At 40.2% G+C, this 117,602-nt stretch overlaps 2 protein-coding genes across 3 annotated transcripts; both read right to left on the reverse strand.

The window, feature by feature from the left end:
• Window positions 1–5,781: 5,781 nt before the first annotated feature.
• On the reverse strand, window positions 5,782–13,865 carry LOC120742355 (SKI family transcriptional corepressor 1 homolog-B-like). Its single transcript, XM_040045641.1, has 8 exons — window positions 13,538–13,865; window positions 10,803–12,576; window positions 10,114–10,204; window positions 9,957–10,028; window positions 9,729–9,791; window positions 8,856–8,930; window positions 8,546–8,620; window positions 5,782–6,675 (listed from the first exon to the last, which is right to left on the reverse strand). Exons 2-8 carry the CDS (start codon window positions 12,564–12,566, stop codon window positions 6,578–6,580), a joined length of 2,238 nt encoding a protein of 745 aa, XP_039901575.1. The 5' UTR covers window positions 12,567–12,576; window positions 13,538–13,865; the 3' UTR covers window positions 5,782–6,577.
• A 15,544-nt stretch (window positions 13,866–29,409) lies between these two features.
• Window positions 29,410–91,610, reverse strand: map2k5 (mitogen-activated protein kinase kinase 5). Of its 2 annotated transcripts, none has more exons than XM_040045649.1 (22): window positions 91,145–91,610; window positions 90,924–90,972; window positions 90,017–90,084; window positions 82,749–82,818; window positions 81,939–81,979; window positions 80,590–80,657; window positions 80,434–80,482; window positions 76,868–76,932; window positions 70,649–70,688; window positions 70,440–70,508; window positions 69,827–69,908; window positions 68,815–68,876; window positions 64,617–64,665; window positions 64,434–64,507; window positions 63,435–63,485; window positions 63,256–63,327; window positions 61,997–62,026; window positions 57,080–57,106; window positions 56,700–56,732; window positions 48,363–48,424; window positions 47,377–47,422; window positions 29,410–30,797 (listed from the first exon to the last, which is right to left on the reverse strand). In XM_040045649.1, the coding sequence occupies exons 1-22, from the start codon at window positions 91,241–91,243 to the stop codon at window positions 30,687–30,689; spliced, it is 1,317 nt and encodes a 438-aa protein (XP_039901583.1). In that variant the 5' UTR covers window positions 91,244–91,610; the 3' UTR covers window positions 29,410–30,686. The 2 variants fall into 2 exon arrangements, with proteins under 2 accessions (XP_039901583.1, XP_039901584.1); XM_040045650.1 differs by lacking the exon at window positions 29,410–30,797 and adding an exon at window positions 46,077–47,207.
• Window positions 91,611–117,602: the final 25,992 nt, after the last annotated feature.

Genomic DNA, 117,602 nt, shown 5'->3' on the forward strand with positions numbered 1-117,602 from the left:
AAGTCCAGGATCCAGTCTGAGCACATGTGGACATGTGATACCATATTTTGTCTAGCTTTTTCTTTTGCTTCCATAACTTCCAATGACCTGCATGCAACGCTACAAAATAACTTGGATTACAGTGTTCCTGAATGGGATCTGTGTTTTATATGATTCAGTTTAAGAACAAACCCAAATGCACACCAGGACAAGGAGGGGGTAAGTAAACTCACAGCAAGGCCCGAGAGTCAACTAACTTTCAAAGTAAAACAGGAAATGAGAAAATGATAAAAAATAAAAAATAAAAAAAAAACTGAAGGGAGGAAGTATGAAACCACTGAGAGAACTCCATAAAACACTAAACAGCTACTAAAACTCAAATATGACAAGAGTCAGAGTTCAAGATGGAAATGAAACAGGTATTAAAGCCTCAGTTAATGTTCACTGTGGTGGTCGCATCTCCATCACAATCAGCTCTGTGATTTATTGCCCATGTTAGGTGAAGACTGCACAGCAACAAAGACCTGTGAGAAGGGCTAAAATGAAGAAAGGCCAGTTTCATAAACCTGAAATTAATTTAATCTGCATTTATTGCAGTGCTGTCATGTTTAAAAAGACTCACTGTGATTTCAAATATTTCGTCACCGTTTCAAATACAGATGGCTCCAGCTCGTGTCTGTCACAGACCTTCCTCCTGAACTGAGTTCTCCTTTTTTAATGGAAACTCTCAGCAGACCAGAATTTTCTTGAAGAAACATCAGACAGTACTGATTGCTCCATGGAGTCTAAAAATTGCCCTGCAAAATAGTCGAGTTCAAGGGACATGACTCACAGCCCTTCAAGGTGAGCAGTCAAATGTTACCATTTATAGACTTTTATGTACAAATCTGCAGGATTATGAGAAGTGTGCTATCATATGAGCAGCAGCATTTTGAGGGTAAGTTGAGGAAAGGATGTTGGTAAAAGCAATGGAGAAAAAAAAACAAGGATCAAGGATCAGGAAGAGGCCAAGGAAACAGCGTGTTATACCCAAAGGGTGCTGTTTTTCTGGAAATGTAAGAAATGTAAGAGGTCTGTGGATAAAAAATTGCAATACCAAGGCAAGATTTTTTTCTAAATGTGTAGAGGTTTTTGGGATCAGGAAAGTGGCACAGGACAAAAGTCTGAAATTAGTTTTTATTTACTGACTGTGTGTAACAAATATATAAGATATTGTACTTAAAATACCTAAAGTACAAGTACCAGATGATAAATATTAATTACCATGAACTCATATGTGTCTCCAATGATGCATGCAGCCATCGTGCAACAGAGACAACTGATCTCACAAAGTTTCACTCAGGAATGCCATGCTTCTTGTTAGACTTTTGGAGGATGCACTGTGTGTGTTTATTTATCACTGTGTTTTAGCTGATTGGAGATTTTCAGACTCTGTGTGGTTGTTGTGTGGAGTAACTGTGCATTACGTCCTGCTTCCATGGCCCAAAGGGTCTATACCTGAGAGACGGAGCATACTACATGAACCAGCGCCTCTGAGGATTCGTGGTTTAAAGAGAGAAACCGCTACTGCAAAGATGAAAGAAATGGAGGAAAAGTATAAAAAAAAATGGCTGAGAGGTATGAAAACAACAAAGTGAAAAGGAAGGGGAGAAAAAGTATAAAGAACTGGGAAAAATAAGGACTCTGATGAGGTAAAGGAATAAATCTGGAAAGAAAATAAAACAAAGTTTCAAGAGCTCTGTCTGAAAAAGAAACAAAGATGAAAGCTGTTTCAGACAAAAGAGAAAAAAGAGAAGAAAAAATAGTATAGTAATAGAGTTTCTGTAGCTCGGTGCGCCGGTGGAATAGGAAGTGTGCTGGTTACATGAGGGTGGGGGCGGCTGCTGGGTGCTCAGCTACACTTTTCCGCTCACCCCTTTCACTCTGTTCCCTGTAATATTGCTCTGCCTTTCATCTTTCTCCCAGACCCTCTCCCAATTCCCTCCCATCCCTCTCTATATCATGTTCCTCTTTCTTCCTTCACCCTTACCTTCTTTCTTGCCACTCCCCTCAGACATTGCTCTACTTTTCCTCTTTCCTCTTCCTCAGATAAAAACAATCAGTCGTATCATAAAAATCAGGCACCGCATGGACAGCAGAAAGAGCAAAAATACAAGTTCACGTTCTTAAGGGTTCCTACTTCCTTGTCTTGGTTGTACTTCTGCCATGCATTATAAGCAACCTGGACACACCACCACTTCTCTGTCAGTCTGAGACTGATCCTCTCGCAGAGACCCTGCAGGATTTAAACAACAGGTCTTCTGCCATTCTCTCCACATGCTATTCTCACTAAGGCCAAGTTCAGCCCATTTTTGTGTTACCCTGTGAATTGAACTTGAGCCTCTCACACACTTTAGCAAGTGCATTATTGAAGCGGACATTAAACTTTCTGAAACTGACAGCAAAGCGCACATTAACCCACATTTACCAGTGAGAAAATCAAGCTGTATATGCAAGTATTTATTCAAAGCAGGGGTGTCAAACTCATTTTACATTGTGGGTCACACTTTGATCTTATTGGGCCGATCTAGCAAAACTCCCCTCTCTGTCAGCGTGAAGATGTTTAACTACACGTATATCCCATTTAATGTAGAAGAAGTGCAACTTCAGCAGTACTTCAAAGTTTTTCTACATGATAAAGAAACACTGCTATAGTAAGCGCAAGAAATCTGTCAGTACAAATAAACAAACACGTAAAATTACAGAAAAAAATCAGGAAGTTCACTGCCCAGAAAATGTCCTTTTCCCCCACCCCTTTTTTTAACACTTCTTTATTGATAGCTAATAGAATAGAAGCTTTTTGGTGACTTAACCATTTGTGTGAATGGTACTGGTGGATTTCTTTATCAGCAGGAAATGCTATGGAAACACAGTTAAAAGTCCTCCTTCACATCTTAAAAAGCCATCCAGAGGCCCAGATTGGGTTCTTTGACAGGCCAATTATGGCCCCCAGGCCTTGTGTTTGACATCCTTCATTTAAAGCCTTTTGCCAAGTTGGTTAAAAAGAAAAAAAAAAGCCCTCCCCTCCCCCAAATACTAGAAACACTTTTCCAACAAATCTTAATTTACCATTTTTAAACTAAAATAATTTTTTCTACTTTTTGGTTGGTTGCAGAAATTATAATTTAAACTTTATCTGAAGAACTTTAATATTTATACCCTGAAACAACCAAGCCTTTTATCACTGATGAGAAAGCCAGTAGGTGGCGCCCTATCACTTGAAATGAAGCTGAAACTGAAACAACCTGATCTAAATAGTGAACCCGCCTCTGTGGCCCTCCTGTGTGTGCTGTAATGGTTCTGTATTTCCATCATGAACAAAACAAGAAAAAAAATCAGTATTACATCAAACCCATTAAGCTTTGAGCCCAAATCCATTATCACAAATGGCTCTTTTCCACATACAAAGAATCTATTGACCAAACTAGTTCCGCTGCTTGTTTCATATAGGAGAGAATAAGCAGAGGTTTCATTATATTACTATGGATTGCTGCCATCTGTTGCATTGTTTCCAGCCGGGGATGGGACAGGTGTCCCCTGACCACACATGTTTATACAGGCAAATGATTAATAAGCAGACCAGACTGCAAATACTGCGAGACAACCGTCCCACAGGAGGATAACACGTCAATCTCCTTTTAAAGTCTTTGACTGGATGGATCTAAAGTGGAGCCTCGTGAGCACATGACAGTGACATCCTGTATGACGGCACCAGGTATGAAACATATCAGCATTCTCCACTCGCCAAAATCAACGTGCTTCTCTATGAGAAATCAGGTGGATACAAATGTATACATATTATACTTTTCACCCTCCTGCATTAAATGTTACTACTTACTTTTCAGACTAAAGGTTAAAATGTTACAGATTAAATTGTCCGGCCGATGTAGCTATGACACTGAAATGCTGATTACATAATGTAACACGCACACCTTTCACATTTTAAGTGCATTCACATACCAGTAGTTTTCATTTCCTGCTTTATGCATGTGTTGATCTTCCACTGATGACCATTGCAGTTAATTAAATGTACAGCAAATAAATATACTTCATCACTTTGATGCAAAAGTCATATAAGCAGTCACTACAGCCACACATGGCTCCTGCTTGTTAGCTGGCATTGCGTGAGCGGGAGGGATGCCTTTGGTTTGCCTTTTTATTTTAGTTAATTTTCCATGAAATAATCTCTCAGATTCAATCTTTGTCATATTATTGTATCATTTACAGTATTAGCCTACGATTTATAATTTAAGCTGTGTGAAAGTTCCGTGTTTTCCCCCGTTTTATTTGAATGTGATTTATTTTCAAATATAACACGCATCAGAAACAATGAAGTTCTTCAATAAATGTTACTGCTAATTGAACATTTCTGCAACAACTCGGTCTTCACAATCACAGCAAGTGCAGTTTACAGTTTAGAAATATCCTTGATAGTAGGATATGTTAGTAGGATTTTCCCAACCTGTTATCATGGATGATGTCCCGATGAATCCGACTACCCTGCACAACCCAGAGAGGTCAAGAGGTCAGGGAGAGAGAGCGATGGCAGAAAAGAGGTGCAAAGACTCCCCAAAGAGACACAAAACAACCACAAAGGGATGCACAAGGACTCCACAGAGATACAAACCAACAATAAAGAAGCACAAAAAGACCACAAGGAGATGAAAAACACCCAATGAGACAAAATGACCATGACGAGACATAAAATGACCAAAAAACAGATGCAACATAATGGCCGAGAGGAACAAATCCATGGCAAAGAGATGTAAAATACCTTAAAAATGATACAAAATAACAATAAAGAGACAGAAGAAATAGAAACCTTCAACAAGAGCTACAAAATGACCACGAGGACATGAAAAATAACTAGACTGAGCAAAACGTGGCTAAATAGATGCCACACGTTAACAGAGAGGAGAAGAGAAAACACGCTGCTGTGTCATTTGTAGTTATTTTGTGCCCAGGTTCCCGCTGTCGCATAATCCATCCATTCATATCAGACTCAATGAGCTTTTGCTTAATATTACAGCGGCTGGATAACACTACAGTAAAGCAGCCAATCGTTCCCGCCGTAGTTGTGCTCAGCTCTGCGGGCCTCGTTAGTATTCAGAGGGAATGAGCTTTGCCACGCAGGGCAATTACGTTCACAGAAAATTAACATTCATTGTGTCTCAGTGACATTATGTGAGTATCTCTCTCAGCATCCAGGGACCGAGAGCTGTGTAATCAATATCTATTAGTCCTCCCATCAGAAGAATTAGATTTCACTATTAGATCAGCCTGCTCCCCTGACTCGACGTCAAACATTATAAGTTGACTGGACATGTCATGCACCAATGTAGCTGCCTAATGAAAGAGATCATGTTGAACTCAAATACAATAAGGCGAAATATGAGCCACCTCACGAGGAGTTATTCTGCGCGGAGGCCAGCAGGTGTCAGGCTCGCACCAGTGAAAGAAATCAATGGAGTGAAAGGCTACAGAGCAGAAAGTGGCTTCACATTTTATTCATATGGACATGAGTGCATACAGAAACTGGTAAATTGTGAGTAAATCAAGTCAGAAACTGGCATTTGTTTCTATTTCCCACAGTGTCTTCTCCATATAAAAAAAGACAGTCACGTGGACAAGAAAGGATTTTTTGGTTGTGTCTCACAGATGAATGTCACCATGGAAAACCCTGGCGCAGAGAAAGTGATGGATTTGTGTCTAAAATGCACATGAGATTACAAAAAAAGACTTCAGAGCTGGCGTGACGCGACACTCGGTGAAAGAAAAGTCTTTTATTGTTTGATGTGAAACCTGAAGGGCTGCTGAGTTAAGTGCTCGTAATAACAATAATAATGTGCTCTATTCAAACCATAAACATACTCGTAGTTCTGATGAGAGAATTTGGTCAAATTCATGACTTGTGCCCATTTAAAGTGCTTAACCACGTACAGTGTTACAAATCATCTAAACAATAAGTTAAATCGAGTACAGATAAATAACAAACATATGTAAAAATCCAACATATTCAAACAAGCAACAGAATCTAAACAATGAGATACATTTTGAACTTAATATCACAAATGTACATTGCACATCGTCACATGATATATATACTGTATGTATATAGTGTTGGGTTTTTTTCTTCTTCTCTTTCTTTTCAGAATAGCTAAAGAGCAGACAGCTTTACTCGGGGACACTCCTTGGTTTGAGCTTTGCAGCTTCACGTCTACAATCCTGTGATTCCCAACATAAACTCTGTGTGTAAGCAAACCCTGATCTCTCTAATACAAGAGTTCAGTTTTATTCGTTTTCTTTTATTATTTTGAGGAGGCGTCAAATCCCTCTCCTCTGAGTCTCGATGGGTTTGCTCAAGTCAGGTGCTAAAATCAGCAGTGCATCTGTACAGCAGGTTGGTGCTCCTTGGTGGGAGGTGAGAGCTCTTGAGGCGGGCCTGTGTGTTCATATCTATGTATGTGCGTGTGTGTATATATGTGTTGCTTTTTTTTATTATTATTTTTTTTTATTTTTTTGGGCTGTGCTGGGGTCAGGTGCTGTGTTGTGCCAGGCACTAGGGAGGCAGCAGCGGGGGTTTGAAGGTGCAGGCTCCGGTGCACTGACGGGGGGTGAGCATCTTGCAGGAGAAATGGTGAAGGGCGTCGTGAGCTTCTGGGGAGGAACGAGTCCATCAGTGAGAACATGCAGCGGAAATGCAGACAATGCAACCTCACAAACTACCGATGACACAATGAAGTGTGAGTTGGATCTATGCCTCCTCTGATCTTGTAAAGAGTAACAATACTCACATATTCAACCCTTATTTTCCTTCTACTTGTTGTAAATGTTCCTCGTGTCCTAACATGACTTCAGTGTAAGTGACAGGGGGGAAAAAAATCCCTTCGCTCCCGCCTCCCAAGTCCTATTTACTCTTTGTTTCCACGAATTTGAACTTTCCCACCAAATGTTGTTCAAATTTGAAGAGAATTAATTAACATTTCTGTTAATTAAATGAAACAGTTGGTGGAGCTAACTCCCCGTTCGCTGCCATTAAACCACTGCAGAAGAAGAGGAAGCAGCAAGGAGACATAATCAAAAAATCAGCAGTAAAACCTCAAAACGTTGGACAACGATGTGAAAAGGAATAGAAAGAAGACAGGAAATAAAGCGCATTTCCACTCATTTTTGGGGTTTGCTTGAATTTGGCCACATTCTCCTTATTGCTTTTTGCAAATTGGGCCATAATTTTTATTATCTTCACTGGGTGTTAAAGTAATATGACTTACAAATGCTCTTTCCAGCTCACCTTCATTAATAAGCATTTTCCATTGCATACAAATTTATGCAAAATGCATTTGCAGCTGGGTCTTTTTTTTTGTTGTTGTTGCACAGATTAAGTATACAGACAATCAGGTGGATGGAAAGGTTGTAAAAACACAATGTTTCTGTGCTGAGCTGTGGTGGAGGACCAGTAAGAAAAAGAGGGAAAATAAGCTGTAAATAAGTGCCAGTTTGGAAGATGGGCACTTTATTTGAGTGCTGCCTGCTGTGGCTTTTTGGTCACTTACACTGAAATCGCTTGAAGAGCCACCAGGAGGAACACAGCGGTGCTTTCAGTGTTTTAATGTGTGCATGTGAGCACTGCCTTGAGACTGTTTTGAAAATTGTAAACCTACCCCTTATTGCTTTTTGTTGTTGTTGGTGGTGGTAATTTAAATATTGTCTATTGATCACTGATCACAGGAGATGTTTAATAAAAAGTTCCACTTGCATATTTAGAATTGAAGGCAAAGATTACACGTATTCCTTCTTGGACCAGATAAAATTACCTTTTAGCTTCTGTTGTATTGCATAACGAGCCTTTCTCTCTTGGTCCAACTCGCTGCACAAAGTGTCTATCGAAAAAAATGAAATGAATACAAAAAATAAATAAATAAAATAAGTAAAAATGTAAACTGCTGTTGGAGGATGTGAGGTGGAGGAGTGTAATGTATGTTGTTTGCCCCTGTGGTATTTAGAGTGACCCCTCTGTGTACTTGAACCCTGTATTTAAACTACTGTAACACTAAACCAATCCTTTAACGGGCGGCATTAGTTGCTGTCTACTGCATGTAACCGATACAGCACTACATAATGGTCTGTCTATTCAATTTTCCAGAGCATGATTTAGGAGAAAATAACCTTTGGTAACAAAACAATGCGGTTTCAATTTCACCTTTTGATATCTAATAATTTACTGAACTGCTGGACACAAAAAAAAAAGTATGAAATTTACAGGAAAAAGCCTGGACACAAATTGCCAATATTTCAATATGCAAGTGTCACTTTTCCTTTCTTTTTCTTTTTTCTCTTTTAGTTCAGTGCATAGTTTTTTTGTTTTCAGATGGATTACAATGCTTTATGATATTTAAACGTTTTTGTGGCTCCATTTTCCCCCCTCATAAACTTAAAGAGCATTGATCTACATCTGCTTTACAGTCAGAGTCTATGGAGGCGCACAATATATGTGTATATATATAGAGAGAGAAGGAGAGAGACAAACCTCGAACAATCTGCAGCTGCTGGACCATTTCCTCTCTGTAGGACAGCTCACGCTTCATTTGATCCTGAAAATTATCTGAAGAGTACCGAAGGCCACATCAGATGGAAACTCTGACTTTGTGGGGATACATTTAAAGACACAATCCAGGATTCAAAGGAGAAAAAAAGAATAAAAACTCCCTCTCCTGCAAATAGTTTGGCTGTAAAGCACGGCCTGTTTTTAAAAATCCAGACAGAGATGTAAAATGCGTGTCTCTCTCTCTCTGTCTGTGTCACTTTCACTCACAAAAACACGCTCGTGATGCTCCCACCTTTTAAATGCTGGAATTCTCTCTCCAACTTCTTCCTCAGCTCCACTTGTTCCACGAGCTGCTTCTGCAATTCCTCTGCACAAAAACAAAAAAACATCACCAATCACCACAAATCAGCAGCTTTTCCTAAAGCGCGCACACACACACACACACACACACACACTTCCACTTACAATGATATATTCTTGAATTTTCAGCACATAAAGATTTATGCGAGCCGCACTCTCAGGTGCGTTCACAGCCTCGATAACAACCATTTTCACTGTTTTCCTTTCTCGCTGCCACAGTAATTGCCATGCATTGCCTGGAGGTGGAGACGATAATAATGGAGTCCCAGGGTTTTTCCAAGCGTTGTAAAATAATTAGCTGCCGTGCCTCGGGGTTATGGCTCTGTTCGTTAAAATATTAATAGCCTCTAAACGATTTCCTCTTATAATAATAAGTCAAAACTCCTACATCTTGTGATTAAGTGGTTAACAACTATGGAAACACTTTAGGCCTAAAAAAAATTTAAATAAATAAAAATGGAAATGCACATTTGGATTCTGGCACGCCATCTTTAACAGGCTGGGGGTATTTAGCTCTGTTTAAAATGAGGTGGAACTCAATATTTAATGTTCATTTAATAAAAAAATACTATATTTGAAAATGTTTGCGGTCTTGTTAGATTTAATACAATCCAAACTGCTTAAGCAAACTCGTTAATATTTAAAATAACACAAATTTAGTCCTGATTAGATGCAGTGACCAGCACAGCTTTTAACACACCCTATGTGTACTCAAATAAAAAAAAATGGAGTAACAATTACTGGCACTTTATATCACCTCCTTCTAAATTCTAATCCATATCTGGGCTTGAAAAGGGCCTCCTACCTTTAGCCATGTTCTGTAGGTCTCTTTCGTGCACGCTGATGTCGATGCGTAAAGCTCCATCGGCTGCGCACAAATAAAAAAAAAAACTAACAATAAAAACCTGAATAACTGTAACACTGTAAAAAGCTGCTGAATAAAAGCATCGAACCAGCCCAAAGTGGTCAGATGTGGCGATATTAAAAAGTAAAGACGATTTTTAAAACAGCAGATAACAGAATGATTAACGACCTTGTCTGTCCTTCTGCTCCTGGTAGGACGTTGCAGTGCGCTGGGTCTGTATTTCAGACACGTGGTGAACACCTAGAAGCGAACAAGCCACAAACATTTTCAGGTAAAGGACGAGGAGACGCTCCCGCTCGCATTAATAACCCGGATCGGTAATTACCGTTGGATCTGCGGGGGCTGCTCGATTGTTTGGACCCAAACGTGGAAGGCTCGTTCAGAAGCACGTGGCCGTCCTTTTCATGAGCATACACCTGTAAAAGGAACAATCGTCTTTAATAGCGGCACAGCAATTATTGGTCATTTGGTGCACGCAATTTAGGCTCTTTTATTTTTTTAAGAAAATAAAAGGAGTGGCTTGATGTGAGGATGGTGAAAGAAGCGGGGTTATTAAAGTATTTTGATTTTAATTAATATTTCTGCAGATTTGTGCAAATTGGGATACAGTGGTTTAATTAACATTGAAAACGGGAAAAAAAACAGTGTGTGTGTGTGTGTGTGTGTGTGTGTGTGTGTGTGTGTGTGTGTGTGTGTGTGTGTGTGTGTGTTTTATTATGTTGTATCTATTAAAAAATGTTGCTGTAACTGAATTTGGGAGAAAATCGTGGGCCTCGGCACTTTGCTCAGGCAGTTTCACTGCAGGTGGTCCAAACACTCCCCACTAACCACTCTTACGACTAATATCTATAATAAATAATAAACACATATCTACATCTGGAATTTCCTTTCTCAAAGTCTGAATGAGGCTAATATGTTAATGCACTCTCTAATTCTCTAATCTTATTTTCTACAACTGTGACAATTCAACTCGCCCCAAGGGGATCATTAAAGTTTCATTTAATCTAATCTTACTTCATGAAGAGGGGAGCCATTACGCATCTGTCTGTCCTCATCCGGTGACCCAGTGTGAGCGGAGTCCTCCGGTGATGCTGCGACCGCCCCGGGGCTTGAGGCTGCATCGGCCTGCTCCTGACTCTCCTCAGCACCCGAGCACACCCGCTCCGGTACAGGGGAGTCGCGGTGGTCTCCTCCCGGTGATATCCGGATCGGCTCCTCTTCGCCTTGTCCCCGGTTGGACTCCACGTCCACGTCCAGGTCGTCGTCGTCGTCCACCACGCTGTCTCTGTCCGGTGATATCGATCTGTAGCTGGAGCTCTCGCTGATAAAATCCGGGGACAGGTAGCCGGGGCGTATCCCGTAGGAGTCCCGGTTGCCGTACAGTTTGGCAATGGTCTCTGCGTCTTTGACGACGGGTCTAAAGGCGGAGATATAGCTGATTTTCCTCTGAGAGGTCTCGTCCCCGGACTTGTCCTCGTCGTTCCGGGTGGAGGAGGACTGGGAGCTGGGGCAGCGCTCTCCGCCGTCCTGCTGGTGGTGAGGGTGGTGGTTGGTGTCTTTTGGTGTGTTTGCGCCCCTCTCGCTCTGGTCCGACAGGTCGAGTTCGGCCGGCCGGACGCTTAGCAGCTCCGGGGGAGGTTTGGGTGGGGAGCCCGGGTAGGGCGGCATCGGTAGGCCTCCAGCTGCAGGCCAAAACATGGGGAAGGCCGGGTAGATCGGATCCTTTGTGCCGGGCCAAAACACACCGGGGATGTTGTTTTTGTTCGCGTCAGGCACCCCGTCGCTCTTTTTCTGACACAGCCCATAACTAGGGAAGCCGTAGGGGTGGTGAGGGAACAGAGGTGGGGGGATTTTCTGAAGCATGCCAAAGCTCTTGCTGGGCACCGGGATGACCGGGTAACTCCGTTCGCCCCTCGCCAGACTCAGGTTGTTGCTCCCCTGATCCTCGTCGCAGCGCAATGTTTTGTGGGGGATCTCCGGGGAGCTGCTTTGAACCAGGCTGGACGAGGCCTGTGATTTCATGGGCGAGGACATCCCCGAGCCGCTCATGGGCAGAGTCCTCTTTCTGCTCCCCCCGTTGAACATGGCCTTCACATCCTCCCACGCGTGGCAAACATCATCATTGGATTTTTTTTCCGTCAGTTTCAAGTGGCGTCTCCACGAATTGAAGTTGGCCGCGTCCGGCTGCAGATACTTGGACTCTGGGGTGCGGTGGGAGTGGAAAATGAATTTATTGGGAGAGAAATACATGTTGCAAAAGCTGCACTTGATGCACTTCGCTCTGGAGCTGTTGTATCTCGCGGGTATAAAGCTGCCCCTGCAGCCCCACGCGCACTCGTGAGACACGTCAAATGCAAAATTTTCTGGTAGCTTTGGCGGGCTGTGCGCTCCCAGGAAGGACTTGCAGAGCCTCTCGGCCTCCCTTTTGGTGATCATGCCGCAGCGCCTGGAGGAAATGGGCATAGCCCCGGCCCGGCGCAGGAGTTCCAGCTGCACCGGCGTGCACTGCACACAGGTGATGCCCAGAGCCACCCGGCGGTTGTGTATCTCGTTGTAGCTGTAGTTTTTCAGCAAGGTGTTGGAAATCTGCGCCAGACACAGTCTCTCCTTGCCGTCTATGACAAGAGACACGATGGGCACCCCGTACAGGGATGTCTCACTCACTTGGTTCGGTTTGAGAGAGCCGGGGCTGGAAAAGCTCTGCGCGCCCTGCTTTAAACTCGGGGAAGAGCTAGCGTCTCGTCCCGCGTCTCGAAGCTGTCCGGGCATCGACTCCATCCCTGGAAGCCTGTGAGTCAAACAGAAGACAAGACAGTGAACCGGAGGCCCTTGGGTTTGTTTACGCAAGCACTATACGTTCACCGTGTTCTGAATCTTCGCATGACTTAAGTCTGCGAGAAAAAAACATGACAGAAAACGAATAAAAATACTTTAAAACGCCTAAATAATAACCATTTGAAAAGCAAATATTAAATATATATTATTTCCGTATTATTATAATCGGCATTGACCAAAAATTATATATATATAAAAGTAATTATTACAATTGTGTCATAATTAAAATGAAGCAATAGCAGAGGGCCTTTTAACTGTTTGAATAATAATAATAATAATAATAATAATAATAATAATAATAATACTTTTTTAAGTGAAATTAATTAGACGTATTTATTATTTCAGCATGATTTCCGTGCTCTCTGCCTCCTCTCCTGTCCTGCGCGTTGGTGGATCTACTTCTACCGCTACTCTTTATCCTGAAATCGGCTCAGCCGTTAAGGGGGAACTACTTAAGGGTCACATAAGAATCTTATAGGTGGATAAGGACAGAAGGAAAATGCAGCCTGAGCTGCGTCAATGCGCTTAGCGGAGAGGAAAAGAACAACTATAAGCCGCTTTCCCGCGAGCTAATTACACAGGTCCAAGCGTGCGTCTTTGCATTGTTAATAAAAGACCAGGCCCATATATAATTAAAGCTTCTGCGCAGATTAGCCGCAGACGACTGCTCGAAATTAGGTTGAAGCGGGCCTATCTCACGTTCCCCTGCGCGTACTTAACTTTCTGCGTCTCTTGTGCCAAAACGCACGCAAACCCCTGCTTTTATTTAGTTACTATTTTGAAGTATTACGAAGCCACTGATACAGCCGAGTTACGGTCAAATCGCGAGAAATTAAATTAAATTAGCTGTTGTAAATTGTTGTTGTAATTTTAGGATGAATTTGGTGATAAGGAAAACAAAAACAGATACATACCTTTCTCTCCTGTAAAAGCAACACACCGTAGGGGAAGTCAGGCTGGGAAATCAATATTAACAATAAATAAAATGAAAATAAACAGACAAAAATTGAGAGAGTCCAGAGAGGGAGAGAGGATGGAGAAAAGAAGGCGCACTGGCAGTGAAAGCGCTGAGGAGGAGCCTTTATTTCAGTGCATTTCAGGGCAGGCAGCAGCACGCGGGACCTCCATCCTGTCGGAGCAAGGGGAGGTGACTGGCGTGCAGACAGGAAACACATGGCACCTCTCTCTCTCCCCCCCCCTCTCTGTCTTGTCATGCTGGTGTGTAATGGCTCTCTCTCTCTCTGTATCTCTCTCTCTCTCTCTGAGTCTCACCCTCTCTCTCTCTCTCTGCAGCTCAAACATGATCAGAAACAAAAATATCAATTAGGCCCCTGCTGACCCCAGATGGAAAATCATTTTGGCCCTCAGACTCGTGATTATATATTTATTTATTTGCTATTATATATAAATTAAGAAGGAGACATCGTGACATCATCGGAGATATCTGCACAAAGACACCAAAAATAAATGAAAAATATAACGCCACAGTCGTGACCCTTTTCTGAACCCAGTCAAGGACCCTCTAGGGGGCCTCCACCCGGATCCCATAATGTTGTCGGGGAGGTAATCACCGCTGGTCTTAACAGATCAGGCTCGGTGTGTATTAATGATAAGCTCCGATCTAATCACGCAGATCTTGTATTATTTCCACCGAAGTTGGAGCTCACCGACAAACCGGAGTGGCACAGTGGAGGGCACCAGGAATGACTAAAGGCCCGGGCTCATCAAGTTACACGGCCATCTGTTCGTCTTCCACGCCGGCCACACAAATCAATCCCAGGCTTTGGCGATTAAAAAAGAAGCAGAAAGGGGGGGGGGGGAGTCAGAAAGGAGGAAATGATTTGAAAGACAGAAAGCAGTGAAAGACGCTTGGACCTGGAAGTGACTGTGTTTAGAGTCTTTGCGTGTAATCTGGAGTGAGCTCATGATGATGATGATGATGCCTCAGGCTGTCACACACACACACACACACACACACACACACACACACACACACACACACACACACACACACACACACACACACACACACGCACGGGGATCCACAGAATATTTGATTTAGTCCTGTAATAACCGGATCGATGGATAATAGTGTCACTGAGATAATGCCATGCCGTTTTAGAGCAATATTTGGAAATCAAGTAAATAATACAAAGTCAGATTTGCTTTCCTACATCAGCCACACTTTTGTCTCAGGACTACACCCTTTCGGAGGCTAAATTAAAGTAAAAAACAAAACACATCTCCTACATCCAGCACAGTGATGTCACATAAAGACGGCCATAAAACATCTCACTCAATGCACCTTTAGTCCCAGTTTCACTCACACACAGAGAGACATGCTGATGCACTATTTCTTATGTTTATTGCTCTCACTAATCAGTATCAGGACTCCATTATTTACACTGTCTAAAAAAACAGAAGTTCATCTAAAAGTTCACTTGTGGAAGATGAAACATTAATTTATAATCAACAATCAGAGAGGAGTCAGATTTGACTCATTATGTTCGATACAAATAATTTCTCTGATGCTGTTTGAGGAACATTCGCAGAAAAAAGTCAGAAAGGTCTCACAGCTCCTGCGTGACCTGTTCTTCAGATCAGCTCAGATGTTTCCTCTGAAAATGATGACGTGTTAAAAGCCGGACTGAAGCCGGTGCTTTGGCTCATTTCACAGACAAACCAGCTGCAGAACATCCCCAGAGTGCCCCGCGCATGACAACTTTACTGGGCACTTATGGAGGGCGAGCAAAGCCCGGCTCTGCCATCGCACCGACCGCTGCACAAACACGCACTGACAGCAGGCAGGAAGCGGAGCAGCTCGTGGCGAATAAAACCGGGACATGCTTCACACTCTCGAGCTGAGTGCCTGCGCGTGGAGAGTCTATGAAGTGTGGCTTGGAGTGCAGAGCGAGTGACGAGCGTGTATGAAGTATCATCAGCCCGCGTGCAGCCTGAGCTCCCCAGCTTTACCTCCCTGCAATATTGATGCTGAACCTGATCCTAAGCGCATCCTCTCCTCTTTCACCATCAAGAGCCCCCCCTCCACACACACACCACCGCCCCACCCCCCAGCAGCCCCCCGCCAATAATTACAATTTTATACTGTAATTATTCCTCTCTTTTTAATTATTTAGACCGCCGACTTGAATGCAGCCATTGTCGCCGCGTATTCCGGGGGAAACGTGAGCTGACGTGGCTGGCTCAGCAGCGAGGGGGGTTTTTAATTAGACATTTCAGCGGTAATTTTAGGCGAGCTCTTACTGCTGGATGGCCTACAAATTAGCGGCCCTCATTGATATGCGCCCAATTGTTTAAACAAACCTTTAACCTGAAATATTAATGCGCCTCAGCTCACCACAGGTGAACTGCTGGGACTATTTGGCCTAAACACAACAGCGTTTTATTATTTATTTATTTATCGACTGGTTGATTTATTGATTGTTCTGTCTAATCATCTTTTGGTTCTCACTTTGTACTCTTGACTTTTTTTTCTTTTTCTTTTTGCTAATTTATAACCGGAACACTTGAGACTTTGGCGCAAAAGTCCAGGGGCACCAAACACCACGTGGGCAAATCCTGGTCCTCGGCTCTCTCCCTTTTCTCTTTACTGTCTTCTGTCTTTCTCACTCGTATTATCTGCTCCAGTTTATTCAGAGTTTAAAGTGGTGACGAAGAATGTAACCTTTCCCACTCTGCACTGGGAGAGTTTCCATCCTCTTTGTTTTGGCTCATTATGATTTTTTTTTGTATTTAGGCGCTTAAAAAGCGTCTCTCTGCTTTCTGTCGAGCACTTTGAAATAAAAAATTTTTTTACACAGACAAAAACATCGCTTCATCATCCTCCTTTAAACTCTGTGCTGAAGAAATGTGACAGTGATTTCTATCATATTCAGCTGGGACACAATTTATGTCTGTTTTTTTTTTTCTTTTAAGCTCGATTAATTGTATTGATTTATTGCCTTATTAACAACCTCCCATTTAATCGTCTGTTTTTGTTTTTGTTTTTTACCACTTTTTGCCATGTCCAGTGCAAAAAAGCAAAAAAAGCAAATGAAATGTCTGAAGGCTCTTGTCAAAAACACCCACTGTGGGGAAACAAATGTGTCTAAAAAGAAAAAAAGTGCATTAGAAAAAACTGCAGTGTTCAAACACTGCGGGGTTTTTTCTGCCTTTGTGGGACTGAAGCTGAAGCATATTCATACTTTTATGCTTGAATCCTGTCACGTGATTGAAAGAGATAAATCAAGCCCACCTCAATCAGGACAGATTTAATAAGAGGCCAAATGTTTTATAATTAACAGTTGTATCAGCACCCTATAAAAGCGTGACCCCTATAAATCCCATTTTAGAGACCAATCAATCCTCCTCTCGGACTAAAGGGCCTATTGATCCCTCCCTGCTCGGCTCACTTAAACACTTTCTCCGCATCCTTTTTTTTGGTTTCCAGTGAAAAGAGCATTTCGATCGCACTTTTTTATTGGAGGAAAGAGTGCGGGGAAGCGATGCCTCGAAAATTAAACGGTGACATTTTAATTACAGGACATTGATAAAGGGATCTGGGTAATGGCTGTGTACATGGCGGCCACTCATTGTCCCGCCTGATGTGCTAATCAAGTCGGACTGCTCTGGGGAAAAAAGGTCACCGGCCGGTACAAAAGCGGAGAGGCAGCTCGGTGGGATTTTGGGAATATGAAGGTCCGGGAGTGGCAGAAATGAAGACGCATCTCCAAACAAAAGCGCGGTCAATATCCCGGAGAGAGGCCCGCCAGATGAGATCATGGAGCGTCCAAATATTAATCCCAGACATATTATCGCTATAGGTCACACGAAGCAGCAGCCATAGATCATCTGATGCTACAATTTACATGTGACAGAAAGCGTCTGTGACAGGCAGAGCTGCTGCAACACTGCTGGACTGGCTGATCACCGTCAGAGCTCCCTGCAAGCTGAAGACTGCGGAAATACAGTGATGTGACAGCACGTGTGCGTCAGAAGTTCATGTAACATCACAGTTTTAAATAGTTAGTGAGTTAATCGTTGCATTACCCATTAACACATACATTTTTTCTTAAAAATCTTTCATGGCCACGATTACAATTGACATGGAAAATTATAATCCTTCAAAATTCTTTGGGTTTCCCCTTTATTTGTGAAGAAATCCAGAAAAATAAGCTTGTGTTTCTTTGTTGGAGTATTTGGCCACTTAAAAACCGTTCAGGTTTAATCTGTCACATCAAGCCTGAGCTGCTGTGATTCAAATTTAAAGCTTGGGAAAAACAATTATTGCCATTTAATATTGATTTAAATGTGGCTAAACCCATAAAGCACTGCATTCTGGCACAGCGTTAAAACTCAAAATAACTACCCGATTGAGAAAATAGGTTATATTAGACTAAGGCAGCTACTGAGAAAATATTTAGTGTACTGAAAACTGACTATGAGGGAGATTCAGATGTAAATAAAAGAAGTAGCGCAGCTAGGCCTCTGTCATCTGGGTTGAGCCCATGCAGGTGCAAACAGTGGTTTGGGGCCATTTGTGGGTCAGGGTGACAACTTTTTACCTCTCAGAACAGTATTTATGTGCTCATATCTGAAACAAAAAGTCAAGAGTTCACCAAAGTGTTGAACAGTTCACTGATGTTTCCACCAAATTTTACAGCATTTTAAGGAATAGCTGTGCTGGGAGAATAGTGTAGGAGTCATCAGAGTGTCTGCGATGTGTGCGTCTACACAGCCATCTTCTCTAGACTGTCCATCCAAATGTTGTTTTATATTTCAAGTTGGGACCAGCTAACAGTCCGAGACAGCCTTCCCTCAGCCTAATCCCCAGACTTAATGAACGGCTCATTAACATGGCTTACAACTAACAAGGACACTCAGCTGGGATTCATGGTACTGCACTCGTGTCCTTTTGTGCAGGTATTTGCTTATGCAGAGTTAAGGATTATGGGTATGCATCTTACACAGGTGGGCTCGCGTGCAGGTCTCCAGAGTAAAACATCTCTGACGCAGTAGATCACAGAAGCTTAAAGTTTCACTAGAGTCTGACCAGTATTCTCCGAGGAGTAGTGATTCTTGTGAATTGCAGAGGGACAGATGAGCCATGAGATAAGATTTTCAGTGCTTTGGCTGGATGAGAGTCCGATCATGAATGACACCACGTGTAGGCTGGATGATGATGATGAGCCGAAAAAGTGAGCCTCAGGAGGAAAGAGAGCAACAAGTGAGTTCATGATGAAGGGGAAAAGATCACAGAGAGTGGCTGCAGTGGACGCTTTTCATTGTTGTTTAACGCTCAGTTTCACTTCAGCTCTATGTACGTTAGAGCTTCGACATTCTTCTCAGTGTTTGAGTACCCAGAGGGAACTGACACAAGCACAAGGAGAACATACAAATCCCACTCGGAAAGACCAAGCTGGAGTTGGAACCATGAACCTTTTTGCTGGGTGGCAGGAAAACTTAACCACAGCACCACTGTACAAACCCACCACAATGTAAAATGGCAAACAGGTTAAAAATGACACCAGAACTTTAAAGTGCTCTGAAAGACTGACATTGGCAAGTGTTTTTCAGCCATTTACATCAATTTCATTTCTTATTATTTAATTTCAAAGAGCATAAAAGCCAAGTGTCTGCTGATTTTCAACAGTGCTGTTGGATTACCATTTTAAAGCCTTGAGTTCGGGATTTTGGCAGTTGCTATTGTGGCCTTTTTGAAAACAGATGTCATGAGCAAAGATGTGATGAGAAACTGAGGGTGGAGCACACTTATGCTAGAGCCACAGTAGAGAAAACAGTGGTTGGAGTCCACAGCATGACCAAAGTTACTGCGATCAATGAACTTGCAATGAATTTGCCTTTGAAATGATTTCTTTGAAAACGGGGAGCAGGTCTGCAATCCCTCACAGTCAGTTTCTGTCCTCAAAGCAGCTTTGTTGCATCAAGATGGTGAAAAATGGCAATAAGGCAGAATCAGTCAGCTATCACTTTGTGACTGAATGGGGTCAAGTTGGCATTTAGGGTATTTGTGATAAAGCTGCAACTAACTGAGATAAAATGTTGAAAATCACATTCTATTCCTATCTCCAAACACATACAATATAGTCACAATAATTCAGATATCCAGGCAGAATTTCATAGATGAGAAGCAGAATTTCAAAATTTACCCCTTAAATAGTCACGTAGTTGCTGCAGGAGGGGGATTTAACTGCAATGACATCGATGCTTGGCAACCTGGCTTTAGGAACACAACTAGTTGGCAACCAGTTGAGTGGATTCCCCCATTGCAGAGATGCATCACAGACTAGCTGCGCCCATCAGCGCAGATTGAATCAGATTAGTCAAAAATGCTGGTAATCTGTCTGTGATTATAAATGAGATCCTTTACAAACCTTCACCAGTTTGTCTCAGAGTGATTGTAGTCAGTCTGAGTCGGACTGCAACTGTTTGGTGACAGGTTGCCTCCACCAGGCAATTCGCTCAAACAACTTGGGATTGAAAGGGTTGCCTAAAAGTTGAGGGTGTCACACAGTCAACCTTTAGGGAACCAGTTGGTCTTCCAAACTACTTACAATTGGTCTCCAACAACAAAATAATTTACTGGAATCACTGGGCAACCTTACAAGTCTTACTAGCTGCCCTGAAGCTGAAGCTATTTATTTGTGACTGAGCTATTTTACAGTGGGGAAATCTCAGATAGTTAAGCACAACATGCTTTATCTTCTGTTTCACTCTAAATAAGTCCGTAGTTTCCAGAACTTGACATCATGTTGTGTTTAACAGGACTTGAAACTAACGGCTGAGGCCATGACTTCATCAGGAAAGCATTTACTGACGTATCAAATTAAGAAAGAAGTTGGTTATTTTTTTTCATTGACTTTTATACAATTTGACTGCTTTAGGCAAACAAAAGATTTGCCCCCTGCTGGACATAAGACAGATTGCAGGTTCAAGGCACTTGCACACTGGCTTCACCTTTCAGCTACTTCCATCATTTATAAAATCTATATCGACTTTTTGATACTGACCTTTTCTTTGAAAAACACGTTCCACTTATGTTCACTCATCGTTCACTCATCGTTCAACTTAAACAGATCATTGTAATGTGTTACACTTACTATAATTACAAATTCGATTGAGTCCAAAATGCATTTCATGCCTTTAGCAGAGCCTTGACTTGATACCAGAGGACAAGGCCATATCTCCATTAGTCACTGGTTTTTATTTTGGCCACATTAATTCTGATTTTGACTAATTGAATTCAATTGTCCGTGTGAGCCGTGAGAGGAGGTCAAACCCTTTCCCGGAATGCATTTATTTAAAAATGCCATTTATTAATAAAACATGCATGTCTTCTCATCTTTTGTTTCAAGAATCTTTGTTCTATTTTCTAGTCTAGCTACAGTACACAGTATTGAGTATTAGTAGCATTTAGTCAGTATAGTTGTTATTTTAAATTTCTTATCACTGGGCTTATAAAATTCATCACGGTAAAGTGTTTTCCTTTTTTTTATTGCTGCATATTTAGAGTTTATTAACTACATTATAAGAAACTTTGAAGTCTCTTCATTGGCACCATGCGTCCCATATTTTAGGACATCTCTCTCATTGATCTTATAGCAATGTGTCCAAGGTTGTTTTTTCTAAAGATACCATTGTAGGTATAGTTGTAGGTATAGTATCTCTCACCTCCTGAGGATCGGGTAACCTCAATCAGAAAATCATTGTGCTGAGGAAAGATTTCATTAAATGACCAAATAAAGCTGGGAAAGAATTTCTGCATAATCAGATCATGCCAAATTATAGACGGGTTTTAAAATTCTCACTGTCCTTTTCCTTTCTGGGACTTCTTTCAAAGAGCTGTTATACATTCAATACAACACAGCACTGACTGACAGCGTGCTGCTTAGACCTATGTCAGCATATGCTTTCATAGCTCTGCTACATTACACACAGCTGCATAATTCTTAAATTAAGCTGCCTGCCAATAGTTGTAGAGCTGCTTTGAAACAGAAACTTTTATGAAAAGCATCGTACAAGGTCTCTGACCGAGGAGCAAAGTATCACTTAGATTAAGTGCCACAACAGAGCTGTGAAGGCCACAGCTCTGTTGAGGATATGAATAATCAGACTGTTTATTTAATATAACAGTGACAGCGAAAATAATGCTTATGTGATCTTTACATTAGCTCTTTTTCGTGAGATCATAAGCACTTGATGCTTGTAATGTCATTGTTCAGCTCAATGCAGCAAAAGTCCACAAGGTAAAGCAAAAATTATAATTTTACTTACAAATGTTATAAAACCAGAAGGGATGGCAAACAGGAGGTGCAGGAAGAGACTGAATGCAGAGCAGCAGAGAGGTAAGTCAGGGGAACTTAGGTGTGCAAGCTGGTAGTGGGTGCATAGAGGTCCTGAGGCGGGGGGGTTGTGTTCTGCACTGCAGGGCAGGATGGGAACAGGATGACTGGATAACTCTGTACACGGCAACAGGTTAGCCGCGTGAGGTGGAAGTAGCCTCCTGTGGACAGGTGTGGCATTGCCTGACTCAGGAACAGATTTACAAGCTAAGCCGTCGAGAAGCGCAATTTATCCAAAGCCAAACTTCCTTCTGAAGGACATTTAAAAAGGCAGCTGTCTTTTAAAGCCAGGATTAGGTGGGAAGGTGTTAGCTGAAAGTTGGGGCAGGAAGGAGGTAGTTTGATTGGTTGCTAGCTTAGCAGAAAGTTGGTTGGGGGCCTACTGGGGGCTAGCTAAATTTAGGGATAGCATCAGGGAGAGGGCGGGGTTGCGAAAACATACACATACACATTTCAATTACATATTTAAATAGAGAAAAATATTGTAGTCATTGGACATCTGGATCTGGAATTAACCAAATAGACCGCCTATGTGCTAGCTTGACTGCTCACTGGGCTAATCACTTTTTACAGCGTTATTAGCTGTTTTAGTAGTTATTGGTGGATTTGAAATTTATATTTCCATATGAATTGAGCCCTTCTGGATTCAGAAACTCTCTGCTTCACTGGCTTTTGTTCCAGTGGTTTTGCTAATTCCCACTGTGGAGATGTACAAGATTTTAAACATGGCAAAAAGATGCAAGCACAGTGTCAGGCTGCACGTCTTATTGGCGATATTCATGTTTTAAAGTCATTTCCTTCGTCAATACTGTCAGTCCAACTCAAGTCTACAGGCAGGGTAGCCTTGTAAGACCATTTCTTCTTTCTTTTCTCTAGGGTCAAATAAATGGAAGATATTTGTCAATAAGTCCTTTATTAATAATAATTTTGTTGTTTTGAATGATTTGGACTTTTTAGAATTGATTTTTATGTGCATTAAGCCTCTAACCGAGGCTTATCTCTGCCTGTTCTTGTGTTTTTTTGTATTTATATATCTAGTTCTCACATTCATAACACTAATTTTGCACTTAAAAGCTATGATTTGTTTCATTTACCATCCTTCAAATTGCACTTGAGTTCAGATACACTGTTTAACAGTCAGTACATATCCACCTTCAACCAAACTGCAAAAGAAACAAAAATTCAATAAATTCCCGAGACTGAAAGACTAGAATTAAACCTTTAAATGAAGAAATTATGAAGCGCGACGAGTTAAAAAACAGCACAAGTTACTGTTAAAAACTCATCAGACTGATGTTAAATACACAAGATTGGTTTACTTTTCTAACCTCAATCAAAAAGTAGTTGTTAAAGTAACTGATTCTGTTACTGGTGGACCCTCATCCTCTTTTCCTCAGTGCAAAGCTATCTGAAAACTTTCTCACTAATTCTGTAAACGAGGTGGAGAAACAGTTACCGCATCCAGCCTGATCTTTGAGTTCTATTCCCCGTGTTAATTCTGCTTCGTTTAAACAGTTTCATCCAATTACATTTTCAGTGAGAGTGGAGTCTAACAAAGAACTGCTCCTCCTGCTTCCAAGACATCATCACACCGGCCTGCTCAAAGCATTTCCCACCTTTAACCTGGCAAATTTTAAATAAATTCTCTTTAAAATATGCAGTTATTCACCCCCTGCTAAATTCACCTAATTTGCACCCTGTAATTAAACACCAATCTCAAAATTGTCTCACTTTATTTGAGGTTCTGGATAAAGCAATGTAGTCTGAAACTGTACCTTTCATGAATAATAACACTGTTTGCACTCTTATTTGAGCACTTCATTGAGACAACCTTGTCTACTGTTTCAGTGATCACCGGAGTTGTCTCATCTTCCATTCAATTTTGCCGCTAGTCTTTAGCTCAGAGGTCTGGGAGGGGGTTACTGACTTAAACCCTGACAGGGTTTAAGTTAACTTTGCATCACAATAGAAATGAGGAAACATCTCGTCTGGCACAGTTCAACTGTCAGCAAAGATGGAGGAAAAACAAATCAGATTTTGACCTTTCGTGGCACCAGATGGACACTCAGATAATTAACAGTTTTTTTTGTATTGACTTTGAAACTAAAATAAATGTGTCTACACAATTAGATAGTTTTAATAGTTTTCAGAAGGCTACGACCACAATTGAAGAAAAAAAAAAGTTGGGATCCTGTATAAAAGGTAAATAAGAAAGGAATGCAATGACTTTTGAATGATTTATTCACAAAATAACAAACGCTTAAACTGAGACTTTTTAATATATCATTAAAAATATTAACTGAATTTGTATTTGATTGGAGCTACGTGTCTTAGAAAAGTTGGAATGAAACTTCAACTTTGCATTATTCATTATCTGCAGTGCATAATATGACAAAAAGGTTCAGAGAATCTGGAGAAATCTCTGCGCGCAAAGGACGAGGCTGAAAATCAGCATCGGACACCTGTGATCTTCAGTCCTTTGTGCATTAAAAACAGGCATTTAGATGACTGCATGGGCTCAGCACTGTGCCATCATAAATGTTAAGGGTTAGACATCCCTGACATATATAGACTGTTATTAAAAAGAAGGGGGATGGTACACAGTGGTAAGCATGGCCCTGTCCCAACCTTCTTTGTTTTTTGAGAATTGTGCTACATCAAATTCACCATGAGATAAATATTATTTAAATGAGATGTTTTTGGTTTTTTTTATTGGGAATAAAATATGAGTTTATTGAGTACACTGGAGAGACCAAACAACCACTTCATAAACGCATGGCACAGCATAAAAGAGCCACCTCCACGGGACAAGACCCAGCTGTCCAGCTGCATCTAAAGGACAACGGTCACTCTTTTAAGGATGCCAATGTTCATATTTTAGAAGAGAAGACAGATGGTTTGAAAGAGGAGTGAAAGAAGCCATCTATGTCCACTGTGAACAACTATCTTTGAACAGAGGCGGTGGCTTACGACACCAACCGTCTGCCATCTATAAACCAGTTTTGAGATCCCTTCCCAGACACCTTAAAGCCCACTTACATCCTGGGCTGTCTGACCTCAGGAAATCACATGATAGGGTTGGGCTAGGTTTCACAATGGGTCCACCTGAAACCTTGGCTGATTGTGACCCACACCCGTTTTCACACCTTGGCTTGTGTGATTAGGTAGGGGATCAATAGGGTGTCCATGTCCCTCTTGCGTACACTCCCATTGGGTTTAAATCTGGGACTCTCCACCATTCGACCTTAGAACTGAAGAAGCTTCTCGGATGAGAGGTGAAACATCTTAAAGAAAACTTAAAGAAGTCTTTCCAAGCTCCTTAGACTATGAGTTTATTGAGATTTTCAAATCATTGCATTCTGTTTTTGACATTTTACACAGCGCCCTAGCTTTTGTTAGAACTGGGGTTGCACATTATAAACAACACATGCCAACTTTACAGTGGCACTGGAAGAAAAGTCCAAGGGTTTGTCCACCTGCAAACATAAAAATATATAAATGTAGCTGCTGAGATGTTTCACTTTCAGATTTTTCAGGCTGTTAAAAGGAAATACAAATTCTTACGTGATAAAAGGTTTTTGTCTAAGTGAAGACTGCTCTTCGTTCAGTCACTACATGAAGACGACATACCACAGAAATAAAACACACTAACGCCACCGGCATTGCATTTATCTGAGCTCTGGGTTGCATTAGTATATTTTAAATTCTGTGACATTCTTGTTTGGAGGTGTTTCATGACCGCATTCTTCAGATCCAGAGTCTTCACATCTAAGCATTTGTATCATTATAAGGCAGAAGTGATGTATTTATGAATGCACTGTACCATAGAAATTTCCCGGCTTTTGTTTTTACTGGTGTGCTTTATGAAAACATTATGAATTAATTCATATCATCGTTCTATCAGGATCAGTTGGAAGTCTTGACTTCTGTCGGCAAACATCCATGTTTTTACTTTTCCTCATCAAATAAACTACAAAGGGATTACAGCAGAGATAAGAACTTTTTGTTTTGGAGGTAATGAAGTTTAACATCAGAAGCAGAAGGTGTGCCGGGTTATCCAAAGGTCTCCTTCGTGAATGTGGGGTTTTTTTTTTAAGTTGAGGAAAAGGAAAGTCGAGGATGTCCTTGATGCTTTAAGAGGAAAAATAAAAACGTTATCTAAATACAGTCATTCTGTGGGATTGCGTTTGTCTGCACCGAGCTGCTTTTCCCAGGCTATGGCACAAATTAATAACCAAGAATAAAGCAGATGTTAATTAAAGGTTGACTGAGATTAATTATGAAATGCAAATTATAAATGAACTTAGGAGAGATGGGTGCTTTCAGGTTTGGGTCACTCTATGGCAAGACGTGTAAATGTCAAACTCCTAATGAAGAAAGCCTCATTTTCTTACATACTTTACACCGCGTGAAGAGTTTGGGCCGCGTCCTAAAGACTTTTAATGTCTAGGTATTATAATTGGAATAAAAAACACAATCAGGCCGGTTATGCTTTATCATCTGTTGACAGTTTATTAGGGACGTCAGGCTGTCTAATAGCTCAATCACACTAGAGTAATAATGCGATGACCGGGTCTTTGCATTGCATTGAAATTTTTTTTCTTGCACGTAGTTGCGGTGAACGGCTGGTTGCTCAGAGGTGGAGTTGCATTGCATAGTTTGCCTGGTGGGAGGCAACCTGTCTCCAAACAGCTGTGGTCCAACTCTGAGTGACTGCAGTCACTCTGGGACAGATTGGCAAATAATTGTCGTCCAATTTATAAATACAAGCAGGTTGCCAATAAGCACAACTGCTACGTGTCTCTTCTGATTCTATTCTCTTATAAAAGCAAGGTTTCTGAACTTTGTGCATCCTGCACCAAAGCACCAAATCTGCTTTGTAGACAACAACAGACTGCGAGTGATTGCACGCCTAGTCTCTGAGATGCTCATTGCATGCAGTCGCACTAATTTTCATTGTGCCATGTTGTCCAACCAGGTGACGGTAGCGTGATGAAACAGTCTTGCAGCCTTTGTAAAGGTATGTGTTGAGGTGTTTTCTTAAATTCAACAAGAAACACTCGGTGTACTTAATGTTTCACACATCATGAAGATGGACCACCGCTGTAGCTTTTTAGCTGCACAAATTAACTTTATGATCAGCTTGTTCGTTCATATTTCATAGCCAGACTTGAAAAGATCTACAATTCCTCCACAGAAACAGAAAAGTAAAAAACCAAAAACCAAAAAAAAACAAGCTGCCAAAAATAATTGCTGGATAAAAGTCAGAAGGATATTTATATTAAAGCGTTAAATCATCAAAGTACACAGAACTACACCTTTAAACTGATGCACCTCGTTTTTCCTTCAAAATAGAACCCCGACTGAGAAGCAGCAGCCTTCAACAGTCAAATGTCAAGTGGACAATAAAAAGTCTCATGTAGCCAAGTTACCGTTTAAATACATTTTATTTATTATGGCTGGAATATGTGCCAACATGGATAATTACAGAAAGGCCATAGTCAGACAGCAACATCACAGCATGAGTGTCTCTGCTGGGCTCATCACTGACTTTATGTTCTGAAGTTTAGGAGGAAACAAGAGAAACGGAGCGAGAGAGGAGCTTTTTTTTTTTTTTTTTTAATTTATGACATATTCTTGCTTAAAAGTCTGTGAGACCATTTCTGAATCATCACAGTGCACATCTGTTCAGAAATATGAAATGTTGCCATCTTCATGGTTTCATTTGCTTTGCAAGAAATGCCACCACAATGTTCATGAGCAACAGGGCAGCCTAGTATCACGTGGATGTCCCACCAATGTACAGTATTAAGTGATGATTTAAAAACAGACTATAATGCAGAGAACATATACTACTCCTTGTGAAACCATTGAAGAATCTCCATTGATGACATTTCAGCAACTGGAACATCTTCATATTATACTTTTCACCACTTACAAGAGTGGTGAGGACTTTAGGAAAATAAATGGCATCTTGCACAGACATTCCTTCTAAAAAACTAAGCTAGACAAAAAACAAACATCAATAACAACAACAAAAAACTTGTAAAAGGTTGGACTTCCTTTTTCAGGCTTTTCAGGCAAATAGTGGCAATAAATGATTTATGGTGGGAGGACTCGTGAAGTTCATGATGGTGACAAAATAACTGAGCAGTACTCTGACCGCAGCTGTTTCATATCATTCCTCAACTGTTCTGTCTCAACTGTTTCCATTTAATAAAGGCAGAAAAATATCTTAAAAAAAGATTTACCTGCTGTAACATAATAGTAATAATAATAAAAACCACACTGTGATGTCATGTTTTTCATACCAGATCATTTAAACTGATATTAAACATAATTTAAGGTGTGACCACACAAAATTCACGGGAATCAGAAGAGGGCGCAATCACAACTTCCACTCCATAAACGTCCAGTGTTTGTCTGATGTTCACAGCTGGAACATCGGCTGCGGTACAGCGACTGTACCGAAAGCATGCAGTACATAGCTTACACTGTATTTCAAGACATTTTTGGTTTTTTCTAGAGATGGACTGATCCCATATTACGTATCGGTCCGATACTGACCTAAATTACTGGATCACATATTGGAGAGAAATAAAAAATGTAATCCGGTCCATTAACTATCACAAAAGCACCTCACAAAACTTGCGACATGGCGTAACCCAGCTCATAACCGTAGCACGTCGGAGGAATATGCGTCACGTGATAGAGCGGCTGTGGCGTACGAGACCTGGAGGCGGTCTGGTTGAGCATTTGGAGCCTCGCTATGTGCTTCCAAACCGGCATTTAATCTCCGAGAAAGGTATCCCAGAGAAGTAAAGCAAGCATCTCTGCGTGTTTGTAAAGCATTCCCACGTTAAGTTTAACTTAAAATGCAGCAAGATATTTAAAAAAAAAAGTTTTATTGATTATAAAATATGCTATATCGGATTTATATCGGTATCGACAGATATGGGACATAAAAAAGTGGTATCGTGCCATCTCTAGCTTTTTCATTCTTTTTGTGTGTGAGAAATACTCAAATATGAATATTAATTAAATTGTAGTTTAAATGCACCAATATGGATTTCCGCACATTTTCACCAAACTTACAAAATCATCAGTCACATGGGTTTAAAAACCTGTTCTACTTGGACTTGTTGTGATTGACCTCACCTACTCTTATCTCCACATGATGGACTCAAACCTTAAACTGTGCATGTCCACAGCGTTTGTGCTGTGGACACAAACGCCATGAGTGAGAAAGAGCAGTATTAGCCTAATTTTGTTACACGAGGAGGTTCAATCAGACGCAGGTCTCATGCAGGCTGTGCAGCTGCTCTAACGTGGGTGCTGAAATAAAAAGGAGGATTCGTGAATGCCACGCACAGGTAAGCAGCTTGTCCGGAGCTTTGCGGTCGCTAATTGTTTGTCCATTTTTGACATGAAGTGCAAAAAGATCAAAACTAAATAACACAGCAACCTTCAGCATTTCCCACATTAAGAACAACACGATTACCCATCTGTGACGCTTCAGTAAACATGTACTTTCAGTTTCTGATCATTCATAAAGGTTGTTGATTTACAACTTAAAGGATGAAACCGCGTTGAACTGATAAAAAATAAACCGCTGGCTCATGTTTTGTTTGTTTTTTCCCCATTGCATTTGTTTCCATCGATTCACACGCTGTGCAGGTTGCGCCACTGTAAGCTACGTTCACTGTGAATACGGGGAAGCAATGCAGGTTAATTGCACTTAAGCATTCCACATTTCATAAAAACCTTTCTGAAACAATTCATTTTAGTCACTTGGCCTCTTACATTTGCCTCACTCATGAAAAATCAATATAATTCACCGTCTATATAGTCTTTGGTGTCAAGTACACTGCATTAACATTTTCCCTTTACAGCAAAATAAAGCGATCTCTTAGGCAACCCAGTGAAATGTCTAATTCTGAATAATACATGACATTTTATTCTAAAGTAACTTAGTGGTCACAATGTGAATAAAAGAGCTTTTTAAACAGTGGTGCTTTATAAGGGGAGATTATGCTTTTAGCTGCATTTTCCTTCAGTCTTAATGGCTTCTAGAATATAGCAGATAACACTCAGCCTCACCAGTTCAGGAAAAACTCTATGCAGATGTTCAACTCCAGGAGCTAAAAGTAAGTACATTTTCAGGGGTAGGGGTGGGGTGTCTTGATATTGCAGTGACAAATCAAGTTTGCTGAGGTAAGAAATTATAGCACTGGAAAAATAGGCACACAGATGGGTAGTTACTCACAGGCAAAAAACCTTAACATTCATGGGAGGGCTGTCAACAGTAAAGCACAAGACGGCTATTTGGGATGCCATCATCGACGCAGAGCGTAACTCTGCCCGCGCCCGAGTCTTGTGCTTTGAAGTTTCTTTTCGTCTCTGATGCTTTAAAATCAGCCGACTTTAATGGTCACTGCTTTTTGAGATTCTCTTGAAATGGAAAGGATCTCCAGGTGCAGACCCGTCGATGCAGAGATTAATATTCGGTTCAAAGGACGCGAGCGCGCTCCTGGGTGTCTGTTACATCAAGAATCGTTCAGATAAAGTAACATCTAGTGATTTCGGTCCATTCATAATAAGGTACTTGTCCAGTGCGCGTGGACGTATTTGACCCTGAATCCTTTGATGTGTGTTTGGGATCAAACGTTCGGGTCCACCACAGTTTGCCGACAGGAAGAAGTCACATGCGTCCCTGAGCCAGCTGAGCTCGCCTCTCCTCCAGACAGCGGCACACCCACATCGACACCACCTCCGCATTTCCATCGTTATACTGTACGATGAAGGGATGATCCTGTATGAAGGAAAAACACAAGCGCTTAATGATTCTATTTAGAATATCTAAGAAAAGGTTGTGGAGAACAAAGCAAGCACATTTAAAGACTCAGAGTTCAATTTTAAAAAATAAAAAGGTATTTGTAAGTAAATAAAGGCTGCTGGGAATCAAAATGAGGCAATTAAATTAAGGTTCTAGTAATAATTTATTTATTTTTTGCAACAAAACTTACTGGATTATATCGTAAATCATACTTTTCACTTTTTTAACAAACATAAAAATAAATACAACATATATGACCTTCATAATAACTGCTATGTGGTAAAAAATGAACTAAAGTGGCTGTAAAAACACAAGTAATGAGCTTTCTCATAAAAAAAGAAAAGAAAACTCAAATGTTTCCACCCATTCTACAATATTATTTTATTATCAAACAGATTGGAGCCACAAACATTATTACATCTTTATGCGAAGTGTACGGTGTAGCAGCTACTTGCATCTGAGTCATGATTCACAAAATGATAAAATGCAAACAACTTAAACGGGAACATCATGAAACCCTCTTAAATATTAATGTCCAACAGATTTGGTTTTAAAGACAGAACGTTTAAGTAATGGCTTGTCAGAGCATTTCAAACAAATATCTTTTAAGTTTAATGAGCTACGTGAGTCATAACAGGATGTGGGATGAGCTTTGTAATAAAAGATAGCCATGGCAGAAACACAGCCCAATCATGAACGCTCCTTCTGAACACATTCTCCAAAAAAAGATAAAGACTAATTCTGAAGCCTCCTTGTGCTTCGGGAAACCCACCAACACGACCCTGTAGCCCATCGAGCCGTCAGACTCCAGCACCATTCACTTGTTACTGCTGCAGGACTTAAACAGAGATGTCACATGTCAGCGGTCCCAGTAACCAGACTCATCTGGAGGACTGTGGACCAGAGGTTGCAGAGGTCACAGAGGGTCAAGAGGTGAGAGGGGAGGAGGCTGCAAATGAGACAAATCAACTCGGACTAACCAGGAATTTTATTTGAGTGTCTAGATGTCCAATTAGGTAAACAGCGCTCTGGCCGGCCGGTTTAAATGAACTTGTCAACACTGATCTCAGTGATTTCCGTCGTGAACAACAAGAAGCTGTCAGTGTTGCACGCCGTTTGGAGGAGTTCAAAGTAAGAAGATCAATCTCAGCAAAAAAACAAAGACACACGCTCAGCTTTTTTTCACGGAGCTACGTCAATGAATCTGGGATAACAGGAGACAATAACGTATATCAGCCAATGATTAACACAAAACAACAGAAAAAAAAAGATATATTTAACGTCACTTAAATATAGTACTACTACTGAAGAGTTTGATTTCAGCCATTTTAGCAGCATGTTGTCTGTATAAACATCTATTCACCTTTCAATCCTTCCCCCATAAAGACCACATCTGATGCCCTGAGTACTGTATATACAGTGGGGCAAAAAAGTATTTAGTCAGCCACCGATTGTGCAAGTTCCCCCACCTAAAATGATGACAGAGGTCAGTAATTTGCACCAGAGGTACACTTCAACTGTGAGAGACAGAATGTGAAAAAAAAATCCATGAATCCACATGGTAGGATTTGTAAAGAATTTATTCGTAAATCAGGGTGGAAAATAAGTATTTGGTCAATAACAAAAATACAACTCAATACTTTGTAACATAACCTTTGTTGGCAATAACAGAGGTCAAACGTTTACTATAGGTCTTTACCAGGTTTGCACACACAGTAGCTGGTATTTTGGCCCATTCCTCCATGCAGATCTTCTCGAGAGCAGTGATGTTTTGGGGCTGTTGCCGAGCAACACGGACTTTCAACTCCCGCCACAGATTTTCTATGGGGTTGAGGTCTGGAGACTGGCTAGGCCACTCCAGGACTTTCAAATGCTTCTTACGGAGCCACTCCTTTGTTGCCCGGGCGGTGTGTTTTGGATCATTGTCATGTTGGAAGACCCAGCCTCGTTTCATCTTCAAAGTTCTCACTGATGGAAGGAGGTTTTGGCTCAAAATCTCACGATACATGGCCCCATTCATTCTGTCCTTAACACGGATCAGTCGTCCTGTCCCCTTGGCAGAAAAACAGCCCCATAGCATGATGTTTCCACCCCCATGCTTCACAGTAGGTATGGTGTTCTTGGGATGCAACTCAGTATTCTTCTTCCTCCAAACACGACGAGTTGAGTTTATACCAAAAAGTTCTACTTTGGTTTCATCTGACCACATGACATTCTCCCAATCCTCTGCTGTATCATCCATGTGCTCTCTGGCAAACTTCAGACGGGCCTGGACATGCACTGGCTTTAGCAGCGGAACACGTCTGGCACTGCGGGATTTGATTCCCCGCCGTTGTAGTGTGTTACTGATGGTGACCTTTGTTACTTTGGTCCCAGCTCTCTGCAGGTCATTCACCAGGTCCCCCCGTGTGGTTCTAGGATCTTTGCTCACCGTTCTCATGATCATTTTGACCCCACGGGATGAGATCTTGCGTGGAGCCCCAGATCGAGGGAGATTATCAGTGGTCTTGTATGTCTTCCATTTTCTGATGATTGCTCCCACAGTTGATTTTTTCACACCAAGCTGCTTGCCTATTGTAGATTCACTCTTCCCAGTCTGGTGTAGGTCTACAATACTTTTCCTGGTGTCCTTCGAAAGCTCTTTGGTCTTGGCCATGGCGGAGTTTGGAGTCTGACCGTTTGAGGCTGTGGACAGGTGTCTTTTATACAGATGATGAATTCAAACAGGTGCCATTCATACAGGTAACGAGTGGGGGACAGAAAAGCTTCTTACAGAAGACGTTACAGGTCTGTGAGAGCCAGAGGTTTTCCTTGTTTGAGGTGACCAAATACTTATTTTCCACCCTAATTTACGAATAAATTCTTTACAAATCCTACCATGTGAATTCATGGATTTTTTTTTCACATTCTGTCTCTCACAGTTGAAGTGTACCTCTGGTGCAAATTACTGACCTATGTCATCATTTTAAGTGGGGGAACTTGCACAATCGGTGGCTGACTAAATACTTTTTTGCCCCACTGTATCAATACAGGCACGATTTGATGAACATTCGAATAGTTTCCGGGTTTCCAAGAGTAACTGCATAGGCAGAGACCACACTCACTAACTTCTGATGGAAACCAAGTCATTTTGTTCAATAAACAGGCCTGAAATATGGCAGAAACCAATTTAGAAGTTCAAATTCAAATTCAGAAGAGCTTCAAGGGTTAATCTCAACAGTCTTTACAGGGTTAAAGAGTTAATGCAACTATGATGCTTTCATCTATGTTTCTAAGGGCTGACAAGAGACTTCTGCCCATTCATATATGAGGAAATTAAACAGGATTGATCTCCACCTGTCTCTGTGGCCAACATCAAGTCAAATTGGATTTCTAGCATAATTACCTACAAAGGAAAACATGACCCAGTCTGCCTCAAGCATCAGTCCCACAGACTCAGAGGCCTACTAGCACCAATCTGGCAATCACCAGCCAAGAGGGATAAACCTGCATACTCAAGTCATGCACATCTAGAGCCCAGTCAGCAATCCCCTTAGCAACCATTGGTTGCTAGAGAAAAGTATGAATCCCACAACTGGTTTGCAGCACCCCGATCTGTGACCAATCTCAGATCCAAGAAACAGTGAATACACACCTTTCACTAGCGACCAGGAGCTGCTAAGTGGTTGCCAACGAGTCTCTATGGTTGTGTTATTGAGCCCTTAACTGCACTTTGTGACCATCACAAACCCACAAACTTTGTATCCAAATCTACGTAAAATGTTACATAAACAGAACACATTGCCAGCTACAGTGATTTTATTTTAATCTGCCACTTATTAATTTTGACCTTAAAACATCAAGGTGAGTTCTACCTTCTTTGCCAACCTGAACATTTTTTTTTAAAATAAAACTTTAACATTTATATTTCCTTGATCTGCAGGGCTGTATGTCAAAAGCAAAATGCAAATCTTGTCAATATGAAAAGAACATGACTAGTGTGATTCAAATTGGAGGCAGAAAGTGACTCCAAGGTGAGTAATGTTGTTGTCAGCTGTTTCTTCTGGGGTCTTTAATACCCGCCAGCAACACCCAAACTGGTGCAGACAATATAAGATTAGTGATAAAGTAGGACAGGCTGGTCCACTTTTTTCCTCCTGAGAGCCTTCTTGTCTATTTGTGGTTACACGGGGAAATATGTGACAATTATGTTCATAAAAATAAAAATCACACCGAGGGGGAATAAAGTGATAACTTAAAAAAAAGACAGTATCAGGATTTGTTTGATTTTTGACTTTTCTGCTTTCTCTGCTCGCTGCGGTTTCCTTTGTGAACACTTCAAAGAAAATGGAAACACTTTGCAGTGTGTTTTAATCATGCACAAAATGTAGAGATTGTTAAAGACTAGGGGGGAGTCCCATCAATCCTGTTGTCCTTCTAATGGCCAGCTGGGGTTAACACAGTCTGAGGTTAATTACTCTCATATCATTGTAAGCGTGCGTGTGTGTGTGTGTGTGTGTGTGTGTGTCAGTATGAGACGGGCGGAGTGGACGCTCCTGGGTGCCCCTATGTGCTGAATACCCATCTCATCAATCATTCTTCCTTCCCTCAGTAGAGAGGGTGATACAGAAATAAAGAAGGAAGTCCTGAGTAATGTTTTTAAAATCAGGCTCCAACCTCCACTCTAGAAATTAACCCTAAAGGCCAGAGACATCTGCTGGAATTTGACCTCGATGAAGGTACTTCTCACAGTGCTCTTTTAGCCTCTTTTCTGTCATCACATCCCATCACACCCAAGAAATAGATGAATTATGATTAAAATGAGGAAAAAAAAGAACTGAACAGTGTATACAAGACATCACAGGAAGTCCAGAAAATAAAACTAAACATCAAAAGTTCAAGGAGAGCGAGTAAACTGTTTCCATGGTCAAGTATGAACCTAAATCTGAATATTTAATCCTACACAAAAAAAACAGCTGACAAATGTCCTGATCAGGTCATCCGCCCAACACTGGGCTAACACACACAGAGACAGACAACCACGAACTCCCACATTCACACCTACACCAATTAACCTAACATACATGTCTTTGAACTGGGCACCTAGTGAGAATCTGATGCTTTCCTGAAAACGTTTAAATTTAGAATAAGGAGCAGACCAGCTACCTGAACGCTACTCCCATAGAAGTCGATTATCTTGTTAAAAATTCTACTTCTTTATTACATATGACTCTCGATACTGTAGCTCCTGTTAAAAAGAGACCTTCAAATAGGAAGTACTTGAAACAGATAAGGCTTAAGCTGGAGAGGAAATGGCGTATCACAAATTTAGAAGATCATCATTTAGCCTGGAAAATTAATTTGCTGCTTGATAAAAAAAAAAAAAAAAACCTCTGTAAAGCTAGAACATCTTAGTATTCCTCATTAATTGAAGAAAATAAGAACAACCATAGGTTTCTCTTCAGCGCTGTAGCCAGGCTGACAAAAAGCCAAACACGGGTCTCATGCAGAGCCATTCATTCTAACATTATGGTACATGCAGTACCACTGATATTTATTTAGAATCTTTTTCTCCAATTGATCTTTCGGAGTTAACTTCAGTAATGACTTCCTCCAAACCATCAACGTGTCTTTTACACCCCATTCCTACAAGACTGCTCAAAGAAATCCTGCCATTAATTAATCCTTCAATCTTAAATATGATCAACCTATCTGTGAACTCATTGTTTGTTTATTTTATCTTGTGTTTTTTTTAATTGTTCTTTGTTTTATCATTGTTCTACGATGTGTCTTATTCTACTATTTACTGTCTTTGGGTTTCTTGAAAGGCGCTTTTAAATAAAATTTCTTCTTCTGATCTCTAATAATTGGCCATGTACCACTGTCTTCCAAGCTGGTGTTACTTAAAAAGTCATCTCTTGACCCAGCGGTCTTAGCTAATTATAGGCCAATCTCCAACCTTCTTTTCATATCAAAAATCCTTGAAAGAGTAGTTGTAAAACAGACAACAGATCATCTGCAGGGGAATGGTTTATTTGAAGAGTTTCAGTCAGGTTTCAGAGCTCATCACAGCAGAAACAGCTTGAATGAAGGGTACAAATGATCTTCTCATGGCCTCTGACAGTGGACTCATCTCTGTGCTTGTCCTGCTAGACCTTAGGCAGCGTTCAATACTGTAAACCATAATATTTTTATTATTAGAGCAATTAGAGCATACTGTAGGTATTACAGGTACTGCACTGTAATGGTTTGAATCTATCTAATAGAGCCCAATTTGTACATGTAAATGGAGAGTCCTCTTCACACAATAAGGTTAATTATGGAGTTCCACAGGGTTCAGTGCTAGGACCAATTCTGTTTACATTATACATGCTCCCCTTAGGCAGCATCATCAGAAGGCATAGCATACATTTTCACTGCTATGCAGATGACACCCAACTTTATCTATCCTTGCAGCCAGATAACACACACCAATTAGTTAAACTGCAGGAATGTCTTAAAGACATAAAGACCTGGATGGCCGCTAACTTTCTGGTTCTTAATTCAGATAAAATTGAGGTTATTGTACTCGGCCCTAAAAATCTCAGAAATATGATATCTAACCAGATTCTTGGATCATTACCTTGGCCTCCAGTAACACTGTGAGAAATATTGGAGTCATTTTTGACCAGGATATGTCCTTCAATCCACATATTAAACAAATATGTAGGACTGCTTTCTTCCATTTGCACAATATCTCTAAAATTTGAAATATTCTGTCTCAGATTGACGCTGACAAAGTAGTTCATGCATTTATTACTGCTACGCTGGACTACTGTGATTTGTTATAATCAGTAGGTCCTAAAAACTCCCTGAAAAGCCTTCAGTTCATCCAAAATGCTGCAGAAAGAGTACTGACAGGGACTAGAAAGAGAGAGCATATTTCTCCTGTACTGGCTTTCCTTCATTGGCTTCCTGTGTCCATGTAAATCCCACGTCGCTCTTGGACTGCGAGCTTACATGTTGTTCCTAGAGTATTTTAAAGTAGAACGGGAGGCAGACCCTTCAGCTTTCAGGCCCCTCTTATATGGAACCAGCTTCCAGTTTGGATTTGGGAGACAACTTAAAACTTTCCTTTTTGCTAAAGCATATAGTTAGGGCTGGATCAGGTGACCCTGAATCCTCCCTTTGTTATGCTGCAATAGACGTAGGTTGCTGTGGGAATCCCATGACGCATTGAGGTGTTTCTTCTTCAGTCACCTTTATCACTCTTGTGTTAATAGACCTCTCTGCATTGAATCGTACTTGTTATCAATCTCAAGCTCCCTTCCATGGCATGTCTTCTGTCCTGTCTACCTCCCCTCACCCCAACCAGCAGATGGGCGCCCCTCCCTGAGCCTGGTTCTGCTGTAGGTTTCTTCCTGTTAAAAGGAAGTTTTTCCTTCCCACTGTTGCCAAAGCGTTTCTCAAAAGGGGGTCATATGATTTTTGGGATTTTCTCTGTTGTATTATTGTAGAGTCTAACTTACAATATAAAGCTCCTTGAGGCGACTGTTGTTGTGTTTTGGTGCTGTATAAATAACACTGAATTGAACTGAAACCACAAAGACAAAGCAAGAACATGCAAACTTCACACAGACAGGCCCCAGCTCTGCAGCAGGATCCATCGTGGATAAGAGTATTGGGCCACACCTCTTAACCTTATATTTCAGGTGTTTTCAGTCCCATTGCCACAGGTGTATAAAATCAAACATGCAGATATGGTTGGGTGCTTGATTGCATCCTTTGAAAACAAGAAGTCTTGTTTTGAAGAGCTTACTGAATTTGAGTGTGTTTACTGTAATAGAAAGTCGCTGCAAATCAATTTGATGATCGGCTGTATGTTGCGTTATTGCAAAATGGAAGTATTTAGGAACCACAGCAACTCAGACACAAAGTGGCACATCATGTAGCACAAAGCATGTTGCAGGGTGCTGAGGCACATAGTGTGTTAAAGTCAGAAATGCTTGGCATTAACATCAGCACAAATACTGTGCAGCAGGAGCTTCATAGCATGGGTCTCTATGGCTGAGCCGTTACCGTAGGTATGATTTGTATGTGGACCAGAACTTTTGCCCATATAGTCTAGAACCTTCTTATGGTGAGGGAACAACGTTAACCACTGTACCAACATGCTCGTTGGCTTTATTATATTTAAAAACAGCAATAATCCAAAAAAATAAGTACTCCGAGTACACTTCACACTGTAAAGCAGGGGAGTCAAACGTACAGCCTGCTGGCTGGATACAATTATATCCTGCCTGCGGATACGTTTGAGTCAGGCAATTGCGATTTAAATGCAAGCGTGTCAGGAAAAAGTGAAGAAATGAAAAAGTGAAAATGTAAAACGAGCAGCATCTGGTTGCATTTCAATGACACTGGAGACTCCAAAGCTGAGTGCAGAATTTACAAAATTAGGAGCTGGATAAATGATACATGGTTTTTGTTTTTTGTCCTCCACAGTTTTACATTGTGGTTTCAAACTTGCCCAGGCCTTAAACCTTATGTTCTCCCCAGTAGTAGTAAATCTATAAAAATAAGGCTTTTATGGAAACTGAACAAAAAATTGCTTCCTTGAAAAAGACTTAAGTTATTGTTCAGTATTGAATATTACATGCAGTAGCATTGTTTAAATGCTGAAGTGCTCAGTCTATTATGAGATATTTCTCATTATCTTAGGCCTAAAGCATCAAAATTAAGTCACCGGCACTTGAGATCATCAGAGGCAGCCTAAATAAATATAATAGCATTTTTGAGTGACTAGACCCCTCCAATCAAATTTAAAGGATCTGAACCAATAGGAGCCACAGCAGATAGTCTAATTAAAAAGCCTTTACTGAGTTCTTTGTCACATGCAGCATATCTATGAGCTGTGAGCAGAAGTAAAAATGAAGCACAAGACTTCAAGAAGTTCAATATAATATTTTTGGAGACAAAATGTTTATTGCCAGACTGCTCACATGCCAAAGAAAATAAACAAACCCTACATTAACCTAATGACCGTTATATCAATCTGGCATATGTCATTTTGAATGTACTGCACGTGCACTTGGTCTGGTGCACTTCTACACGGCTGTCTAATAATTAAAACTCCGCAGCTTAAATGAAGTATGAAACCTGTGAGGGAAGAGTTCCTAAACACAGAGTGAACAAGTGCTTCTTAGTCAGGTCAGTGAAGGTGTCTGACTTTCTGCTGTAGCAGAGCATGGACAGAGGTGAGCTGGGGGAAGGACTCATTTAAAAGTTGCATTAATCACCGTCTGGCCATATCAAACTGGGATAATCACCTGCAACTGCTCCGCTCAAAAAGAAATGGCCTACACCCAGGGGAAATACTACCTAACTCTTTAATTGTTTGAAGCCTTTGAAGGGTCTGTTTAATCTAAGATTAATTTATGCGATTTTAAATAACTCAATGTATGATTAATACGCTCAGAAGAAATTAAAAGGACTTTGAGGCAATTATAACAAGAGACTGGTCATCACCTCATTAGAATAGTGTTGGGAAAAAACACTGTGTGTGTGTGTGTGTGTGTGTGTGTGTGTGTGTGTGTGTGTGTGTGTGTGTGCGTGCGTGCGTGCGTGCGTGCGTGCGTGTGTGCGTGCGAGTAAGAGAGAAGGGTAAAGAGGTAGGTAGAATAACTGGGACTTTACAGATTTGCATGCTAATCACTAGCTCCCTTTGGAAACTGCCTGGGTGAGTGTATGAATGGCCAGTGTGTGGGCATGTGTGCACCAATTTTAGTTCCCAGAGAAAGCTACACTGTTACAGTGGCATGTGACCTCAAAACACAATAATATACATATTTAATGTTACTGTCAAGAGAACCTGCTGTTCTTCAAATATCCACCAAATAATGTTTAAAAAAAAAAAAAAGAGTGACAGTGTCAGTCTCATGTCTGAGTTTCCAACCAAGTAATCAAATCAGTAGCCAGGATTCACACTCAGAGCTAGTAACCCGTTAGTGCCGTTAAGTACAACAGGCAGAGAGAACTGAAGGTGCATGGGAAATGAAGTACTATGACTTACAAACCAGAGTGGTCTCTCTAGGATATTTCTCATACAATCTAATAATAAGAGTCCAGTACAAATCAACATGTTGTAATAAAGCACAGGTACTTTCATGAATAAACTGGATTATGAGACATTATATACAGTCAGAGTTTAAAGTATAAATGTCCACTACTGGAGAAAATGAGGGGAAAAATCTATTACTTTCCCAGAACGTTTGAAGTATTCTGGGATATATTGAAAAGGGAGAAAAAGAATGAAGAATGACTAACTTTACATTTTGAACTGATAGCTTGCTCTCTAATCCTCACGTCAATGATACAAACGTCCATTTAACTTTCAATTAAGTTAAACAATAGCATTCACTATGTTATATTAAAAAGGATAATGTTTTGTTTTTATTATACAAGCTCCAAATATTGATTTATCTGTAACTCTGACTTCAGCCACCATTTAAAATGACTTGGCTGACGTCTGAATGACTTGAGTTGAAGCACTGTAGTCCGAGTATGTGTAAATGGAGTTTACATCAGTGAACACCCAAGGGTGAAATGCGAAAACATTTGGAGGGGAAGGTGGAGACAGAAAAGTTTAGGGAGGAGGAGACACTGGTGGCTTGGTGCATGTCTCAAAAGAGGTGCTTTGATACACAAGCGGGCATGTGAAAATCCTTTTTGCACATGCAACAATGTAAACATTAACAGGCCAATTCCTCTGAGGATAAAACAGTTTCCAAAGTTTTAACACACATGATAAGTGCAAGGCATGCAACTACAGTTAACACATTTTCCCAGCTGTCTAACCTGAGCTAAAATAGAGTGAAAACAATGAGAAAACCGAGGGAAGTGGACCTAAAAAGCAAAGTAGATGTAGGCAGATTACCATTAATTAGTCACAGTAAATCACAAACATCCACGGTTTTTGATTCAAATGGTCAAACTGTGATTTTAACGTAGTTTATTTAGTGTCTTCCTGTCTTTGTGGTGCGTTTGTGGTTCTGTGTGTGTGTGTGTGTGTGTGTGTGTGTAAGTTCAAATCAGATTTGAGGACGGTCAGAGACAAGAGGGGGTTTTCTTTGTGAAAAAAATTGAGGGGCTCATCTGGTGTCTCTGGGGTTGAAAGGGGGCTATGAAATTTGTGTGCGTGTGTGTGTGTGTGTGTGCGTCTATGAATAGAGAAGCAGAATAGGAGGACTGCTTTGACAAGGGTGCTAAAAGGCTGCGTGAAGGCTGCTGGCTGGGGAACGAGGGACAACGAAGGAGTGGGAGAAGGGGGAGGGAGAAATGAAATGTCCATCAAATCCCAAACAAACAACATAAGGTTGTGCGGATCATCGCTCTAGTTTTTCTTCACGCATATGCACAAATTAACCACATAAAACAAGGAAACAGATACGGATGATGATATTGTGTCCATGTAAATCCCAGAAATAAGCAAATGCTTGAAACCCTCACCAACTCTTTCTTGCTCCACAGCTTAATAAATAAGCCAGGCCAGAACCAAAAGCAAGAAACCCCAGACCGGCACAGGTCATCACCAAATACCGGCAGCCAAAGTCCTGGGAGCGAGCCAATGGAAAGTCTCCTCAACTGACTCAGCTTATGACGACAGGGTTGGGTGTCCACAATGAAAGATGCATCAGTATGAGGACAGAAAAAACACACACACTTGCCTCTCTGATGGCTCATCGTGTGATTTTCTAACTAAAGAAGAAAGATTCCTCAGCCCGAGTTTATTAAATCAAGTCCATTAGTCTTAATTAATAAATAAATGTATCAAATTACAACCCACTGATGTCACTGGGTAGACTGATATTGTTAAGTATTTATCTTATTGTTCAACATACACCCAACCGGGCACTACATTAGTTACACTTTGCTAGTGTTGGGTTGGACCAAGTTTTAACTTCAGAGCTGCTTTAATTGTTCACAGCATAGATCCAACAAGGTATAATCCTTTCTGTCATCGTTGTATTTTTTACTCAGTTGTATATAGTATTTGTATTTGTATTCTATTTTTATCTTATTGTATATTTATTTTATTTTATTCTACTGTATATAGTATTTTATTCTATTCTGTACAGTTGTGTACTGTATTTATTCTTATTGTATTCTAATTTTTGCCTCATAATTTTTGCACTGTCCACTTCCTGCTGTGACAAAACAAATTTCCCACGTGTGGGACTAATAAAGGTTATCTTATCTTATCTTATCTTATCTTAATGGAAACATTCCTCACAGATTTTGGTCCATACTGACATGCCAGCCTGAACCGTTGATACAAGTCAGGTTGGCGCTATGCTTTTATGTTGTTCAAGCCAAGTCCTGATCCCACCATACTAATATAGCAACAGAAAGTGAGACTCATCAAACCAGGCAACAGTTTTCCAATCTTTTATTGACCAATTTTGGTGAATTATATCCTCAGTTTCCTGTTCTTAGCTAACGTGTCTCCTGGTACAGTATTCTATTACTGTAGCTTATCTGCTTCAAAGTTTCATGTGTTTATTGTTTATGTTCTTCTGCATGCCTTTGAAACAAATGGATATTTAAGTTGTTGTAGCCTATCAGCTTGAAGCACGCTGGCCATTCTTCTCTGACATCAATGAAGCATTTTTACCCAGAGAACTGTAGCTCACTGGATGCTTTATGTTTTTCAAACCTTAGTCTAAATACTGCCATCTCTAAATCTTGAGAAGGAAGTGCTGAAAATCCCAGCAGATTTCCAGAATATGCAGACGAGCCTGTCTGGCACTACCAGCCAGGTCACTTAAAAACAAGTTTCTTGCCCATTGCGATGGACAGTAGAGCAGTTATCCAGTATTCAGTCTGCATGCTAAGTATCCTTTGGCAAGATCTCTGATCCTTTCATCAGAGAATGAGCGTGTGTGAATATTAGATAGAAAGCACTTACATGCTGGAAAAAAAAGCGTTTGTATGAGTGGATGTGAATGGGTGAATGAGGCACGCTATATGAAGCGCTTTGAGTCCTCAAGCAGAGTAGAGAAGCGCTATATAAGAACGAGTCCATTTACCATTTACACGATTCTGATGCTCAGTTTGAACTTTAGCGGGTCGCCTTGACCATGTCTACATGTCTGAATGCATGAGTTTCTGCAGAGTGGTTGGCTGATTAGATACTTGCATTAATGAGCAGTCGAACACAAAGTGACCAGTGATTAATTGGATTGATGTTTAAAACATGCCCTACGGTTCACCAGATAATAATAAAAATGAAGGACACACTTATACTACTTGTGTTCCCATTAGCTTCTGTTAACTTCGCCTTTTTTCTTTGGTAGTGTAATCAAAACACTGCGCTTCCTTTGGTCACGTTTGGATCATAGCATGAACCATTTAAAAAGCTTTTTTCTTACACTGTGCAATGATAAAGCTGCCTAATAGAAGAAGACAGTTTCATGCGCAAAGCGTCAAGTATATAACAGACATAACCCGAGCTTCAGGGATGTAACCTACGAGCAGGCACACAATCAAACGTCAGCCTTTTTAAGAACATCTAATAGGATAAAATCCCAGTGACAATGATGTCAGTAAAAGCTACACCAGTGATTAGAGAAACCACATGCTGAAACCTGATGAGCAAACTGGAGCTACTATGTCACTTTGTATGGTCACAAAACATTATTTGTTCAGTGTCTACACTATTGTGTGCATTTCCTGCATTACCTTCCACAGATAAGAAGTGAGAGTAAATAGTGGAGCAGAGAAAAGAGAAAGGGGGGACCGATGGCCTGGTGCATTAACATACAGATAGAATAGGCAAAGAGTTTTAATGCACTCAGGAGGCTTGGGGAATGGAGAGGCAGCATGAGAGGTGGGGAGGGAAAAGGGACTAAAGAAGAGAAAAGAGAAAGACAATCAGCAGGCTGGTGTCACAAAGGCAGGCAACCATGACCTTATATCTCAGTTCATCATGGGCACAGAAAGAAGGCCTACAGGAGGACAAAATATAGGTAAAGGAAAGATGAGTGGGATGGAGCGAGACAAATATAGAAAACGGAGAACTGTGAAAATTTGAAAAAGAGCACAAGGATCACAGTATGAATATGAAAGAAGTGGGGCACAGTAGGAATATAGGAGGAGTGACAAAAAAGAAACACTGATGGGAACAGGGATGAAAGTGAGTTACAACCACCACCTCCAAAAAAAACACAGGATGGGGGAAAAAAAAGTGACTGAGAAAGGAAATCATAAAATAGAAAAATGTGTTATTGCTGAAAAGCAAAATATTAAAAAGAAAAAACTGAAATTAAAAATCAGAAAAGCACTTCAACCTCACGGGTGGAGAGAATCTCGTTAAACTATGAAACAAATAATATTTTTCTTAAAGACACGCCGCATGCATAAATACACGACTGAACAAAGAGCCGTTTAGTTTTTCCTCTAAACAGTAAAGAATACAGACACAGGGCATCTTCCTTGGAGCTCCAGTTCATTCTTAATGGCCCAAATCAAACCCCCCCTCACCAAGCAAAACATTATTATACTTTGACTAGTTTAATTATTACACAGGAAAATACAACAGGTAAACTGAAAATATTAAAAAGGAAAATATACAAAGGAACTGGCTCTTTAATTCCAGCATTGTGTTGCTATTGCTACACTTATCCACTTAATGACTGAGCCAGCAAGAGACAGTTTCACTAACAGCTACTGAGGGTGTACTCGTAGAGAGCGATGGGTGCCTTGCAGCGTCTCCGAGCACGACTGACCCGCCTCCCCGCTCCACTGCTAGCCTGTGCTCACGCTGTCCGACAATTGAAAGGCACGCTTGGAAAACATGACTCAATTAATCGCACCTGGGCAAGACACAGCGATCACACTAGTCAAATTAACTACACTTTGACAGTCAAACCTGCGACTACACCTTCAGTAGGCGTCTTTTTATCAAAGATTAACGGACGCCCTGTAGCGAATGAAAACCGAGTGTTCAGCCAGGCAGGTTGTAAAGTAACGTAAAGGTAATGTCTGACAAGAATCTGATATTTAATGCAACCCCTGTCAGAAAACCACAAAGACTGTAAAATACTTATAATCTTCCTTATGTGAATGAGAAATGACATATCAAAGGATGAGCCAACTATGCATTCAGGTAAAGAGAAAAAATAAATCAAAAACATACAAATACATCTGTCTTTGCGCCAGAAAAACCATAAAAGTTTGGTTCACATAACAAAATGTTCTGAGCAGAAGATCACAAAAACATCAAGTTGAGCTTCATTTTTGGATGGAAGCATGAAGTCCCTGTACAGCCAACACTTCCCAATATTCCTTCTTTCTAGTGTGAGACTGAGAACATGCAATCTGTTAGCAGCTCTGCATTTACCCTCTCCAGCTCACCATCCCCACAACACAAACCTTTAGCCCTCACCTCTCTCGGGACATAACTGTCAGTGTCCTTGATCCGAGCACACAGAAAACCCCGAGTGTTAAAACTCTTAAAAGGCAGTCTTTACAAACTGACAGTTTTGTGTGCTGATGCTAGAACTAAAGACAATCGTCAGGTTCACAAATGGAAGGAGCCATTTGACTTGGCTTGTATGCCTGTCCCTTATTTATATACTACAGCAGGGTCACTGCCCTTTCAGCATTAAATTTAAATGCCATTAACTAATTTGTTGCTGCTGTTATTCACCGCCAAGCGTGACTCCTGGATTATGTCAATTTTTTCTAAAAGAATTCAAGAAATTTCAACATTTTAGAGTAAAAATATTAGCTACAATGTGCCAAAGGCAAGTTAAGCAGCCAGAAAAAAGTTACCTTTAGCTACTCCCTTATTCATAAGTGGGTAGCTCAAAGTCTTCAATTTAGCACATTTTCATGCCGGATGCCAGCCTTATGCAACCCCAACGGGATCTGTGTCCTAATGTAGCCTGAATGAGCAGCGATAATATTGCAGAAAATGGTAAGTGTACATGTAGATGAAATTTAATTTATAAAAACATGTGAAACTGACCAAGTGATTTGTTTTTAATTTTGGAAAAGGGTTGAGCTGATAATTCTACAAAGTGCTGGAGTCCTAATGATTTATGCGCGCACACACACACACACACACACACACACACACACACACACACACTTACAGTTTCTAAAATAATTTTCTTTTGTCAGCTGGTCAAATTTAAAACTTGATTTTGAACCTGAATGATGTGACTCTTGAACAACAGCCTGATTTATTCATGCTGACTCCAGTGGAGTGAAATGAATGAATTATTCCTGGAGTAGGTCTCAATCCTTCCTCAAGGTTTCTGGCTGACCTCTTTCTGACACTGTTTATCCGAAGCAAAAAGTTCATTACTGCTGTTTCCACACATCAATGCCAAGTTGGAGGGTCCTTGACCTGAAACACCTCAATCACTGCGGAAAATACAACTGCATATTCCAAAAGCTACAGAGATAATAAAATTATCTTTAATTGAATTTTTATTGGAATGCATGAATATGATCATTCTCTGTACACATTTATTCAAAACCTATATTTTTGAAGTCCTTGGAAGTGTTCAATAGGAGGTTTGGTTTAACTTACCATGAGGTTATTGGGTGCAGGTCGCTCCTTGGGGTTCCGCCTCATGCTGAAAAGAGAAATACAACAGCTTAAAGCCAGACACTATTAAAACTGAGTTTCTAAGTGCCCAAGAGATGGTTTTTAGTTCTAACTTACAATTCATGCCTAATTTTATTTATAAACGAATATTAAAAAAAGGAGGGAGGCTTGAAACTAAACTCTTCGCTCTACAGAAATTAAAAGCAAGAGTTTAATTCCCTTACAACCCAGTACATTTCTTTCAGACAGATATGGGGAGTATTGTGCGTTTTTCTGCAAGCGTCCTTCATACTGTGAGGTGTGCAGTCAGGTAACTTGTTAAAGCATCGCTTTGAAAGCATTATGAACATCCAGGAACAGATTGGGAGAGGATAGTACCACCACTGAACGCAGGCAGGGCGGAGTACCTCGGTCCTGAGAGAGAAATGCCCTGTTTAAGTAAATGCAACACCCATCGGGGACAAACAGCAGCTGGTATAATCAGCTTGTGAGTGCTGAACACACACATATACACATGTGGTTAGGGTGTGTATGTAGATGTTTGTCTAACTGTAAAGGTTACAAGAGGCAAATTAATCACAAGCAAATGCAGGGTAAACGTTTTCTGTGTCCTCACGCATTAGATAAATCAATCACTCCTCATAAATAAAGAAAAGCTTTCTATTCAAACACACAGGAGAACAGAGCTAATAGCTATTTCAACCACAACGCATTAACACTAATGCAGTTTATTTCCATTACGCTATTATACCATTATACTTCATATTCATCTACAGTAATCTGAATGAAACAAAAAGTCCTTCGATATTTGACCACGACAAACATTTAAAGATCGTACAAACCAAATTTACAAATTAAAGGACTACACAGTCAATAGCTGTTGAATACACATAAAGTTTCTCTTTTATTTAAATAATTAATCTAGTGCTTCAATTTCTATAAACGGGTCATTTAAACAAATAACTCACCATTGAGTGATGAAGTGAACAAACTTTTCGCTAAACTGGCTGACAGGAAGAACTGGAGGATCCTGTAAAAAGAGGAGGACAGTTTTTGACCTACTGGAGAAAACAAAAAAAAACCCCGAACATTTACCTCACATCAGCAGGGATATATTAAAACTAAGACGAGGGTTGTCATAGTCAAGGTTGGCTGAAATTACTAAAGCAAGAAAAAACTGACCAAATTTAAGGCTGGAGATGAAAGTTGAAAATTGTTAAAGGAAAATTTTAAAATCCTGAAATGTGACTTGTGTTATGCCTGACGATTACACATCAACCAAGTGATGACACGTACCCACAGAAACATTGGCTAGATTAAAGTTTTGTTTTGTGAGGTTATTTTTTTCATTTTTGAAATATGTAAAAAACAGTAATCAAACTCGGGGTGATGATGTCACACTGCTCTGTATTTATTACCAAACTTTTACTGGCAAGCCCCCGACCTCAGAAGGTTCGTGCCCTACACTTCACGATGTTTTAAACATTTGTGACGTTAAAAAACAATCCAAGTTGAATTGAACTTAAATAAAAACTATATACAATAGCATCAGGAAACTGAACTTTGGTTCAACTCAACACATATTTTACACTTTGATGACGTGCCCCATTTTTTGAAAAGCACTGCTGACACAGAGATCAACCTTGATTTTATTGTGCTATTGTTATTCTCTAACAATGTGTGAAACAGAAAATATTCACACACTTAATGCTTGCAGTCTGAGTTTAGAAATAACATTGGATTTTTTTTTTTTTTCTATTTCTCTCCTGAAATTCTGGCGAGGGGACTAGTTACGGTCTAAGGTTTTAGCAGAAATGTTTTGTCTACCAGACACAGAAAAAACAAAAACACACAACACAGAGAAAAAAGGAAATAATTTGACCGTGTCCGGCATATAGCATAACCAGCAACAGCATAACAACACTAAATCTGCCACGTGGGCGAAAGTGCTGGTGCTGCTAGAAAAAGGTTTCCACACGCTTTCGTCTCAAAGATGCTCGAGCTCAGCGGTCCCCAACCTTTTTTGCGCCACAGACCGGTGTATGTCCGACAATATTTTCAGACAATATTTTATTGCCTGAAGGTGTCGCGGATAAATACAACAAAATAAAACCTGTACCGGTACCAAAAAAAGAAGATTTATTCATAACACACGGGAAAAGACCCAGGGAGACCGAGTTAACGATAAAAACGTTAAAAAGTAACAGTAAAAAACCGTAAAAACAATAAATTTCACACCCGAGCCTCAACTCTTGCGGCCCGGTACCAAACGGGTCCGTGGCCCGGGGGTTGGGCACCGCTGCTCTAGCTGAATGAGATCAAGTCATCATACTTAGGACTACAAGATTATTGAGATTGTTTGTCATCATTATTCACTGATTTTAGTACCAAAAATGTTTTCGTGCAGATTCATGTTAACAGAACACTGCTTTCAAAACAAATCAGATCCTATTCATGAACCTAAACTCAGGGCTTCTCTTCAACAGAAAATAAAAGATCTAATTAAAAAAAAAAACTATTACCAAAAAGTAATTAAAAATTAAATCAACATGGCACTGCTGCATTCATATACATGAATAAGGTCTGCCAGATATTTTTCACCTAAGTGCATCTCCTAGAAGCAAAATATAAAATCTTTCACGCCATTCACTGCGCCTGCATGATGGAGGTGACACTTGATGCCGCTTCATTTCTCCTGTGGCTCGTTGCATTTACTGCAGGTTTTGAGAGGATAACGTGTCTCTTGTCCAGTAAATTGGCCCTTTTTCTGCTTTGAGGGACAAGCTCTTCTGCTGGGCCAAACATCTGAAAGTAGTTGTACATCTGTGTTTAATGCAATGCTACTCATCCACACTAGTCTGGGAAACTTTAAGCTGCACAGTGCAAGGACCAGCTGTGATTGGCAGGCACATGGTCAGGTGTCGATGCAGGGAGTGCTTATTAGATGCCAACATCCCTGGATCATGTTCTTTAATTGTAAGCAGTCCAGCACAGAAAGAGGTGGAATAAGACAAGATTTGGATGTCAATGAAAAGATCATCAGACCAAAGGGAAAAACCTTTAAAGGAAACAGCTGTATATTTGGTGTGGAGCCCTCAGCACAACGCACACAACTAATTAAGAGTCACCTTTTGAAAACGAGTGCTCTTAACAGGACAGAAATTCTGTTTGATGGTTACTAAAACAACCAAATGATGCAAAGCAAAAACTTTTTCTACTTTTTATTTTCCTTGTGCCTGCCAGGTGAACAGCTGTGGAGGTACCTGCTGGCACACAGTATGTTTAAAGTCAGCCTGGTGGGGAAAAATGGACTATTTAAACCCACTTTAAAGTATAAGAGTAAAAGGAGTGTGTTACGGTGCTAATAGAATACAAAAATGTTATTATATTTTATTAGCAGATATCTAAAGGTGCACACAGACACAAAGATGTTATGGTAACGAAGCTCTTTGAAGCTACCAGGATGAATGTTAAATTTGTAGCATTCAAGGATTTATGTAGGAGAAATATCTGAAAGATTATTCAGTATTTTTGACATTGTGGTTTTTTGCACTCCTTTACTTTAGAGAAAGTGTACACAAATCTTTTGTGCAGTTCACCTCACTTTTATCATTGCAGGTTTTTGTTCCAGGGAAATATGTAACTTAAAAGATAAATAAGAAGCTAAAATAAAGACAAATAGAAAAAAAGTGGCCAAGTAGTCCCTGAACTCATTTTACTTTGTTCTTAAATACAAAATATCAATGTGGATTTTGTTGTATAGATCTGAGAAGTGTTATTATTGCTATTTAATTTAAAAAAAAAAAACACTCTGGTTATTACTCATGTCATCTAACATCTTTGAATCTTTTAACTTCAAACATTTTCTAAAACTTCTTTTGATGTTTTGACATCCCTTTTAATTTAATTCTTAGATATTAAACACACCTTTAAAAGCAGCAAGCTCCAAGGCTGGAAAATGGAACAAACACATAAGTGTCCTAAACTGCAGCTGTTACAAAACTGAATCAGTCCACACAGGCTGATAAAACAGTCGTCTTTAAAGCAGCCTGGTCTCTATAGCTAAGTTACCTCTTTATCACAACTGTATAGTGGTGATTTCTTTTTTCTCAATAACTCACATGTTTGATCAAGGACTAAAGTTAGGAGAACATCACTTTCACTGACAGTGGATGATGACACAAAGTCAGCAGAGATGAAGCCTCTTCAAGGTGCGTGTGGCGTTTTTCGTTACTTGGGAGTATTTTAATGGAGCTATCTGGGAAATATTATGGCTTGCTGTGTGGGTTTCGGAGGTAAAACTAGTAGTGCACGAATAATTAGCAAATATGTGTGTTTGTGCATTGCAGCTGATAGATGCAGTTTCCTAACTAAACCCGATCAAGCTTGAAAAAAAGCAACACAGTGGTGAGAAAAATGCTAAGCCTAAGGCTACAAAACAAAACTTAACAAACCAATAGGTCACGTAAGGTGGCTACATTAGTCTTTAATAAAGAGTCTGAGCTTTATTTACCCATTTTTCAAACATATCATTTCCTATGAATCTTTTACCTACACTGAGATAATCAATAGCAAAAGCAAAGACATGCTTTAGGATTAGTATAAGGATGCATTTAAGATAGAGTTAACGTTATGTTAATGTTACAGGGTGTCAAAAACTTTGAAGCCATCTAAGTGTGTATCCCTCTGTGTGTGTGTGTGTGTGTGTCCCCGAGTGTGTCAGGCCCGCTGCCTGTTGTCAATCGAAGTTCTATGAACCGTGTCATGTAGAACAGCTGTGCCCGACTGACCCTCCATTACAGCCCTTCACCTCATTACTCCATCCACTTTCCCACTCTTGCTTTATCCCTGCCTTTGGCTGCTGGCACGAAAACCTCCCAACACAGTATATTATTATTTTTACACATGAAATACTTGGAGGAAAAGTCTAAACCACTTTACAGCAGCAACCTTACTAAATTAACATCTGTATTTACTTTGTTTCCAACAATACCAGCAAGCAGTTGTTGTATATACATTTGGAAGATGCTGTTATCTGTAACTCTAAAATTTTACATACACAAAATGTGTTGTGCTTGGATATAATAAGATCGGTAGATGCCGCAGGTGTAGGTCAAGTTTTAAAAACATGTAGTGCGGCGTCATACAGAGATGATGCAAAGAGTTCTTAAAAACTGAAATAAATCAACTACTCAGATATGCACAAAACTCATACAGCCCAGGTTCAAGACCATGCATTCATTCAAATGCAAAGAATTAAACCTCTTTACATCCGAGACCCTGCTGTGCCATTAAAAACACCTCTGGGCAGTGTTCGCCATTCCTTAATGCTCTGATCGGCAGGCTCCCGCAAAGCATGATGCATGAACCCATTTAAATTAACAAAGGAATGGATTCCTTCTAATCTCAGTGCACTTCACAGTTCTGCCGCTGCTTGGATGAGCAATATATCATAGCGCACACACAAAAACACACGTGCACAAACAAATGCCCTTGAGCACGAAAACCCACAAACGTTAGTATACACTGTTTACAGAGACAGAGCACCAAATAATTTGCTATCGCTATATTTTGGTGTACACACAAACACAAAGCAACAATCAATTAGGTGCACCGCACACATAAAGTCTTGACTATACAACTAATGTATGTGTCATGTAGGCTAAATCTGATGCAAAATTTCTGTCTGCACTTTTCAAACAAATCTGCATGCAGATATAAACATGCACATTTATGCATGTATTCATGTTTCCACCTGAGAGGAACACTGCTGCAGCTTTGATGTGGCAGCAGGCGATGGCACAAAAGACAGGCAGGCTGATGAAAGTGGCTAGTCTGCGTGAATTAGTCCTCTGGTTGTCAATGTGCACCACTAGGAGACAGAACACACACTACGAGGGTACAAGGGTACAAGTAAATATACATGTCATTGCCATGAAGCAATTATTAGGCAAAATTAGATCAGTAATTACAGGCTTGAAAATAAAGTGGGAGTTCTTTATTAGTGGAGCCACTTGCTATTCAACAAACAGAGGAGAGAGGCGCATTAATGAGGGAGGACAGCTTACAGATGGTGGAAACAACTGCAGAGAACTTCTAATTCAAGACCCTGCCTGAGCAGGGTGAGCATGCCGTTTCTCTAGCATGCACTCATAACAAGGATTTCCAAAGATGCAAGTACGATGCATTTAAGTGGAGGACTGGCATGTTAAAATAAAAATTAAGGGAACACTTAAAACACATGTTCTAGTTGAATATCTTTACTAACATGCATTGTGCAATCCGATCAGCATGAAGTGATGAAACATCAGTGGAAAACAAAATCATCACAGCTCTGAGGGCTGGATTCAGAAATCAGATCAAACATCAAAGTTAAGATTTTTCAAGTGTTCCCTTGATTCCTCTTTGAGCAGTATACACGTATATAGAACCACTCTTCAGGATCAATATGAATTATACCAAGTTTTATAATTTACTTATACTGGTATTTATACTTTTGCTGATGATCAGAAAGGTTTGTATTTATGGCATGAATGCAGCATAGATTCAGTGCAGACGTGCAAATGCCCCTTTAAGTGTCTTACATACAAGTGTGTCATTTTGAGAGTGAACACTAACAGTCCTTAGAAAGAGCTATTCAGTGTGTTACTAATGAGATTCAGACTCGAGTGTTTTATAGCTGTTGGGTTATGGAACATTTTGGCGTTTTCCAAATATTGACCAAAATCAACCTAATTTTTTTTTTTTTTTAAAGCATTAAAAACAACCTTATAAATAAAATCAAGATAAAGTGGAGGTGATGTAATGTTATGTTAGGCAAGTCAAAAATGTGTTTTCTCTAATGCTGGCAAATTAACTGTGTAAGCTGTCAACAACGACTACATGTTCTTTGTTCATGAATGTCAAAACCATTTTCTTGTCTAAATAAATAAACTCCTTTACTTGAGCTGAAACCACAGTTCTTACTACCTCTACTATTCTGTGTAAGTAAATCCTTCTTTCAGCTGCTCCCTTATTCAGACAGCAGATTTATGATCTGGAAAATGTTTATGCCGCATGCTACTTCCTCACGCAACCTTCTCGGAGATTTGCATCTCCTCCTGGGGAGCAAATCTTTTGTGTGTTGGATAAATGTGTAAACCACCACACTACAGAATCAGCGATGATCAGCAATTTGAATTTTGATCATTTGTTTATTTGGCCTATATGTTGAGGGCATACCTCAATTTAGGTTCAAAATGAAAGAAATTGAAGCCAAACCACACACATTTGTACCTAATATTAAAAGCTCCACTCACAAGAGCACATTCATTCAGCCAATAAAGCAACTTTCAATTTCCCAGTGGGTTAAGTCACATACAATATCCAAAAAAGGTTCACATGTACAGTACAGTATATAGTAATGAGCAATATTTACAAAATGCCAGGGAGTCAGGTGTAATTTATCACACCTGCCATAGTGTTGAGTCAGGTGTGTCTAAACTAATTAAAAATACCTTTGTATTAGAGTAGCTGCTCCATGTGACGTGTCCCAGCCCAGTTATTTGGGTTTAAACAAAAATAAAAAAGGGTTTATACAAGTTGTGCCAGACTCTGAACATCCAAGTGGGAATTTATGCTTCAGTGGGAGATCTACACTGTAGGTAAACCGTAACCGCGAATAGCTCTAAAACTCTACAACGTAACCTACAGTGTAACCTGATGTGCACCTGGCCTGTTCACAACCGTTGAGTCCTCCCCCCTGTTCATTTCTGGTGAGTTTTTTGGCAGTTTTTGAACAGGACAGGGAGAGAATTACAATCATTGCCTCAATATAAGAAACAATAATGATAGTAACAACATAAGCACTCAAAAAAAATCTGTAAATTCCTGGAGGGAGAGGGAGCTGAAACTATCTGAATGTACAAACTTGATGCATAAATGTGTTTTCCTTTGGAAAAAAAAAGAAAAAAGAAAACAACAAAGAGCGAGGACCCCGGAGGGAAGAAAGTCGAGGCATTTCATTTGTTTCTATCGGCTGGCACTGCATGTAAAACACATAATTAACACATAATGCACCACATACAGCCATAAACGCTGGCAACAATGTCAGCCACTTTATGTAGCTTATGCTCTGCCGAGACTCAATGCACAAGTCTAAATCGGGCGTAAGTGGGAACAGATAGATTTCATCTATGCAGCGTCAACTGTCCAGAGAGAGGTTATCCTCTTGTCTCTTCCTCCAAAGCACTGCACTAGCTGGGACGGTAAGGCACGGACAACAATGAGAGCTCTCTTGCCTCAAGGGGGAGACGAGAAAGGGCACAGAAAAATAGTTTGAGTGATGGCTACGTCTAGCTGACTAATGAACAGTTCAGCCCAGGTCAATCCATTACAACCGAAAGCATTTAATTATTAATTACGGCCAATCTATAGGCAGTTAAGGACAAGTGACATTGTATGTTTAATGTGCGATATAGCTGGTGATGGGGGCATTGCAGGAATGCTTTATGCTGTGTAGCCATTTTGACTGTTCAGCAAAGAAGCCAGCTTAAAAGAAGAAGAGGGGAGGGGAGATTATTATTCCTGCTTATGATGTAAATGCACACAGAGTGAGCTTCTATATAATGCATATTTTTGTGCACAGCAGCATCTCAATGTATCAAGAAACTGTTCAAGATTGACTTGAACAAGGTTTGGTTTCACTATGATATTTTGTCCAAGCTTGCATTTTGTATTAGAAAATGGAAAGTCTTAGAGCATAAAGAAATTAGATGAGAACGGGTACCTGAACGCTGTCACTGAGGAGATTGATCCGTTGGCTTAAATAAATTCTTATAAAGTCATTATTATGTCTTTTTCATCTTTGACATCCTTTTGCTTCTACGCAAATTACAAAATTAAATAAAACTTTATTGGATGGCTAATCAGTCGCTGTGGTCTGCAGTGTGCGCGCATCATTATCAGTCCTGTGAGTCTTTGGTTTGATGCTCCTGTGAGTCTTCTCTGACTTTTTTTTTAAAGACACAATAATAAAACCCAGTGCAGTAAGGAGAGAAAGCCTGGTTAAACACATTTTTGCATACACTAGTACACAGAATTGAGAGCTGCGCTTTGTGTGTACGTGTTACTCATGACAGGTCCAACCTCTACAGTAATGTGCATGTGCATATGTGTATTGCCTGAGGCAGTCGCGTAGGGTGAAGGGTTGAGTGAATGGGGAGCAAAGCCGCCTGAGTGGTTTGCTTCATTAGGAAACAAAATATAAGCTTTCCGGGCCATTAGGGCTGACTTTAGATGCAAAAGCACATAAGACGACGACTCACCTCATCAACAATGCATTGCAGTAACTGGAGAGGCTGGAAAAGGAGAAGCACAGGGAGAAAAAAAACATGTTAGCTTACATGGAATTTCTTGGCAATGGAGAAAATCAATAGTGTGATATTAAAAAAAAAAAGTATCTACCTAGATTAATCAAATTCAGTGAGCTCAGGCAAAGCCACCATTCAGCTTCTGAATGTTTTTATTATTCCATAATGGCACCTAATGTAATACTAGCAGTTTAAGCATGATCCAATATTTTTCTGCAAAAATGGAATTTGATGGGCTTTTTTTTATTATTATTTCAAATGAGAGAGTCAACCAAGAGTAACAGACTTCAGAGTTGTAGACCTCTAGCTTCTTATTCCACTGCAATAAAACTTACCATTAAAGATCCTTGGTTTTTCTGAATCTGTAGGGTGAGAGAGGGAGAGAGAGAGAGAGACTAGGCAATATGTAATTAGCGTGTCATAATCAAGACGATGCACTTGGACACATTATGATCACTGGGAGAAAATTATTGCTTTCCTGTTGGCAATTTGTGAGTATGTGTTAACACCATTTACATAATGAAAACACACAAATGTTAATGGCCTCGCTCTCATTTGAGGAGAATGGGGGTAAAAGATCCACTAATGCTAATTTTCAGAGCTGCACTTCATTCCTGCCCTCCAGGTGATCGAGATGTGCTGGGATGCAAAGTGACTGTCGCAAACAGTGTTGAGGTTTTAGAAGAGCGTGCTCGCTGTGGCGGTTTCCCAGGTGACACTCCGACACCGAACGAGCTAAACACACGATGACAGCAACAAGGCGGATCTTGAAAAGGAGGACAAAAAAAAAAAACAAATCCAATTTTTTTGACTTACTAAGACGCCACCTCATTTGATCGGAATCAAAAATAAAGAAACTTTTCTTAAAAATAAAAGCCTTCGTCTTAAAATGTACGACACTGCAGTAACAAAACTCTAGACAGGATTTAGTTTTTTTATTTAAACACCCCCCGAGGCTGAATTCATGAGGAAACCGATGCTTTTATTTCTAAAGATCTAAATTTATAACTTCATCACACAGACTAAATGATACAAGGCTCAAAAACTAGGCTCAGCTAAATGTCTAACAATGTTTGGTGAATAAATTGCTCATTTCTCCAGGCCTTCTGACAGTGCATTAGAGCACTTATTGATCCACTCGATTAAATACAGGTTTTTACACTCTGTAAATACCAAGAGACTCCTAAACTGCCTCTATATCCAGTTTTGCCTGATTCAGACACATTAAAGGCAACTATGGAAAACTAATTTGTTCAGAAATAATTACTAGAACAAAATTGCGTGCTGCTCCAGGAGTTGGAATTGGATAGTGGGAGACCAACTTATTCAAGCATAAATGAGCGCGTGTTCCTCTTGTACTGAGTGGCTTGACCACACATCAAAAAAAAGATTTTTTATTTTAAAATACCTCCCTGTTATTCCCCATGAAGTGAACCTTTGGATGGGCCGCATTTCTCAATGAATTTCATCATGAAATGAGTCGAATCTTCTCCTAAGTCATAAACACAATCTGACTAAACTACTAGCGGAAGATGTAAATGAATCTCTGTGCCAGTGACTCATAGTGAATTAATACGAGACTGGACGTGTGGTGAAGACTGTAGATGTATCCCACCCTAAAAATAAAAAATAATAATAAAAAGATAAAATAGAACCCATAAAAAGAATAATCAAAAAGCTAGATCCCAAAGGCATAAAAAAAAAGAAGCATGTTTGCTTAAGTGTGCACAGAAATAAACTCTCTTGGTAAGCAGCGTGACACAGACCAGTGACCTGCCTGGGGTGTACCCCACCTTTTACCCAATGACAGCTGGGATAGACTCCAGCCACCCCATGGCCCTGAACTAGATAAACAGAAGAAAATAGATGGACTCAGACTTTTATTTGTATGTTAGCTATGAACAAACACCTGTATTGTGTACGTGAGTGTATAAAGCTGTCTCTGTGTGTGTGTATGCAAATGTAGCTGTGTAGGAAATAAACACCAGCTTCTCGCGTCTTTGAGGTGGAGAGCCCACTCAAGTTTTTGAGCTTCTCTCATTACTTCAAACCATCACAGTCTGCTCAGCATGAAAATAAGAAGTCACAAAATCAATTTTTAGATGTCAAATGATTTCTGTCCCTTTCAAGAGCCGCTCAATAAACACGTCTAAAAGATCAGATGGCTTTTCCCCTCTTGAAAGAAGACATTTCTTCAAGGGTAATGAATCTAAAAAACTCTCTTTTAGATAGATAATAAAAGAAAAAAAATACATCACTTTCAAAAACTGACAGGCATGTTTTCATTATGATTAAGGGCCCAAATGAAGATATGCTTATATAATGAGAGGTCCACACCTCTGTTTTCGTAGCTGTTAGGTCAACAACAAGCATGCTGTTGCATTAGCTTGAGATGCGTTTCCCTGAAAATGAAGGCTATGAAACATCATGCAATGAAAGCAGCTCATCTCTGTTCTCCTTCAGCTGCCAGCCTTTCATCCTTAGCCACAGGAATACTGCTCAAATTAGATTCTCTAAGTGTTAAATTTAGATTTGCAACGTGATTGATTAAAGGAAGCGCTATCAAGTCAAGACAACAGATCATTAAAATCAGTTTTCGGCTGCACGGATGAGCCAAAATGAGTTGTAAGCGAAACGTCCAAAAATGTGCAAGTGACAATAATTAGCACTGCAATAAACAAAAGGTCCTATAATATGTTAAGACTTCACATATTGATTACTTATCTATTGAAACAAAATGTTAACTAGCTTGCTGACGGAGGACACGTGATCGAACAAAGCATGAAGCAGTTTGGATTTGTTGTAGCGAGCTAAAAAATTACAGCAAACATTGTTTACAACACACACTACACTGTGGGAACAGATACCATTTCCTCTCCGTTTCATTTCAGAGTGAAAAAACAAAGCAACAAAAGGAAAGCATCTATATTCTCTGATGGATGCGCTGACGTGTAATGAAAGTTCCTGAAACAGACACACTAAAGATTGACACGGCATTTCATCCACAAATCCATTCAAATTTGAGGGGGGGGGGACAAAAAAAACATGACAAAATGAAGAGAAACAAAAGCCAGCATAAAGCAAGCAAAAAAGACAACAAATCAATCAGATACAATACTGCTGGCGGCTGTATACACATCACATCAGGTCTGGTGTCTTCAAAGACTTTCAGAGCGAGCCGTGCAAAACTCCATTAACTCCTGACAAAGAATGCAAATGAATCCCGACATGTGGTGAAGTGGAATTAAAGAGACAATCTCTAATCATGACAAACATGAGGTGATGACTCCACTGTGCATGCATACACACTCACACAACAATGAATGGAGGATAATCCATTAACTAAACAACGTCCGACAAATAAAAGCAAGTGGAACGCGCACACGCTCCCTTCCTTTACTTCCTTCAAAGGGTGAAATCTAAACGCCACACCGCTTTAATAAGTCATCCAGCATTTTTCACTAAGTAAAAATTCAGACGCCACAGATTTTCTTCTAATTTTTCCTCCCTCTTTTAATCTTCTACAACTTCTTTCTGAGCCTGTGCTAAAATGTTCTCTGTGAAGTGTAGCAGGGGGTTTTGCACAGACAGCTGTGCCAGCGTCTGCAAAAATGACAGCTTAGGCCCGAGGACTTTGGCAGGCTGCGCCTGACGAGCTGGATCCGAGCGCTCTCGCCACACTGCTCTGCTACAGCCTGCAGGTGAACTGTCTGCAGTGCCATATGGAGTTAGGGGAAAATTAACACCGAGATGAGGAAAGCTGCGTGATGGTAGAGAGCCTTACCAAAAACAGAGAGGTGTTTCTATTTTGTCCACCCCTTTTATATCAACGAGGGAGGACTAAAGTGCCTCTCGTACATTAGCGATTAACATGATAATGACGGAATCAAATGAAGAGAGGAGAGCGCGCAAATCAGACACACCCAAGGCTACAGGCGCACAGATCGATCACTGTATGACATTTACGTTACTACACGATCTACACCTTTGCTTTCCTGCACAAAGACCTGCACTTGCTTTTCATCGTACTTAAGAATTAACGATCGACGCTGAAAACAAGTCAAGAGCTACATCGCGACTCTAATCAGTCTCGCAGACAGATGTTTACTGTGAAAGCACAAAAAGAGGTGCTGAATAAATTCCTGTCAAAACACATGACAAATGGCTTTTACTGGAGAACATCATTAAACAGAGGCAATGGACATTATCAGCCAAAAGACCAATGGCATACAAGAGCACATTTTCATGCATACATCCTGAGATTTTTAAGCCTTATAAAAGATGTCCGGCTCGTTCATTTATTGAATGTCTGCTCTCCTCGGGAAGGATAACTGGCGTTCCTGAAAATAATCAGTAACTCGCCAATCCATGGGCAGATGGTGCAGCAGTTACCAAACAGTCTGCCTTTTAAATCACTTATTTTCAAGCGCGTTTTGACTAACAGAGCAGTCCAACTGTTGCACACAACAAACCATTAAAAAAATAAAATAACTGATTCACCGTGTAAGACTTTTTGTCAAATGCACTGACGGGCAGAAATGGAAAATCCCAGCTCATCTATAAATAACTAATACTCTCACACAATCAGTCTAACTTCAGAAACAAATTTTCCTAAATAAGACCTGCCCCTTCAAATTTTGTAAAGGTGGACAGCCAGGAGGTAACCTGAGGTAACCAGACTGAGATTGCTCAGCTAGGGATTAGTGAGATAAACCCATCTTAAAAGGGCTAATTAAGACTTGATGGGATTGGGAAGCCACTTCTGTAGCAATTACATTTGAGCAGGATTTTAACTTAGTGTAATGGGGGGAAAAAAATAAGCCCAAAAAGCAGTTCATACACTTGAAACTGTAAATCAAAAACTGATCTAGATGAATTGATAACAAGAGGAAATCAGTTTCCCGGGGGTTTGATTCCAGTTTTCTCCTATAAATAGAAAACTACAATTAAAAAAATAAAGAGAAAATTATCCAGCAGTTTAGAATTGGGTGGGAGAAGCTGGCCAACAAAAAGCCTAATCAGCACAGTGCTGAGCGGTCTTCAGGTTGTTTGCAATTTTTCTTTGTTTCTTATTTTGTCTTAACATACAGTACTAAATTATTTCAAGAAGAGAAACTGTTATCTATCAAGAAAACTATTACAAGAATAAACATCCAACAGGAACTCCTTCCAGAAAAATTATTTGAAGCAGATCAAAACTCCCAGCATTTATTCATCAGTGCCATAATCCATTAAAAAAAAAAAGCCCTTACCTGTGGATACGGGAACATGCCAAGCGCCAGCTGTATAGAGAAGATGATAACAATTAATTCTCAAGTATATCTGACAATAAACAAATTTAGTTTTATCCATCCATCTAAGAAGTCCTGCGTGAGAGTCTCAGATTAAAATGCAACCAAAAACACACAGCAATACTTTTTCTGACAAATGAAACCTCACAAAGGTAAAACTTCCTGTATGACCACAGGACTGCATTCAGATAGACTGTAAAGGGCAATGATAGGGTATCCATCATTATGTGTTACTGTACAAACACCTTGCCATCAGCAGTGTCTTAATAGCATAAAATCTCAAGTGTAGACAAGGAAGCAAAATGCAGCTGAAGCTACTCGAGCGTGCAGAACTTGAGACTTTCAGTCTTTGAGGTAAGCTTAGTGCCCACCTGCTGATAACACTTCCTCATCAAACAACATCAGCCATTAGTTAATAACCCCCCCACACGCACAATTACCACCTGCAGAGAACAGAATAGAGGGATAAAGAGAAGGGGGACACCATTGGAGGGCAGTTGCGTATAATATGTGTGTGTGTTGTTTTCACTGGGGTGTTGGGTGTCAGCTCTCCCTGACATTTTGCAATTCACTTGGGGGTGGACATTTTTCATCTTGGTCAAGGGCAGCTTATTGGCAACATTACTTTATTAAATTGTCAAAATGCTCAGCTCTTTCCTTCAACATAAACAGACTAACTAGTAAAGATGGGAGCAGGACTGCAACCCAATTCATTCGGCTTAATGCGCACGTCCACAGCTAGAAACAAAGAGACCAGACTCTTATAAAACGACTATATGTCTTAATCACGCAAACTTACGTCAATACGTTTGACACCACTGCAAACTCCATTATAGTTATAATTGTAATGATATCAAATTTATTGACCAACAAAGGTGAGGCAGAAGCCACAATCGTTTATTATAGTGCTGAAGGAGAGCTGGAGACAGAAACAGATGGAGAATCAATAATGTCAGCAGGAGGACAAAAGACCGGGGAGGTGGATGCTGAAATTAAAATGTTATTTGAACACACACTGTCAGTTAAGCACTTTATCGATGCTATGTGGAGAGAAGAACAGTGACACTGATAAACCTCCACACACAATGAGCAACAGACAAGACTTAACACATGCGATACCACCCATTACATTTTAATTACACTGCAGCTAAATCTGCCATTAAATGGACCGCTCATGTAACAGTTAAGTGTATCATAAAGTCACTTAAAAACTGTTATACCTCCATGAAAGAGATGCCCGCACTCCAGACATCTGCATGGATCCCATACTGTTCTCCTGATATCCTTTCCGGCTATGAAGCAAAAACAAACAAGTGTAAAAACAAAGTCAGAGACCAACGTATAACTGCATTAAAACAAATTCAAAAGTATCCGAGAATAAACTCAAGTGGTGTCTCACCGCCATGTATGCATTAGTTCCCACGTATGTTTTGGCGATGGAATTCACCAGCTGCAAATAAAACAGCATTTAAGTGAGTAAACGATAAAAAGTATTAAAATGATCACAGCATAAATAACTTGATATAACTAAGGTCATGTCAAGGAATAAAGAAAAACAAGGGGGATTAAGTTTCTTTACGTAAACCTACTGACATGTCAGGTCGATATCTTGGGCTGCACTAAACCATCGCACAAAGGAACAGGAGTGAGACAAGGAGACATTAGTGAGTTTGTGCATGTGGACACAATGGCACATGCCATCAATGACAGGACTGTGATAATGAGTGTCGGTTCCCTTAAGGCTGTTTTTTTCTCCTTTTTTTGTGAGCATGCCCTGTGGAGCATGAAAGAGTGAGGAAGCATGTATATGAGTGGAAAAGACTTTAACAGAAAAATATAGTTAAAAAGACAAGTCAGTGAGGGTGTAAATTCACCTTGGAGTTGAGCAAGGAAGTGGAGGTTAAAAATGAATAACAATTTACCACAGAAGCGATGTGTGTTAAAAAAGCAGACCTCGGGTTGATGTTTTGGGGAGCGGTGAAGGTCTGTCCCTGATGATTACACTACAAAACGCACGCTGATGCACACACAGACTTGCACACACGCACTCCATTGTCCGTCACCCACGCTTTCCCCCCAATCTACTGAATACATATCAATGAGGCTTGGCGTTGTGTGTGTGGGTCATAATTATAACAAGTGATTTTTCTGAGAGGCTGCAGAACAATGGAGGTGGGGGGTTAATGTGAGAGGAAGACCCCTGGGACAGCGCTGATGTCTTGAGTTGGAAAATGAATGTGGTGATTGACAAGCTGACCATATGCACGCGCACACAGACACGCCGAGAGCACAGGACTGAGGTTTTTGAAGCCACAGACAACTGTTCTTTTTCTTCTCTCCTCTATCTCCCATTCTCTTTTCCTCTCTCACTCATGCTCGCACAAACAAATCAGTGTACCTGTGTGCTGACACCAAAGTCACAGAGCTTGACTCGTCCTCGGGTGTTCACCAGCATATTGGAAGGCTTGACATCTGTGGAGACAAACTGCTTCATAGAACTGCAACATCAGCACACCGCGGCTTGTCTTTATCAACCCTGCTCTTTTTTAATAACACGGAGGCCGTGCACTACCTTACTCACCTCTGTGAAGTATCTTCAGGCTCCACAGATACGTCAGGCCTTTGACTACCTAGAGACACAAGCGGCAGAGAACAACTATCAATTCTGACAGCATGAGGCGTGTAACCAGCACACCCTGGTGAATAACAACTACTTCACATTAACTCAGGTTTATCGCCACCTCTGTATTGAAAGAGTTCAGTTATAAAGTGACACATTTTAAAGAACAAAATTTAGCAGCAGGTGAACAGGCTCCAGGATCCCAGCATGCGGCATGATGGAAGGACTCCTTCAGAGTAACTGTCGCTGTATAATAAAGTGGTGATTATAGGAGATTCAACTAAGACCAGCTTGCACAATCTGTCACGTTTGTACCAGACTAACCTCAAGGAGTAGTATGGCGTGATGGTATTAGCCAAACAACTTGTGAATTACATCATTTTAAAGACAAGTATGGAGTTGCTGCCTTGTTTCAGTGAATATTAGTTCCCACATTTAAGTAACAGAGCATTTAAATTATAGACCTGCAGGTGAATAAGGCAGTGAAATATCTGTCTCCCTAGTCTAATGGGCTTTTAGATCTGTAAAACGGCTTAAAAGCGTGTTGCTCAAAGGCTCATTGAGTCCTCTCAGTCCATTCCTATGAGTGAAGGGGACGAGAGCCGTGGTTTCACTTTTCACAGAATTCGTCAAATAATTAAACTGTGAGGAACAGAGCTGCCCAAAAGTACTTCTCTATTTCTGCTTCGGCTTGTTTCTTGTGACAGAGTCACTATCACGTTGATATCACATTTTTGGCTAGACTCGGCTCGCTTGCAACCCCAGCCAACTTTGTACTTAAAAACGAGCACCTAATGAAAAACCCTAAAAACCAAGTAGAATCCAGTAGAGTCGAGCTGAGTAGATGCAAGTGGAAAAGAGGTTTCGGAGAGTTCAGGCTGTGGTTAAGAGTAAAGGTGTTAACACAAAATACTGACTTTTAACTCTTTCTAATTTTACAAACTCCAGTTTATGCTTGCACACATTTCAATAAACTGCTATTTCCCAATACACAGAGAAATGGGAGAAGACTTCTGCACAATACTGTAGGCAAGTTCTACAGTCTATCCCAACAACAATGTTAAGCTATGAAGTCATTTGAGGAAACATGGACATCAAATTGGCTAAAATTATGAGGTGCATTCCAGTAAAATGTCTACAAGTCTCTGGTGACAAAGGGAGAATCAGGAAGCAACCAACAAGAAGTGAATACAGACACAAGAAACTCTTTCTGAACAAGCTGACTTTCTCTCTAGAGAAAAGAGAAAATAGCTGAAGAATTAGGAAGGAGGCAGTTTAGGGCACCTAGAAAAGTAAGAAGTAAGTATTAAAGTCATTTGCAAACGTGTAATGTTGCTTTGTGGTGGTTTCTTCATTTACGGGGTGTGACAGCAGATTTTAGCTTCAAGGCTCCCGTCATCCAGCACTCGTGCAAAACAACCTCTGTGATAAATTAAGAAATCACAAAAGCTCTCTGAAGTCCTGCTGCTTTGAAAGGTTGTGGTGCAAGCGCAACAACTGGCGTCTGCAGCTCCACTCGCACCCTCTTGGGTGCTTTTCCTTCTGTGATAATTAACAACTGTGACAGTGGAAAGGAAGGAAAGCTGTGAATTAGAATTAACACTGACTAAATAGCTGTCATTGTTTGATTACGGACAAAGTTAAAGGAGAGAGACAGAAAAGAGGAGGTGGAGACAGGAGAAGGGTAATGAGTGTGGAACAGAGGCATGCATTAATCAACATCAAGGCCAAATACGATCAAAATGTGAGTTTTAACTGAGAGGAGAACATGAGGGAGAAACGGACACGGGGCGAGTACGAGGAAAACAACACTCACTTTGTCCATCATTCACCTAATAAGGGCTAATTGAAAAATTCACACCTGTGGTTCTCCTGTCTTTATTTCTTTAATACCTTAAATGAGTTTTTGTCTCAGGTCCGTTTTGTTTGCAGCAAACAAATAACAGGTCACACTGAAACTGTGATTGCCACGCACGCATGGGCAATTAAATTCAAGAGGTAAAACCACCGACTAGAAAAGGGAATCGAGAGCCAGGTGGGACTGAGAAACAGTTACAAAATGTCCAATTCATTGTAACGGTAAGCCTCCAAGCTTTTAGCGATGGTTTCATGTTTACAAGCAGGATTTTATATTATTTATTCATTTGGCATTGATATAAAAATGTTATCAATACCCAATCCTGATGAATGACGATGATCCCAGACATCAACAGTGGTCAGAAAAACATTTTTTTTAAAACATTTTTTCATAATAATGCATTAAAATAATATGAATATTTAATTATACTGAGTGACATCACTTAAGTTTTGTATTTTGGGCCACAACTTTGAAACATATGTGCTATAGAGGGTTGACAGCGCTATCCTAAAAAGTACAAGAAGTACAAATTAACCGTCTCCCTAGGGCTTTGCCATAACATATTATATATGCTTAGATATGTATATACACAATTTGTTGATGCTATACTTTTTATACATGTCAACATATATAACTCCTTTAGTATTGGTAGTATAACTGTAATTTTGTAATTCGCTTCAGTTCAGTTTTATTCATATAGTGCCAAATCACAACAACAACAGTCACTTCAAAGCACTTTATACTTTACGATAAAACCCCTACAATAATACAAAGAAAACCCAGCAATCAGAGCAATCACTTGGCAACAGCGGGAAGGAAAAACTCCCTTTTAACAGGTAGAAACCTCTGGAAGAACCAGGCTAACAGAGGGGCAATAAAAAGTCCTGAATTTTGACTTCACTATTTAAAATATTGTATATTTATATTATATTAGACAATTGTTTAGCCTCTATTCATCCGCAATTTGAAATTTTTTTTTAGTGCTGCACCAAATCCCTTTAAACCAACTTTTATCTGATTGACTATGTGCACGTTAGCATATGCTACTTCCGGTGCGGAAACTCCTGTGGGGAGCTTAGTTTCCGGTGTCCTATTCGCACCTGGTTTACGGTCCAAAACAAGTTAAGCAAATGAATGAATCAGGCGGCGATTTACATTTCTATAGATGTCTTGGGCATTTACCCAATACATCTGTAAATGATGTTCATCGACTTGTCGATATTTTTCCCCCGCGCCTCAGAGCAAAAGAGAAAAGGGATTCAAATGTTATATTTCTCAGCTGTCCCTCGTTTATCGCGGGTGTTATGTTCTAAAAATAACCAGCGATAGGTGAAATCAAGTAGCCAATTTTATTTTTTGACGGTGCAAAACGTTTCGTGGACATCGTGGACATACAGTACTGCACTTCAGAGTCACACTGCTAGCAATCGATGCAGCAATTCTGTACTGTACAGGAGAGACGTCACGGAGGAGATCGTCTGCAGCGATCAGGACGCAGGACACAATGTGATGTAAAAAAAAAAAAGCATGCAAACTTGCACTAAAAAATCCGCGAAACAGCGAGGTGAAAGGTGAACCGCGTTATAGCGGGGGACCGCTGTAATTTTGAAGGTAAGTCACAACATACCCTTCGTAAATACTAATGTATAGAAACCCTTACCAGCAATCATTCATTTTTTGTGTGGCTTTTTTCACGGTTTGTTAACATGCTGTGTAGGTGTGTACTTGACTAGCTGATATCGACATAACGGGGAAACATCTGGTTTGACTATTCTTCACCTGTAGTTTGAATGCTGAACATTTGCCTGTTTAAATCATAAGACCAGTCACTATACAGAGATGTGCTTCTGAATGTGGACGATGTGTCTTCTGATTTTGTAATGCAGTTCTGCTTGTGTTGAGTGATGTAAACAACTGATCGATCTAAACGCTTTAAACGTCAAAATTGATCATTAGATTTTTTATGACACAACAGTGGTGAGTGTTCCCACCTTCTCCTCTTTGTAACTTAACGCAATCTTTCCGTTTTCGAGTTTTGGACATGATTTTGGAGGATATCTTCACAGTAGCGATTGACCGCAAAGTAAATCTACCGGAAATGCACAACCCCACATCCGGTCTCAAACCAGGAAGTCAGCATTTTCTCGTGCACAGGGTCAATTGGCTGATTTCTTGCAAACAGAAAGTTTGAATAGCAGGTAGGTGGGGTCTGTTGTGCTCGCAGCTAGAGCTCTGTATATGGAGTAAAAAAAGGTTTTAACTTTACAGCAGGGAAACTCTGCATACTTTATGAACACTTACCGCCACAGCAATCCTTCCAAGCACGTGCTCTGGAATTCTTTTGTAGACGTCCAATGAGCCACCTGCACAACACAGATTTCCCATTGACACAGGTTAGTCAGTGTCAATGTATGCATGTATAAGTGTATGTGCGTATGTATATTTAGAGCGTTACAGTAATACAGACATGTTGCACAATTCAGATTAAAAAAAAAGAAAGAAGAAATGCTCATTTCATCTTAATCCCGGTTTTATATTACTTATCTAGCCCACAGATCCTGAACTGACATCATTGCCAAGAGAGCAATGCTGACCTACATATACACTGCAAAAAGTACACAAAACTAATTTAAATACATAAATAATCAATAAATAAAAATGAAATAATAAAAGTAATAATAATAGTAGTAGTAATAATAAAAGTCTAATCAGTCATTTTTTTTATAACATCATCAAAACCCTACCCAGTTAATTTAAGATAAAGTGATACTGAGGATATCATCCAAGTATTCTGCAAAATTACAGCGACTATACACAATTATACCCAATCATCATTCAGTGTTTGCTATATGTGAACCTGTTTACATTTGTACACATACATCCAGAAATTTCATGATGTTTCATGAACTAACAGAGTACTCAGAAGTTATACAGACTGCTGACAAGCTAGAAAATGTGTGAATCGAGGGAAATCACTGCATTAACACACACTTTGACAAACATATACAGCTTTCTCCACCTCCCCCCAAAAAAACAAAAAAAAACCCCACAGTTCTCCATCTCACACCAGTAAAGGCACACACAAATACACCTACAACTGCACTTAAGTCAAGATTTATCACGCCCTTGTAGCTTTTAGCACACAGGCATGCTAAACAGCTTACAGCGATCAGACATTCTCTTGATCTGCAGAAGTGTAAATGGGTACACGGCAGAGAGAAAGAGGACTTTTCCCCCAAAGTCTCTTTTATACAACTGTAGCTAGCAAAGGAAAAAAACAGAAGCTACTTGCTTAAGTCGCAAAGAAACTCACCGTCCATAAATTCTGTGCATATTGATATCCTGTTCTCTACAAAAAAGGCACTGAAGAAAGTGATGATGTAGGGAGAATCACACTGCAATTTAAGAGCACAGAAAATGTGATCATATAAGAGCATGCCAAAAATATTTATTCAGGATTACGAAAAAAAATAAATAAATAAAAATAAATAAATTTGAAAAGAAAAAAGAAAAATTATCAGGAATTTGAGTGTTAAGTTGCAACAACTGCAATGAACTGCACAAAAGCTTTTTGTGATCAGATTTTAAAATTTCAGTCCATGATTCAAAAGCATCACTGCAGCATCCATTGCAAGTCTAACTGCTGAAAGAAGTATTACATTTATCATTCAATTACACAAACACACACACACACACACACAGACTATGTATATATTCTTTCTCAGATCACACACACATTTGTGTGCCTGTTCATTCAGGTATCACTGATCCCCGGCTTAGTAAGTAAGACCAGAGGTGATAAATGGCATTTCATTAGTTAGACTCATGGTTAATTAAAAATGTAGGTGCGGTAGGACATCAGACATCAGTGGAGAAAAAAATGTTTTGGTGAAGAACAGGAGGCAAATTAGTCGTTCAAAACTAACCTTGTAGAGAATTTCTAATTCTGACATGATTTGCTTCTGTAACTCCACCGTGATATCCAGGGGAATGACCTGCAATCAGACATGGGCGAGACAAAAGGGGCATCAAAATTATAAACTCGACACCAACAAATTCCGCTGATGTTTCAAAGGGATGGACTAAATGAAAGGGTAAGCACTATGATCGTCATGTAAATGGAAGGAATTCTCACCTTGACAGCTAAAACCCGTTTGCCGTGAACGTGGTACGCTCTGGATGGGTCAAAAGAGAAGACAATAAGGTTAAAACAAAACTGAAAAAAGGGAATGCAGTCTCAGACAGTAATATATTGTTACTTTTTATTTAATGAACTTACAAAATGAAAGAAATATGGCATTTATACAAGTTTGAGCACCCTCGTTACTCAGTATTTAATAAACCTGCCTCATACAAATAGTCCCATATTCACCCCTTATGAATAAGGGAGCAGCTGAAAGTAGCTTCTTATTCTTCTACAGCATTTTTCATAGAGTCTCAATGATGTTCATATCTGGTGAATGTGAGGGCCATACTTTGCTCATAAATTCATATTTTGCCATTAAAGTTTACTCCCTTTAACACTTCTATTACATGAAGCTGCTCTAGACTCTGTTCTGAAAGAAAAACATGCAACACTATCTGATTAAAACCACCACAAGCTGTGATGATGCGAGTAATGCTACAGTTAGTTCAATAATGTTTTATTGACCAACAGAACTGACTATAAATCATCCACATCGGACTTTTTGAGCAGAGTCTAAACCAGACTGACAAAATCCTGCTGTTATTTCTCTTCAAGGTCAGAAAGCATCACGCAAAACCTGATGCAGTCAGCCCTCTGTCTAGTTGCTCCAGACAGAGTTTTGAGTTGCAAGTAAAGCAGCAGCCACCGACCTGGCCCCATAATGATTTAATTATCAAACTCCTTAATGCCAAACATCGGCTTTAGTTACAGCCCTTGAAAGGTTAGTTTACGGGACCGGTGACCTCTCAACATACAATCCTCAAGGACAAATACTGTCCAACAGCTGTCAGGTGATGGGGATGAGCTGGCTTCAGTGTACGTCACACAGGCTGGTTAGCTCACAAACAGGCTTAGTAAATGTGATACCTGGCTACTCAACCGTCTGTGGGTCATCCAGAGAGAATGAGCATTGCACAAGGTGTGATTAATGTGTCTAAGATTGGAGGATCGCATTTCTCTTCGGACAGATACCTCTAAACTGTCCCAGGCCTTTAATTAATGGTACCTATTAGTGCCTTTCAGGTTTTTACCCACAGTTAGAGCTAACTTTGGCTCTGGCTTTCTGACTACAGCCATGCCACATTTCTCTTTTTCCCCTAATTAAAGACAAACTTCAGACATTTAAGTGATTGTCATTTATTTCAAGGTGTCCAGAGAAGAAACAGTAACCTCACATATTAAACAATTTATTAAATTCACTGATAGCTACAGGGTCTCAGCTTCTATGCCCTCTCCTTGAATCTACAGGTAGTAGAGTCAGTATTGCTTAAATAATCCTCTGAATTACTTGCAACTTCAATTTGTGTCAGGACCCATGACAAAGTTCTGCCATGAGCCAAATTTTACAGATAAAACAAGAAGGCCAGATTTTTTTGTTGTTTTTTGTTAAATATTTTTTCCATTAGCTTCTTCTGATTTCACACTGTCATTTCTTTTTGCCTCAAGACGGATACAGTGTTTAAGAATTTAAGCGTCATCTTTCTAGACCAGAGCTCTTTGAACACGAAGGCTGATAGCCTTGTTTTCATTTTGATGTCTCGGTCTTCCTTTAAGCTACAATCAATATCAGTTAAGCATGACTGCTGCTTCTTAATTAAGACAAAGATGTTAATTGAGGCAAGATTGCAGGGGTAGACATGTTAAATACTGACTGGGCAGGCTGTGTAAGTGTGGCAGCCTGAAAGGAGATTAGCACGGTGAAGACGTGGTTTAAACAACTTATTGTTCTCACTGAGGAGGCTAAGAATGTTGAAAAACTGAACACTGCTTTTCAGGAATAAAGGAAGTACAAATTCTACAATGATCTTAACCTCAGCCAATTATGATGCATAGCAAGCTATAAGCTGTTCTATGAAGTCTGGAAATATTGATGGACTTGCATGGTTTTGGAGGAAGAGCGGTCCTCTGCAAGTTATTTCCTTGTCATGCAAGTCTCAAGTTACAAACATTTCAACTATAGGAAACATCTGATGGTGGTTTCTGCAGCTAAAGGAGGCCACAAAAGAAACAGTGACTAGCTTCTTAATCTCCAAGTTTAAAGAAATGCATGTTCAGGGCATGTTTTAGGGGTGGAGATGCAATAGGACCTCTACTGCACTGAAGCTTTATTCTGAGGTTGTCCTTGACTGTCTCAGGGCCAAACATCCCTGTATGAGTTACAGTGACAGGCTTGTGACAGCAGGAGACATGGGGACAAGGTTACATAGCCACCCCCTGCCACTTCCCCCTGATCTGACCCCAGTAAACGTGCCCCATTGCCTGGATCTTATTTACACTCTAGCTCGCTCTGTAATAAAAGCTTCATCATGCAGTATTCATAGGGCCTCTCTCTATGTCTCTGAAGTTGGGGCCGTGGGTTAGAGATCGGCCTCCTGGATCAGGGCTAACGTGCTATGCTTACACTGCCACATGGACGACGAGCTGAATTTCTCTCTCCCTGACTCCCTCACCTGATACTGCTTTCACCGGTCACCCAAGTGCCACAGACTGACAGAAACCCAAACACAGAGACATAAAAGGCTCCCTAATTATCCAAAACATTATGAGCAGAAATCCAGAGTTCAAATAAAAAGCGTTTAAAGGTTTCTTTACCACTGTGTGAAAAACGCTCAATATTTTTGTGAACAGGCCTCTTGTGGATGAAATAATAATAATAATAATAATGGATTGGATTTATATAGCGCTTTTCAAGGCACCCAAAGCGCTTTACAATACCACTATTCATTCACTCTCACATTCATACACTGGTGGAGGCAGCTACAGTTGTAGCCACAGCTGCCCTGGGGCAGACTGACAGAAGCGAGGCTGCCATATCGCACCATCGGCCCCTCTGGCCAACACCAGTAGGCAAGTAGGGTAAAGTGTCTTGCCCAAGGACACAACGACCAGGACAGAGAGTCCAGGGATCGAACCGGCGACCTTCCGGTTACAGATGCGATTCCCAACCCCCTGAGCCACGGTCACCCCAGATATAGATGTGCATTAATGAGACCCAAGTTAGCTTAACAGGTCTTCATATACAAATATCAAAAACCATAACTCATCTAAATTATATTCACCACTTCATAATCAGCCTTGTACATTGCTCCATAGAAGTCCTGGGCTGAGCACATGCACAAAGCACGCAGGCAACCCATCAAGTTGAATTTGATTTTAGGACAGAGGATGTGATGATAGGAAGCTAAACCTGAAGGAAGGTTAGGCGATGAGTGAGAAATGTATTGGTATAGTCAAAAAGTACGCCTGTGTTTTTAATGTGCAGTAGGTCCGGGTATGATTGCAGGCACTAAATTATCCGATTTAGATGATTCAGGAAGTTATAGCACGACCAACAGTCTGATCCTCACCTTGAATGCTTAAAAAGAGTGTTGAGCACACTTTATGAGCCACTGTTGACTTCAATGGATACTGCCATTTGGTCTTTGGATCAACATCCTCAACATTAAGATTGGTGCAAAAGGTGCTATTTATTCTCAAGCAGAGATGGGCAGTAACGCGTAATCCAATTACTTTTTTCAAGTAACGAGTAAAGTAAGGGATTACTATTGCAAAAAAAGGCAATTTGATTATCGTTACTTTCCCGTAAGCACGCTGCGTTAGGGCGTTACTAAAACCGTGATTTTTTTTTGCAAGAGTGTCTCGTGACAGTGACGTAAGCGAGTGCGACATTCGTGGCAACAAATCAACAATGGATAATATAACGAGTGCGGGAGAGCATATGACCGTGCAGCGTTTAAAGCGAGGAAATACTGACCTTACTTTGAGTTTGATTCCGTAAAAAGTGACAAAAACATTAGCGTCCGCTGCTCACTGTGTGGGAAGAAAACTTCTTTTTACAACGAAAAACACCCTAAACGTCCGAGCAAGCGCCGAGTACGCTGCCACGGAAATGTGAAATTCACAGAGAAACTGCTGGATCCTTCCACTGTCCGCTGCGACACACCTGCACCAGGGCAAACCTCCGCCTGCCCCACTCATGCTATACAGGTGAAAATAGAGCAACAGGACCGCTGAGTCTTTGATTTTTTTTTTAATTTTCTGCTGTGTTTTACTTGCATCTATTTGAAAGAGTGAGTGTAAACACAAAAAACTATTTTATTTTACATGCTGGAATATGCAGAAAATAGGTTTAAATAGCTTTACTTGACCAATGCTGTTCTCAAGTTTGGTAAAAATGCAGATCAAGTGTTTAGAGTGGGACATCCATGTATCACGCCAAACACTGCAGCACAGCTGGAAACAGTTTCACTCAGAGAAGGCTTGAGCATTTATGGGTGAAGTTATCCATCCCCAAAATGTATTTGATATATCTGTTAAGGCTCTAGTTCTTACCCATCACTGCACAAATTCATATATTGGACCAAATTTAATAAAGGAAACAAAAAATTTGGAAAAAAAAAAAAGCATTCCTTTTTAAGGGTCGTTGTAATGACAGATATATGGAAACACAATGCCTCTGGTTCTTCAGACAACTAGAAAATCTAAGAGCAATCAACCAGTGAAGCACAGCCATTTGAAATGCAATGATCAATATAAAGGAAAAATAAAATCAATGGAGAAAATGGGCTGGGACACTAAAGGAGCAGCCGTGGATGTCTAAGTAGATGTCACCACAGCCAGGCAAATGTGCTTCTTTTAATTGCACCGCCACGAGTCACAAGTACAGCCTGTGTGTCCTTGTTATTGTATTTATAAGGCGTAGAGTCAGTAGGAGTGGCGGACAAGATGGACCTCTGAAAGAGTGTGTAATAAAAAACAAAGGCTGACATTGATGGATGGTTAGGTCAGCATGTGGCTATGGAGAGCTGAGATGTTGGTAACATCCAATTGAGTCTAAATGGCTCTAGGTCATAAATGGGCTAAGAGGTTAAAAGGTGGGGAGCTTATCGTAGTGCTCTTCACAAGTGATAGGCCCAATATAAGCTGGAATGAACAGCAGGTCCTGAAGAGGGCACAGCATCGCCTCATTTCTATGTCACAAAATTTGCTAAATGGAATTAGCATCATACATAGTAAAGATGGTATGAGAGTGAGCGGTCAACATGCACATTTTTCAGTACACTTGGTTTCCTTTGCTTGTCTAAATGATTCTGACCTGCAAAAGTATCTGTCAAATAATTAAAGCATGTTCATTAAATACTAATAAAAGCCAAATTAAAATTAGATAAACACATAAATAGAACACAAATAACAAACATTACTTGTTTTGTTTTTTCAAAATCATCTCCTTTCAACCTTAGAAAGTTCAGCAGCATTGCATATAGATTTTTTGCTGGGCTAAATTGACTGAAAAGTTGTTGGGTTTGCAGTATTGGCCTTCCCCTGTGCAGTGTAACCACTTCTGGTGCCAAACTGATGAACAATCTTATTCTATGACAACTATAAGAAACTGCAGCTTTATAAATATATATATTTAAAAAAAACCTCAGAAAAATCATAAAAGAGTAAAAGGTGTTTGGAAAGAAAAGGATCAAGAAATAAAAAAGATAGATGTTTGGATTTGTTGGACTATCAGAAGCAGAGCACTCCGTCAAGCCAAGGTTAGTCTGAGCAGTGATCAATACTTCAATCTCAATAAAACAGCTCAATAGCTGAGGATTGATGGGAAAGAGAAAGCACAAGGTAGGGGAAAGAAAGATAGAAGGAGCGACACAAATGCCAACCTTGTCACAACGTTATCAGGTCAGTCATACATTTGTCTAGCCAGAAAGGATGGAAGTCTTCTTGGTGGTAGGTTATGTGCTTTACTATAGGCCAATTAAGTCAATGGCTGTCATACCTTACAGCCCCAAATCGATATCATATATGTTTGCAACCTTCAACCCAGAATAAAAAAAAAAATGAAGGTACAGACGAAAATCAGCCTGACAGATGCCCCACCAAACAGTGAGTGATAGATGGAGACACAATTGAACAGAAAGAGTGCTGTGAGGAATGAAAACCCTTCACACAAAATGTAGTTTTGAGTCCTATTTTGTTAGAAAAAGTGGACAGAAAGATGATAAAAGTCACACTCAATCTAAAAGTAGCCACTCTTGTTGAATATCTGCCAGGTACAGTTTTTTCAGGCTTACTGAATGCACCATAATCTCTTCAGTGTCACTATCCATTACAGTGCTTTGGCCTTGCAATGCTGGTGCCTCATCGTGAGAGCCAACAAACACTTACTTGTAAACTGTGCCTCCATTTCCATGGCCAAGTTGCTCCTGATAGTGGATATCTTGGGCATTTATCTGCAGAGAAGGAAACACACCCAGGATTACACTGATTGTAAGTGGATGTTATAACATGAGAAGCAATACAACCGCTGGATTACATGTGTAACTAAACTGGCAGAGAGACAGAGATGTGAGCACGTGAGGGAGATGGGACTGCACTGTAATTGAAGGCTATAAACAAGACAAGAATTCAGGTCAGTCCAAGTTCAGCGACGTAAGGAGTGAAAAACAAAATAAGAGAGGGAGGAGAAGAGATCAATACAAGGTTTTGCTGTCCAATTTAAAACAAAGAAACAATACTGTGTTTGGGCGAGTGGGACGCTGAATGTTGTAGGATTTAATGATGATTTGTTTTCAGTCATTTCATAATTATTTCATTTTTGTTTTTTAAAGTCAGAGTGTGATCATGTAGCTTCCTCCTCTTGTACATTTTGTAGATTTTTTCCAACCAGGACGATGAAATAATTGATTGAGCCAAAGCTTATTTAAATATAAATATCAACTAAGCATTGAAGAAGGCAGAATAAAATCCAAGAAAAAACAAGTAAGAGTTGTATGTTGTTGTTTTGTATAATATCAGCATACTTTTATGTAAGACAGCCACCATGTATTCAATTCATAAATACATTTTACAGTTCATTATGTAACGTTTGTCCTGGTCTAAGATTTTAGGGTGAAAATTACTCAAAACATCACTATTCAATATTAAAATATGTCCCTTAATAATGCAAAATAAAAATATAAAAGCAAAATAAATCCAACACTCTAAGCACCACACGTTTTGGTAACTACACAACTTAAAATTTGTGCCAAAAATACTTTTTTTATTTGTCATTATTTTTAAAAGTACTTTTATTTGCGTGTATCATTTTTTAATTAACAAAATAAAGTGAATATTTTTAATTTCTAATTATTGCCTCCGTTCAACATGACCTCAGTGTGTGTGGTGTTCACTGAGGCTGCAGACTAACAATACATTAGTTTAAAAAGTTCATTTATTTTGATATTTAGACTGTGGATGAGTACTGATAAGGGTCAGGCTGTGCAGTAAGCATGTAAACATTAGGGGTGCAACGATACACAAAATTCACGGTTCGGTTCGGTTCGATACTTTGGTGTCACGGTTCGATATTTTTTCGATACAAAAAAAAATGTTCATGCCTTTTTAATTTGTCATTTATAAAATTATAAATATATATTTTAACACAAAAGTACAGTTTTTAAATTTAACCCTAACCCTTGTGCGTGTTGTTTTTTAGCTCGTCATATTGCAGCCACAGAAATTCTTTTGTCCATGAAACCATAAAGCTGCACTTTCTTTTTTGCCTTATAGTCTGATTTGTCATAACTTCTCCGTTTTGTGGTAAGCTTTTCTTTGGCTGTCACTTCTTCACCCTGACCTGTCTTATTTGGCTCAGCAGAACTAAAATATATATCTGTCTGTGAAGGTTCTCAATCATCCAGGTCATCGTAGTGAAATATATATCCTGCCGCACTCACATAAGCTCAGCGATTCTCTGCGCGATCAACCTCTCACATGTTTAAGCTGCGGGAGATTTCACTTGTCATGTTTGCATAGTAAGCTAACAATTAATAAGACGATGTCAGAGGAATTGGTGCACAAATTATCATCACTCACAGATCAGTGCTGTCGCTCTCTATACACAGTTCGCGCGATTGCAAAGTGAAAGCAAAAAAAACAAGCGCAAATCCAAACACGATTTCAATATGTCACATATTGACAGTGGCTCACCCAATGACATAATTACCCAGCTACATTTCTGAAAGAATGCAAAAGCATTGACATATATTTTTCCTTCCTACAATAGCCCGACAGGCAGGGAAGAGATAGATTTTGGTAGCCCGACTGAAAAAAATCGCTAGCCCCGGGCTAGCGATATTGCGAGCCCTGTATCTGATTGAGGAATCACTCATCTTTGGAAAAGAGAGTTTATTACAGAGAAATGTCTCTTTCCAAAATAAAAGCTATACTATCCGCTTCTTCTGGGCTATATTCTCAGCAGCATATTAAACATATCAGGTCTCCATAAGGAGAATCCTGTGCTAACAGCTGTCTAAATGACTCGGCTAAAATTTGTAGCATGCATGCTTGTTGTTTTTGTCTTTGCACTAGGATGATGTCGGTGTAAATGTGCAGTCATATTCGTTGTGTTCCCACTAGTGCTGTCAGCGTTAATCTCGTTGAAATAACCTTAACGCCACAACACGGCAAATCTCCGTTAACGAGCTACCCTATACAGAGGGGCTAGACGGCCAACACGTTAACGAGCTAACTGCGCTAACACACTAGCTCCCACCCATGTAATTGAGCATTGCATGGCACATCCAACATACTGTTTTACTTTAGTCCATGACTCACTTACCTTCAAGGTCATACGTCACATGAAAACCAAAATAATTCCAAACGCCAGATCTGAATGAGGGTGGGGAGGTCCACTTCTGTCTCGCTAGCTTGCCCTGCGCTCTTCCTTCTGACCATGGCTGTGTTGAGTGCTCAGTGAATCTGCGTTCGACTACTCCGCCTAGGCTGCACTCTCGAGCCTAGGCGGAGTAGTCAAATGCAGATTCACTGAGCGCTCAACACAGACAGCATCGTCAGAAGGAAAGTTGATAAAATAAATTACAAATTTTGTATTCTTTTTTTTTCTCCCCTTTGGTTTTCTTTCTTTCTCTCCCCCTCTTTCTTTCATTCTTTCCCCCTGTCCTATCCCACAGTCATGTCTGTCCCGTTTGCAACTGAAAATAAAATAAATTCATAATTATAATAAAGGTCAATCAAATGGACCAATATGATGATCCACTTAAAATAAATCCTCTTGGCATCTTTCTTGGCCTCAAGACAACAATTCTGATGGCTATAGATCCAAACGGGACACAAAAAAAAAAAAAAAAAAAAAAAAAAAAAAAAAAAAAAAAATTTTTTTTTTTTAAATTGTATTGTTCGATACATATGCGTACCGAACCGAAAGCACTGTATCGAACGGTTCAATATCGATACGAATATCGTTGCACCCCTAGTAAACATGCCTGCACACAACACGTGATAATGGACCCTGCCTAATTTAACCACAACTAATGTGATAGCAAGGTGAGAAGATGGAGGTAAAGAGAAAGGATGGTTTCAATTCCAATTTTATTCATGCAGTGCCAAATCACAACAACTGTCACCTCAAGGCACTTTATTTTTTAAGATAAAGACCCCACAGTAATACAGTGAAACCCCAACAATCAGGCAGAAACCAGGAAGGCTGTATGTCTAATTTTCTTCCTACATGATAGCCACTGTGTCTGAATGCATACACTAGTTACAGAGTCAGAGTGCGTGTGAGTGAGAAAGGAGAGAGCAAGTCTATATATTGGGTGCAGTCAGCGTGACGAGACAACATCCAAATACACACCCTGTATGACATGCCCACAGCCCCTCAGTAGGTCTCAGAGCAACAGCAGTAAGATTACAGGCTGGAATCGTACAGAAACCCCAAAGCACACACTAACCTGGCCATTTGTCAAGATCCTCTTCAGCTCTGCAGATGACTTTTTTAAGCTGGAGGACAGAAAACAGTACATCAGACTTCACCACATTTACCAACCAGAGGTTTAGTTGTTTATTCCAGGTAGTGTAACATGATCCTTGTGCCCCAGAAAGCTCACCTGTTGTTAGCTATAGAGTCTGGGACAGCGTGACTGCAGTCATTTGCTGGATTAGGCCTTGTATTAACCTGAAGGTGTGCAAAGACAGGCATAAGAATGTAAAAAGACACACACACACACAAAAAAAAAAAAAAAAAAAAAAAAGGGCACACGGTCACATGGACAATAAAACACAAGACTCTCGTTTCAGCTTGTGAAGTCAATTGACTGTTTAAAAAAAAAAAAAAAAAGAGCCAAATGAAGAAGAAGAAAATTTTTATTTGCATAAAAGCACAGGAAGAAAGACAGCAAAAATCAGCTGGGAGAGTCCAGACGAAAACTTAAGACATTCCCATTTTCGTGCCTCGTGGGAGACTTTTTCTTTACATCTATTCATCTGCATCTATGTTTACTCCAAAGACCTCCAGGCTCAACCTAGATATGAACACAAAAGGAGAGACAAGACCCTTTAAAGGAGATACTAAAAATAGCATATTAATTGAGATCAAAAGGCCAATGCGTTGGGTCCACTAAAGCACAGGGAATGTCTCTTTAATTAGTGCCCAAGAAAACCTCATTTAAAAAGGCACACAGGGCTTCCCTCGGCCAATTACTTTTGTATTAAAGCAGGAGAAAAGCGGGGAAAGATTAGCAAAAGACTAAAGGTTTTCTGGAAAGAACATCGTATTCTCAAAACCGACTCTTGACCTTTAAAAAAACTGACTCGGTTCAGTAGCACTTCTCAAAGCTCCTCAGAGGATACATAAAGTAGTATTTGTGTGTGTGTGTGTGTGGGGGGGGGGGATTTTATCATTGAAATGCAGATGGATATAATATGGATCATCTGGAGAGATGGAGGAGGTGTCAAGTCATTTAACCCATGGTAATTAGCAGTGAGTTTCAATAGCAACATATGCCTAACATAAAATGGGAAGGTCTGCGAGAGGCCATTTGGGGGCTTGTAATGACAATTTCATGGTTGAACAATGACATCTTCTTATTGCCCGATTTAGTTTTTTCTCTAACCAACGCTGACACTCTTTCTATCATAGGGAATGAGAGGATCATAATACTCTGGAGGGGAGATAACACCTTGTTCTTAAATGACTATCGCAGCATGAGAATCAAGAATACAGAGACGGATGGAAAAGCAGAGAGACAGGCCCTGCTACAGCCGCAGCCAGATATGCTAATGCATAAACATAGTCGAGGGGAGCAAGACAATGAGTGAAAGAGAAGGAGAGCCTTGACTTCAATTGACATTTCAATAAGTGGAACACAGCATTATCAATCCATTTGACTCAACTTCTCACCCTCCCCTCCCCTCATTCTCTGTGTAAGGCAGCCGAAACAATTATTGAGATAGGTACCTTCAGGCCATGTATGTTCCGGATCCCTGGAGTCTTGCCGGCTGAAACAGTAATTGACTAGATTGTAGAACACATCACTGGGCCATTTACAAATGTGGTGAAAAGGAATCAGTTCTTCATGAAGGAAAAAAAATGATGAAATGAAATGAGAGTTACTAAAAAATTAGTTGTGGACAAGAGAGTGATTGAGCTGTTGGTCTCTTGAGATGGTTGGTTGGTAGTTAGGTAGGAAGAAAACAATCACAGCGTTAGAGGAAAGAGGGGCAGATAGAGAGAGAAACAGAGTGAGCCAGAGAGCTAAAGGGAGACAATAAAATGTTTCATCACATCTCCCCTAGGGCCTGTTAGAGATTATGTATGTCTTTGAGCGTTGTGAAAACTAGCTGAAAATATAGAAAAACTATGTTATGAAAAGGCCCTCATTATGAAAACCAGTTTAGGAACAGAAACTGCACAATGCCAGAGATGCAGGCAAGGCTTAGCCTGAGCTGAACACAAGCATGCACTTTGAATGCCCTTGGAGCAAAAGAAATGTAGATTTATGAATGACATTCAACAACAAAGCCAGCCGCTGAATTTTAATGTTATCCAGAGGCTCCACTGTTACTCCTACTCACCAAATGCTCACATTTTTGTGAAAACAGCGCAGGTCATGTACACTAATTTTAGTAAAATAGGCGTTTACAAATAAAGTGTGAATATTTTTATATATTTAAATGGTGCTGGTGATTAATTGTCACCACGTTAATTACAAAGCAGCCTTTAGCATCGCCTAGCCCGTGATAAAAATGGAACATCTCACTTTTGTACCTCTTGGAAAAATCTGCAGAGGGTCCGGCAGCAGTCCATTCATGCGTTGTTCATTCATTGTGTTGCAGTACTAAAAGGGGAAAAGCAAATGACAAACAGTCGAGTGTGACACTAAATTGAAATGACTTTACATGCATTTAAGTTCACAGATAATATCTGTACAAGAATGTTATCAGCACACGACAGAGGTAGAAAAACCTTAAATTTGAAGATCTGACCCTACACTACATGGCCTAATTTTAGAGTATTACACACACACAAAATGTTTATTTAACTGCCACCAGAATTAATCCACAGTCTTTTGTAAAAAACGTGAGCATGCTGTGCGGAAATCTGTTGCAGACGAGGACCAATGCCCTGTGGGCTTGTTCTGAAGGAGTGTAGCATTAACCCTTTTCTCCTCCAGGTCAACAGCTCACCAAACACTCATATCCTACAGGACTAACACGTGCATGCACGCACTCTGGAGCCTCTCGGTTGCTTGCCAAGGCAATGCAATAATTGATGTTTCAGTTAACCAAACCATCTGTTAAACAGCAAGTGTGTGTGAGCATGGCAGAGAGAGAGTGTGTGTGTGTGTTTACTTATGTGCGTTTTGTTGATGTCTTCTGCTTTTGCAGGGGTTGAGTTTGAGACGATGTCTTTATATTGTGCACACATACACAAGTTTATTGTAATTCATTTACAAACTAGTACTGAGTGATCGCAGCAAAATGTAAATGCTCTTTCACTGAGGAGGCAGGAGGGAGGACGATGGGCACGGCTTGGATTGGAATGGATCAGAATGGCTACCCATGTGGCACAGCTGTTATTAAAAGGCCTATTTATCACTGTCAGATCCCCTCCTCGCTCCTAGCCCTCTGCTTTCGCCCTCCAGCATTCTCAATAGGCCGCATCTGAACAATGGGTCTTAATAGCAAAAAAAACATGGTGTGTGTGTGTGTTTGTGTGTGTGTTGGGGGGGGGATTGGGGGTGTTCGGGCTTCACGTACCTTTAATTTTCCGCTCAGCTAGCTTATTGATTAAGGCTGCAATTACCACCTAATCTGTAGTAGGTGTGTTATTAAAAGACATTCTCCATTGTTGGCCAATAACTAAACAGTGTCCGATCCCAAATACCATCGCTCAGCCTTAAGGGACAAGCCAGAGTGCAAGAGAGAGAAAGTGAGTCTCATCATCATTAGCAGACCAAGAGCAAATGGGAATGGTGGAATTAGCGCCACTACCTCCAGGGGGAGCTGAGTGAGGAAGGGATGAGGTCACATGTTTTTTTGTTTTTTTTTTAAGCACCTGACATAGGCTGGTCTTTAACTTTGAACAGGGGGCGTCTGTCTTTCAAGGTGTCGAACAATGATTAGAAATGCCTGGAAGTCTAGCGGGTCTCGCAGGAGCATGTAGCAATCAATGTTCTTAGTGCTGGGGGATACTTCTCACAATAAATGCCCTCTGTAGACTGATGTTAATTAAGTGCTGAATTTGAGCATTAATTTTGCTCAGTAATCACGAGCGTGAATTTTTCGCAGGGCAATGTTAAAGCAAAGATCTTGAACAAGACAAAAAAAAAAAGAAAGAAAGAAAGAAAGCAAACATCGTGCACTGACAGCATATTTAAAAGCCTGATTATACATTTCCTAATAAAAATATACACACCCTCCCAAACGCACACACACAGACACACACAAAGCAACCGTGAAGAAACTGAATTATCCCACATTTCACCTAACATGCTGCTTCCCTTAATTCCTATTAATTTCATATAATGGCTGTCTGCTCACCTGGAATTAATAACACTCAAGCAAAAACCCACTAGTCTCCACGGAGGCCAAAAGGCAGCAAACAACAGGGAAAAAAAAACCCTAAATACAAATGCAATCCAGAGCTGAAATGCATAACACTTGCATAAAACATTCAAAGTACACGGCTAGCGTAAATTATAGTCTAGTGAGCCCAGTATTTCCAGGTGATCAGCAGCTTTTTGTACAGCTGGCAGTCCCATGAGTAGAAAGCCATTATGAGGCTCCGAGATTTGTTTGCCAAAAATTCACTGAACAAATGGGGTCTGAAATCTGTGGGAAAAGCTGTGCACTGTTGTGGATACTTAATATTTCTATTGGGCGCTGTAGAAAGAGGCAGGGGTCAGTCATAAATTTATATACACCTAAGGCATGTCAGAATAAAGACAAAAAGTGTAACTGCCAGCAAAAACAATACACGTTTCAATGTTTCTTTAACAAAATATCAATTTTTTCATTTCATTTTCATTTCATCTGCAACAAATTACAAGGAACTCAAGGTTTTTGGACATGCATTTTTTCAGACAAATAAAAATGCAATAAAAACAAACCACAGTGTCGGCCTAATTTTATCTAACAAGTAAAACAAGTCTGCACGGTTCTGTAATTAATTGCGATATTTTCCATGTAACATACAACTAAACATTTAGCCCATGATAAATGACAACTTTTCTTTTTTGTTGAAATCACAGACGTATGACTTCTTGGGCTGACATCACAATAGAAACAACCAAAATTTACATAGAAATTAAGAGTCTCTAATGTTAATGCAAGTTTGTGGTTTTAATGGAGCAAGACAGAATTATTACAAAAAAGTATTTAATCCCCTTCAACCCAGCCAGAATTACAGCACCTACAGACTGGCTGTGTGCACACACAGACATATAATGAAAGAAATATAAAATGACCATCAGTCAACGTTGGTCAGCATCATGGAAGTCTGAAGCTGCTGTGGAATTTTGTGGAAACCAAAATTGAGCTCTTTGGCATCGACCTACCGCGTCTGAAGAAAGAGAAATGTTGGGTATGACCCAAAGAACGGCATCCCCAACGTCAAGCACGAAGGTGGAAACATTATGTCTTGGGGCTGTTTTTTGTTAAGGGTAAAAGACAACTTCACACAGATGTGTGCAAACCTGAACACCAACTACAAGAAACCTCTTACTGCTCTACTCTCCAACAAGGGTTTTTCTACCAAGTACTAAGTCCTGTTTTGCTTGGGGATCAAATGGTTTTTTCACTCAATGACATGCAAATCAGTTTAGAAGTTTTATGCAACAGGATTTTTTTTCTGGATTTTGGTTGAATTTTGGTCTCTCTCCATTAAAATTAAACTGCCATAAAAATTAGAGACTGTTGATTTCACTGTAAGTGAGCAAACGTACAAATTCAGCAGGAGATCAAATCATAATTTGTCCCACTGTAAACACTGCCCCTTTCTCAACCATTACTCCAGCTTTAACAGGACAGTGCACAGAACAACATCCGCTGGATCTGTGGAAAACAAAACTTGCTTAGGTCAAAGCCTTTTCCACGTCTGTTTAACAACACTTCTTGGCACAACATCTGTCTCTTTTTGCTTAATCACCCTGCTACCCTATGCTACTTAATGATTAAAAAGCAACCACAAGTGAATGCATGACAAAAATGGACAAAAAAAAAAGCAGGGAGTGTAAATTGTGCCTGTGGCTCTAGTAGCATCATTGTGAGCTGATGGGGGGTAAAAGACATCCACAGATGAAAGTAGATTTTGAACAACTCTGCAGCCCAGGGGGGCTGCTCTTTAATGAGGCAAAACTTTAAGTACTGAATAATAAATAATAAAAATTGACAGTTCATTTAGTTTACAGTGTACTTCATACAGAAAACCCATTACACACCATTACTCTTACTGTCCGCGGCATGAACAGTAAGTATGGTCGAATATGAAAATATACTGCAGTATTTGAGGGAGCTGAAGGGGATGTGGGACGTGTCTGCATGTGTGCTGCTGAATATTGCCATAGGTTAACTGCTACTAGATGAGGCTATATGGCTTCAATTTCTTCATGTTATATTATAAATAACTACGTCAGTGGAGATTGCCATCAAATCAGTATCTTACCGTCTCATGTTTTGCTACCTGAAAAATTGTGCTTCTCGTTCTAGGCCAAGTATTTTATAGTATTTGATATAACTCACCAGATTGATGAGGTCATTTTGAATTCCACCAAGGTTTTGGTGGCTATCGAAGAACGCCTTTTAATTTAACATTAAAAACTTTGGTGTAGCATATTTAATACTAAAGGTTTTTTCAAACCATTCTTAAAATGACTTATTTACACCTTAAGTCCATGCGAGCTAGAAAGGTAAACACTCAAACTGAGAGTTCAGGATTGTTGAGGATTGACTGGGTCTAAGGTTTTGCTTAATAAAAAGAGAGGTGAGTGGCTTTATTATGGCGCTGAGCAAAGCACTTAAAAAATACAGAAAATCTGAACAACGTCCTTGTTACTGTGTCATGTCAATTTGACGTGCCTCAAAAGCTTTCCAAACGATACAATATACAAAACCCCAGACACTTAAATGGCTCTAAAAAGCTGCACAAAAAAAATTAACCAAAATAGTGCAGAACACATAAAGGAGGAGGACCTTTCAAAATGCTCAAATGTAGTTCAGACATGCTCTTGGCCATTTCATCTAAACTGCACAAAGGATTGAATGTGAACAGTTTCTGTCAGAACTACTTTCCAATGAGGAATCGGCACACAGTAAGAATGCTACAATACAGCAGCATAACTGGAAAACATAACCCTGGCATGTACAGTGCTGTGCAAAAGTCTTGATCAACCCCTCATTTCTTTATATTTTGCTAGGAAATTAGGAAATAGGTGCAGTGATTTATTGACACATGTGCAGACATACTTGGAAATACAGCATATGTATAGAGCTTGTATAATTCTAACAAGTCTGAAATTCAATATTTGGTGTGACCATATTTATTCTTAAACAGTGTGAATTCTCTTAGACCAGGGGTCAGCAACCTTTAACACCCAAAAAGCCATTTGGACGCAATTTCCATGCAAAAGAAAACACTGGAGCCGCAAGTACTTTTTGACATCTAAAATGAAGATAACACTGTATATATTGGTTTTTTTTTACCTTTATGCTTTGTGTAAACAACTACCGGTAAGGTGTTGCTTAAATCCATGAAGTGCTACAGAGAAAATTACATTTTATTTATGTAATTAACACATTTTGAACTCTTAAAGAAATATAACAAAAGGAAAGACACCCAGCTGAACTAAAATGATCCATGTAGCAAAGAAAAACTGTTGTGAGCCGCCACCCTTAAATCGCCTTTGGGCTTTTGGAGCCTTGACCTGACTTAAAAAAAAAAAAAAAATTGGAAAAAAAAAGCACTATGCTGCTGAAAAATGAAAAATAGATATTTGCAAAATTCTGCCTAAATATGTATTTTACCTGGTTAATGTGTGTGGCGGGGCGTGGTCTGCAGCGCCGCTGCAGGGGAGGCGGACGCACCTGAGTGGCACCCGCAATCACGCCTCGCCGCCTTAACGTCTGTGCTATCTGTGCTGTTGTGTTGGTGTGTGTCGGGCTGTGAGCTGAAAAGCTACAGCCGGCTGTATGCGTACAGCAACCGTGTGTGAAAAGTGGTCAATAAAGAGATGCGTGTTCATGGAAACATCGTCGGGTCTGCCGTGATATGTTTACAATGGGACTTCTGCTCCTGAACCTCTGCGCACAGCGTCTGCAAATCGGGGCTGTACGAAGTCACTTTCACCTTTACGCAGGACTGTAAGCTGTCATCTGTGAGGCGTGAGCGGTGTTTGTTTTTAACATAGTTCACAGTGGAGAATAGATGCTGACATAATGTGGATCCGAAGATCCATAATTGGCCTACCTGGGGTTGAAAGTCTCGATAAAGGCACGGCGTTTCGGCGGGTATATCGGCTTTCGCAAGTGTGACGCTTATTTTGAGCGATCAAAAAATAATAGAATATAATTTATATAAATACATTTATATTTATATTTCACAATAATCTTCCAATTTAGAACTACAAGTTAAAAAAAGAACTAAAATAAATAAAATACACTTCAGGTAATTACTTAAAAAAAAAACTAATTTATTTTCCCAAACCACGCGGAGCTGCACTAAAAGGACTAAAGAGTCGCATGCGGCTCTGGAGCCGCAGGTTGCCGACCCCTGTCCTAGACAATCTTTCTTTTAATTTGCGTAAATAGACTTTAGGAATATTTCTCCAGGCTTCTTGAAGGACATCCAGAGCTCTTCTTTGGATGTTGGCTGCCTTTTGTTCTGTTCTCTGTCACACTGTTTCGAAAATATTGACGTCTGGGCTCTGGGGAGGCCAATCCATGACTGACTGTGTTCAATTGTGTGTTTTTCTGCGCAGTGGCAGTGTGTTTGGGATCATTGTCATGCTGAATAATAAAGCTGTTGCCAGGCACACACTTTCCAGATGGGATTGCATGGTGTATCAAAGTCTGGCCACACTTTTCTGCACTCAGAATCCATCAGCTTTGACAAGACCTCCAACACCACAGGCTTAACTGCAGCCCCAAACCATGACGGAGCCTTCACAGTGTTTAACAGATAGCTGTAGACACTCACTGTTCTACCTTTAACCTAAACTCAACAAACTTTAAACAAATTTAGCTTCATCACTCCATAAGACCTGTTGCCACATATTTTCAGTCCATTTCTTGTGTAATTTAGGTTGTCACCTCTGGCTACCAGTGGCTGTTGTTGTTGTTTCTCAAACTCATAATCAAGTAACTTTCATGAAAACCACACAATCACACTCTGTGTGTATGAGTGTTATTACTCATACACACAGAAAGACTGTACGTTTGCGTATCTATCCTCTATCAGGTGCTTTTTATTTGCTGAATGCGTTTTGTTACAGATGCAGCAGTTGGTGACCTATTGTCCTTTGTGTCTTTTTTCCCACCCTTTTAAAAAAAATTCTCTGTCTCTTTTTTGCTTTACCTTTCTTCATGTTAATCTGACCCTCGCTTTCCCATGCCTTAATGACTTTCTGTGGACTTTCAGGTACTTTTCATCTACTGTAAATAATACTTTTAGGCCTACCACATCTTCTTTTGTTCTCCACTTGTTTAGTTTCTTCAGATTTCTTGACACACCTTGCTGAGATATGTGATTTTTGACTAATAGCTCAAAACAACAAACATCAGTCCTCTGAAAATGGTCAGGTAGGAAGACTGAACTGAAAACTAGTTTAAAAAAAAAAAAAAAATCAGCCAATATCCTGACCTTCAGATAGCCTAGAGAATTATGCTCAAGAGCACTTTAAAGACTTACAAAGTCCAGCTTGTTGGAAACAAAATATAAAGAGGAAGCAAGGGTCGCTCAAGACTTTCGCACAGTATTCTAATTTGTGGATATTATGCCTGACTTGGTCAAAGTACTGCATGCAACATTTATGTACTCACATATGACAACATGGCTTTGAGTTCTTCATCACTTCTTACTGTGATTCTGTCTCCCACCTCATCTTCGTCTAAAAAAACAAAAAAAAACAACAAAAACAAAAACAGTACAACTGTAAAAAATAAAATACTAATAATGGGGAAGGGGGGAAATCACAGAGAAAATTCAAAACAGATTTTTTTTGCAGTAACAAGTGTGGTATAATAAATATAAACAGAAGATACTGTAAAACAACACTTTTATGTATATAATAAACATTTAATAAAATCAAGGCATGCACACAAAAAAGCATATCATTCCATATTAAGTATTAATGCAATAGCAAAATTTGGGGAGCCAAAACATACAATCAAAATCATACAATAAAATATAACGTATAAAAGCACTCAGTAAGCAGTATTTATATGTTTGTATGTCAATCAAACTCTTTGCATTCTACCTGTAAACAGGCTTGAATGGTGCCTATTCCAAGAGGCTAAATCTTAATTTGATTGAATGAGAGAAACTTCAACTGTTCCTGTCAATCAATCAGTTAGTACAGTAGCTATGGCATGTCTGGATAAAACGCATGCTAGAGGTTAACACGAGTAGTAAAAAAAAGGGAACAGAAGAGAGAAGCTAACACAATGAAAATGTGTGAAGCTTTTTACTCTCTCAGATAGATGAAGCCCGTTCAAGAGGGCTAGAGTCTAGCCCATGACAGCAGGGATCGGTTCTTACTGTTTATGACGGGATAAACAAGTGTCCCACACAGCTGCATGAGATCTCCTCTCCTTCAGACCAATCTGATAACTGATTACAAGTCCCTACATTACAGGGCTATTGTTTTGGTGTGTAAACACAGTCATTCAAAGCTTCCAATTTCCTCTTGCAGCATTACAGCAGTCCAACTCTAAAGCAGGTACTTACATTCAAAGGCCGTGACAGTGGCTTCAGGCATGACATCTCTGATTGCGACCTGTAATGTTTGACAGGGTGAATTAGGACCAGACAGCTAAGGATAGTTATTAGACTGACAGATATTAATGAGGCAGGGTTACGACACGCTGAGTCAGAAACAGTCCGTGTGTTTTTGACTTGTGCAGTGTGTCTGTGAGTGAAAAGTGATAGTTGGCATGAGGCAGACTCACGAGCAAGTCATTGAAATTCAGAAGAGACGGACAGTCCACGGACGAGTCCATGTCTCCTGTCGGCGTTTTTATTCGGATCACTATCGCCTCGGTGTTCATTGCGCTGTCAGTATTTAACCTAAGTGAGAGCAATAAGAGGGAAGCTTCAGCCTCATAATAGTTGACTGGATGTGGAAGCTAACCAGCTAATTCCCTGCAGCAGTTTGCTAACGATACATGCTAGCATCCTGCTCAGTCCGGATTCTTGATTTAAGTGATGCGGAGCTTTTTTAAAAAACAAAAAGGTTTTGAGGTCGGTCGCCGCCGACACCTCAGTCAAGTCATAACCGTATGAAAGGCTTATCCCGAAGTGTGAACGTGTACACCACTGCTCCACGAGACAAAGTTTACACTGTACTAACGTAGGTGTTTAGCTGTGTAGCTAGTTTTGAGGAAACTGCTACAACAGCGCTTCCGAATCAACATCCGCTCGTTGCCTTTTCAAAATAAAAGACTTGCACTATTTCAAATTCAAATTCAAATTCAAATTTTATTTGTCACGTACACAGTCATACACAGTACGATATGTAGTGAAATGCTTGGACAACTGCTCGTGACCTAAAGAAAACAAAAAAGGAAAAGGCTATGAATAAGATAGGAAATAAATATGAAAAATTAAAAAGGGTAAATTTAACTAGGAAGGAATAAAATATAAATTAAGGTTAAAAATGAAATAACTGTACAACACAAATTAGAATGAAGGGTAAATTTAACTGGGAAAGAATAAGATAAAATATATAAATTAAAGTTGAAAATAAAACAACTGTACAACAAAATACACAATATAGAACTATATAAGAATGTATGAAGAAATATAAATAAATATATATATACACACAATAACAGCAGCTGTACAAGTATTAACTGGAAATGAAGAATGTAGTGACCAGTGTTGTGCAATCCACATTATGTCTTGTGCAGTGCAAATATGCTTAAAGTGATTTAAGTGATGAAGTGAAAACAATGTCCAGAATGTCCAGTGTGTGTGTGTAAGAACTATATGTGTGGGTCAGTACTGTGTGGTGGTGTGATTGAGAGACCGTATCGCCTGCGGGAAGAAGCTCCTCCTCAGTCTCTCTGTGTTGGTCTTCATTCATCTATATCAATCTGTCAAATTTTAATAGGCGAAGTTTGAGAGAATGCTGCTATTCTTATGGATCTTATTTTGGGGTTTTTTCCTATGTTATAAAATGAAATATACATACGGTTTAAAAAGTTTTTGTTTCTGCACTGAAAAGGAATTATTACCGCTTTTGCTGTAGATAACACTGACCTGAGATCAAGGTTGATAAGTTGAGTACAATACTGAGAATACAATAGATTTCTGAGGTATTATGGATAAATATTCCTTTAAAAACATGACCTTAGATCACAATTGTAAATGTTTCGTAAATGGCCCTCACTTACACGGAAATGTACTGCTGTTGAGATGAAAACCACCACAGTTTTTTAAAAAGTGTTTTTTTTCCCTCTTTCACTTGACATTAAAACAGCATTAGTATTTAAAGGTTTCCTCTCTGCACTCGCCATTAGCATATAATTGAGTGTAAAACAAAAGGGCTCTTAAAACCTCTGTTGATCGCGGCCCTGTGAGTGAACAGCTGCTCTGTCCACTCTATAAACAGCTCTGATTGCAGTTCATGGAAAAAAAGACATTGATCCCTGAGTAAAGTGAAGTCTCTATCCTGTTCATTTACATTGCTCTACCCACAGACCTGATACCCAAGTCTGTTCACCTGGGTTCTGTGTAATGATAAGAAGTTGTTAAAGCCTGTTCTGTCTCCCCATGGCTCAAATTTGGCTATACAATACATGTGCCAGTTGAAAACAATTTCAGTGGTGGTGTGTGTGCTGTGCCGGCCATTGCACTAGGCTGGGTTTCATTGGCTCTTACAAAAAATGTCTCCATCCCATATTGGCCTGAGGATGAACTCCTCTATCAGTGATTACCATCTCACTTAAAAAGAAAAGGAAATGTAAAACACTGAATCTACCATATATTTATTTAATTGTCTGTACTTGAACCTTTAAAAAACACTCCCAGAGGGATGTTACGAGTTCATTGCATTGATCCTTCCTGATCTTACACCTGTACCAACAATTGGGTTAAAGACCCACTGATTTCCATGCAATGCTTGAAATTATTACTCCGCCTAATTGCAACTGGATACAAAAGGGGAAACACAAGCAAGGCCATCAAGCACTCGGATTAATGCCTCGACCAGCACTGACTTCTGATGAAAAGCAGAGGATCTATATGGCACTTTGTCAGACGTGCTCTCCCAGGACGTGACGTTAGATCCTTCTGCTTTAGGGACAACTAGGATGAAGCCCAGTCAGCAATCCGCATTATCAGAAATCAAACTCCTGGCTTAGCTGGGAGGGGAAAGTGGACGAGGAAGGCCAACATTCACTGTCTGGTAATTAAAAGCAGTTTTATCAGGCCTCCTCTTTCGCTCCATGCCTCTTTTCTTGCTATTGACAAGCTGCTTAGCGCAAAGAGAGCTCAGTTTGACTCTAAATATATGAAGCACACTTATTTAACTTTCTCAGCAAAGAGGGAAAAGCAAGTAAACAAGACAGCAACAAAACTGCCTGGCAGGACCACCAAATTCCTTTCACTTTAGTTTTGTTTTCTTCTGTTTATTAAGAAATGCAGCCTTTGTTCACATCCTCTTTTTCTCTTGATGATTATTATTTCATTAGTCCGTGTCAAACATATTGGGCGGCTCGTTGTGTTTATTGATTAACGAGCCAAAGTCAGCACCATCGTCTCTCGCTGTAATGCTGATATAGAAGATCTTGAAATGCTATTTGTCTACCATTGATTGTTCTCTGCTATATTGGCTGCTACTTGGTATCTTTCTATATCTAATGTGCCCCTTAAACTTAATTCGTAATTATTTAGAGTAAAAAATGTGAGCTTGTAGTTTGGGGCCTTATTTACCTTCATAGATCCAGCAGGGTGGGCTAAATATCACTGGCTTGGTCTCACAAATGTGAGCTGTGAGCTCAGCAAGAAAAACATGTCCCACCATCTGTTCCAGGGCCACGTCCCAACTCAGGTATCCAGATGCAAACCCTCCAGCTGAAATAGAGATGTGTCTCCTCAGCCTTGAAGCCTGAAGCCTGTTGTTTATTGATGCTGCCAGAGCCCCCGCTCAGATCGATACCATCTCACTCAGATGGGCCTTCACAACACGCAGCCTCCAAATTGAGGTCAGGATACGTAGACGGTTATGGCACTTCAGCAGATATGAATTGCCCGAGAGGCTGTGATCATTTGTTACCTCTTCCTTTAAAGTTCATCTCCAAGTTGACCTGTGATGAAGCACGAGGACTTTGTGAGTCACTGGTGGAAGAATTATGAGGAAATGCACCAAGATGCGTATGAACTGACTGGAGAGAAATGGGTTGTGTGACTACCTTTCAGCTCCTCGAACTGCATACTTTTCCTGCCATTTCCAGTCTTTCAGATTCACCTCAGAGGGCCCCTTTTATGGCTGTATGTTGTTTCTGTTGTTTCTAATAAAGAGGAAATATTGGTGCCTTCCTGACCTGCTCATAGTGGCCACAGAAAAATTTATGGGGTATGTCTCCTTTAGTGAGGTAGCATCTGAGCTGAGCCCCACATAAATAACACATCACTAGTTCATCCAAGCTCTCTTGGCTTTTCTTTCATGCTGTGGTCAAATCATTATATTGAATGCAAAATATGACTGTTTGTTTTTTTTTAATTAAAAATGCTCAAAGTGGTGAATCTTTTCCCTTTCATGTAACATTCTTGTAGTGAGCTGGCAGTTTCATCCTAGGAATTTGATTGTCCCAAAATTTTAGATTAAAATATCCTGATTGTTCCCTGAGCAAACTCACCAGGAAACCCATCACTATTTTACTCTGTTCTTCAGTAAACCTCAAAATAAAATATCAGCATGGATTACCTATAATGTTATTTTATTTACAATGATCAGTATCTTCCTTCAAGCAAAGAGATATCTGCGTTCTGCATTGAATAATAAAGTAGTGGTTGGTGAAGTCTAAAATGAAAGTCCATATGGATGGGAATGTCGTTTGGACTGGAGAAGTGTAATCGGAAAGTAACAAAAAGAGGGAAGGTAGTCAGAACTGAGGGGACACTGAGGACAGCTACGAATATCTGGGAATTACGAGGAGGCCGCTAGGAAAGCTGCAACTACCAAGTACCTGCAGAAATTAAGGCAAGTCCTGAGAAATCAGCAGAATGGAAACAACAAGACCTGATCAATCAACACAGATACCCCGATGGGATAAGAAGCTGGCCAAAGGAAGAGATAGAAGCCACTAATGTCAAGACAAGGAAGCTCCTTACCATGCATGGAAGGTTTCACCGAAAATCCAGCACCCTGAGACCGTACCCTAAGCAGAAAGGTGGCCGGGGACTAGTGAGTGTCAGAGCCAGTAGAAGAGGAGCAAGAGAAGAAGCATCATGGAAGGACAGGCTCCTGCACAGTGTGTACAGTGTGATCAGCAGACAGAAGACGTGGCTGACATCCAGAAGTCCTACCAGTGGCTGGACAAAGCTGGACTGAAAGACAACACAGAGGAACAAATCATGGCAGAACAAGCTCTCAGCACAAGATCCATAGAGGCTGGGGTCTATCACACCTGGCAGGCTGTGTAAAGATGCCCCTGAGTCAATCCACTATATAACAGCAGGGTGCAAGATGCTAGCAGGAAGGGCATACATGGAATGCCATAACCAAGTGGCCGGCATAGGAACATTTGTGCCAAGTATGGCCTGGAAGATCAACCTGACGTGGTAGTGGTAGACAAGCAGAGGCAGACGGCCATATCAGATGCAGATATACCAAGTGATAGCAAAATTAGCAAGAAAAAACAAGAAAAGCTGGAAAAATACCAAGGGCTGAGAGAGGAACTTGAGGATGGATGGATATCGTCTGATAATGATGATAATATTGACCAATATTAGCTGTTTGCCAGTCTAGATGACACCCTTCATCATGTTAAGTGTTGACATTGCATAAAGTTTACTTTGCATAGTTAGTCCACCAGAGTACATTGTACATTGAAACTTTCCTTTTGGGAATGCTAAAAAATAACTAGCTGATTCAAGCAGAGTCGAGGGGAGTGTGAAAAAGTAAATAAATATTTGCAAATGTTGGTATCGGGCCGAAAAATCCTATATCGTTCAGGCTATAGTAGCATTTTCCTCCAACGTGTAGTGTCCACATACATATTAAGGAAACATGTTATTTTTGTTTGTTTGTAGTCAACACAGATACCACCACAGAGAGTTCTGGGGGGGAAGTAATGTAAACAAACAGTAACTAAAAGCATTCACAATAGAATAGCAACAACAGCTATACTGTAACTGTATATACATGTGCATGCACATGTGCATGACTGTGGCCAGAACGCGTGACCTCTCTCTAACCACACATTGCTCTGGTGAGGAGTGTCAGGTGGCCGGTTTGTCAGCTGAAATATTCATCAAACAGATCAACGGAAAGTCTGGCTGGCTTTTCAACTGACAACTGCGGCTCAATAATTGATAGAGGAGCAACTGAGTGTTTGTGGGGGTCCTTCTCTTTCTGTAAGTGATGCCTCTGACCTTTGTTGTGTGAAAGAACTCATCACGGCGAGCGAGCATGTGTCATATAAAGACCGACGCATTGAACTAAGCAATGAAAGTAACAAAGGAAATAAATGCTACGATGAAAATGATAAATTCATTGGTTTGGTTTTGTGCTCACACTGAATAATATCTCTAAGTGCCTTTATTGTCTGTGTATGAGGGATTGAAAGCTCAGTAATTAATTTAATTTTCAAAAATAGTCTAACCTGACTTATGACCTGCCACGATTGGAAAACATTTCTTAGTAGAATCAAATCAAATTCATATTAACATGTTATTGTGCTAACAGTATGTGCACTGACAACATGTCAAGTGGGCCATTGTGTCTCACATGTACTAGTCGTTCACAGCAGATGACAAACCCAATACTGTGGTGAATCAGTGGAAAGCTGTAGTGACATTGGTGTGTTTGCTGGCCCTTCCTGCCAGGTGACTAATGCATTACTGCCTGTAACATAAAAATTAATAAACATCTTTAATATTATTTGACTGGGGACAAAGTAGCATGCATTAACTGTGCTACAGGTGGTTAAATATATTATATCTGAATGTAGCTTCACAATTCTTTTGCTAAGTAAATACAATAAGAATACAATGAAGCTGAAGTTTGTTCTCATGGTTTTATTAGTCTTCATATTTTCATAGTCTTCATAGTTTTTATTGACAGTCTTTGTGTTTCATCCAGATATTAGTACAACTTTTCTGAACCATATCTGATTATTTTATGAATTCTATTGTTCTACTAATTCTACGCAATAACTATGACTATAAATATCAGGTTATAGTTGTGGCACACATGCACTGTGTGTCACACATTTTTTTCCTGTGCAAAACTGAAAAATAACAAATAAAAATAACTAGCAAAAAAAGAGAAAAACATTATTACTATGTACATATACTGCTGAGTTATTTTCTTTGTGGTAATTTTCATCATATTTGCCAAAATCTGCAAAGCTTGTGATTCTTTGGTAACTCTTAAGTTTCACAAATGGTCATAGCATTACACAGGCTAATAAAAAGCCGTCCCTTTGCATGCATTTGATGCAACCCAGACTTTAGAAAAGTGCACGTCCTTGAGAGCCGGCAAAAATGTGGGACATAGTCTCTAGAAGTGGGACGGAGAGGACAAGCAATACAAATGCTGTGCTGTCCCACATAAAGAGGGACGTCTGCTCTGTTATTGTGAGTGAAAGTGTTCAGTGTTACCATCCTTAAAAACATTTCTGTGTGTTTTCTGGCCCATCGTGGCTTCCGATGTGCAAAGGGGAGATTCATATGTAAAAATAAATATGTACGATTGCTGTCTTGCACAATCGTACATATACTAGTTATGCATTTATTGCTTCTGGATTACTGTAATTCCTTAGTATCAGGATGTCCAAAAAACTCCCTGAAAAACATTCAATTGATCCAAAATGCTGCAGCAAGAGTTCTGACAGGGACTAGAAAGATCTTTCTCCTCATGTAAAAGGTCCTCAATAACTAGAGAGCTTCTCGTCCCTGAACCTGGTTCTGCCAGAGGTTTCTTCCTGTTAAAAGGACGTTTTTTCTTTCCACTGTCACCAAACTTGCTCATAGGGGGTTGTTTGATTGTTGGGGGTTTCTCTCTATTATAGTAGAGTCTTTATCTTACAATGTAAAGTGCTTTGGGTGATTGTTGTGGTGATTTGGCATTGTATGAGTAAAATTGCATTGAAATGAAATGAAGTGAAACAAAAGAGGACAGCATTCACACTCTTAATTATTTATCACTTACATCTTTTTTTTTAAACTATATCCCGCTAGTACATTTTGTAATAGGTCTCTGATGACTGTTAGCCTGCTGCCTGCTGTCCTTACTGTAAACTGATTTGCAATATTTTTTTAATCATATTTATAGTTTGATAGGTATAACACCAGGTACAGTACGCCCTGTGGTACTACTGCTAACAGCAGATTTGTGTTTGTTTGTTTGGGGGGGGGGTTGGCTCATGAAAGGAATATAATCTTTCTGCTGAGATAAGATCTGTGTTTCTGTGTGTTTCTGTGTGTTTCTGTGTGTGTGTAAGTCCCGCATGGTAATAAACAGCTGGCTGGAAACAAGAGCACAGATTTGAGCTCAGTTTCTTATAAAACGCAAGACAGATTATACCACTGCTATGCTTGCCAGTAATTTGCACTTTTTTTTTCCAGGCAGACTATTTCAGGCCGTTAGGATCAGCCGTCCAGTTGAACAGCTGAGCAAACACTTTCAATGGCTCATTGACTGATGAGCTTCCTTGCATTTTTTTTCTTTTGCAGGTGAAACTCAGAGATGCGTCTTGGATACATGTGATCGCATACATACGGTAAAGTAAGTCTATCTGTAAGCTTAAATCAGTGCTCAGTAACACAGATTCATTTTGTACCATTCACCATAACAGATGAAATCCACTGAAGATGTTTGAACTAAGCCTAAATGAGTACAAAAAATGACTATAATTATGCCACTGAGAAAATATTTAAATATTTTATGGGTAATAGCAATAAGACTGTCCTTGATCTGCAAAGAATGCCCACAAAGAACCTTAAAATATCTGACTGCCTGTTTCATGTTTTCACCAAAAAATAAAAAATACAGCGATTCTTTCATTTCTAAAGTTGTATTTGGTGGGCATTTAATAACCTCAGCTGTTTCCTCATATACTTAATGAAAGTTTGGAGACATTTAATATTTAATGTCTGATAGAGTCTTTCAGATGATCAAGGATACATCCAAAATGTGCTTTTTTTTTTTCAGGGAAATACATGAGTGTTTATCAGCCACTGCTGTAGCCATCATCATTGTTGGGTTAAATCTGCGTGCGTGAGCGCGAACGCGTGTGTCTGTGTGTGTACATGCGTGCGCTCGTCCACACAGCCTCATTGTGGGTTACAACAAAGCCCTGGAAATACAACCTCCAGGGGTCTTACCTGGATGTGGGGGGCCCCCACTTTTTCATTAAAAATTGCAATCCTGCAGCTGAGGCTCCGTTACACCACAATGTGCCAGAACTATGCAAGGGCAAACATATGCGACCTGGACCCAACCTTCAAATGTGCCCCAATAGATAGATCTTTTGCTCTTCTCTATTTTACAACAAGTTTGAATGCAAATTGATGCAGACCGCTTCCAAAGAATCTGTGGGACATGTGGGGGGTATTGTTGTTGGCCTTGCCGTGCTGTTTTCACAAGCGCTTCTTTAAGTATTGAAAAGTCTTCCTGTTTAAATGGATACTAGAATTTACAAATCTGTGAAGAGGGGTTACAGGTCTTTTCCCCCCCTGAAAATCATGCTTAACAATAACTAGGAAAACCGTACAATAAGAATAACACCTATATTCTTTTTTGTTCTTTGCTGTTTAATTGCAATATATCTTTTGTCTCTTTCTCTCCATGTTATGTGCAATAAACTTTGGATCAGTCCATTCCCTGGATTATCATTATGATTTTGCTGGGAATGTGAGAGCAAGGTATTGAGGGCTGGTAATTGAAGTGTCTGAGACCAACCTGCTCTATTGAGATTTGAGAGCAAAGTAGCAATGTAATTACAGGTCATAAGTTGAGCACCTCGGAACCGCAGCGGGTACGGGCAGAGCTGAGCCTGTCAACCACTCTGACATGCACAAATACACACACACACACACACACACACACACACACACACACACACACACACACACACACACACACACACACTTTTTTCACTCAAAATCGAGTAACATTACAGCGCGTGTTGTACGACCATCCACAGAGCATGGCTGCATAGTCCCAAAGCAGGAATTAGAGTTTTTCAATGGTTGCAGCCTTCAAGTTCATCCATATAATACTGCCCCCCAGTGGCAAAATGAGAAACTACTAATGCACAGAGTGTTATGAGGTTCAGCTGAAAGGGTGCTTGCTAATTAGTAGGACCTTACCCAAGAGTTACCCAAGAAAATAAAATGGTTCAATAATCATTTAAAAAAAATAAAATAAAAAATGTATTTTACATTCTGTAGATTAACCAAATTGTAGGATGAGTGATTCTGAAAGAGTAAGTGGTTTGTAATTGATTCGGACACATCCTCTCTTTGGCGAGACCGGCCTGGGGTGAGTCCAGCATTGCGCACCGTGCACCCCCCTCCACCCCCCTTCGCTTGAGTCATTTGTTATCACCTCATGGCTGCACTGGGCAATTGGCCGAGCTCCTCCAGGGTCGAAGGGTCAAGCCTTTAAAAGGGAATTACTTCATTGACACAATAAGAGATGACATTTTATTTGACATCTTACCACCACTTCACCCTCCCCCTCACCCCTCACTAACATCCAGCCCCCATCCTGCATCCTAACTGCTCCCCGGGGAGCACTGGATCTGTGTGAATGTGTGCAGGCTGGCTGGTGCATCCTTGTTCAGTCATTTTTTGCTTGTTTTTACTCTTCCAACAGAATCCATTGGATCATGTTTTTTTTTTTACTGAAAAGTCTCTGATATTCTGACCTAATTTTAATCATAATCTGAACATCCCAATAGAAATTAATAGTAACATGTATCTGTGATTTCAGGTATCATACCTGTATCTAGTGTTTTCAATCCATTCTGCTATGCCTGCGCTTGTGTCACTGCATCCCTGTCAGGTGTATTTAGAATGAACAGACTGCAGATGTTACTTAGGATTCAGGCAGAGACCTGAGGCCTCGGTTTGTGTGTGTTTATGTGAAAGAGAGAGAGAGACAGTGAGTGAGCGAGTGAATGATTGACACCAGACACGTGTGTTGCACTCAGGGGGATCGGTAGGGGCTACGCAGCCAGTCTGGCAGGTCATTATCAGTGTGTCATGCAGTGGCATGACGGCTACTTCCTCTGAGACAAAACACACAACACACACTAACTCCTTTCCCTGAGTCACTGAGGAGTGCCTATCCAAGCCAATCGATTGGGCGATCAATTGGGGACCAACTGGCAATCCCCTGCAATCAATATGCCCCTTGTTGCATGGCTCCAGAAATGCCACAATGGCTGTGGCACTTAATTAAGTTGTTAATTGCTGTGTTAAGCTTTCTCAGGTACCTTCCCCAGACAGTAATTGAGAGTGGCTGGACAATTCGGCTATCGGCAGCACTTTGCTAAATTTAATCACAAATCCAAGTAACGACAGAGGGTGTAATAGAAAGAGCCAAACAGCAGCAATGGTGTCAGTGCAGCAGAGTCAGTGCAGCCTGTTGCAGTCTGACTTCTGTAGGGAAAACATAATGCGGGACTGTTTCCATTGAACATGCTGTTAATTGCACAATGCAGACATCTGGATGATATCATGCAGCTGTGTCAGCACACGCCAGTCAGCATTCTTAGGGATGATTTGGTTTGTTGTGCGCAAAAAAGGCAGTCTCTCCACAGGGTAGATAAAATGTAGGTTATTTCAAACATTTTTAAAAGCTAAGCCTCAATAAAACTTCTATCTCTGATGTTTAATTTTAAGATGCCTCCCAGGTAATATGATCAAGAGTGAGAGCCCTTTACAAGTGTGAAAGATCCAGCGCGATTCGAGCTCTCAAAACACAGTCGGTCTCCTCACACTCTCATGTTAATATTGCAAGCATGTTTACAGCCTGGTTACAAAAAAATGTTGTTGTTTTTTTACCTTTACGTAAACTCTGTTAGTTTATCCTATTATTGAAATTATATGGGGGTAAATCCTTAAAGACTTAAAGCTGGGATATCAAACTCATTTAACATCATGGGCCACATACAGCACACCGCTCTGAGGTGAACCAGAACAGTGAAACTCTCCTTTTCTGTCCGCATGAAGACATTTACATTTAACAGAAAAGAGTAGAGTTAGAGTTAAAAGTCAAAAGTCCTCCTTACCCTCCTTCACATTTTCCAAAGGTTGGATTGGAGTCTTTGCCGGGCCGATTCTGGCCCCCAGGCCATGTGTTTAGCATCCCTGTCTTAAAGTAAAAGGCTGCCAGTTTCTTAACTTAACTTTCAACTTGTGACCTCATCATCTACATGTAAACAGGGTCTCAGTTACCCACACCAATGGAATCAGTTTTAAGCTAAAATGTTGTTAATGCATCTCCCACCAACGCAGTTTTGGAAAGTTGAATAGGTTGTTTTTGCTTGTTTCAGTCTCTTTTGTTGCTGCAGAGGAAACGTGTTGACAGCTGAACAGGATGTTATTGCTGCCATTTTCAAAAGTTTGGAGTCATTAGTGTGATTCCCTTTCATGAGTTTACAACGTTAAAACAAAATAAACTGACAACCAGTGTTGGTCAAGTTACTTGAAAATAGTAATTAGTTACTAATTAATGATTACTTCTCCAGTTACTTTACTGATTACTTATTTTCAAAAGTAATTAGTTAATTTATTACTTAGTTACTTTTTAACAACATGATACACAAGCTGAATAGTTACAAATCAATATTGTATTTTTTCTGCATAATCCATCATATAAAATCAAATAATCAAATGGAAAAGTCTCCTTTTAAAAACTTGTTTTATTAGTTTTAATCTTTTAACTGTATGCACATTACATCAAGCAAAAATTAAATTATGTGCAACAGTCTTTGACTCAAGAAATTGTTTAACATTTAAACCTATTTTCTGCATACTCCAGCATATAAAATAAAATAATATTTTTTTTGTTTACACTCACAAATAGATGCAAGTAAAACACAGCAAAAAATAAAATAAAATCAAAGATTCAGCAGCACTAAGTCCTGTCAGTTATCTAATTTCTCTTTTTAATAGTAATCTGTTACTTTACTCATTACCTGATTTAAGTGATTATATTACAGTAACGCGACATTATATTTGAAAAAAAGAAATCTAACCCGACCAGTTTACTGACCAGCTGAGGTTTTCTAGACTCCAGTATTATGCAGGGATATATGCTGAAGTGTGGAGTTGCTCAGATCAAACAAAGGGAATCTGCATTTGAATGTCCTTTACAGTAATTATACAATATCAGATGCTCCTGGTAACACACTAGGTCTACTTTAGAGAAACACCTTTCACCTGTTTTCTGTGTGTGCTGGGTTTTTTTTTTATTTTATTTTTTTCACAAAAGTGAACTAATTTAATACAATATTGATGTTCCTGCAAGAGTTCTGTGATAAAATAAAACACTCAACCCCCCACGCAGGCCTTTATCCCTCACCACGTGCTTAAACTGCCTCCAACCAGTGTGGGGTTTCAAGGGAGTCAGCCCACTGCTGACTGGCACTTTTATGGCGTTATTAGCACATATCCCACTGTCTCGCCGCCTTTTGTAGCCTAATCCCATTATGTTCAGCACTCAAATGGAATTCAGATGGAATGGTGTCGTCCATTTTAAGAAACGACTCCAAGCGCAGCGGGCGTCTCCGTTCTTATCCCGCTTTGCTGGGAAATTAGAGCTGCACAGGCAGGAGCCTAAAGCGTATCAAATCATCATTACCAAAGAGGAGCTTTAACCTCACACAAAGTGCAAACATTTCTCACTTCTGGAGAGAGAGAGAGACCTGGAAAGTGCTGCCGCACAGCTCCTCCGAGATTTGGTAAGGCGTGCTGGGGCGTAGTGGAGCAAGAAAAGTGGAAGCAGTGCTATGACAATGAGAAACAACCACTGCAGCTTTAGGCTCTGTGAACAGGCTTGCCATTGATTAAAACAGCAAGGTGTGCAATAAAGTGCAAGGCAAAGTGTTGCCTTCCATATGGACCCCCGGACCCTTAGGCTCTGGCCACCAATTGGGCCTTTCTGTCTGCTGCTGTTCCCCCTTTCCTCCTTTCTGCTTCCCCTTCTCTATCCCTCGGTCCCCAGATGGTAAAAACAATTTTCCAGCCCTCTGTCTCTCTCCTCTGCTGCCCGCCACTCTGCAGCCACAAAGGGCCCTGGCCGTGATTCAACCGTTTACTCCAGTAATTAACAGCACCCATACCACAACAATTACAGTCACTAGGCTACTACACTCCAGATATACACTCTCTCTCTCTCTCACACACACACACACACACACACAGTCTTAACTGTGTCACAGTGAAGGGAAGGTAATAGCTGGAAGCTGTAAAAATAAAATCAAAATAGTATTAACCAAAAAAAAAAAGGTGAGAACAACATGCTGGCACTACAGCAATGATTACCTCATAATTAGACGAGACAAAGCTCTCCCCCTGTCTAGTGGCAAAATGCTGTAATTACTGGCATGACAGAAAATCAAAGGCTACTTTGTAAGCAGCAGGAAAAATTAACATTTTAGGCCCCGGAGCTGCATGTCCTGATTAGAAACGTATTAAATCAATGCATTGCTAACTGCCGGACATAAATACGTCCCCTCCTGAAGGGGCCTATAATTGCGAGAGGAGGAATAAAAAAAGAAAAAAAAAGTGGGGTTCAATTTCACAGGGATGTGACATTAATTGTAATGGCAGTATTATGTGGCAAATGTACACCGCCTTTGTTATGAGATGCTGCACTAAAAGCAGCGATTTTCTCAAATGTGTTTTTAGGTTGAAGATCAAAGTGTGTTTTACATAAATTGGTGGAGGGCCCCCACCCGACCCCAGATGCGGTGCCCCGTTCACAATATTACAGCGCACCAAAGCAATAGCATTTTTCCTCTAAATCCAATCTGTTCAGGGCCATCAGGATACTGTACTTTGCTTCATTCTTGGAATCTAATTGATTACGGCCTTTGTTTGACTTTATAGAAATGCCATACGTAGGCTGGGTACAGGTCCATATCTTTCTCTTTGCAATGACATTTCCTGGAGTTTGACGCGTTTTAATGTGTTTTGTTCCTTTCTGTCAGGCCCTGCAGGATGACTCTGTTAAAAAAAAAAAAATTAAATATAAGAGTCTGTCTCATATTATTTGAATCAAGGTTAAATGTAGCCATCAGTGACAAAAACTCAATATAAAGCCAGGTTTAGCAATACAATACTAATTCGTGAGCTGTAGTTATGCTTTTATACTTTTTCCATAACAAACTTTTTGATTTGTTAACATAATGTTTGCTTAATATGACAAATTTGAAAGCCCGTTCGTTGCTAACCAGTGCTGTGCTACTCTAAATTATGATCTCGGGGTATATTTTGTCATTTTCAATAATTATTTTAACACAGTTCATTGGGCTAAAGATTGAAATTAGACGATAAAAACAGTATTGATCCTATCACGTTATTATTATCGATTCAGTACCAATAGCAGCATTAGTATCAATAATAGGATGGATCCGCCCACCTCTATTGCTCAAACCTCCAACATAAAAGTCAGCTCCTGGGCTGTGACCCAGTTAGTTCCTGCTCCTGTTTAAACTGATAAAAGCTACCATGGTGGGAATGCTGATCCCTACCATCTTTAACATCCCCGCGATGGTCTTCTTGGGAATACATCTAATTACTTCACATCTGTATTTATTTGATCCACGTGGAATTCTTCCTTCTGTCACCAGTGCTGAGCTGTGCCAGCTTGGGCTAACAGTGATTCATCTAAGTGACACTTCTGGCGCGGAGTCACATCAACCAAGCTCCAAAATCAATAGGGGAAACACGGGGGTGACGGGGAGGAGCAACATTTTCCCTTCTTCCTCTTCTTCTTCCTCTTCTCAGCAAAACTGTCATACATAAAAATCAAGCATCGTAAATAAAGCAGTCTTGCGCTTGCAGGTTTGCTGAATCAGAATGGTAGCTGAAGGGGGAAAAAACCCCACACACTACACAACAAACAAACACAACTGCGACACATTTTGGGAACTTCGGTTCACAGCTCAGGACGTAGCAGATGTGCCGGTTTCACGTGCAGGAGCAGCCTCTGGTGACCTCTGTTGTACACAGACAGCAAGTGAACTGCAAACAGTTGGAGTCTGAGCAATGAAGCAGCTACTCTAAAGCACTCCGAAACAAAGCTGCATAATTAAGATATCCGAATGTTTAGAAAATACGAAGTGCTCCATATGGCTCCTGAAACATGTGTGCACATAATCCAAATTAACGATTAAAAATGGCCCGTTTTAAGTTAATTGATAATTGCTCTCATTAATAGGTTGAATGCAGTCTGAAGTCCACTAGCAGCCTCTAGAGTTTGCAGTGTTCTTTACACCGCATAAGATAAGGCCAACCCTGAGAGTTCCACATAAAGGAGCAAAATGAGCATGCATTTGTCTAACTTGTCGTTATATTAAATGTTAGCAGTGCCCATTGTGTGACAGTGTTTTATATGCGCCACAAAGAGGCCACAAAGCAGAAAGTGATATGTGACTCGATTGATGAGTTGCTTTCTCCTCCCCAGTGAGTCCTCAGGTATCAGGAAGCATCTCCTGCATGGGGCACCACAACTTTAACACAGTGCTTTCCTCCAAAACAAATAAACACACTGAAGTCTCAGAAAATAAATATATAAATAGAATAAAAATCTATATCTTCTCAGTAAAGGCTTGAAGGTGAGGGCTGCTCCAGGCCAAGCATTAATATACTGTTAATTTAAAACAAATGTACATCGTAGTGTTGATATTTAAACACAACTTGGGGAAAAAACCCCACAAAAAAAACAAAAACAGGACTTTAACTTCTTAATTATTCTTGTTCACACTGCATTTCCCATGCACACCACCGCCTTAAGTGCAAATAAAGCCTCCCATCTGTTTGTAATTACAACTACATAATTTCAGTCGTTGTGGCTGATCATTTTGACTGCACATTCGATTAAAACTAGTGCAGCGATGGGCAGATAGTAGGAAATGTAGAGGGCCGAGGCTCTGGGTGTAAAAGAGGGACCGAAAATCTACAGTACTGATCTTTGCACGCGCCAACAGGGTCAACAACATCAAATCCTTTATAGTCCACTTTCCATAAGCACCCTCAGAAATTACAGCATTGCAGTAAAAGCTTTTTCCACGAGCTTGTGTGACCCCGTTTGTTTGCCAAATCCACCACCCCCACCCCAAAAAATAGATTTGATGCAGGAAATTTTAAACCTCGCGTCTGTGCGCTCTCGTCATGTCTTATTTCCCTGTGGTGTCCGTGGAATAGGACAAGCAGGCTGCATAGCAGGCTTCTTCAATAAAAGGAGCTGGGAAACGCCATGTAACGCCACTTTTCTGCATCTCTAACGACATTATGAACCCTGGGGCAATGGTGAAAGCTAATGATGGGAGGATGATGGCAACGCAGTGTTGCCATAGAAGCCACTTTCCAGTGGCTTGCCAGATGTTAAACATCTAAATGTGCATTGATCAGTGACAGGATGGCCCATAGAGATTTCTTCATTTGCCCCAAAGAAAAGCGAGGTTCGAGTGCTACCAGTTTAACAGGAACCGAGCGAAGCATAAATGATACGAGTTCATTTAATTACATATGTAACATCTAGTCTCGATTAATTCTGTGAGCCTGCAACATGATTCCACTGGCAAGGGTTACATCAGACGAAGCAATTAACAGGAAATGCACTGCAGAACGGCACACCCAGGCACAAAAGGGAACAGAATTGTGTTTTCGTTACTTCAGAAGGCATTGAGTTGAAACTAGCCATACATTTCGACCAATTCTTCAACCTGAAATTTGGTTGTTTGCATATAGAGCTTGCTAATGTCCAAACACATGCAGATATAAACTTGTTTGAACCTCTAATAAGGTTTCAGAGGCCTCTTTTTCATTGCAGGTAGAGATTCTTGAGCATACAACTGTGCAGTTGGTGAAGAGATATTCCCGAGTTTTCCGAGGAGGTGAGCAGCATCTGATCAGTGCTCAGTCACACCCATGTCCCCCTAACATCTTCATTTGATTTGATGGAAAAGAGGACTGTGTGCTTTTTAGGACGCACAGTGACACGTCCTCCATCAAAACTCAGACAATAGTCATTCATAATGGCAGCTCCCCCGAAAGTAAGTCAATAGCATCGGGTTTATCTGCTCCCAGCTGACTCCGGACCGAAGAGCCTGACAACAGCAGCTCGGGTTACCATCAAACTAATTTTCCCAGCTACATACAAGATGACAACAAAGTGGCAGGGCATCGCCCAGTAGACACGAAACAAGCAATTAACCCAACTATCACCCTACAATCATGAACTGACTGTGGAGTTAGCTGGTTTCCGTACCCATTTTGGCAGCAGAGCCTTTTGGAAGGAAAGCAGGGAACATCTGGTGGAAGCAGACAGGGGCTGGTGCTACACGATGGGAGAACAAGTGCCTGAAAGCTTCATTATGTCCCAGCTGTTGGGCTTGCTGTTACCCTCAGCAAAGAAACAGCCTCGGCAGGATGATGTTCCTGGCAAGTATGCTGCAGATTATTTGAAGCGAAGACCCTTTTTATGTGGCATTTTTTAAAGAGGAGAACAGGGAGGTAGCTACGGCTGCTTTCACTTCCCAAGTCCTAATTCTCACTTAATGCCTTCAGACAAAATGCAGAAATGTAACAGTCCCAGTGCTTTGTTCAAAAACATTACACTGTAAGGGTGGCAGTGGCAGTGACATCATACCCCACATAATAGTACTGTCTGAAATACTCCCCTATTTCCTAAAAACAGTAAATGCAACCCCATTACCTCATATTACTGTAAAAATTTCAAAAATATCTTTAAAAAAAATACTATAAGCTCAATTTAAATTTCATGACACTAACACATATCAAATCCTTAAACCCTAATCATGGTGAGACACCTCACAACAGCTGGTTAGATTAACAGGCAACATGTTTAATGACAGGTCAAACAATCAACATGTAACCGAAGTGCAGATTTGGGTTTTAATTAAAGGGATTGACAAAAATATCACATTGACTGTTTAGGATTTGTGTATTATGTATTTTAACATTCCTTCTTCTTCCACTTCCATCTCCTCGTTGGCTGTGGAAGTGGACCCGCTGCTGAATGCTCACCTGTTCCCACAACCTCATAATCTGGACCCTCACTGAATACTCACCACTCCAGTCATAACCCTGTGGACCCAAACCGCTCCTGGACATCTGCTTCTGTAAAATCAAGCAATCTGGATCAGTCACTTCTTATCTTTGTGGACAATTCTCCGTGGATAGTTTTGGGATTAATTAACCTGTTTCGTAGACGACTCACCTCCATGACCCGTGCATTCTCCCAGAGCTCTGTTAATGCCCTTTGTTAAGTTACCTTTGTGTGAAATACTTCTTTGTGGAAAAAATCAGGAGCGGTCTGCACTGGTTCTGGGTTTGGGGTCAAAGATCTGGCCACAGTCATGCCTCATAGCCTTCAAAACACTCAGCCTTGCAGGGATAGTCTGTAAAAGACTATCCCTGCAAGGCTGAGATTGAATTTAAATAGCCCCCCCCCCCCAAAACAAACAAACAAACAAACAAAGATTGCATTTTTTGTCTTTTCCTAAACACTCCACATTGTATGTTACTCACTGAGGTCAAGGAAAGAGAATGCAGGACTGCAACTGCAGGAAAATACATTGTAGCCTTTGTAACTAAGAGAATACAAGTACAGTATTTGTTAGTCTGGCAAACTTAATTATCTCCTTTTCTTTCTTAAAGGATGGCCCATTCATCAGGATCTTAAGGACATAAGAAAGGAAGCAATGAAGCACAATTTTCTCAGCATTTAGAGAATTCAACCAGGACACAGCTGCTACTTTCACGTCATTTCAATTGGTAGGGAATCTTCTCAAGCAAAAAGACTGTCACGGGGAGGGGGTTTGTCAGTCTGAAGATTGTGAGGGCAAATTGTTTAGCAAATTAAGAATAATATGTCTCAACATGAAAGAGCTGAGAGTTAGAGGATTTCATTATATACGGTACATAACAGCATTAAAAGAATCAAAAGAAGAGAGATTTCAAGGCCAAAAAACCACGACTAATGAATCGCTGTGAGCACTGCATTAAAATCAGATGCAATTCTGTAGTGGGAGTTACTGTAATGCTGAAAAACGCATCCAAAATATAAGTTAAAAATCGACAATGCAAAACAAACAAACAAAAAAGCCCAGATATTAGTATGATCCATTTAGGATGGATGGCACAGGTCTGAACCATGTATGCAGATGATGTAACCTTGCTTAAATAAAGCCTCGCTTATTTAAGCAAGACAACCCACATTCTACTTTCATGTCAACAGCATACAAAAGAGCCCTCGTGGCCAAAGTCAAAGTCGTGGCTTAACCAAAATTGGATGTCTAATCACATAACTGGAAAAGTTAAAACTCACTTTTTTCATTTCTTCCACGATGTCTTTTGTCCTGTCCCCTCACCCCCAAGCAGTCATGGCTGATGACTCCCCCTCCCTTAGCCTAGTCCTGCTGAAGGTTTCTTCCTTTCAAAAGAGAGTTTTTCCTTCCCACAGTCACCAATTGCTTGCTCATAGGTGTCCTCTGATTGCGTGGGACTTTCTCTGTATTATTGTATGGTCTTTATCTTAGTGTATAAAGCTCATTAAGGCCATTGTTGTTGTGATTTGGGGCTAAATAAATAATAAAAGAATTGACTTGATGTGAATCAACATTTAAGCACCATGTCTCAATACAGCCTATCTGTGAAACTGTGAACTTAATGTATTTTTGCCGTGCAATAAAAAGTATAGTTCTCAACTAATCTTGTTTACTGGTTCTCAGAATCAGGCTTTACACGTTTACATGTTATTGCCTTTACACCACCTTTTCTTTCAGCCTCAGATGGTGTCTAATGATTAATTCCCAAGTATCCAAAATTTTTATTTGTTGCTCAAAACTTGAGGAACTATTCCTCATGTATTAAGTTAGGACCAAAGTGAGGCCAGGCACGTGCCATTGAGGCCAGCTGTTCCAAGTTCAAAGGCTGCAGTGTAAACTTAGATGCAGTATCTACCCCCCTCCACATTTCTGACTTTTGTTATTTCAGCTTCTTTGCAGCGCACACTGGCAGCAGCAGAAACTCACTCTCTCAGGTTGGACAGCTTGTTCAAGTCGAATGCTATTAGTTCTGGGTCAGAGCCCGGGCTTTCTCTACACCCCAACAACACCTTTTCACCAGGCAGGGATTCCAGCCACCATTAATCAGAGCGGTGACAGCCCATGGATGTCAGTAAATATGTTTCCCTCACCGCCTCCTTTTCCCGCCACTTTTCTTCCCCACTCTCTCCCCTGCGCTTTTCCGCTGTGTAACATTGACTTTTTATTAATTATAACAAAGGGTTTAACAAAGAAACTTCCCTGCACGAGACAGAAAAACAGATATTTGTGCTCTTAAGTGCAAAGTTTGGCTTCGGGAGACAAACTGAAGCATATTGGCAGAAAAAGCAAGTAGTGCCAAGGAGCAGAAAATTGCTTCAAGGCACAAAATTAAACTTTTTTCGCTCGTTTCCTTCTACACCAAACATTCTCTCACAGCCAGCTTGCATCTGAACATTTTATATGCATGTTTTTTTCTTCACTGAACATAAGTGTTGGCCAGGTGCTTTTGAATGAAGCGTCTACTCAGTTGAGGGAGTGTGACAGTTTCCTCTCCTGCATAGGGTGGCACAGCTGACGGGGGAGCGGGGGATGAGTGCTGGCTAGCTTTGCACGCAGGGTGACGAGCAGGCAGAGGGCCAACAGCAGCCAGTTGGAGAAATGGGTGCCCATCTCTGCTGGCATGCAGTTCTGGGTACCTGCTGCTGTCCAGAGACAGCTGTAGCGTAGCCACCCATGGAAGTGCAATCAGGTTGGAGGCGTCTGAGCGCTGATAATAGCGCGGTCTGCGCTTTTCTTTACAGAGAGAGGCAGCCAATGAACATGTGGAAAGAAGTCGGGCAGGAGCCAGAGATGGGAGAGAGTGAGTACATGACAGTGAAGGGGATGAAAGATTAAAAATAATAATACAGGGTTCATACGCTTTTTTCAGGGTCAAATTCAAGCACTTTTTAGGCACTTTCAAGGTCCCCTTTCAAGCTTTTCCAGTACATGCCCCCCCCAAAAAAAAGAATGCATGTTTCAATTTGCATCACCTCAGTAAGACCATGTGAAAATTAAAACAAATCATCCTAGGTGAACTTAAACACCTTTGTTCACCTTTTGTTAAGAAATAGAAAAACGAACTACCCCCCCCCCCAAAAAAAGAAATAAATAAGTCTTCTCATCAGAAATTGATGCTTTTTTCCTGTGTGACAAAAAATAGGAGACAGATGTTTGTTTGTTTTTTAAGTTAATTCCCAATAAAACTGTTTTATTGCTAACTACATTGCTGTCTGTATTATTGTTGAAGTAAACGATCACCTTTAAAGTGTTTGTGCTAATAACATCATGTACAGTCAGACAGGCATGGAGAACAGCACTGACTGGGAGGCTTTGAATAGATCACATAGTTCAATTCAACATATAAGACTTTAAGAATGCACAAGCATCTACTTAAAATCTATTGAATTTATCATCTGTGATATTATTACGTACAATCCCAATGTATTTTGTTCATCTCCCTTAAATAAACAGGCAGCCTTAAAGTATGAAATATTCATATACAAATACACATATAACTGTGTGTACCGTCTGAGCGGCTGATAGTGCCCACAGGCCTCAGTGTGAGCTTGAAGACATTTATGAGTTTTAAGTAGTTTAATGTGCAGGTGCTGAAGATAAACACATTTTGAATGAAAGCCGGGGAACTTTGGTAGCACAGAAACAAGTGGCTATTCTTTGTGACCATATGGATCACTCATATTACCATTATTTCAAATACTCCAAAAATTGGCCGTTTTTGACTACTTTTGATTTGGCCTCTATATTTCACCTTTAAAAACTGTTTATCTTGCCAATCTGTTATTTTCTCATTTTGACATACACAATTTATCTAAATTCAGACAAAATTTAAAATACGAGTAGAAAGTGATATTTTTGACTGTAAAAACCACAGGCATGTTTAACGAATCATTTTCATAACTTGAAATGCAAATAGAAATTGTACATTTTTAAAAATATGCACAAGTTTTGCAAACAACAAAGTTATATGGTACTATTTACCTAAAAATGCAGCCAAGGCTCAGATGTTTTTTATATAACCATTTAAAACTATTTACAGAACAATCAGGTGTTCTGCATCAAATAAAAAGGCACACAAATTATTGATGCAACTCCAAAAAAAAATAGTTTGTGTCCACTCTAACACAGATGAGAACAGCACAGGGATAAACCTGCAGGTCTGACAGCAGGTGTGTCACTCAGCGTTTACACTGCAATCTGCCTTTGGTGGCTTTTTTGCAGCAACTGTCACATTCACTAGTAGAACTGACACACAAAACAAAACAATGACTACACTACACACTAACTACACAAGACAACACACTAACTTGAGACTCCAAACACGGTAAACCTCACAAATTTCTCATATATCAAAACCGCCTCTCTCTCTCTCTCTCTCTGGTCACTCCTAAAACTTCCCTCTCTTCCCAAACAACCAAATGCCACATGTTGCCATATCATTTTTTTGATTGGTCGACATGGTACATTTTTCCACCAATAGGGAAGGAGTGTTTTTTCTTTTTTTACCAATGACTGTTGTTTTTCACTCAAGCGTGTTTGCTAGCGCTCTCCTTAGAAAATGCCGTTTTAACCGTTTCTTCCCGGAGTAAACACCACTGTTTTATTAAAAACGAAAAACACTGGTTTTAGATGGCCTATCAACACAATTTAAACACTGGTGTATAGTTTGGAGTCCGCACGTTTGACCCAAGTTGAAATGGAGACTCTGGGTCCGTTGACCCCAGAGGGTTAATCAGAAAGCCTTAAGTTAGCTAGTTATGTATCAGGCTAATGTTTAAAGCTTTCACTTGAGCAAAGTAACTGATATCACTGCTAATTAATGTTAGCTAAGTTCACATCATATTCCATAATAGCGCTGCCATACTGCATCACACTCAGTGCATTTCAGTCATTTCTCCAGCGAGTTTGATAGCTAGCAAAATAATAATCATATTTTTTTTTAAAATAGCATGTGTAACGTACACGTACTGGAAAATTATTTACTAGGACTCACCTATCATGCGACTGGAGAGCGCAAACTCCGCCATTGTTGTTTTCCATCAAACACTCATTAAAACAGCAACCTACAGGTATGTTAGCCACTCATACCTATACAAATTTTTGCCTCTACATTTTGCGACTCATTTTATTTCTCTATCTGATAAGAAAACTATTCAATCAGATAGTTATTTGTGGTGAATGAAATACAGTTACACTTTCAAGCACTTTTAAGCACCACATCTGAAATTCAAGCACTTTTCAAACCTTGACAAGACAACATTAAAATTCAAGCATTTTTCAAGGATTTCAAGCACACGTACGAACCCTGATAATAGTAATAAAAAAGGAGAGTAGGAAACAAATGGTGACCTTTGTCAAGATGGATTTGTTTACCAACAAACATTCACACTGTCGAAACCTGCGTCACGGTGACCTTCACACAGAGACGGAGCTGATGCCACTCATCTGTTCCCATCTTTGCGCCCTAAATCACTGGGACACCTCATTTCTGCTGTGCTGGGCGATGTACCGAGCCCTTTCTCTCTGCTGAACGTATTCATCTTCATTTAATCATTGTTAGCTGTAAGCAGGCAGCCCCAAACGATCCATTTCCCTAACAACATCTGAATGAAATTACCTCAGTGTGGCACTAATCTACACCTGAATATCATCACCATTATGTTGTGTGTGCTGTCTCACAGCATAAGTCTTAATTTTATCACATGCAAAGTAAGTGCCCTTTGTTTTCCCGCCTGATAAAGTCCCGTGGTTTGCCGTGCCCCGCGAGCAGACTGCGTCCAGCTGTTTTAAGTTCAAAGGTTTAACAGTTAAGTGCAAAATCTCCTGATCAGTTTTATATAAATCGAGACAAAAATATTCTTTCTACATTGCGTGTGATGTTTTTGTGCACACTCCACCTCTTTGATGGAAAATAAAGGCGAAAAGATTGAAATAAATCAATAGAACAATGTATCTGGCCTGCTATTATTCTGTGCGAGCAATAGGTGGCAGTGTTGAGCTAAAACTGTTTATTATTACCGACCCGAGAGTACGTCTTAAAATATTCCAGTCTGTGACCGCTTATTATATCTGTTAGGGTACTGATTTCATTGCGGGTGCACTTCTTCTGTGTGTGTGATGAAATCATATAAACTCATTTTGGCCCGCTCTTCTTTGCAGCGTCGCTCATTCAGGTTTGTGGGCACAGCTCTCTTAACGTCCCACCACAACATTGGTGGCTACAGGTAACATTTCTTTGTGGTTTGTTCAGATGCTCTTTTGTAAACTGAAACCGTGCTACCACGAGACTCAAAGAAGCAGTAGTTTTAATTCCATTAACTTTAACCTTTTAACACAGCCCTGTAGAGTCTGAGATGCAGCTCTTGGGTATTGTAGTTTCGCTGAACATGGTCTGACCTTGGGGTGAATTTGTTTGGATATTCACTCCTCACTCCTGGGATAACTGTGGTAACACATCTGAATGTTTACACCAGCAGACTGACAGATCTTCAGTTTTTTTTTATTGAGGTGCTTGGTTAGCAAGCCCTGTGAAAACTTGATTTTTTTACACATTAAAAAAATGTAAATTTCCCTGTCAGGTCCTCTACCAGTGGCCTGGGAGCTGGAGGGTCCTGCGCAGTATCTTTGCTATTCCTAGGACTGCGCTCCTCTGGACAGAGATCTCGGATGTTGTTCCTGGGATCTGCTGGAGCCACTCGCCCAGCTTGGTAGTCGCATTTTCACCTTCCCGGCCATACTCTGCACAGATGTTCAAGTATACTTGGTCAGGATGTTCATTCTATGTCCTGTCTGCTAGCATCTTACACCCTGCTGTTACGTGCTGGATTGTCTCAGGGGCATCTTTACACAGCCTGCACCTGGGGTCTTGCCTGGTGTGGAAAACCCCAGCCTCCATGGATCTTGTGTTGATGGCTTGCTCCTATAACACACTACCACAACTCTGTGTTAGCTGGTTCCACACAAGGACCCAGTACATTCAAATCTTTTAATGCTGCCGACTGTTTTTGGCATTTTGCTACAAGCATTTGCACCACTGTCCATGTACATCTCACAAACTGCTCTATTTATATCTATATTATATGCCCATGTCTTACTATATTTGCAATACTGCCTCTATTGTACATACCTTTGATTTTTATATCTTCTCTTGAATGTCCTTTCAATGTCTTTCCATTCAACTGTATGTTCTGTACATTCAGCAAATTTACTATTAAAAACAAACAAAAAAACCTTTCTAAGTTACGTTCACACATCTTCATTTCTTTTTAAATGACTTGTTCCAGAATCAGATCATGACAAAAAGTGATTATCGGTGCTCAGACACAAGCAGCACTCTCTAGTTTCTATATTAATCCATTCAAGTTTTTCATGTGGTTTGACCTGAAACTAGTTTATAATTATCTGCCTTCAGGTATAGTTCAGATAAATGTGAAACAGGATGTTTAACAGAGGGCTTAACTGTCTGCACAAATTCATTTTGTATCACATACTTTCCTCTCCTGCTCAGGTAGAAGGTTACGGTGGAGACAGACATCCACTCAGCTCTTTGTCTGTCTCCTCTTATACAATCGCGAAGAAACAATTAATAATGAAGCCTCACTACTGCGCTGACTGCCTTTCAAATGCATGCACATACAGCAGACTTTTGTGAGCCAGCTTTGGTCCTTTCACACAAACTATTCGTCACCACAGCAGCAAGGTCTCTGCAGCGACAAGCAGCTTGTTCCGGCCCTTTTCCCCTTGAGGGCATCAACAACAAAGCCTGCCTTCATGTTCAAAGCCGCGCCGCGCCTCTGTGACGGCACAAATGTTTATGGTTTGAATTAGCTCGTAACGTAGCAGTAAGTAAAGAAACAAGAGAGGGCTG

The sequence above is a fragment of the Simochromis diagramma genome, unplaced genomic scaffold, assembly GCF_900408965.1.
Source record: "Simochromis diagramma unplaced genomic scaffold, fSimDia1.1 OVJJ01000079.1, whole genome shotgun sequence".
In the NCBI taxonomy this organism is placed as follows: domain Eukaryota; kingdom Metazoa; phylum Chordata; class Actinopteri; order Cichliformes; family Cichlidae; genus Simochromis; species Simochromis diagramma.

Bases quoted from the DNA above. Each gene is read 5' to 3' on its own strand.
- LOC120742355 (XM_040045641.1), bottom strand. From the start codon at position 12,566: ATGGAGTCGATGCCCGGACAGCTTCGAGACGCGGGACGAGACGCTAGC. The intron at 10,205-10,802 runs GTAAGATTAGAT...TTCCTTTTACAG, and splicing joins ATGGCTCCCCTCTTCATGAA to GTGTATGCTCATGAAAAGGA. The intron at 9,792-9,956 runs GTCGTTAATCAT...ATTTGTGCGCAG, and splicing joins GGAGCAGAAGGACAGACAAG to CCGATGGAGCTTTACGCATC.
- map2k5 (XM_040045649.1), bottom strand. From the start codon at position 91,243: ATGAACACCGAGGCGATAGTGATCCGAATAAAAACGCCGACAGGAGAC. The intron at 90,973-91,144 runs GTGAGTCTGCCT...CAAACATTACAG, and splicing joins TGAATTTCAATGACTTGCTC to GTCGCAATCAGAGATGTCAT. The intron at 63,328-63,434 runs GTGAGACACCAC...TTTGCTTCATAG, and splicing joins GAACTAATGCATACATGGCG to CCGGAAAGGATATCAGGAGA.